This window comes from Parambassis ranga, chromosome 12 (genome assembly GCF_900634625.1).
Source record: "Parambassis ranga chromosome 12, fParRan2.1, whole genome shotgun sequence".
NCBI classification, from domain to species: Eukaryota; Metazoa; Chordata; class Actinopteri; family Ambassidae; genus Parambassis; species Parambassis ranga.
In genome coordinates, this window is record NC_041032.1 from 4061535 (window position 1) to 4205713 (window position 144179).

The 144179-nt window shown below is 39.9% G+C and overlaps 3 protein-coding genes and 1 long non-coding RNA gene across 5 annotated transcripts; 2 read left to right on the plus strand and 2 right to left on the minus strand.

Moving 5' to 3' along the window:
- Positions 1–3879: 3879 nt before the first annotated feature.
- On the minus strand, positions 3880–7649 carry adra1ab (adrenoceptor alpha 1Ab). The gene is made up of 2 exons (XM_028418224.1): positions 6737–7649; positions 3880–4328 (listed from the first exon to the last, which is right to left on the minus strand). The coding sequence occupies exons 1-2, from the start codon at positions 7647–7649 to the stop codon at positions 3880–3882; spliced, it is 1362 nt and encodes a 453-aa protein (XP_028274025.1).
- A 14785-nt stretch (positions 7650–22434) lies between these two features.
- Positions 22435–30553, plus strand: LOC114443517 (transmembrane protein 230-like). The gene is made up of 4 exons (XM_028417625.1): positions 22435–22557; positions 25278–25392; positions 26335–26457; positions 28990–30553. The coding sequence occupies exons 2-4, from the start codon at positions 25291–25293 to the stop codon at positions 29128–29130; spliced, it is 366 nt and encodes a 121-aa protein (XP_028273426.1). The 5' UTR covers positions 22435–22557; positions 25278–25290; the 3' UTR covers positions 29131–30553.
- A 521-nt stretch (positions 30554–31074) lies between these two features.
- Positions 31075–79662, plus strand: igsf9a (immunoglobulin superfamily, member 9a). Of its 2 annotated transcripts, none has more exons than XM_028417623.1 (21): positions 31075–31331; positions 40447–40541; positions 40654–40845; positions 48014–48160; positions 50158–50306; positions 52568–52682; positions 57551–57692; positions 62112–62257; positions 63477–63619; positions 65085–65225; positions 66401–66517; positions 67729–67879; positions 68151–68262; positions 70107–70297; positions 71495–71712; positions 72070–72154; positions 72923–73093; positions 73486–73522; positions 73808–75991; positions 76487–76560; positions 78354–79662. In XM_028417623.1, the coding sequence occupies exons 2-21, from the start codon at positions 40481–40483 to the stop codon at positions 78515–78517; spliced, it is 4740 nt and encodes a 1579-aa protein (XP_028273424.1). In that variant the 5' UTR covers positions 31075–31331; positions 40447–40480; the 3' UTR covers positions 78518–79662. The 2 variants fall into 2 exon arrangements, with proteins under 2 accessions (XP_028273424.1, XP_028273425.1); XM_028417624.1 differs by having other exon boundaries at positions 31090–31178.
- A 360-nt stretch (positions 79663–80022) lies between these two features.
- Positions 80023–90431, minus strand: LOC114443518 (uncharacterized). The gene is made up of 4 exons (XR_003671450.1): positions 90321–90431; positions 88000–88103; positions 80244–80300; positions 80023–80117 (listed from the first exon to the last, which is right to left on the minus strand). It is a non-coding gene; the product is annotated as an uncharacterized LOC114443518 (long non-coding RNA).
- Between the last annotated feature and the right edge of the window lie 53748 nt (positions 90432–144179).

Sequence of the window (144179 nt, forward strand, 5' to 3'; positions counted from 1 at the left end):
GTGAAACTTTTCCACAGTTTAATTTTTTTTTTTGGTCCACAAACTTTTGCAGGTGTCAATATATTTTCTAATGTATTGCTTAGTCACTTGGAAGAACCCCAACTAAAGAAGAAAAGACTTTTAGAAGTAGTTTAAGGGAAGTCTTCCAGGCACTTTCCTTCTAAATAATGAGACATCTATGATTTGCCGATGCAGTTACAGCTCTTGTCATCAGCTCAGCTTCATTAATCGTGTAATGAAGCATCACTTTGTAAAGTCAACTTGTGAGATTAAAGCTAATCTTTCCATTAATGAGAGTCTGGATCTCTTTGTCACAAGCGTGTTGTGTCTTAATACAAAAATTGCAGCAACACTCTTTGAGTCAGGCACTGCTTCCTCTATTACAGTTTAATTGGATGTGTTCATTTCTATAAACAGTAACACGAGCAAAAGGAAGCAGACACAACACCACTGCTCTTCATACAGACGTTGGCACAGATCTGCAAACTCTCCCTCTATCTCACCTCTCCTGACCTGATATTACGAATCATTAGTTGCTGAGGTCTTTTTTTTCTTCTGCACCTGCAGTGTGACGCTATGCGTAGGTTGATCTGATTCAGATGTGAACATGAAGCAGTTGTGCAGATAAAAATAAAACAGTTTATGATGTCAAGGTAAGAGAGAGAGAGAGAGAGAGATCATGAACATTTACATAAGGCAGTACATTGAATGTGATGCCAGCAACGTGTCTCAATTCCTGGGCTGCTGTATGTGTGATAACACCATATTTCCTCAGGTGGTGATTGATGCTTTTCTTTAGCTCACCTGCAGAGAGTTACGTGTTAATAGAGGCCGGCTTTTTTCTGTTTATAGAGACATCATTTGTCATATTTCAGTACAAATCATTGTTTTCTTTGTCTGCTGCATTATCAACATGTTTTTCAAAGTCACAAATCGCCCCTTGAGCATTTCAATGTAGAGAAAACCTTCATCCATTTTATAGGGCATGCACTAATTTATTCCCTGGTATTTGTTTATGTTCAACATTTTATAAATTATATATTCTTATAAACAGCATTGACACGTTTTTCATTCAAAAATATAGAAGCTGGGCTATGCCTCAGACAGTTATTCAGACTTTTGTGTACTGTAGCTCAACTGGAAAGACAAGGTGTAATTAGAGGTCCTTTTATATCTGAAGTTTAGCATTATGCTAATTATGACAATTAATTTAGCTAATTATGACAAGTATAGGAATTTACCCACTGACACTTTCCTTGTTATTTCTGTGGAATTATATTTATTGTAAATATTTCTATACCTGTTTTCCAGTAATTAAATTATGTTATAATGTGTATGAAGCCATATTTATAGTCTTTATCTGTGAGAATGTCAGCACATCTCTTTCTGCTACTTGCTGCCTAATGCAGTGTATCATTGAGCTTTTTCGCCTGCTTAATTCTTGAAAACAAGAGCTGCATATTTATCAGTTTTCCGAGACAGCATTGTGGCCACAATAATACAGGACCTTACGCAAGTTTAAACAGACATTAAAGTAGAAATCCTGAGCGGCAAAGCAGGATGAAAGGAACTCATCTCGCTGACCTTAAGGTGATTGTAAAATGACAAATCTCCTGGAAAGTCTTTCTACATCCTGCTTTTGGTAGATAAGCAGTCTCAGGTATTCATCACTGCAACATGTCTGCGGGCGGCAGAAATGCCTTTAATCCCAGCGCAGCCGAGAAAAACAACTTGTAAGAGGAGGAAGCACAGGATTAATGGCTGAAAGAAGCCTGTGACAACTTTTTAGAAATGATAAGACACAAAAAGGGTTTTTTTTCCAAGGTAATAATCAATGCATGACAGTTTTTTTTCATACCACAAACTGACACAGGATTGCATAATGTTTATGTGACAGTTAGGGCTTTGTTGTGCTAATTAAAAAAAGTGCTCAGGCTTTCAGTGAGGTCCAGTGGTGGAAAGGTAATGCTGAGGATACATCTCCTAAATAATAGTAAAACTTGTGACCTGATTAGCAGTGCAGCATGGAACTTTTCCCCTCACTGTTTCCTTGATCAGTCAGAGAGTCAATTATGAGGCAAGTAATCCAGGGTCTCACCTCTAGCATTTTTTATCCAATAAACATCAATATGCACTGACCAGAGAAGTAGAAGTAACTTTTTTCAGTCAGATATTTTTAATGGGCACATTTTGCCACAAATTTTAGAACATTTCTGACTATGGAGGAACCATCACTAAATATCTGAGCCATTAGTAAAGAAATCTGAATTTCGCTGGTTTTACTGCTCACTAATAGCAATTATAGCCCTTGGCCAGTAGGGGGTACAGAACCCCTTCTTCCACCATTCCTGGTTGAGACCAAAGCAGAACTATAACAGTTTGATAATGTTGTTGGCCTTGAATTCTTTTCAAGTAGATACTGTCATGTCATGCCTCAAACGAACAACAATATATACGTTTTTTCACTATGACATTATTTATTTAGCTAAATAGGGGCTGAAAATGTTCAATACTGAGTCCCCTTCTTCTGCTTCCATGCAGCAGGTGCTGATGGTCATCAGTCCTTGATGAAGTGATCATGTACAGACCTTTTATAAAAGCAATTGATTTAGCAGTTTGCTGCTCTGGAGCATTCAGGTGTGTGTTAACACAAGAGAGAAAGACATACAGGGATCCTAAAGGCCTCACTGAGCATATTCAGTGTTTATGTTCAATTAGAGGAAGACTAAGGAAGTACAGTTTATTTGAAGGGTTACCAGGAGAAACTCTTCTGTCTAAAAAACACATGGAAGCAGGACTGAGGTTCACAAAACTGCATCTGAACAAAGAACAACGCTTGTGGAACAATGTCCTATGGACACATGAGACCAAAGTGGAGTTGTTTTGTCATAATTCTCACCAGCATGTCACAGTATTTCAGCACAAACACCTCATACCCGCTGGTGGAGGGCTGATGATTTAGGCTTGTTTTTTGGCCGCAGGACCTGAAAACCTTGCAGTCATTGAGTGGACCGTAACTTCTCTGTATTCTGGAGGCATATGTGAGGCCTTCTGTCTGACAGTTTAAGCTCCAGACTGGACCTAACTGGGTCATATCACAGGACAATGATCTAAAACTTCTTCTCCCAAAAATCAATGAGTGTAGCTTACAGATAAACACATCCGACAATTGCTGCTTGGATGCTCATGCATAATGGACAGAAAACCAGTATTCATAAATAGTACTTTATCAGAATCTTATTATTTATTGAAGACCATCACAAGCTATTGTGTAAAGCATTAGAATTCCATTCAACACATCAAAAGCTGAACAGAACAAGATGCAGAATGGTTGAATGTCGGACTTTTGTATTTAATTGTGGCCTACTAAACTTCGGCCGAATAACATTTTCTTTTGAAATATGAGCTAATATGCTGTAAACTCTATTCAAACAGAGACATAAAGCAGACATTCATACAGGAGCTTACACTTTCTTAGAGCTGTCGGTGAATTCTAATTATTCCCCGGACATCTGAGAATCTCGTCCCTTAAGGGCCCTTCTGCAAGCTGGAGCGCTTTTCCAATGTCATTTTCATTGTTATTATCTCTTTTATTTCTTGACAAGTACTGATGGTCTTATATCCTTGTGGTCATGCTTATTACAAAAAATTACTTTGAGCTTCTTTCATTTCTGCACTTTAGAGGTTTGCATTTCTTTCCAGTGCTCTCTGATATTTTACTCCATTTGCTATCTACTCAGCAGCACCTTTTGAACATTTGACATTACAAGAGAGGATTGGCTGTTCAGTGTATACAAATGTATTTTTCACTTTTAAATGTCATATTCCATAAATACAAACATGCTATATTAGATGCTGGGAATCCCCTTAATGCACCAGTCAAACTGCCTCCCCTGTAACGCCCAGAGACAGCTGTAAGACCTTTGCTGATCTGTGACTGGAGGGCTTCTGTGGTATTGGAGTCTGACTTGCTGAGAAGCACCAAGACTTCAGCAGACTCTTTCTCTGAGACTGATTTGGACCACTGACAGATGATGAAGAGTTTGACAGGCCCCTACAGCAAGCCCATGATGAGACACGGTTTTCGACTGAGGGAACAGATGCGCTAGAGGCGAGGCCTGGACTGGAGGAGTGGCTGGTGATATGTGGTTGTGGTTTGGTTACCCCGGATCTCAGGCAACGGCCACGCAGCACATTGTGAAAAGCTTTCTTGAACTCCCGGCTGAAGCATGGGTAGATGATAGGGTTAATGCAGCTGTTGAGATAACCCAGCCAGAAGGTTATCTTAAAGACAGTTTCAGGGGGCTTACAGGATGGGAAGATGGATCCTAAAAAAGACACATGAAGAGACACAAAAAAATCACTAAAAATGCATCAATAGAGCAGGAGAAAGCACATTCTAGTGTAACCCTGGGGTCTCTGGCTGGTTGGCTGTGCTGTGGTAGACCTTTATGGTGAGGTGCTCAATAGGGATCCACTATGCTGCTTGTACATTAAATCGTGTTCTTTCAGTCCTTATCCAGATATGATGACGAAAGTAAGGATGGAAACTGAGAGGCTGTGGTCAGCCTTAGCATTTAGGGCTGAGAAAAGAAACGTATGCAGAACTGTCAATTGGCATCAAGACAATGTTTGTTGATGTCTATATTGAAATGTCCAGCTAATTCTGTATTTAGGAGTTCCCTTTTGGTAACAACTGAATGGGGGTGAAGTTTAATACAACTCACTTTAAGTAAAAATAGATGCCCACTCACACGCCCCCCCCTTTTGCCTGTATGTAGATTAACCAAGCGTTTAGGTGTATTATGAGGCAGAGAACACAGTGGAGGTTGGAGCCTCCCATAGGGACTCAAAAATAGCTCTTCAAATGAGCCAAGCACCTCCATTGCTGAAGAAGCTTCACCCAAGTCAGTCTCCACCTGGGACCAGTTTGTTTCCAGTAACGGTCCCATTACTGGTTTTAAACACCCACACACAGCTCTGATTTTCTTATAAAAGCCATACTCCATAGCCCCTATTATATATGCTGTATGGTGTTGCCTTGAGTTTAACAAGCTGGGCTGTTGACACACAGTATTTGGAAAGATGGCTAACCAACAAGTGCTCCAGCACAATACTGCCTTTTCATCTGAGGTAATTCAGTAAATAAATAAGAGAATCTCTCCGGGAGACTCAGACTATCATTGCCTTGTAGCTTGAATGAGCACTGAGCTGTGAGCTGTGAAGGTCTGTTTCAATTGAAATGCATAACTAACCTCCCATGACTGGCTGCCTTTGGAGGCAACAGGGTGGCTGAGGATACCTCCTGGCATTACAGCCCATTAAACCCTATGCTTGTTATCTATAATAGCTTTCATAGGAGGCGGCAATAGTTGGCCTTATTTCATCTTGTCTCGCAGTAGAAGCCCATTCTGCTATAATGTGCTGTTTTATTTGCTTGCTATATAATTGAATTTCTCCAATGTCCCATCAGTGAAACTTGGGCAGTAGAGTCAAGCACAGCAGGGGAAGGAGAAAAGTCTGCAAAACATTTGATGAGGAAACATTATAACAGTGACTCAGGCTTTGTGTCCTAATGGTTGCTTTGTGGCTGATGCACAACATTTTGTACAGACCTGTGTTGATCTTAGAAGCTACACAGGACTGACATTCACGCTTCTGAATGAATGTCAAAGAAATTTGCTTTCAACATGAGTCATGTATGACAGTACCGTGAGGAAAAGTGATGGTGGCTCAGACTGCACCTATTACATCAATTATCAGTAATGGTGAGAAATTACCAGATCCATATTTTTTGGATTTGATCATTTTCCATCCACCTTTTTGTGGCTGGTACTGTTTCCTGCACCAAGACACTTTGTCAGCTCTGCTTTGACTTTATTAGAATTTTCATAGAGTGCTTGTCCCTGTATTTCTTGTGTGTATACTTTTTATTTACAGTATTTGGACAGTGTTGCAAACTGAAATATTACTTTTTTTGTGTCTGCTGATGTAGTGTAACCCCTTGAAATCGTAATTAAATACCGTATTTATTTATGTGCAGTACCAGTGCTGAACATAAAACTGTTCCTCCAAGTTTTTTGTTTTTCAAATTTTCAAATTAATAGATTTGTGTAAATTTTAACTTTTGACAAACAGCTGTGCTCTGCTTAAATGTGGCAGTAAACCATCACATTATAACCTAAAATAAAGGCAGCTAAACTGATGTTTTTGTATCCACTTAACTCCTGGAAACCCTAATAATGTCCACAGAGATAATCATGCAAAGTAAGTTCCTTTTTGTTTTACCTTCATCATAACAAATGTAACTCTGTATAAAAAGACCAGAGATGGCAGCTTCCAGGCATGACCAGCCTTTTGTTTACCTTTGGATTAAGCTTACAATATGGCTGATCATGAATGTAAACAAAGACAAAAATGAGCCTTTAATAAGACACCAGTTTGTGGTATCAACTGCATGCAGTAATAATCTCACCATCTGTGACCTGGGAGGTAGCTTTCAGACTAATATTAAAAATGCACACTGGTCCACTCCAGCAATCACTGATCTCAGTCAAACCATAAAAAAACTATTTCAATATATTTCATCTCATTTTTCACTTGCTGTTAGGCATTTAATTACAACTGGTTAAGGTTAGGTAGTAAGAAACAGGGTAAGGCTTCAGGTTATTGTTACATTAGCTGTCACAAAGATGATTTACATCACACTGTGCAGAGAAGGTTAGGAGGTACCTACCGATGGGTAAAACCAGAAAAAAAGGCAGCCAGCAAAGAATGAAGCAACCGACAACAATGGCAAGAGTCTTGGCTGCCTTCTCTTCCCTTGAGATCTTGAGCAGCTTCGGCAGGGGGAAGGAACGTTTGTGCATTGCAGTCCCTTCGTCGCCCTCCTGTTTCTCCGTCTGAGCAGCATTCCCTCTGTGTATCCTCAGCTGCACCCCCTCCATCTGCACGTCTTCCCCCTTTTGGCCCTGTCTGAGGGTTTTGGTCTCTCTTTTTGCCACAGTATATACACGACAATACATAGCCAGGATGATGGCCAGTGGAATATAAAAGGATCCTAAGGCGGAGAATAAGGCGTAGCCGGGCTCTTCTGTGATTCTGCACACCGTCTCATCTTCTGGGTCGGGCTCTTTCCAGCCGAACAGAGGTCCCACAGATATAGCTGCTGAGAGTCCCCAGAGAGCAGCCACTGCTGTCAGGCCTCGCCGCCCAGTAGCTATGGCAGGGTAACGCAGAGGGTAGCTGACAGCCAGGTAGCGGTCAATAGAGATCACACACAAGCTGAGGATGGAGGCAGTGCAGCAGAGGACGTCCAAGGCAGCCCAGACACTGCAGAAAGACCGGCCAAACACCCACCTGCCAAGAGCCTCTGAGGTGGCAGAGAAGGGCAGGACAGCCGAGCTGAGGAGCAGGTCGGCTGCTGCCAAGTTTGCGATAAAGTAATGTGTCACAGAGCGCCAGTGGTGGTGGAACAATACGGACAGGATGACCAGGATGTTACCGAGGACCCCAAACACCACGAACAACACCAGCACCACCCCCAAAACCACAGCCTTGGCCACATCCACCTCCGGATGGTGAGAGGAGTTGCAGTTGGGACAACGATCTGCTGCAGAGAAAACACTCATGTTCTCAGCGGGAAACATTGTAAGCAGTTGGGTGCATCAAGTGTCTGTTAGGTTGACGCCTCATCTGGTCTTAAATTACCACACGGCTTCACCCCCTGTGCTCCGAGTGCAGAAGATAAAAGCTTTTCCTGCTGCATAAACTGCTCTTCCAGTCAATTTGCAGATGCAGTGGCTCTTGCCAACAATGCTGATCACATGGTTCCTTGGCAGAAAGTCATGTTTCGGAGGAGTAACACGGTCACTGTTTGTCACACAGTCCAGACAGAAAAGACAGTCACTGAAAAGCTTTGCTACAGAAACCTGTTAAAACAAGAGAAAAAGATGAAGAATATCCAACCGTGCATACATAATCCCAGGCTGTGATGAATAAACCAAACAAGCTTATTACTCCTTAAGTGCTACTCTGTCTTTGGCACAACAAAAACAGATCAAGACAGCACACAAAAGACAAAACACATTAAAAGTAAATTGCTATAAAAACCCATTACACATCACCCAGTTATGACTAAAGGGTAAAAATATCCCTTAGCAGTTGATTTTCCCCTTTGCTTCGGTGAACTAAGAAGCATTACCAATTTCCTTTTTATCCACAACACTGGCACATCCATACTTTGCCTCTGCAAGCAAACGAATGACAACCATAAAATATCCTATTATTATTATCTGATTTGCTGTTAACCTTTGCTTAACCAGGCAGATCGATTAAAGTAAAAACGTTCTTGGGCAGTAAGCATGGCGAGGATTAGAATAGAAAACAACGATATAATCAGGGGGGTAAACACATGGACATTCCAAGCAGAAATAATGATCGGGGACTAAAAGAAAATCATTTGTGGGATTATGAGAAATCCAGCCAGGCATGCAGACAGTACAAAGACAAATGAAAGCAGAGATCATTTCTTTTTTTTTAAGAGCAGACTTGCATCTGGAGCCTTGTGATGGCTTCCTTGAAGGGCTGCGAACCGGGCTTTAACTCATCCACCGGATGACAGGCCAAGAATTGAACCTGTAGGAGGGCACTATATTACCCAGCTCCCACTCAGTACCACTCTCGGCGTACGAGATCTAGGATGTCACTAAGTGAAATAAGGCACAAGACAGATGGAAAAAAACAAAAAGCAGCTGTGATAAAACTGTCGGATCACTGAATCATGCTTGTCACGTGTCCATGCACGATCAAAAGCGTTTTGCTCACTGCACATCTCACCGCGAGGTGGAACAAAATTCAGCCAAATAAATACTTGATGCTAGGATTGCCACAGCAGTGCCCGGAGGGGGAATTGAAATGAAGCAGACTGTGAATGGATATCTAGGATTGTTTCAGCTGAATAACTAACGCAGTGATATTTAGAATACATTTTCAGTTGTAATGAGATTTCTCAGTGTGCTGAAGTGCCTACAAGAAGAGATTAAGTCTGACAAACTTCTTTTTTTTCCACACTGTTTGAGGACTGCAGTGTGTGAAACAGAAAATATATGCACATTGACCTGAGGCAGTGAAGACAATTCAACATAGGCAAAAGTGGATTACTGTTATATACCATGCATAATCCCAGTGTATGTCTAACGGCTATGAGTGCTAGTTTTTTTTTAGCCAGTAAGTCTGATGCAGGTGACACATTTACATCTCAAAGTGGTCTGCATGACATGAATCATACATTACATTTTAGTTGCTGCACTGGCATCTACTCAGCTCAACCTCTGGAGTCAAAACTCTTCTCTGTGTCTTTCTTATGTCATGTTTCATTCATCTTCATATTAATATGAATGGAGCAGAAAGGTGATAGCACCGCACTGACAAAATGATGAAGTGGTGTAAGATGTGTGAAATGATGTTTTTAGTCTGTTCCACTATTGACGTTCCAGCCACCATCCCCTGAGTTTTTACCTAATCTTATTCACTATTGGAAGAAAAGGACGTAGACTATCAAGAATGAATAATTTGTGTGTGCAATGTAGAAGCACTACAGTTTTGATCTATTCTTTTTGAGTAGTCTGTGCCAAGTGGCAACATCTGGGGCTGAGAAGCCAACTCAGAAGAGTCAAAAACTGCAGTTCCTCTAATAGCCACTTGAGGCTGATTTTATTGATTTATTTATTTTTTTAAATGAACCAATCTTCATCAATATCCATGTTAATGTGTCCAAGTTTCCAGCAGAAATAAGCACGTTTGCAGCCTGATTCAACAGCGTTGGTCTCTATAGATTATAGTTTGTTTCAGGCAGAGAATTTTTAGATTACACATTTTATCTGTATATACAAAACAAAGATTTTGACAGCTGCCATCTTATATCACACTTTTCTTGCTTAAAAAATGTCCTGTATTATAATAATCCAGGAAATACACAAAATAGTAGCATGGCCTGCCATCCTTTTTGAAAAGTCTCCTCATGAACGGGTCTTGAATACCATCTCTTTACACCATGACTTGCTGCTTGCCTTGGTCAAAAAAAGTTTGTGGATAACACCTTAGATTTTCGCATTTTTATAACAAAATCAACAACAGTCCTTTACCAGTGCACCTACTCCACTGCACATTACTTAGTGATTGGTTATATGTTTATCCGAATTGCACCAGAGGGAGTTTATTGTGCATGTGTTCGTACTGCCCCTTGAAAGTCCAACTCTGAGGGCAACAAAAGTCCATATTAGGAGGTTGACAGAGAATTCAGTCACTGAGGACAAGTTTGACTTCCATGTGGACCATTATTATTTTTTCATTTCCTTGTAAGAGTTTAGATTATTTTCTTGTCTCTATTTTGTCCCAACCCCAGCTCTCAAAAATATGACACTATTATGGTTGGTGCTGTTTCCATGCTGTTTATGAAGGAGAGTATCCATATGTCAATGTGTTCCTTTTCCACTGGATTTGCTGAAAGTCATGCTGCATATCTTTTGACTTCTTTACTTCCTTACACTTTGTAATGCACGCAGATAACATGGAGCTCAATAAATAATGATAACCGTCATTAGTTGTAGCCTTGACAGCATTTTCCTTCATCTGACCAGCAGCTCGTCCCGGCACAGCGACTGAGCACATCCTTCGTTCTCTGCAGATAAGATTTGATTAAAAGCTATCAGCGAATATCATTACACTCCAATTTACATCTGAAATCCAAGTTCGGTCTGCTCAGGTTATTCCATTAGAGGGATCTCATGGAAAGATGGAGCTTTGCCCTTGAAGAAACTTTCCTCCGCAAGCTGAGTGGCCATTACACAATTGGAATAAGGCAGTCAATTAAATCTAGGATTGGAATCCTAATTAGAGTTTTTGTTTTGGGGAGAAAGAATGTTAGCTGGCATATTAACTGGCTTAATGTAGCATGACTGTGGACATATTCAATCAGTACAGCAGCTCAGACCATGGGTGTGTATTATTATCACACTGACAGTATTACTTTACTATAAGCCTGCCTAAAAATGTGTCATTCCAGATGATCGGGAAGTCCAGTCCTTGTATGTGCCATCATTTGCGTGTACGTGCTGAGACAAATGAAATTCAGTGTTCCCTCCACGCTGCCACAGTTCATATTTCATCTGTTTGTACAAACAGTGTAATATAACAGTTTGTGTCAGGTCTCTGGGGGGGAACACTACCATGATGAATTACTGCACATTTGAAGTCTATTTCCAAAAATGCTGTATTTTCTCTGGAGGGGAAGAATCATTGCTCATAATTTAAAGCCTTCATGACATGATTCATTATGTTCCATCAACCTTGAACACCAGCAGCACACTAAAAGGACATTAAGTGTTTTGCATGTAAAGAAGTTGTTATTAATATTTAAACCAAATGAGTATACTGTTTAAATCATTTGGAAGCACAGGCTTCAGGATGATATTGTTCAAATTATGAATCATTTTCATGTATAGTTACACAGTATAAATGATAATGGCCTACCTGTTAGATTTTTACACATCTTTGCTTTTATCATGTTTGAATACTTTTTAATGTGCAGAACAACAGCCTGCATGAATTAGCATTACATTAATAAACCCAAGGTGAAAATAAAGCAATTTTCTCAATATGCTCATCAGTGCTCTACATAAAAAAAAGCAATCAGCACATCCACCTGATTAAAAAACAATCATGGTGATCCATTATAAAAAAATTAGAAGTCACTCATGCAGGGAAGTGAGCTGTAGGATAGAAGTAGGGAGAGGGAAAAAAAACCAATCCTACCTTCTTCAGAGCGCACACGTCTCACTGCAGGCTGTTGTAAAAACTGCTAATATTCTGTCAAAGCAGTCATTCCTTACTGTGGTCGCCGCACACAGTACGCAGAGCAAAGTCAAGTACTCCCCTCACTCCTGTCCTCCCTCCCTCCCTTCCTTCTTCCTGTCTCCACTGGTGGAAAATAAGTGGCATTGGACCACCCCACCTGATCCTCCCAAGCCCCGCCCCCCTCTCTGCCCCTATAGGCAGCTCACACCTTTTAATTAGCGGTATTGTGCAATTATGCCCCCATAATTATAGGGGCAACTTATTAGATGTTTATTATATGTTATACAGTAGGAAGGCCATGTTAGGAAAAAGCACAGAAAGCAAATTTGATTTATTCAAATTTAAATACGCTGATAATGTTTTACACTAACTTACTTTCATATTTAGACAACTTTTATCCTTCAATGATAACAAATAATGTTTCAAACTTATTTTCAGGTCTATTCAGACTGAAGTTTGTTCAACACATCCACACATATAAAACATATGTTGACATAAGACCGAGAGGTAGATGACGGTCCCACCTTTTCAAGTGGACCACATTACTACCTTATTGTGGTCTAAATATGTGCATATATGCTTTTTTGTCATTTAAATGATTATGTCGTTCAAGTAAAAACAGACAGTTTGTCAAAAAGATAACAAATATACTGTGCAGGTTTTTGTTTTTGTGTGCTCAATTCATGGCATTGACGTAAAGATTATGCATAACCACCACCACGGCCAAACACCGTTCAAAAGTCTGCTTATTTTTAATGCTGCAGCTGTGACATCCAAGATGATGATGATAGTGTAACACTACGTTTGGATTTAGAGTCCTTCTGATTACACGAATCACATTCACTGTATGACTCATGCCACAATTCAAACAATCATCATCAAAATTAGAACATGTTTTTTAAAATAAGCTCCTATTGTGGTCTACTGAAGTTTAAAGACCTCTCAATAGCTAATTTAAGACTATAAACATAATATTTACAAAATCATTTAAAGATGGTTGTATATTATAAAGACCTATTGTTGCTGAAAACACTGGTAGGAAACGATTTAATCTTTTTGTCTTTGTTTTACATCACATTATTGAACACTTTGGCATCTTAACTAAAAACGAATTAAAGGTGAGTGTCAGTGACAGAAAATAATGAGAGAGAAACTATCGCAGTGTTAGGGGGTAATCCTAATTATTATATGCTGGCTTTTTTTGGTGATGATTTTACATAATTGTTTCCTCTCCCATAAACTCTGGATGGGGATTGGTTCATTAGGTTTCCCACAGGGACACTTTCTACAGTCTCTGTGGGAGGTAAGTGGAGCTGAGGTGGTCTGGCAGTCATAGAAGCAGGAAGTTCATGCTGTGAATCAGCTCCCGCCTCAAATTGCTCACACACCCATGTGCAAACTTTTAAGCTTAATATATTCAAAAGGAGTGATTAATGTAAAAGAAAATCATAGATGTCACAAAAAGGGAACTCATGGACTGTCTTTTGTAACACGCTGTAAACATGTTTATTTCTGCTGCAAAGTTGGACACTTTAACACTATGTGGACTCATGTTTAGACCCAATCTCTTGCTATGAGTAAGACATAAGAGGAATAACCCTCGGCCAGCCACTCTTTCCAACACTGCTATTTGAACTCACATTTTCATCAGATTGCTATATATGTACTGATGCTCATGCTCCCCTGCATGAGCAGGGCTGCTTTGAATGGTTAGAATAAGGCTGCGTTTTGGAGGACTTTTATTCTGTCAGACGATGAGTGATATGCAGCGCTCCTCAGTCCTGGTGGTTCTTGTCTCTTGTGTTGTGGAGAGATACCAGATGTGCCGAGGCGGGGGGCAGGAGGGGTTTAGCAATACATTGGTAATACCTCAAGGATGACAAATAGGCTATTTCTTCTCTCTGTTTATTGTTTCAGCTTGAGTTATTTATGGATGCTCCTTCAGCGGCTCAGCAAACCTGACCACAGGTGCCTCCAAGGGTGCGGTCCTGAGCAGCTGTGTTCATTTTAAGATTCCCCCCCTCCTCCTCTGTCTGTGATGCTCAGTGATGCATTCATCTTCAGATGACAGAGTTGTCTCATATGTCTGCTACTGCTGGGTGTTATTGATCCAGTGTATGGATCTCTCTTGTCTGTGGGTTTATGTTGTAACTTTATAAACCTCATCTGTGGCTGTTCTCAGATCGTCCTTGCTAAGCTCTAAATATTTGAATGGATCCTAATCATTTTTGTTGATTATTTTCTTCTGAGTTGGCGGTTTTTTCTTGGAAAGACAAACAATTTTCAGACTCCAGACTGATATGTCAGTGATTTTGGATTCACCGCACGGACACCTCGCAGGTCCCACTGGCCCCAAGTGTGCTGGGGAATGTAACAGCTAGAAGATAAATATTTGCACCTGCGCTGCTGAGGGACAGTCCTGATTGAGCTTTATTCTGCTCAATCTGGACTTCACACTTCACATTACTACATGTTACTGACCACAATATATTGCAAAACCACTAAAATTAGATTAAAAGTCAGGGATGTAATGGTCCATCACTTCATTTTCTCAGACATGTTTAATAGACAGATAGGATTACAATCAGTATAAATATATAATAAATACAGTAGAAGAGCATAGTCATTCATGTAGCAACGAGCTAAAAGACTAAAAGAACTGGACATGTTTGAATTCCTTCAAGACATTTTGCAAAAGAAGGAAGCAGAAAAGTGTCTTAGACATTCTTCAGATACATTCAGAGGATCATAGTCAGGAAGTTTGGTCCTTTTCTACCAAACATTCGACTAAGTCACATGATTTTTTGCTTTTATAGTATAAAATAGGGATTGGCAATTTGCCAAGACAGAGAAATATAACAATACATATCGAAGTATTACAAATAAAGCAATAGTTTGCAATACAGTAGGGCTAGATCTATGTGATTGGGGAATACAAAAAATATAATGCAGCCATTTGAGTATAATGAAAGGGTGTCTCTGGTCTGATTGTAGTATTTTAACCAGCTGTACTCCAGAATCTCTCCGTTCTGTTGACTAATCAAACAGTGACTGAAATAAATCAGCTTTTATGAAAGTAATCATCACACATGAAGACAAACTCATGTTGGATCTACCTGTACTGTCTGTTTGCATGCTTTGTTGGTTTTTATATTCTTTGTGTACACATATGCAGATGATTTCTTCTTTCTTCACTTTCTTCATTTTCATAATACATATCGACATTACAAACACATAAAACAGATCCCAGGACACAGCCTTATAATGTGTGTTGTCTCTCTCTGTGGAATGATCTAAGCTGGGAGAACAATGACAGGCCTGAGGCTGTTTTTTGTGAAAAAAAAAACTTTGTCTTAAACGTTCCTTTTGAAGCACGCAGCTCATTTTGTGTAGACCATCGCTCTCTCAGATGTCGACTAGGAAGAGTTGTGTTGAAAACACAGACAAATGACAGGTTGGCAGTTTTCAAAGTTTAGAAATTCACTTTAGACTTCAAACAGTTTCTTCTGAGAGTTTCTTCCATTTCCTTCTCTTGATCTGTGCAATTGTTGAAGGTGAGCCGGCTTGCTAACCTGTGATTTGCTGCTTGGGAAAGGAAGCACACACTGCTGCTTATGTAAGAGCAGATGGGTATGACTTTTCTGCCATGTCACTGATCTTAAAAAAAAAAACAAAAAAAAAACCACACACACAGACATCTATACCACGAGCAACAATGCTCTAGTTTGTGGTCTTTACCTCCTCTCTCGCTTGGCTTGTGTTACCTTGTTCGAAATAGGGAAAGACTTAAATAAATAAATAAACTTTTTCACTTTAAGGTCAGGTCTCCGTGCCCCGGGCAGACAGGTCATTACTGCGCTGCAGCGGCTCTCGGCATTCTCTCATAACTGATGTTCTCTCACATTTGCCGGCCTCAGACATTAAACTGATTACAGCCTACTCCCTAAACCTACTCTCTCCCTCTTCACTGCCAGGGGAATGCAAACACACACACACACGGCTTCAGCCTCCGCTTGGCAGAGAAAAATACATTTTCATTGTTATCGGCTTCAGTTAGTTAAATGCTAAATTATTCATAGGAAGGTAAAGGCTTGCCCTCACGAGATTAGCGCGGCTAATTGTTCATCCAGCTTCCTGCATGAATGCCGGAGCAAGGCTGGCTGAACCCCACCGCCATCCTGGATGATTTCAGTAATGGAAAGAAGAGAGACATGGCATTCAGGAACTATTTACAGAACTCTTAAAACTTTTAATATACTCAGCTAAGTAAAATGCCTACCTCCAACTTTGTGAAAAGTGAAGAGGTAATTACACATTAAGTTAGGAGAAATCACAGCACTGCTTGGAAGTTTGTAAACCCTTCATAATTTGTTTTGGGAAACCCAGCACATTACACTTAGTCATTTATTTATTCAGAAAAATGATCCAGTTGGTGGCAAAAAAACTCAACCTGTAGGATTAGCAGTTAATTAATGAGGATAGATGTCAGTAAGGGTTTGATTAAACAGGGATCGGGTCTTTAAAACTCCTGTATCATGGCACAATCAAAGGAATTGTGATGGTCAAAATAAAAAGAAAACAGAATACTGCTGCAGGTCTCTGGTACACAAGCCAGAGGCCTGCTGGGAAACTGTTTTGTTCAATGTTTTATTGAAAAAGAAAAACAGTGCATTCCAGAATGAAAACCTTATACCATCTACAAAACATGGTGGTTGTAGTATGATAGTTTGGACCTGTTTTGCTGCATCTGGACCAGCATAGCTTACCGTTAAAGTTTTAACAATGAATTCAGAATTGTAGCAGTGACTTCTACAGAAAGTGTCAGGACATCTGTCCACGTGATATTGGATCATTTCCCGAATATATAAATCACTCAGTCTAATACATCTGTCATATTTGTTTGGGTGTTTTTTATTCACTCCTACTTTCAGGACTTGGGTCTACAGAAAAAGGGGTTCACAGGATTTTAAGCAGTACTATAGATGGTGTTCTCTTCTCACCTGATGGTGCAGAAGTTACACCAGCTCAACACCCCTATCCATCTGACCCACAATCACAACCAACACTGGACCTACCACACTAATGACTACACTAGCGTATCACCTATCACCACATACCTCAGGTACTCAGATGACACAGCCATCCTTGCTCTGCTTACAGACAACAACTTAAAATGGACTACCACAACACCACTGCACACTTTACTCAGCGAACAAAGGGATTTGTTTTGTTGACGTTACTCTGCACTTTATCCTCATCAACAACCTTGCCTTACCATTTTAAATACCAAGGGGTGGTGGCATTGGATAATCAGGTCACTTTTGACCAGCACAACAGTGACATTCAGAAAAGGAGCCATCAAAGACATCAGTCAGTCATCTGTGAACTAAAAGGACTCTATGTTGCCCCCGTCTCCCCATGCTGCTGTGTCACACCATGATCCAATCCATCCTTCTGTACTGCTCCATCTGCTTCTTCAGTATGCTGTCTGTTAAAAAACTCACCAAACTCACATGTATAACCACCACAGCTTCCAAAATAACTGGTCCTCCCACACCAAACCTGACAGACCTAAATAACAGGGCCATTACATGTATGGCAGCCTCAATATAAAAGGACATCACACACCATTAAACAGGCACCTCGCCTCACTCCCCTCAGGATGCAAATACAGGACACTAAGGTACAGAAGGGCTTACTTCAAAAAAGCCTGGTTTCTTTTACTATAGCCTGAGTGCAGGCTATGTTAAATGTGGTATTGTCTCATGAATGTCTGTTATATTTTTGGGTTATTAATGATAATGTCTTTGGAATGGTGATGATGCGGTGAAGAAGAACTTCCAAAGGGTCCAATAAAGTTTAAAGTCCTTTAAAGTCCCCACCTTCAACATAACCTAATATTCATTTAATTCAATTTCAATTAATTTAATAAAAACCTACACATTTAAAATAGAAATAAACTTTTTTTTTGAAACACAAAACTGACTATAACTGATGACTTGCACTGATTTATGACCCTTTGCCTTTTCAGTCAGTCAGCTCTGAAAAGCTCAAGGTTGTTTAAAAAAAAAAAAACAAAAAAAAAAAACAAAATGGATGAAAAATGGTTGCTTTTCTTCTGCCTGCCGAGGCCAGATATTAATTTGACTCATGTATGTTTTAGCTCATTGTTTTGGTTAAATGCCACATTTGTTGTTTGGTTCAGCGACAGGCAGCCTGATTTCTGAAGAGGGTTAAATACATCAGCAGCTCTGCATTGTATTTGGATTCAGTCAACTGACAGACTAAAATTACTCCTTTTTCCGATGAGGATATTACAGACATGAAATAGAAGATGGTATAGACCAAACCAGAATCGCCCCCTTGTGGCCAAAACCCAGCTAATGCAGCTTGAATATGTCAGGTATTGAACTGGAAAAAATAAAGCTTCACAATGGTTATATACAGTTTTATAGAAGCATTGTATATTTGTCATATGGATTTGACATTTTACCAGCAGCAGCCTGCTGAGTGCCCTGACCTGCTTTCATGCATACAGCAGTCACTTAAAAGCCCAACATGGTATAGCTTCTTAGACCACAGTTCATTAGAAAAAACAAGACCGACGATGCACTCACATCCATCAAATACACTGGCGTGACTGTTTTCCCGCTCCTGTGTACACACAGCAAGGTATAGGCGTTCGGAGGAAATGCTGTCAATCCTAATTTGATTTTCTTGAACTCTGCAGAAATGCTGGTGGATGCCTACAACTACCAGGGGACTTGTTGGGGGGAAAGATATGGTGGGTCTAATTAATCATTGGATGCACTTAGAGATGGAAAAATGGAATTTGAGATGAGCACTTTTGTTTCATTAACTTATAAAGCCTCTGGGTTTAACAAAAAAACAGTATGGCTGCATCAACAGTGGGAAGCAATAAGAAGAAAAACTCAAAATGAAAATGAAATGGAAAGTCTGCTCCGGGCAAGCAATTAAAGGCAGGGACTTGGCTAAAGCCAACTTAATGACTGTCCTATTGATTGCTGCAAATACAAGGATTACTGCATATATCTGAATACGCAAGCAGCTAAATAGGTCTTTCTGTTGAACCATTTAATATTTACTCAAGGTAAAACATTCTTTACTTTATGACGGGACTTTTTGAATCAGAGAATCTGAATATTCTGGATTCATGCACATTCTGTGAATCTAATCATGTTCCTGTACACAAGGTTATAAAGATACTGATGAAGTATAGAAAACAAACTTAAATCAAAACTTAGTTCAGTCGATGAGTAGTCAGCTTCATCGATGACATTTAGAAGGCAACGACGTCATCATAATGGTCAAAACAGTGACCCCTGAGCTCCTCCTTCAACAGCTGTACAGGGTGTGTGTTGGATGGGTTCAAATCCATATATCTGGATGACAGTCATCAACCTTTCCATGCTTAATCATGATTAATTGAGTTGTCTTAAGTAATGTGTACTCAGTCAGTCTAATAGTGTGACCATTTGACAGGGAGTTCATCAGTATGCACTCCCTTTGAAATCCAGGATGGCCATCGCTTTACCTGCAGACCTCACTTAATTGGATTTCTTGTGACTCAGAGAGGGTTTGTTTTGACTGTTAGTGTTTTGTCTTGTGTTTGGAGGCCTTCAGTGCTTAATTTGTAAAATAGTACAGGAATGCAGAAAGGGCTGTGTTGGTGGTTCTAAGGGAGAGTGATGGAATCCACATTGTATGGGACATACTGGACTGCTTCTTGAACTAAACAAACCTCATCATCACCACTTTTATGAACAGAACAATATACTATGTTTAGCGGTATGTGTATTAATTGTAGTGCAGCATATGCTTTTCATCTCTCTCTCTAGCTTGTATTTATGTGACCATTTCTGGCATTGCCTCAGTTACTGTATGCTTGTCTTTTTGCAAGAGGTGGAGTAATGACACACTGTTAATCAGACACTGAAGGTCACAAATGTAATGCAGATGGCTGTCTGTCCCTTGTATGTTTGAAAATATCCGAACCATCCATCCAGTGGGAACGTTATGGGGTCGCCGAAGTGAACAGGATGTCTCACCAATGCTGCCACAGCAGATCAGGCACAGTTTGTAGCTGAGGAGTTTTTCTTTATGACCGCAGGAGCTATTGTAACATCCTGTGAATATAAAGAATAGGATGGAGCAAGCTGTATAAATTTTCAATTCTCCATGAAGTCAGACGCCCCCTTGGCATCAATTCAGATATTAATTTAAACCAGCAAGTGTTCAGCACTTTCTGATGACCAGAATACAGAATTTTTGTGTGTATGCGTGTTATTAAAGTGCCAGGAGGTCTTTGACAGATGTGCACAGCGTGGCTACCTCAGGACTTTTTGTTCATATCAGGTTTATTAAATTGACCAGTTTGGCGATCATGATGAATTTTGTATTTTTTTTAAATACTGGCATAAATTCATCATAAGCGTGGACCATATCTTTCTAAAAAAAGTGTTTTCCCAAGTTTTAGTTTGTTCCTGTACTTTAATACCAGTCATAAATTTCACAGTGGTCCAGGAGCCTTCTTGATTTAACACAGAAATAAAGGAGTGTTGCTGAATGGTCATTTAATGGTGTAAAGTATTTCATTCTTACTGTAATGGCCTGGATGACTGTAATGATACAACGTTCTTTCCAGTTGTTTTTCACCTGATTCGCCACGGTCTGTTTGTAGTTCTCAATATGATTAAAGTGGAACCGTTTTTTTTCTTATTTATGGTAGGATAGAGTTCATTTTTCACAGTGAGTTTCCTGGTTTCCTGCCATGAGTTGAGAAAAAAAGACTCAGCTTAACTTTGATTTTTATTTGCTGGGCTCCCCATTATATTTAAACTTTTGAGATTTTGATAAGCTAAATGAATGGAAGTCAGAAAATCAGACAGTTAGCTGTGAATATTCCTTTAACTTATTTACTTTCTTTTGTCACACATAGATTGCAATAGGTATTATTAGAAAAGCCCCTTATAGATAACAAAGTATATTAATATATTTTCTCAGTCAGATGCAATCAAAGGATCTCCAGTTAACACTTTTTTTTCTGAAAAATAAACTCAATTCACAAGAAAACAAGTTTTGTAACCGCTGGATAGTGCAACAATTAACTTGTCAATGGCATTAAAAACAAATTACTTTCCACTCATGCGCCGTCATTTATTGTTCTCAGAGGATATTGACAGTATTATTTTCCTTGTGAAACATCTTCAAAGCTACATGATGGATCAACACAAAATTTGGTATAAATATTTACTCCCACTTATTAGATTGAAATTTGTAAACACTGTCAAGCAAAGCTTAGCCTCCAGCTTATGAATTGCTCATAGTATATCTGGATTGCTGGGCTTACAGCCTCTGAGCACAAATATGTAGACTCCTGTTATATTTGATCCTCCAGCTATATATAAAAACATGTGGATCTGACTGGAGCTGAGACCTGAAGCTGTTAGCTCCTCGAGCTGTGCTGGTGCTTAATGGCTTATATTTGAAATATAAATTATATGTAATTGTATCAGGAAATCCCAGACTGTGTGAACCCTCTTTCTCGTGCTATCTGATTTTAACTCCTACTGATAGAAGGAATTCTGCCTGGAATAGTGGAAGGGGGCTGATGCTACTGATATAGCTGGCAGAGGCCGTTGATATGATTTGATTGGAACATGCTGTATTTCTCCAGATCAGACCAATAAACGTTTTACAGCACTGCCACATCTAGATGTCTGCGCATCACAAAGGTGACTGATGTACAAACAATTTCATGTGGGCGCTGAAAGAAGGATCTTTGAAGAGACAGCACAGCACAAAGAAGCTCAGGATGCTTTTATTTTTGAGGATGACATTCTTGAAACTCTTAGATGGAAGGTGAAGATGCTTAACCTTCAGTTGCTTTTGCTCCAGTGTTTTGTACATATTTGAAGGCTGAGAAATGTTAAGAGCAAAAGTTTGCAACAAGTTAGAGTTGCAGTAAAGTATAACATTTGTGGTTTGTTTTATTCTTTTTTATGTAGACCAAAAGTCTACATATGAATATAATACACAATTGGCTCAGTGGTATAGCAGGGTTGTCCAATAACCGGAAGGTTGGTGGTTTGATCAAAACTCCTCCCTAAGTCATTGTTGTGTGTCCTTCAGCAAGACACTTTACCCGCACTGCCTCCAGTGTACTGTACCTCTACTGGTGTGGCGTGCCTTGCTGGTCATTGTATGACACTGTTTGGCAGCAGCCTTAAACAATTTCCCTCTGGGATTACTAAAGTATCTTTAAAAAAAAAAAAAAAATTTGCAACAAGCTTGACTTAACTTTATCTGTGATTTATTGATAAAAATATGTCACCTTTAATTGCCTTGACCTAAATATAAAATAGATTAAAAAAATCAATTGAGAGGTCTCTTCATTAATATTATATTATATTATATTATATTATATTATATTATATTATATTATATTATATTATATTATATTATATTATATTATATTAGTATATATAGTGGCGAAGCGTCTGAAAAACTTACAACAGGATAAGAACCAGGACAATGCAGTGCGCATGCGCTGTAGCAAGAAAAACAAGGAAGTTGGTGTACTAGTTTTAAACCCATGAAAACAGTGTAGATGTGGCAGCGATGAGGAGCCGTCTGTGTTACATGGAAACGTTTGTGGCGTTTATTACACCTTGAATAAAGGTAGGTGAAGCGGAAGAAGCGATATTTAAACCAGTGTATTAGCGCATTTTACGTTTGTTAGCTTTTAATAGCATAACTTTTCCAGGAGGCTAACGCTCCGGCTAATTAGGTAAGTTACTTTGCAAAACCTCAGCAGGTTTAGGTGGTTAGTTAGCGGACGTCGTCGTTATTTGTTACAACATTATCTGTTTGTTTGTTATAACAGTATACTGTGATGAATGGTAACTTGTACTCCGGGGGAAGCTACAGAAGGAGTTTCTCGTGTGACACAGGGATAACGCTGTAACATATACAGTAAGAAGCTCACATAAGATTAGTGTATTGTAAATCAGGGTAGCTATACGTAAGATTTCTAGTATCATAGCTCCACACTATACCGTCCTCTCGCACCATTCAGTTTAAGATGCAGTTCAAAATACTCCTATATTGTGTGTCTGGATTACTATATCCCTCTATTGTACAATGTTAAAAACATCCAGTTTAAATACATGTAAAACAATCATCTGAAGTTGAATAGGATTTGCACAGCAAGGCCAGGTCTCTCCCTCTGAAAGCAGGTTTAATGAATACTTATATATACTTATGCTTATTTTGTCACTCATGCACAGCTGCATGTTTTTTAATTACCATTATTGCTCAGTCCAGAGCGTTCCCTTGCTTGCAGTGCTAACCCCACAATAACTACAACACGGAGCTTTCATCATCGCAGAGGCAAGTGGCAAGCTGATGTGACAGCTGTCAGCAAAATAAGACGAAGTTTCTGAAAGCTTTTCCATACTGTGTTAAAGCAGGAACAACAATTTCCCGTTGGGGGAGGCTCAAGTGCAAGGATGCACAGAGCCAATGTCTCCAACATTAACAGAACTTTGGCCTTAAGTAAGATCAGTTCGTGTGTAGTCAAACTTCCCTCAGGCAAATATATATATTGAGGAAGTTTTGCAGTGTCCAGTGAAGCAGTGATGATCTGTTCAATTTATGAGAAAATAGTTGTTTTATTTATGTTGACTTGCTCGTGTAGAATAAATAGCCGAAACGGCAGTGAGTATTAAAAACAGTAGCCGCCCTCGTGGGTGAAGAAGGTGCAGGAGATTGATTATAAAACTCTCTCTTTAAAAACATCATTTGAGTTGGGTTTGGTGCTGCAGTGGTGGAAACGCATAATGTTCCAAGATAAAATGGTCCCTGGCTCTGAGCAGGTTTTTAAAGAAACATCACTTTTTGCAGAGCAAGAGAAATTTTCCTCAAATCTCACTGCAACTGTTGCATTTCATTTCACAAATAAACACCTCAAACAGAGCACTTCACTGACTGCTTCAAATAAATGTCTACTGGAAAGTTGTGTCACATGTTTGCTGGAAAAGGGTACGTGGCAAGCAGAAGTGACACAGTGGAAAGAAACTAGGCTTGTGCAAAATCGTATCGTGTGCAATTAATCGTCAGAAAAACTGTAATCGATTAATATTTGCCACTTATCGATTACGGCGATTAGTGCCGCGTCATGATGATGCATTTTTGTGTGCGGCGTAGTCTCACCATCACCCGCGCACATGTGAGCCCACAATAACAATAATGGTGGAAGGCAGTGGTGTTCAGTTAAATAATGCGGAGCAGCACGTTTCTAACATAAGTTCAACGTCTGTCACCATAAGCCCGAGCACGAAGAAAGCCGAAGAAAGCGCAGCGAGGCCACAACACTACACTACACTACAGCTGTATATAGTGCCGCGACATGCATTAGGTGAAGCGTGGAGCGTTGGTTGTTGCTATAGTAACTGAATATTTGCTCGTATCAAATGAATGAACTCCGATCTTTATTTACAGACTCCACAGCAAGATAGGAAACATTACAACAGCGAAGTCTCCTCCAGCAGATATTGGAAAGAATTCCACTCAGCTGAGAATCCGCGATACGTTTAGTCATTGTGCTGCTTACGACCAAACTAAGCGCTGGAAGAACGTAACGTAGGTTGATTTGCACAGACACACATTTAAATGTGAAATTGTCCGGTTTGTTTGTTTTTTCTGCTGCTGTTCTACAGTCTGAGTGAAAACATGCACTAGTGTGGGACATATTCAGTCACAGGTTCATTTGCACAGACACATTTTTTAACTTGAAATAATCACTGATGTGACTTTTCTGAACTTATTTGTCTATTTGTCTGTTTAATTTTAATGTTGACATGCTTTGTGACCTGAAGATAAAAGCATTTGAAGGACAAAGTTACTTTAAATGTTTGCTTCATTATTATTTTGAAGCAGTTTGTGCCTCAATATTATCAATACATATTTCCATGGCTGGTTGGTGCCTAATCACCAGCTTAACCTGTTAGAATGAAGTAGTTAACTTGACTGATGATTTGTCGGTATCATGCTAGAACACTGTGCCGATTTAGAGTCAAAAACATGTAAGTGCAACTGTCATCAATTAATCGTCAAATTAATCGTTATCGGCTAAATGCCACAATTAATCGTGATTAATTTTTTTGCCAATATCGCCCAACCCTAAAAGAAACACTGCATGTTCACTAAACTCTTTTACCACTGTTAGTGGTATTTGCTCTTGTGAAAGTGGACACACTGTTTACAGACAGAGTGTATGTGTTCTATAAAAGCACCCTATTGCATTCTGTATATTGATAAAGGGTGCTGAGTAATTATAGATTATTGTGAAGCTATCTTGAAACATTACCTCTGCTTTCACATCTCTCTTTTACCAATAGCACTGATGCCATAATGAAGGTGACAAGAGGCAACATGTTGGCAGCTGGAATGTCCAACAACAAGGTCAAGTATTCAAGACTGGCTGCTGATGAAGACGGCTACATAGACTTACAGGTGAGAGGTTTGTTTTAAGCTTAATAGTATTCATTAATTTAGACTTTATTGCTAAATGTATCACATGTATCATGATCCTACACACCAAACCACCAGACTCTGTAGATGAAGTTTGCAGAATGCAGTAGGTCTTTAAAGGTAGGGTAGGAAATTTCATTCTGATTCACTTTTTGTTAAATTAGTGTAACTTCTCTTTACAATACAATAGCAACCGATTAGTTTGGCAGTTTCGCATTAAAACGAAGAATATTAATCATCTGTGGAAGCTATAAACGCTAAAAACATCAGCCAATCCTCCGGGTGGACCCTGCGCGGAGTATTGGCTGGTTGTCACTCTCTTCCTGCTCTGCGCACACCAGAGAGGTACGTGCATGATGGCCGAAGTCAAAGACCGCAGCTCGTCTTCAGATAATGCGCGTCCATGTGATTGGGAGGCGTGGCTTCGGGGTGAGCTCCGAGAGAAAGGGGCGTGTGTTTACTTTGGAAATCTGGCTGACTCTGCCTGAGTGTTCAAAATCTCCTACCCTACCTTTAACTGCTGCTAATGGACTGAGACATAGCCACAGTGTGACCATTAAAAAAAACTTAGACACATTTTAAGCTTTATGCTGTTTTTCTCTGGGTTCAGTCTCAGTTGCCTTTGCCTCTTCATGTAATCCCAGAGCGACTGTGATGTTAAGATCAGTACGCTGTGGGGGGGCCGCACCATTTGTCGCTTAACTACTTTTATCTTCTTGTCGCTGAAGATAGCTGCAGAATAAATGTGAGATTGAAAACCTTTGCACCGCTCTATAACAAATTAGATGAGAGTAGCTTCCTATGAAAGAAGACAGATTTTTGACAGTTTTGTCAGCTAAGCCAGTTGTTGTTTACAACAACGATAACAAATGACTCCAGAAAACTAAACGCTTTGTGTCTTCTCCAACAATTTATCCTTTACAGTTCAAGAGAAGCCCACCAAAGGTTCCCTACAAGGCAATTGCACTGGCAATATTCCTGTTTCTCACTGGATCCTTACTGATAATCTTTGGTGCCCTTCTTCTGGCAGGGATTATAAAGGTTGAGGTAAGTGTTCTCTTCAAAGTAAAAACTGACAGGTGTCTGTCAGAGTTTGTCAGGGCTTAGCCTATAGCTAAAAACACTCTACAGTCTTCATATGCAAAAATGGTGTACTAGCAGCAAATATGCAGAACAGCAACAACAGTTTACTATGTATAATGTAATGTATTAATAGTCTCTTTAGCAGATGAAATCACTCATCCTCTGTGTGTGTGTGTGTTCTCTGTTTGTGGTAGCCAGTCTGGTCATGCATGTGAGTCACTCCACAAATTCAGCCACCTTATTAGGTTGTTACTAATTTTACTAAAATAACTCAAGCAACCATATAATAGCCTAAATCCACATCCTCATGCCAGCTACTCTTACTTCAGTCTTATCTATTGTGTGTTCAGGGACCACTTTCACTTCACCTCTTTGTGAACATGAATGGAGGAGGATGTAGGGAAGTATGTCCAAACTGACAAGTGCCTCTTGTGCAACATTAGCGTTTCTAACTGCTGTAGAGTACTCACCTTTTAAGACCGACAGTAAATACCCTGCTAGGCTGTCTCTTGTCTCTTTTTAGTGTGATTCCTGTTTGGAAGATATCTCACTTTTTGTTGCTCCTCTGTGTGAGCTAGAAGAGATTTGTACTTATGCTTTATTGTATGCAGAGTGTGACTCCAAACACTGCCTAAGGACAGCTTCTCTAATGCATCCGGCATCTGGATGCAGCAGGATAGTAGCAGTTGGGGACATTTTCATGTCTGCCAAGAAGGGGTCTCTGTATAGCAAACTAGCTTTCCTTATAGAAAAATAAAAGCTGCCTGCTAGCATCTAAAAACTCAAAAAGAACATTTTCTATATGCTTTGTTTAATCAAAACAAGAATAGAAACTAAATAAAAGAACAATTTTCTGGGGATTGTGTGCTGTACTAGTTCTATTTCATGCACTGTTTCCAACTGATCTCGCTTGCAAGTTATATGGATACGAAAAACACAACTGGATCTGTAGCAGTTTATGTTAAGGCATAAATACCTACATTTCCCCCAAACACTTTCAGTGTAGAACTGAAACTAAAACAGAAAACAGAAATAGTAAAACACATTTTCTGAATTAAATGTTCTACGAGGTATTTGATGATTAGTAAGTAAACACGACAGTCTACATTTTCAGCAGTGGCTTTTGGTGTGTGATGCTTTGCTATGAAGACATCGCCAATAAAGCATTACAAGTTCTACCAAGCTCTGCTTCTGACACTCTTTTTAGAGAGCCAGCACAGCTTCCACAATTTCAACTCTCGCAGCAATTAAAACACCCACGCCACATTAGTCTTGTCTTTAAATAACTCTAATTGATCTGCTGTCCTTACGTTTTATTGTCTGCTACGCTCCTGCTTTTCCTTGCCGCTACGCTGTGCTATGCATGATTGTGTTTGAATATAACATGTAAACTGTGATATTTTATAGCTGGGAGGGCCAAGTTCAGTGGATCCTCTGCTTCTTAAATTCAGCTCACCATGTGGGAGATAACTAATCCAGCACATATTATATTTGTAGTTATCAGTGGGAGGTTAATGTGAATGTTCCTTGTCTGCAGATTGTAGTTGCAGAAAATGTGATCTGACATGAAGGCAGAATCAGGGTATTTGAGCTGTCTGCTGTACTTGCCAATTAGCCCACACAAATTAAAATAGCATAACTAAATAGAAGATTACACAAGGTTCTAGTGCTAGATAATGGAGGAACAGAAAGCACAGGTTCTGTTTGCAGTAAAAGTGTTTGTGTGTGTATAAGGATAATGAAGCCTTTAACTCCTAACTTTATGTAGCAACTAATTTAGGCAGCTAAGATTAAAAAATAAGTCTGATTACATAAAATAAATTTGAAAATAAGAAGCCTTTTCATCATTTTAAATGATAAATGATTTAAAAAAAAAAACTTAAATCGAGTGGAGCTCTGCGTCACCTGATCTTCTCAGTGGATTGTGTTTGCTCAGTTCTCAATCTATATCAAGCTTTATCATAACAACTGAGATATCTCTTTCTGATGAAGATCATCATCACTCATAAGGAGTGGATATTTTAGGACAGAAGTCCTAATAAATATGTGCAATGGGATAATACACATGCAGCCCATGCAGCAGTGCATCGTCATTCAGACGGCTGCAGTGACTCAGTGCGCAAGGCTGCCATCTGGTGGTGAAGTTAAACACCTGAATTTGGTGTTGACAGCGGTGGCTGCCTGTGCCTTCTGGTGGTTTGCCGCCTTGTATATGAAACCTGCGCTTACTTACACGAAACCAGATCTCTGACAGATGAATGAAGTCATCACGTCTGCATGCCTCCTGCACACCCTTTTCATTAACAGGGTGCTTGTGTTGTGCTGCCAGGCAATGTGGAGATAAGCACGTTAAAGCATGATGAGTGCATTAGTCTTTAATGCGCTGTATAATAGTGGGTGTGATACATCTGTATACAGTACAGATCACTGGTTAACAAAGGCTCGTATATCCCCCAGTGCAGGGTAATGTCATCTTCTGATACATTTTATTTTCAGCATCCAGACCGCACCATTCCTGTCATCATCATAGGGATACTTGTTTTCCTTCCTGGATTTTACCATTTGAGAATCGCCTACTATGCCGCCAAGGGTTACCGGGGTTACTCCTATGACGACATCCCAGATTTTGGCGACTGAGACAAATTCCACTGACGCTGCTGGTACATCTTTTTTTCTTTGTAACATTGTGTATCCTGAGACTGTTGCCTGCTGTTACTTTCTGAATGTATGTAGCAAAGAAAAAGCAAAATCTTATCACCAGCCTGCCACAAAGAGGTGTGTTTGTCGTGCAAAAGTTTTGCTTTATTTGTTTGTTTACCTCTCCCTGCTGTTATTACTCTTTATACAAAAGTATGGTCGACTTTATATCTGCAACTGTATTAACAAACACTCAAGAGAATGTATTCAACCTGCTGCTGGGCTGCAACAGTACATTTTGCTTTTCTACAACTCACCACATGTTTCTGCAGGGATAATGTGCTGCGAGCCAGTCATTTAACCGCTGGTGATGCAGCATTTACTCACCCCGAAGGGGGTCAAATTGTTATAATAAGCAGATTGTGGCACATTATTCTTCTTATTACATGGCTCCCTGCTGAAGAAATCAGTTATTTTACAAAAACGGAATAAAATCAAATTTGTCAAAATTCAACATGATCCCCCAGGAGCATGAACCACATCCAGAGCAATGGTCTGTTGTACATAACAGCTTTCTGTTGTTCAGAAATAACAGACCACACATACTGTGAGGGAAAAGGATGCGCAGTATAATCCGGAGGACATAAACAAATCTGTGTCTTAAAAATGAAAAATTGGCCATTGTTGTTACATTAGTGAATGTATGGAAGGGAAAACAATGTCAATGTCTTCTTTAAAGTGTCAGAAACTGATGGCTATGCTTTCATATTTGTTCAACACTACAAGTTAATTATTCATTTTAATAAATTAGTTTTACTACAGAAAAAGCTTGATGTTCTTTGTAGTTAGGTGGAAAAATATGAGCATGCACTGGCAGTTGGCTAGAAGGAGATGAAAATATCATCATATTGGATTTTGGCAAATATTCCACATCATGCTTTCCTTACTAAGGAATAATGTGTAATTCTGACCCAACAAGAGGATGTGGGACCTTGACGTGATACGGACAGGCCCTTCTCAGTGAAGTTTCATATGCTGTAATCTGGTAATAATAATCTGGTTGGCCGACAGTCCTTTCTGCATAGCAGCAGTGTTTTATATAGAAATATTTGTGACTTAAAATCTATAGCCATGAAAACAATGAATGAGTAGTGACTCTTTACAGATGCATTTTATTTGCTGCTTGTAAAGTATTGACTAAAAATCTCTGAGCGCTTTGCACTGGAGTTTCACAGTACTAAACAAATATTAGAAATGTGTCACTGCAGTAAATTATATTTTATTATGTAAGATTGTTTTATCCAAGAACAGTCTATTTTTGAATGATATATATATAACTTCCTGTATAAAGTGTGTTTCTGAAAGATGTATTTTTATGCACACTAGCTTGATTGAAAGGAAATAAAAACAATAATAATGTCAATTCAGAGTTGGTGTGTTTGTCATTTACAGCCATGTAACATTTGGTTCTGAAGGCAGATTGTTGAAATAACTAAATCTTCTTGAAGTCAATCAATAGATCCAGAGTTTGTTTTTCTCTTGTTGACTTGACTTGATTAAAGGACAAATACAAAAAAACCCCACAATATTCTCATTTTCTGTCATTGTGTTTTACTGCATTAAAGAGTGACGTCACTTCCTGGTTCAACAAGTGTAACTCCCCCCATGTTTTCTGCCACCATCACCAGGTAAAGGACACCCTCTTGTGGTTACCGCTACACTGGATGTCATCAGGAGGATTAAAGGCTTTAAAAAAATACACTATTTCATCCTTTGCCTGCGCAAACACATAATAAATTTAACATTCAGAGGCTCACGCTGCTCGTCTGTGCTGTGCGCTTTGATGTGGTTTGAACATAACAAGGAAACAGGAGCAGCCAATGGAGGGAGGAGGAGGAGGAGGAGGAGGAAGGGGAGAGGGGGGGTGGCTGGACGCAGCCTAGGAGCAGCAGAGTACGTCGATACCTCACTGTCACCTGTACGTGTAATGAACACCTGTTGCCGGTGGGCTTTAACGAAAAGAAAAAAGGAGCACGCTCATATTTCAGGTAGCTTTCCACAAAGAAAAGAAAGAAACAAGGTCCCACTTTTTTTTTGTTTCTGTTAGTTTGACCCACACAGACTGAAGTTGGACTAAACATGCGCAGGATGCGTTTTTAAAAAAGGAAACCTACTTGCGACTGTTTCAAACAGAGCCACAGGTAAGATAAGGGTAAAAAAAAGAAGAAGAAAAAAAGATGTTAATGATTCTGAAAGTGTTTCTGACTTCCAGCAGCTTTGAAAGGATGAGAAATTAATGCTCCGAGCTCTCTCTTACTGGGGGAGTGCGAAATTTCCTCTCAATCCTCTGAACTGTGTCATGCATTTAAATGCCAGTAATGAAGTTTCTGTGGGGGGATTTTCATTATAATGTGCAATATGAAACACTTAGAAACTTTGAACTCAGGAGCAGCCGTTTCTCATGGCCAAATCAAGCCCATATATATAGGCAATATATATATATATGGGCTATGTATACATGGGCGAAGTGGGTCTGTTTTTATTATTTATTTTGCCGGTGTTGTTTTTCCTCTGGTGGCTGTTTGTGTTAATTGAATGTGACAACCTCTATAACAAACAATTAACCCTTAGAAACAAGATGGTGTGATACATTTGAAACTTGCTTATAAAAGCTTTTGCTAATAAATAAACTCACAGCAGTTCATTCAGATGATTCAAAGATAATCAGGGTTGTTACGTGTGTCCCATTAACAGGGATGTATCTCATAAACATGCACAACTGTAGAAAACAACAGCGTAAAACGAACCAGTACATACAAATCGCCTCTTTTTTCTGTGCTATCGACTGGAGTCTATCTTTGTTTGTGTGATTATGGGAGAAATACTTTGCTAACTTTCCCAGACAGGCTTCATTTAATGATTTCAGATTGTGTTTGTGGTTTGATTGAGCCTGAGCTGAGGCGCACACATGGACACAGTTTTCCCATAATATCATATTTTCCATAAATCTTACACCATCAGAAGAAGCTTAGTGGAAATTCTGTAATGAGTTTTTGTTGTTGTTGTTGTTGTGGTTGTGAAGGACAGGGGCTTTGCTTGCGTAGATGCCATCTGAATCATACATATGCATAAACACTTCACACCTGATACCCAAACAGGCTGCAGTAGATGCAGATGATTACCAGGAAAACTCCTTTTTTCCCACATTGACGTTTTTGCATACTTTACTTAGAGTGGATCTTTACTAAATTCTAAAGGGCTGAGATAAAGGATGATAATAGTGTAATTTTGAAGAAAAACAAAGTAAGCTTAGTGTAGATTTTTTTTTATGTGATGTGTCATAGTCATGAATTCAGGCCACCCTGTGAGAGCTACTGGCAGCAAGAGGTGTGGTTTATGTACAATGACTTGTCTATGGTGGTGACCACAAGAATCTGATTGGTCTAAGTTAGCTTGTGATATATGGTTGGCTCTTCCTGTCAGAAGTATTTTTTAAACCCACCTGCCGTTTACTAAGGACACCTCAGGTTGTTCTCTGTGACAAGCGATCTTCTAAATTCAAAAGTTGCTTCTTCGTGATTGGTGTTCGGAAGTAAGTGACATCACTGGCTCTTTAGCTCGGCCTACTTCAAAACGCAAAGAAGGGAACTGATAGAAAGTAGTGTATTCATAGGAGCTCATCATGTATAGGTCAGTAAACACTAATGAGAATCTAAGTTTTAAGCCGCTTTAAGGTGAAGAATGGCTCAGTGTTACCTGCAGACAATGGTGGCCTCGAGTCACATAACTTCCACTAAAAAGTCATCAACATCCGAGCGGAGACTCCAAGACCTTACTTTGACTTTAACGGCCATGACTGAATGTTTTCATTCAGTTTCATCTTTTAATTTTGAAACGATAGCATCCTCATCCCCAAGCCCAAAGATTAAAAACTCTAACTTCAAAAATCTCCTCTCACTTTGAAATAGCATGCAGACAGTCACGTTGCATGAGCTGTGGGGGAAAAGGTGGAGCAAGGTGGAACACGGAGCAGCAGACAGACAACAGATGATAACTTGTCTTATTTGATTCCGTTATAAAAACACACAAAACTTTTGACATAGAAAATGACAAACTTGCAATGAATTGATTACACTTATAGATTTCTGTTTCAGTCAGTAGTAGATAAAGTTCATGACTTCAGTTTGACCTAGGACTTAACTTGAGTCTGATGGATTGAACCTTCACTTGATTCATGAGGAGCACACTTAGTGTTTGTACTCTGAGCACATAGTGATACTATACCCACACAGTGGAATTATTTCCTCAGTTTTCTGCTCCCCTTTTCAGTCTGTCCTATTTTCTCTTAAGTGCACATCAAACCAAAGCCGGAGGGTTCCTATTGTGATGGAAAGTGTATGTTTGAATTTTTAAAACGGGCTCCTCTGACCTGTGTGCTATGACGAACGTCGACTTACAGAGGGCAGACAAAACAATGTGAGCACCTTGCAGAGAAGAGGTTAAGCTCTGAAGTAACTTAATCACAATGACAATTACTGATGCAAAGGTGGACTGAATGCAATTTTACTGTGAGAGGCAGCTGACAGCCATGATGTTTCAGCTAATCAAGGCATGTCCAAAAAGGCACAGGAAAATGATTATGTCAGAATCTAATTGAATCTCTTGAATGAAAGATGTTGGAATATACCAGACGTCTACTATAAGCTTTAAAGCAGGCTTGAGATGTAGGACCCTAAAAAGTTCTGAAAAGTAAAGTTCAGGTCGGAGTCAAGCCTTTAACTGTAATAATAAAAGTGCTAACTTCCTTTAAAAGCTTTGTGAATTTTCCTTTACCACTATAGAAGCATTAAGGCTGTCAGAGCTTGAGAGACATATTGACTCAATGGTTCTCGTTGAAAGTCAGCTCTTTAGGGAGGGAAGTCCAAAGTAAATCTAGTCTCACAGCAGTGAGGCCTTTGAGACTCAACACTGTCAGGCTGTCTCTCAATATTTCTCTTTTGCAACCAATTGTCCAGCTTGTGTTACAGTAGAATCTATCTTGCAGTAATATAATAAAGCGTCAGTGCTATAATCGAGTGCTATTCATAATAACATGCTACCATGCTAAACTAAGATGATTAATAGTAAATAATATACATGTAGCACGTATTAGTGTAGTCATTGGATGCTTTTTTTTATTTTTTTAAAGGTCACCTTTGCAGATTTTTGAAGTGCATTGTGGGTCTTTCTGGTCTGTTGTCCTGTTAAAGCTATACAGTTTATAAGACTGTCTTTCCAGCAGTGCAGTATAAAGTACTCATGCATTGTGACAGGAAAGAAACCTTGTAGGTTGGAACAATCTGTAAGCTCTTAACAGAGTATTATGTGATGTAGCATGTGAGTATATATATATGTGAGTCACTGCTTTATCAGCAAAAACCTCCACAGTGCAAGTGGCCTTTAGGTCTTGGACCGCTCTGTACTGTAGATTCTTTTAAAGTAATGATCAGTTTTGTTAAGTTTACCTTTTGTAGGTCACCAGAAACGAGTCTTTACTCCCACTCTGGTCAGAGGTTAATGTTAATTTAGCGTGCTGGCTGATTTAAAAAAAACCTTATTCAGTGCACATGAATTACAGCTGTGTAAAAATAAAAGCAAAGAAACAAACAACAGCTGCAATCAGAATTTGATCAGAACACGTTTGTGTGCAAGAGGCCGTTTATCTTTTCGTTTTTAAGTGTGCAGAGGTAGGATGAGGCAGAGCCGCTGATAAATCTGCTACTGTGCCTGGGTCATGATTAATCAGCTGGTTCCCATTTCTCTCCTTATGTAGATTAAAACGGCAACAACACAGAATCCCAACAGCATGCCTGTCACTGACATTTCTATTTCTGTCAGCTGATAAATCAGCGTGAGACAGGCCGCTTTCTTTTGTGAGCTACTGGCTCATTTATTATAGCTCTAAACATTTTCCAGAGTGCTGTGCTGTCACTGTGCTTATGTTTATGCATGTCCTCAATGTCAGAGGAAGAGAGAATGCAGTCTGAGGGAAATGTCTGGAGACCATCTGCGTTACCATGGCTGAGAGTTTCACCTGCGCAGGCCTCTTTGTTTTGGCGGCTCTCTGAGTTTCTGCTTCTGATTTAATGACAGAAAATGTCCTGCAGCTTAACGAGATTTTTTTTTTTTTGTTTGTACCCCTCATCTTTGTTCTTGCTGTGCTTGCCGCACTTTCTCTCCTCTTTGTCTCCAAACAGATTTAGTTTTTTGTTGATTCACTTTATTGCCTTACTATTGCACCAGAGGCACAAATCTTAGTTTGTGAATGCAATAAAAACATAAACAACATTTTATTCATCTCTAGCTGTCTGTATTCGGACACCAAATGCAAGGTCGAGGTGTCATATCATTCTTATGAGTTAACATGAGGCAGTTGATAAAGATGATGATGAAGAAGAAGGTGCAGAGCATCTGTTCATTAAATGGCAAACAAGGAAGCTTAGTCATGGCAACAGGCAGCAGTGACTGTGTGTGTGTGTGTGCGTGTTCTCTCATCATCGCATGCTGTATGAAAAAGAGAAAGAACAGAATTATGATGTTATAGCTTTTACCTTGGCTGGTCTGGCTCACTCTCAGCAAACACTCGAGGCCTAAATCAAATGTAATAAGTTCAGGATAAAACTCTGTTGTGCTGCTTTGCATAAAGCCACGTGGGTGAAGTGCAGAGGAGAGGACTGTTGATGTTCCAATAGACTGTGATCAGCAGACGTGCTGCAGATTTAGGATTTTTTTTTTTTTTTTGGTGACTCTCACTTTGATTTTGTGGAAAATCTGTGTATTGCCGTGCTGTTTGCTGAAGCATGGGGGTGTGTTAGAACAAGCGCAGCAGCTGTTGACAGCCTGCGTAATTGTTTTTCACCGGTTCAGACTTTGCCCCAGCCATGAAATGAAAAAAGCCCATAAAAAGCCTTATGGTTGGGGACAGCAGATATAGCCTGGTGCTGCTCCTGCTCCTGCTGCGGGACAGGAGTGTGTTTACAGCTCATATTCAGGAACTGCATCAGTCAAGATGACAAGGACATCATTAGTCCGATCATCCAAAGTCAGCCCTGCATCTCCAAATTATATATATATATATATGGCAGATATATTGGATCGCACCACTATATGCATCCTTAGTGCAACATTACAAATGACAAGTGTCAAAACCTACTAGTAGAGTTGCTGTTTGCAATGATTGCTTATGCCAGAAGGAGCCAAATTATTATTGCCACTCTTAATATGTTTACTCCACTTCAGAAAAATTTTAGGAAATATGAGCATATGTGAGCACTGGCCGATATGGGCATTAGGGATGCACATCAATATCAGATGATATTTACTGAATATCTAGATGGGGTATCAGATAATATGGCTAATTCATGGGGCTGATCTGTTCACTTTAGTTCTATATTTGCAACTTGTGTAATGTCATGTGTCACACGCATGCTTACATCAAGCAAACAATACTATAGCATAGTATATACTGTTGTATATATGTACAAATCTGGATGCCAGCAAAAACGTTTGATACCCAAAGTGTTATGGTTTCGATACTAAATAAACTGAGGCATTCTGTAGTTTGTTATTTCTGAAGAACAGACCATTATTATCTAACATGTCAAACACCACAGCTAATGACTTTCTGTTGATAATCACAGATGATTATTTCTAATAAGCCATTAAAGCAATCGGGTGGTTATTTTTAATCAATATAAAGTCATTGAGTAGCAGCGATCTGGTCATTGTAGGAAATTGAATTAATATGTTTTTATGACCAGCGTGGCACGTTATATATCTCACATAATGTGTCTAGTTGTAGATGTACCTCAAACCCCATTCTGTTAACTGTCCAACCTGACACGCAGCTGTCGTGGATGTCATGGCAACAACAGCCAAAGATATCGACTGTTGGGTGAGGCTGTGTAATACATGGTCATAGCTGGTGGTGCCTGGTATGTCATATGACATCATATGGTAAATGAATGCATTTTTAGTTTGATTGCCGTTGCTAGGCATACCTTTGATCTTTGATCTGGGGAGTTCCGTGGAAATAAACCTGCCTGAAGTGCAAAGCAATAGGCGTCCTGAAGGAAAATAATCGCAAGCGACTACTGGACTAAACACGGAGAACAGAAGGATCAGAGCGGAAGAAAGAGGAACACAGCTGCAGAGGAGGTTAACATCTTAGCAACATATTTCTTCATACGCACAACTCTCTCTCCCTCTTTAAATAAACGCGATGAAGTTGCACTTATCACTCACTTCCTTTCTGAGCCTTCTGTTCCCCAGTAATCACAATATATTAGGGGTGGGCGATATGGCAAAAATTTTATATCACGATTCTTTAATGATAAAGTCACGATCTCGATTTTATCACGATTTGTTTTTACATTGACACTAATTTGCATGTTTCTGTGTAAATGACTTCAGGTAGCCTACTCTGTCACCTCTCAAAAACTATCAGTAGATTTTAAAGGCAAACAACAACTCTGATAATGTGCACTCAGTATTAGTTTTCAATAAGCATGAAAATTTAAATAACTTACTAAAATTAAGCGCGCTGAGAGTTGGATAAGTGAAGAAAACTCATGCTTCTGTGCGAACATAGAACTGCAATTAATAGAACGTGCTCTATGGACGATAAAACGATCTGTCCGTTCTGGTAGATCGCCGATACGTTAAAATCCTTCACGATCATTTATCATCAAATCGCACACCCCTACGATATATAGGAAAATAATCACAAGTGTGATTACCGTGAGCGTGATATATCAATCTGAATTTAATTTGCTGAAACATGTTGACCAATCTACAATGATGAAGCTCTTTTATTTTGAAAAGTAGAAAACCTTTGAACTTACCTTAAAGAATAGCCTGTGAATATACCATATGAAAGGTCTGAGGCTGGAATAATACCATATATATATATATATATATATATATATATATATATATATATATATATATACACTCAACAAAAATATAAACGCAACACTTTTGTTTTTGCTCCCATGTTTCATGAGATGGACTTAAAGATCTAAACTTCATTCCAGATACACAATATTACCATTCCTCTCAAACATTGTTCACAAATCTGTCTAAATGTGTGATAGTGAGCACTTCTGCTTTGCTGAGATAATCCATCCCACCTCACAGGTGTGCCACATCAAGATGCTGATCTGACATCATGATTAGTGCACAGGTGTACCTCAAACTGCCCACAATAAAAGGCCACCCTGAAATGTGCAGTTTTGTCTCACAGCAAAATGCCACAGATGCCACAAGCATTGAGGGAGCGTGCAATTGGCATGCTGACAGCAGGAATGTCAACCAGATCTGTTGCTCGTGCATTGAATGTTCATTTCTCCACCATAAGCCGTCTCCAAAGGCGTTTCAGAGAATATGGCAGTACATCCAACCGGCCTCACAACCGCAGACCACGAGTAACCACACCAGCCCAGGACCTCCACATCCAGCAGGTTCACCTCCGAGATCGTCTGAGACCAGCCACTCAGACAGCTGCTGAAACAATTGGTTTGCATAACCAAACAATTTCTGCACAAACTGTCAGAAACCGTCTCAGGGAAGCTCAACTGCATGCTCGTCGTCCTCATCGGGGTCTTAACCTGACTCCAGATCGTCGCCGTAACAGACTTGAGTGGGCAAATGCTCACATTCGATGGCGTCTAGCACGTTGGAGAGGTGTTCTCTTCACGGATGAATCTCGGTTTACATTGTTCAGGGCAGATGGCAGACAGCGTGTGTGGCGTCGTGTGGGTGAGCGCTTTGCTGATGTCAATGTTGTGGATCGAGTGGCCCATGGTGGTGGTGGGGTCAGGGTATGGGCAGGCATCTGTTATGGACGAAGAACACAGGTGCATTTTATTGATGGCATTTTGAATGCACAGAGATACCGTGATGAGATCCTGAGGCCCATTGTTGTGCCATACATCCATGAACATCACCTCATGTTTCAGCAAGATAATGCACGGCCCCATGTTGCAAGGATCTGTACACAATTCTTGGAAGCTGAAAATGTCCCAGTTCTTGCATGGCCAGCATACTCACCGGACATGTCACCCATTGAACATGTTTGGGATGTGCTTGACCGGCGTATACGACAGCGTGCACCAGTTCCCACTAATATCCAGCAACTTCGCACAGCCATTGAAGAGGAGTGGACCAACATTCCACAGGCCACAATAGACAATCTGATAAACTCTATGCGAAGAAGATGTGTTGCACTGCATGAGGCAAATGGTGGTCACACCAGATACTGACTGGTTCTGAGTCCCCAGACCGCCAATAAAGCAGAAACAAAATGCACATTTCAGGGTGGCCTTTTATTGTGGGCAGTTTAAGGTACACCTGTGCACTAATCATGATGTCAGATCAGCATCTTGATGTGGCACACCTGTGAGGTGGGATGGATTATCTCAGCAAAGCAGAAGTGCTCACTATCACACATTTAGACAGATTTGTGAACAATGTTTGAGAGGAATGGTAATATTGTGTATCTGGAATGAAGTTTAGATCTTCAAGTCCATCTCATGAAACATGGGAGCAAAAACAAAAGTGTTGCGTTTATATTTTTGTTGAGTGTATATATATATATATATATATATATATATATATATATATATATATATATATATATGGAACACAGTGACAGTTTGTGAGCATGCTTGGTAATGGCAACTTCGGTTACGTCAGTTTTAAAAAACCATTTCACACAGCGGGTGGTGGCCTCTGTTATAAGATGTTATTGAAGGTCCAAATAATGTGACCTTAACTTGACCTATCACGTTGGTGTATTTGAGCAGGGATTGTGCTGACATTAAGTTGCTCTCCTTGAAGCCCAACTGTAGCCTATATGCTCCCTTCAGCTCAGCGTATCTCTGTCCTTGAGTGCTGAGTCCTCCTGGCTGTTCCAGCCAAATGTCTTCATTGATGTGCTCTAAATAAAACACTTAGATGTTGCTCCGCACGTGACTCTCAAAAGATTTATTTGACATTTATGACATTTACTTTCAGAAAAGAATATAGGGCCAAGGGAGTCTTCTGGCTGCAGAGGCTGCTCTGCCCATTTGTGTAATGATATGGGATGAATTCCAGTTATTGGAAAGCTGTATAAAAATCGGAACAATCCTCTCCCCCCTGTCTGTGAAATTATGACAGAAGTGGCAGCGCCGCTTTAGCCTTTTTTAGTTTGGAAATCTGTCACAGATGGCTGTCTTCTTGTGTGCAGCCAAGGAAGTAATGTGGTTGTGACAATTGTGTCTCCTTTGCCAACAGATTGAACATGCTGCAGGTTGTATGAGTGACAGATATGGGGTCAGCGAGATCAAATTTGCAGACTTTCACTTTGGTGGCAGTTATTTGCCACTTTTGTAAGTATCTCCATCATTTTTTTTTACATTATTTTGTTACCCATTGTGCTCACAGCTAATATATTACTTATCTGCAACTGAAACTAATCACTCACTCTCATAAACTACACAGTGACCACTGGAGTTGTGAAGTCGGAGGTGCGTGGAAAAGCGGGAGGCTTTGTCGAGCTGGAATGTACTTTTCCACCGCCCATCCCAGCGGCCGCGTCTCTCCATGTGGTGGAATGGGTTCGGCAGGGATTTGACATTCCTGTCCTGATTAAATTTGGATCCTACGCTCCTCGTGTCCACCCACAATTTGAAGGTGAGCATCTGTCATCAAGACAGTAACTGTCAATTATTATCTATCTATCAATAGTTCAGTACTACGATTACAATAGTTTATACACTTCTTTGCTTACATGCCTAATCTTTAATTTAAATCAGGTTACTTTAAGCTAGACTTGGTTTATTTTAGATTTCAGAAACTCCTATCTTTTTGTCCCAGTGTGCCAAATGTCAATTTTATTTCAGGACATTATTTCAAGCTGTGTTAAGCAATTTCAATGGTTCTTACACTTCTGTGTCTACATGCCTAATGTGACATTTAATTCATTTTGCTTTAATCCAAGCTTTGTTTAGCTAGGATTACAACAGCTGACACACTTCTGTGCCTACATCTCTAATGTGACACCTTAATCTATGCTTTGTTTTGATACGATGTTAATAGTTTATGCATTTGTATTACTACATGCCCAATGTGAACCTTAATCCAGACTGTAATCTAGGCCTCAGGGTTTAAATAACTCCTACACGTCTATATGTGCCAAATGTGAATTCTAATTCAAGATAATTATATCCAGGCTTTGCTGAGCTAAGATTTCGATAGCTTCTACACTTTTTTGTCAATGTAAAATTTAAACTGTAATCTTAAACTGGGATTACAGCAACTCCTACATTTATGTGTAAACTGTTGCTTCACTACTCCTAAAAACACCATAAACTTGCAATTAGTGCCATAGAGATAGTTATCTTGGTTGGTTAGTGCACTACTTTGGCTGGGATTAAGTATCTCGGTGTACAGGTGGAGTGTTGTGAAACATTTTGTTTTGCCAAAGGATGAGTGCCACTGACTGACTTTGGAGATCCTCTGCTTACTAATGTTAACATTATCTCAAAGCCCTGTTGTGCCCCGAACTTTGTTGTGCTTGTTACTAAACATCCTGCAATAATTAAAGATCCCCTCCAGGTACGTGGAAAGTAAATTTTTGATGTGCGCCTGCATCAAAAAAAAATTCTGTGCTGCAATGGAATACTACAAGGATGACATTTTTGTTCCATTGGTCCAAGTTGAGTATGTTTAAATCAGGGCTGTCCCGGTATCTTCGATTAAAACAAGGAAAGTAGTATGTGGGCCTCAGAGTACATGAAGTACCACACCTTGATGGCCTTTCAACCCACCATTAGTGGGAGCTACTTTTAAAGCAGTTGAAACTCTCACATTGCATCATCATGTATTGTGCACTTTCTGCCCACAGCAGAGAGAACAAAGGAACTCTGTGGGGAAAAAAGATCCTCAATAGACCAAGAATACCTTTGTGTGGCTTCTGTTATCCTTTCAAGTCACAAACAATGGAACAAGTGTGGACAAAAAGAAAGCATGTCTGGGTGGCTCACATCTTCCTTTTTGTCAGAACCATTTTCTTTTCCCATACAAATGCCTAAAGAGAAATTCAACCTATAGACCTTTTCAGGCTATTTGAGTTTCTGCCGGAGTACCGCGGAGGTTTTAGATTAAATTGAAGCATTAAGAGAAGAGGTATGATGATGATACCACTTCAAAGGGTGAAATTAATTTATACATTTTACCACTCAGGTGGGAGTAGGGAGACAGCACGCTGGCACTGTGCTGTTAATCGTATTGCTTATCGATGGGGGTGGATACTGATAATCAGCATTTAATTTTATAATTACTGCTAAGGCAATCGTCTTCAAAAGCAGACTTACTTACTGTTGCGTCAGTCATTTCAAACTCATGCTGTGCAGCTAAACACTCTTCACACCCAGTTGCTTTTTAAATTCTAGTGGCATTCTTGGCAAAACCGGATATGCCTGAAATTGGAGGAGAAGTGAAAAAAAAAGATCAGTCAACGTTTTGATTTAATGGAAATCTAAAAGTGGAAACATGAATGTTTATACATGTCTTAGTATGTGCATACATTTCAGCCTTTTTAGTTACTTTCAAAATAAATGCCTTGCTGTGGGTGTTGTCTTCAAAAAAATCCATCAAGCTATGACCTGGCAGTTTGTTTGGACCAATAAGCATACTGTGAAGGCAAGGCAATCGGAAAGGAGGGCGGCCTGCATGGGTTTTTTCCGGGTACTCCGCTTGTTAGGTCAATTGGTCTCTCTAAATTGCCCGTAGGTGTGAGTGTAAATGGTTGTTGGTCTGTGCATGTTGCCCTGTGATGGACTGGTGACCTGTCCAGGGTGTACCCCGCCTCTCACCTGTAGACAGCTGGGATAGGCTCCAGCCCCACGTGACCCTGCACTGCAGGATGAAGCGGGTTCAGATGATGGATGGATGGATGGCGGAATGGTTGAAGTTAGAATGTATCTAGCAAGTATTTTGTAATATATTATATATTATATATATTATAATATATATATTATATATTATTATTATTATATTATTGTAATATTTTGTTTTTCAAGGATTTCAGTGGATTGTTGTGTTTCCTTACAACTTACAAATGGGTCATGCAGTCACTTAAGACGTATCGTATCTTAGGGTCTTTCCAGACAGTTAGATGGTCTTTCTATAAAAGAACAGTCAGCACTATTAGTCATATGGGAGTAATTAATGCAGTTGTTTTGTCCATTTTTAAGCTGTTAAGCTCACATTCTGTGAGCTGCTGGGTATTTGCAGCATTTGGGTGATCCACTTTAGAGACAGGACCATTATAATGAGAGTGCAGTGTTGATGGAATTGGTATGGCTGATAATTGTACCAAATACACAGTGGAGTTGTATTTGCATAGAGACACCAGACAATAGGCTACTTGTTGGTTGGTCTGGGATTTGTATTTCCTTAAATACAGGCTATTGCTATCTATAAGTCACTGTCAAGCTTACAATATCTCTTATATGAGATTCATTGGTTGCTGTAACACACAGTAATGAGCAGTAGTCTGTGCATTTAGGTTTGTGTTTGTCAAAGGATCAGAACCTTCTTTCAGCCGAGTCAAGGCCTTTTCATCTCAATGGATGCCACTCCCTCACCCAGCCCAACAAGGAAATACGATACAGACATTTACATAGCAATAAAGTCAGGGTGAACCTTGGCTGATGAGTTATTGCAAGAGGGAGTGGGGCAGACTTTAATTCCAGCCCAGGCTCATAAATGACAGTAGCCTTTTTTGTTGCGCACTCTGAAGATGATCCTTCAACGTACAGCGATGTCACACCTCATTGCGCCGGATGAAGGAGCCAGCCAATATACTGGTTGTAAAACTCTTCAAATTTGCCTACCCTTCGGCCCAGGCATTACAGTTTAAGTACACCTCACTCATGCGTAAAAGATCCAGCACAGAAAAGCACTGTCTTTAAAAGGACAGGTATGCTAATCGCATGCTTCTCCGCTGACAAAACAGTGAGCTGCTGTTCTTTGCTGACACAAAAGGTTTGAAAAAGAAGCTTTGTCCCATCTGATGCTGAGCTCTGGCTTTCTCACAGGTATACTGGCTGTTGTGGGAGTAACAGGTGCAGCATGGGAAACTTTAGAGATGTAGTGACGGGTGTGTGTTTCACCTCCCCTTAGGCCATGAATGTTCTCGGGTGTCTCAACAGTTTGGCTCCAGGACCCAGACTCCAACTGTTGTTTAGCAGTTGTGATTCAGTGGAAATCGTCCAAGTGATTCACCGAGCTTAGGCTCAGGCTTCATGCTCCACCGTCTCTTCCTTCTCTCCACTTTATTAAATAGATGGAACTTTTTTTCTGACTGCAGTCCGCTCCCTCTTATCATTATTCTTTGTCTTTAGCCACGTTAGTAGCCTTACACCATGTGAGATACATTAGATTATCCTCCGATTGCTCCCCGGAGAGTGTTACAAGCTAAAAGGGTTTAAATGTATTTGTTGTAATAGAGCAGTAAAGATCAAAGGATTAGTGTCAGCTCTGTGAGCAGTCCCTCAGCGCCCATACAGCTGCTGACTCCATAAAATGTAAATACAGCTGTATAAATGCACTGTTCCTGAGCTCTTCCCATGTAAATCCCATCACGATCAGTGTGTGTGTACGCAGGAGAAACACATTACACATAGCTAAAATGGCCAATTCGCTTCCCGTTCCCACACAGGCAAACATGAGAGCCCGCGCTGTGATTACTCGTGTTCGTTACAGCAAGCGAGGAGGCCTCAGCTTCTGACAGCGACTTCCATTCAAATTTCGAACCATGACACAGTAGAGCTTATTAAAGCCACAAGCAACGAGGAGTGAAACCTTATCTGCTTCTTTTCTCTCAGTGAAACCTGAATGCCTCCGCACAGCCTGCCAAGAACTGACGACATCTCTTAGAGACGATGTGGGCCGGCTGCCCGTGAATATCACATTCTCGGGGACATAAACGTCTGTGTCGCACAAAATAGTATTGAATTTAAATAATTTTTCATACAGCCCCCTGTCAAACTACACAAGAAGCTTTCCTGATGATTCCTCCAACCCAGAGACTTTTTCTTTTTTTTCTGTATAATTTGAAGACTCCATTTCCAAAATGTTACATATCCATTTGGGAAGAAAGAAAATCAATATCTCCCGAACATCCTTCACTCCAAATAAACTGAGAAAAATAAAAAAGCACAGAGCACGGCTTTCCAAATGTTCCTCTTTTCAACAAAGTGTCTGACTCACTATGAGCCTTGTAAAAGACCTCATTTCTCAAGAGTTGGCTTTGTTTGAAACTTTGCTGATTATAATAAAACAGCAGACAACCAGGAGTGACATAGCATTCAGAGCTTGTGGTCTGAATTCTTGATTAAAAAAAAATGGTTTTTCAAAGATGTGATTGTGCAAAGGATTGCACTTCTTACTGCTTCTTGATCCATCTCAAATACCACAATGGTTTTTAATTAGTAGCACAGCTGAGTGAAGATAGCTTTTTTTATTTTTCCTTTTAAAGCCATTGTCTTAAGAAAGATAATGGCCGCAGCATTTAATAATCTAAGTTGTCAGACTTTTCATTACTATTTCATTTGTAACTTGTATTGAATGGTGCTGTTTTTCCTCAGTCACATGAGATCATGATGACGGACAGACGCCTTTAAGGGCAAGTAAATACACCGTGCAATTGTGTGTTGCTGAATGGGACTTATAGGAGATTTAGTTATAGCCTTAAGGTATGAAAATGAAGCTAAGCAGGAAGCGCCAAAGACAACAGTTCTTCTAGTGACAGTCGATCTTTTATATGCTCTATGGTCAATCCCCATAGACCTTCATGTTTGGTGCAAAGTTGTTGCTCTTTTATATATACTCAATTTGAATTGAGTCACATTTTCTATAATATGAAATTAGCCTGAGGCCAGCCTCATCAGCACATTTGTAAACACCGAGGCTGTGATTAAATGGTTTGTTCCTTTTACCACAAAGCTGTGAACGATGCCAAATCCGAGGTGACTGAGTTTATAAGCACATATAGAAATGCTGTAGCCGCATGTCCACAGATAGTACCTGGATGTGTGCACTGACAGATTTAATAAAACCTGAATGAACAAAAATAAAAGTTAAAGTAAAACTGTGGACAAACTGTCTATAATATCAACTAAAACCTCAATACAGGCAAAGAGGTAGACTGCTAGTGGAGCTAAGGTAGGCAGAAGGAGGAAACAGTGACATGAGTCAGCACCCACAGCGGTCACACCCATACGTATGTGATATTTTAAGTATTAATGATTAAAATGATGTGTGTGTGAGTGTTATGTACAGTTGTAGGATAAAAATCTACATCACTCAGACCTCAAGCAAGACCCTTACAAACTGGCTGTATGAAATACACATGGTCATAAATGTTAGATGCTCTTACTAGCAATTTCTTCTTAGTAAAAAATACAGAAATAGCCAGAAGGTTGTGGACAAAACTTTTACACCACAATGTGACAACCAACCCCTTTTTTATGCACAGGGAATAAAATACTGAGAGGACTATACACTGTGTGTTTTAGCCAGGAGTGACCAAAGAACATGGAAATGCTGTTGTTTTATTTACATCAACAATGCAAAGCTTAACCGGCCTCATTTTACTACTCTCACCATTTGTTGGCATGCAAGCGACTTGCTTAAGTTTTTTTTTGTAGCTTTGTATTTTGTTCACTCTCAGAGGTGTGCGGCACAAACCGACAGACTCTGTGTGCTCAGAAACATTGACAGGCTAAAGCTCCTCTGTGTCGCTGCATCTTGTGTGTGTGTTGTGCTCCTTCGCCAGCCTCACACTCCATTTACCTTGCATTCAAATCTTTTGCAGTCATGCATTTTTCAAAGGGTAGCAGTCGTGGCATGAGGTCATGATCTTACTTCCTCTCCACCCCTTCTCTTTGCTTTTATCCAATGACTCCCAGTCACGTTTCCACAACATCCCTGCCTCAGCAAACCTTTCCTCTTAGGTGCTATAGCGACCTATATCTCGCTGTGGCAGTAAACACGAGAGAGAGAGAGAGAGAGAGAGAGAGGAAAAAAATAAACAGCCAGGGGTCAAAGGGTAGGATTTTGAAATGTGCTAATCCCTCTGAGTGTATGCTGATGTGTATTTTGCTCTACTTTAGCCCCCCCCCCCCACCCCCACCCCCCCTGTGGATTTTGTCCCCTTTGGCGGCTTGGAAAAGTAAATAGGGTATGTTATCGCTGCCAACATACCGAACTCCCACTTCCTGGTTCTTTCTGACTGTCCCTCCCTGCCACAGTCACCAGGAATCAGAGCCTCCGTTAATAATTACCATCACAACAGAGAGCTCCCAGTGGCACAGAGGCAGTGTTTGCTGCTGACATGTTTTTATTTCTGAGTTGATGCAGAGAGAAGTGTGTGTGTTCTCGCGTAGCATAATGCTCTCATTGAGTTACTCCTCAGCCTCGCTGCTGGGTCACTGGACAATTGTGTGTCTGATAAAGTGTGAAAAGTAGGTAGACATAGGATGACGTGGGCTGCAGACTGGAAAAGATAGAGGGGTTGATGTTCCAAGTTACACTGGCTCGAGGGAGCTGTCACCTGGCAACCAAGAGATCCGATTTCTATGTTGTATTTTTGTGTGTGCGCGTGCATGTGTGGTTGTTTTCAGGCAACATTTGAGGGCGACGCTCTTTTTTTTTTTTCAGCATCGCACACCAACAGTTATACACAGCTCAGACCTGCAAGATGACAAGTGAAATCAGGCTCACTTGCAGTTGGCCTAACTCATGTTGCTCACGCCTGCCCTCTCACCTTTCCATCTGCACTTGTTGTCTGCAGGGCGGGTGTCTCTGGTACGGCTCACTGCGCTGAGGCTGGAAGCCCTGCAGCTGGAAGACCAGGGCTTGTACGAGTGTCGAATCCTCTTACTGGATAAGCCCTCAGATGAGCTGCGGAATGGCACCTGGACTCTGCTTTCTGTAACTGGTGGGTGTTTGTGCGTGTCTTTAGGGAATTGGATTAAAGTTTATAAGAAATTTTAGAGGATTTCCATCAGCAGTAAAAACATAGGATGGCTCACCTTAACTCATCAGTGTAAATGCAGCCTCAATGCTATTTAAGAGGGTGTTTCTGAGATCTGAAAACTGTACCCAATACTTTGTCTGCATATTCTTTGATGGATCCAAATTATCAATTACTATTGGTATCTAAATATTTACTAGTACAGTGCTAGGATTAGCTACTTCTATTTCATGGATCCAAATTACATCATTAGTCCTGCATGGCTGTGGATTACCCATTAGAATGTGTTGGCACCGGACCACAGTACCAATCAATCAAGACAAAAAAAAAAATCCGCCTTTGATAAACATCAATCTAGGGGGTGCTATTGTAGCATTGGTAGCATGTTATATTCCATTTTTCCCACTAGCTGCAAAAGGTGCTGTGAAGGGATGACCTATCTATGTCAATACTACACTAAACGTGTAATGTATACAGAAGGGTGGTGTGGTAGATCTGCTGCCACATCACCCCAGTCAGAATATTCTGACAGCAGTGTCCACATGGTGCATATTGGCCACAAAAATCCACAGCGCGAAGGTAAGACACTAGGCCTGTCTGCACAGATGTGTCATGCTGCATAGGTCTGTTCTGCAAAAAGTGTCCATATATAGATGGTAGCAATGGTAATTATTTACAAGAAAAAAGGTTCATCTCTGACACTCTCCTCTCTTTGGATCCATGCTGTGTTGGTCCAATGTCTCAGTTTCTGACATGAGCAGCACTATTTTTATATAATGTAATAAAATGTGTCATTTATTTATATGATGAAATTCAATTTGCAACCTCATGAAGCAGTTTCTGCTATTTAAATGTGAACTTTTAACTTACATTTAATCTTTGCTGCAAAGCATTTCTTCTTGACAGGTGAATATAGCTTCGTACAAAACATCTATTTAACTTCTTTAAACTTTGGAAAATGACATTAAAAGAAGTTTCAGAATGTCTCAACTTCTAAACAGATCAGGTACTTTGGATAACTTTTGACTGTCTTCAAGCAGGTTTTTAGAAAAAGATAATAATCGCTGAATACCTTATTGATAGGTTTAAATAATGAATCTAAATAAAATATGCATCGTTATTTTTTTGTGCTTTGAAGTGTATGTGTATTTTGGAAAAACTTTTGCTCTGATTCCGTGCACAGACACACAGAACAAAGTATCAGCGCTCTGCAGATCAAAGTGAAGCCAGACAGTTTCACCGAGCTGGTCTGTGTGAATGTCAGGTTAGAGATGAGAATGATAATAGATAATGACTGTGTACTTGAGGCCTTGGATGTAACTTCACTGACATGCCCTGCAGGTATGCTCTTCACCTATTGTGTACACTCCACAGGCACAGGAGACTGCGGCCTTTGCAGCCTGGAAATACAGAGATCAAAGAACTCAGATTTTTGTTTACAACATTTACATACAAAAGCTACATTTTCATGCTCGATAACACTGCATTACATTATTATACAAAAGTACATTCAGGTTATATGTCCTGAGTTGTGCACTGTTTATGTTTGGAGAGTTTGCAGACGTGCTCCCACTACATCTAAGGCTTACAGTGGCAGCGAAATGTTCATGTTAGCAGTTTTAAAAGGCGAGCGTTGATAACAGACATTTTCACAGCGGCATGTGAAATAATAATGTATCTTGATGTCTGCACAGGCTGCTGTTGTATAACAAACAGGGCCGAGCGGCTGTCATGCTGTATGTGAATGGAACAAAAGACAAAAGATTTATTGTCTCAGCTTGTATTTGTAGTTTTACCCCTCCTTTTTTGCAGCTGCTTGGAATAACAGTTATCTTGATTTACAAATCTGTTTCATTTTAGACACAGAGTGTCTGTGTCTGACAATTACTTACTTGGGGTGAGTGTATTTTCTAGTGTTTTGTGTGCATCCCCAATGTTTTTTTTTTTTTTTTAATCCACAGCTCCACCCACCTTCACTGAAGCCCCACCTCCTATGCTGGAGGCTCTGGTTGGAAGTCACCTTTCTCTTGCCTGTGCCGTTAAAGGCAACCCTTCTCCAACCATCACCTGGCTGAAAGATGGCAGTGTCATTCAGCAAAAAAATTACCAGGTATGTGTTCATGCTCATTATTCCACTATACATTACTGTCCTTTGTAGATGTCATTAAATGGGTAATTGTGATATACCAGTGTACATCCCAACCCTCTGGTTAGGATTAGTCTTGTGTTTTTAAACTGGAGGTAAGGCTACATAGGGTCATAGGGAGTAAATAACTGGTTAAAATCTGCAGAACCTGATTAATTTCTTCAAAGGACCAGTGTAAAGAATGTAGTGCCATCTAGTGGTGAGGTTGTTGATTGCAACATCTCTCATTGAACCCCGACCTTGGTTAGCATATTAGGTTTTTCCATCATTTTCACAGGCTGTGCAGTTTCTCCAGAATACAGTGCAAAAAAATCACATTGGATGTGTTTTGCAAACACATTGGAGCTCACAGAGGTTCCCATGAGACAAGTATGGAGTTATGTGAAAAATATTCTTCCTTGAGGCTGTGTAGCTAGCTAGTGGCACCTGAAACACAGAGGGAAAAAATTGATTCCTCTGATGCAGGCAGTAATGTAGCAGGGACCTCAAACTTATTGTGGGGTTTTCATGTATAGGCAATTTCATTTTAAAGTTTCATTTACACTTCTAAATTGTTTGTAAGGGTCTAAAGAACAATTTTGGTACAATTTTGGTTTAAGGGCCAGACAGGACGGTCAAAGGGGCATTGATGGCTCCCAACCCACCACCAGCCTTAATAAAATATGGTACCTTTTGTAACTCTTGATAAGAGTATCTGATGTGAACATATTAGGGATCAGGATCAGGCTGTAGCAACTGATGCCTTTATCATATGGCCATTATAACCCATATTTTGTCCAGCATCACTTCAAAAAGTGATGTAAAACAGGTGTTTTCTTTTTAATAATCTTTGCAGCTGCACACAGAGTCCTGGAAATTAGGTTCCAGCTTACACAGACCTAAACTTGCACAGACGTGTACACTACACAGTTTTTCTTTCATGCAGTGAGAGCTGGTAGACCTCTGGGCAAAGTGCTTTTATGACTGCACTTCACATCTAGATATAATACGTCTTTGGCGAGGGGGAAGCGTGGTCCAAATGGGAAGCAGCTTGCTGTCCTCCTCCTTCCATCCATGTTCAGTGGGGTTCGGAACATGAACCATGGATCTTAATTCAAAATTCATAATGTATTAATCAATTACAAATGTTCATACAATATATTTACACAAATGCAGATACATACCGTTGGGCTGTCGTCCAGATGCTTGCTTGAAAAACAACTGAGATGTTGATCCAAAGCATCACTCGTTGGGGGAATTCTCTCCACTGTAAGAATAGCTTCATTCGGAGAAGATTAACATCAATCTCTTCATTTGAGTCATTGGAATGCAGCCAACACAGTCACTTCTTTCATCCATCATCCAGTATGCACCAACCTAAGTGATGGTGTTTGGAGGGCATGGAGGAGATGTACTAAGGCGCTATTGTTAGCTTATTCATTGTTGCATTGACCCATTGGTGGACTGCTGCCAACATGGTGGACTTGATCAGCTGCAGCGGTGTAGACATCCTTGTCATCTGAGAACTGTCCATCTGATAACAGATGTCTAGCCTTCACTAGCTGTATCTTGTTTACAAATCACATTCTAATGGTGGTTGAAGCCTGTGTAGCTATTACGATGATACTTGGCCTCAATAGCGACAAGATCTCCCTCTGAAAAGAGTGCCACAATACCATCATCACCAAGGATGACTGTCTTGTTCCAGCCATCTTATAATATATTATCTTATAATACCTGTTAGATTTTCTCTTTCTCCCTTTGAGGGTTGGTTCAGCAGTGACTATAAAAGAAGGAATACTTTTTATGTTCACTACAACTTATGCAGACACTTCAACAGTGTTACATAACATCCACTTTTGACCATTTCCATTACACAAAGTAATTTGTCTGCTATAACCGTAGACATGGAGTTATGAGTATGTGTGCGCTGCAACAATATGGATGAGACAAAACAGCCTAGCACAAGCTACAGACACTCGGCGATGCAGCTTTAAGGCTCGGTGCGCTCCCGCAACAGAATTCATTTCTAATTTCTTGGCGCTTGGACCAAAATTGTTCTATAGACCCTTATTATCAGTTTAGAAGAAAAAACTAAACTTTTGCATCAATTTGATATGACTGAATGCCTATAGGCACCCCACTACTACAATAACTGTCTCTGTGAATTTGTCTGTCCTTCTGCATTTGCAGACACATTATTTACCTCCATCCACCTCTCAGTTTATCTGTCATTTCGTCTTTAGCAGGAAGACGTCTTATCTCTGCGAGCAGTGAGCATGATGTCAGCAGGGCAGTACACCTGCCACGCCTCCAACTCAGAGGGAAACGTGACTCGTGTGACAAAAGTGAAGATCAAAGGTCAGTTGTTGCAGTTTGTCTGTCTGTCTGTCCGTCTTAACGGTTCCTTCAGTCTCTGTGATGTCTGACTGGCTTGAAGCCACCATCATTTACATTTCTCTTTCTCCCTCTTGCATCATAAAACGGAGCCAAAAATTCAAACTGAATTTGGCTCTTATTCTGTCACTGTGTAAACATTTTCAGTATCATGATATCATCTGGGATTTTGAAGCTGTTCTATCATGATAGCTTAAAGTTCAGAGACGGAGCAGCTTTCTGAACTTGTTAAAACTGTGTTTGGTTAGCAATATATTTTCATTTAAATCCTCACTTAATAAATGAAATATGTAAATTCTGTTCTCAAGGTACTGTATTTGGCCAAAAACATATCACCCTATTCAGTATTTTCTAGTGTTCATACATCCTTGACGGATTCATGCAAGTTTTCTGGTTATAAAATAAGATAAGATAATCCTTTATTAGTCTTTCAAAGGAGAAATTCACAGTGTTAGAGCAGGCAGGAAAGATAGAAACACACATTGTAAGAAGAAAAAAAGCAGAAATATAAAATATATAAATAAATTAATATAAATGAAAACAAAAAAGATTGAATGCTTGTATGAATGTGTATAGATTTACAGTCCAGTTTAAGGATAAATACATGTAAAATATGCAACTGTGTATCATTGGATTACACCGACACACCACTGCATAATACACTGTGGAATTTATTTCTGACTTCTTCCTACTCCTACTCCAACTCCTACTGCAGATTTTCCTCTGGAGAACCAGGGCTCAAAGCGTGGTGTACAGGGAGATATTTTATTTTTTTGTAACTCAGGTTTTTTTTTTTTTATGTTTTTTGTGTGGAATCTTCCAGTCACAGTGGTCACATTTTGAATAATAATCACCATGAGCACATACTGCCCTAATACTTTTAAGTCTTAGTCACATTATCTGAGCTTTGGCTGCCTTTTTTTCTGCAGTGTTGCCATATGGATGGATTATAGTAGACTAATAGCTGATCTGGATGAAGTATAAAAGCCTTAACTAACCCCTAAACTGTCACTCATGGATATATCCATCGTTGCATTTTGAGATTATGAACCTGATCGGTAATGACTTTTTGTAGAGATTACTCTTGTTGTTTATTCATAAGGTATGGTGGTGTGTGACACTGGAGCCCCCGCTATTTTAATTGTTGTTACTTTCTTACTGTTGTTACTAATAACCTTGCAGTTTCTGTAATAACCTTACAGTTTCTGTGAGGTTATTAGACTTTCTTGCATCTTTATTGTTTTTTTTTAATTGTTGTTGACTTTTGACTTGTTGCCTAGCATATGCATCAACATGCTTAGTGTGTATATCTGTTTACACATAACAGCCTTTCTCAGTGTGAACTTTACTTTATTTATTTACTTTTTTAATCTTCTTTTTCATGTTTATTTTTTTCCACATATAAATAAGCTTCCAGCTGTCACATCCTACTGTAATTTCATTTTTATCACTTCATTACTTTCTTTAGATTCCCATGATAAATCACACAATATATCTCCATAGATAAGAGTTCAGCATATTGGCGACATAATGTACCATAAAGCCCTTAAAACAGCCACACTTTGGCCCAGCTTTATGTCTTTATGTTGACTGCTCTCCTTTCCAATCTCATACAGCTCTGTGCAACATAACAACAAATCTGCATCCTTTGTATTACTCTGTAAACACAAGAAGCTGAGGGGAAGAATTGATGTTACTTAAAAGGGAGTATTAGGTGGGAGAAAAGACATTAAGCTGGATTAATCCCTTTCTTGTGTTTGTGAGAATGCATTCTGAGTCAGTGTCTTCTCTCATTTTTTTTAGCAGTATAGCCCTCAACCAAGTTCTTCTTCACCTTTTATCTTTCTGGCTAAATAGTCAAAAGGCAAAAATAACAGTATTGTTAGAAAAATTGGTACATCAAGGACGATGTAAGTTGACATTAAGAAGGCTTTGTAACCTTTTTATTGGATTATCAAATACAAGAGAAAAGACCTGATAAAACCATACCAACGTCTAAAGCTTGTTATATACTCCACGAAGAGCAGAAGCAAAGAAACATGTTCTTGCTCTCGGCGCTCTGAGAAGATAATGACATCACTTTCTTCTTGTAATGCTGGTTTGGGAGGTCTCGCAGTTTGTTCTTGACACTTTGTCTGGGCAGAACTGTTTCTGCTTGTCTGAGAACTATGTGTGATTGGTCGGAATTTTGGAGTGGGTGTGGTGAATGTGGAGAAGCGGAAAAGCTTTTTCAGGTGCGCAGAATCCACACAGATCAAACAATACTCTGCCAGACCTATTGTTCCCACCTCCCTGAATATTACCAGCTTGTTATACCTCTTTCAGGTAAACAGATATTTGGGCAAACAAGCAAAACAGTGAAATCCTGAATAGTATAGCAACAAATCTTTCTCCTCCGCTTCTAACATGTTCTCCTAAACTGCTGTTTCTCCCATTCATTAGCAGCAAAGCATCTTCAAAACCTCTGTGTGTGTGTATGTGTGTGACGTGTGCTGCAGTGGAAGGGTTATATATATATATAGGCTGTATAAGGAGTTCTGCATATAGGTATCTTGTGAAATATGCAATGTCCGGGCCAAAAAGAACTTTGGTCTTGTTCTTGCCGCTTTGAGAACACAGACAGATTTCTCTGTTCTCGTGGAGTATGTAACAAGCTTTAGTCTCTTCAACCAAACATTTTACTTGCAGTGATGCTGAGGTTGCAAACTTTTGACCCTCAGGTTCACTCTGTTCAGGTCAAATGAAGTTTGTTTTTGCTGTTCATACCAAGCGGCAACCTTCGGGGCTCAAACTTGAAGCCCATGCGGAAGTGTCAAAACTTGTAATTCACGCCGCAACCACTGGGGGCTGGCTCCAAAAGCGAGTAATTTCCCATAGACTCCCATGTTAAAATGGCCGACTTCACAGCAGAAAAAAACATGTTTACATCCTGGTACAAAAAACCACTCTGGTCTCGGATGATAGGTTCCCTTCTAGTGTCAATTGTAGTGGGGGTGAATTTTTTTACTCACTCGTTTCAATTGTATTCGGACTTAAAATTACGCATAATTATGGGTGTTGCCGCTCGAGTGACAGACAGTTGACGTATCACAACGTGAGTTTCCTGCTTCCACGATCGCCCGCCCCCATAAACCCCGCTCATGCTCCCCCTTTTTGTCCATATTTGGAGTTTTGGCGGACGTGACGCTGCCAACATGGCGGCGGTCATTGACGTCCTGGAACCTCCCACCAAGCCTCAGAACGGCTCTTCAGAAACAAACGGGTGACGTCATGGAAGCTCTGTCCATAGTTTTTACTGTCAATGGTTCATACGCTGCACACACACCTGATGGAATTGTGATGGCCCCTTCTCTTATATCATATATGCTCATATATGCTACACTCTGCTGGGTCCCAGTTATCCACCCACATGGCTTCTCACATCACTGCTATGCAGATGATACCCACCGCTATCTGTCATTCCTGCCTGTCAAAGCCACAGTCTCATATACACATAGACCACCTCACTAACACTAAAAGTGCTTGGCCTCTCACCCAAACAAACTAAACATCCCAGCATCAATATCAAAACTGATTCTTTATCTCTTGCTCTTACCAAGGTTGCAAGAATCTTACTTGTAATGGTTGCTGACATGCTGATATATTTCGGTCCTTTTGGTTAATTGCTGATACAGACAGTGACTTTTTTGTCTTCATTGCATAGCTGTTGATATCTCATCTTTTTGGGTGATGACCAGTATATCATTTTAAGTCGATATCTGTTGATATTGGGATAAGATAAGATGTTCATGTTACATTACATACAATACATACAATTAAAGTACAGAGTATAAGTGTCAATATAAATCCAATCAGAAGTACAGCAGGCGCTAAATAGATACAAATATAGACCGGTGAAGGGAATGACAATGATACATGACATGATCGTCTAGCTACTCTCCCTACAGAAAGGGGAGGAGTTATACAGTCTAATGGCCACTGGCAGGAAGGACCTCCTGTGGCATTCCGTGGTGCTCGTCATTAGTCTTAGTCTATGTGAATGTGCTCCTGTAGGACAGCAGTGTGTCATGCAGAGGGTGAGAGTTGTTAAGAATACAGAGGAGTTTCCTCAGTATCCTCCTCCTCCTCTGTAACCTCCACCACAGACTCCAGCTCCACTCCCAGCACCGAGCCAGCCTTCCTAATAAGCTTGTTGAGTCTGTTGGTGTCAGCCGCCTTCATCCTGCTGCCCCAGCACACTACAGCGTAGAAGATGATGCTGGAGACCACCGAGTGGAAAAACATCTGCAGCATGGTCTGGCAGACGTTAAAGGACCTGAGTGTCCTTAGGAGATACAATAGATATTGACACCTTACCAAAAATATCTTGCATCACTTCTCAGTTCAGACCATGGTTATCTTTCTCATGAAGGCTTGTGTTACCCCTTGAGTGCTGCATTTCTACAAAGAACATCGCCTGACAATGCTACACGCACAGCAATCGTAATTTTCATTTGTAGTTCCCCAGTGGTTGAGTGACCTACTAAGCAGTGTCCCTGTTGAAGGCCCAGATCTTCTAAAGCATGTCCTAGCCACATCTAACAATCCAACACACTTAACATGCACTTACCTCTACATACTTCTCTATGTACTACTTTCTTCTTCCACTACACTGACTGCACTTAACTTTACATCATCTCACATAATCTGTTGTGTTGCTTTGTAATGTGGTAATTATTTATATGCAAAGGTTCATTTGCAGTGGCTGCTAAATGAACACATTCTGAATAATGTATTTGAAAATAGATCAGATTAATCAATAATCAATACCTTTGTCATCTGACTCTCTCCAGGTCCACCTGTCATTGTCATCCCCCCCAAAAGCACCTCTCTCAACGCGTCACAGAATGCACACCTCCAGTGCCAGGCAGTAGCCGACCCCCCCAACATGACCTACGTGTGGCAAAAGGATGGAGAAAACGTCCATCACATCGAGTGAGTGCCATCATTGCATTTAAGCGGCAGAACAATTCTACCTTTCAACATCTTTTTGTTATTTCAAACCACAAAGAAAGGTTGTCACATCTACTGCTTTTCATGGATGATTGCCTGCATGTTCCTTTGTTTTACTGAGAAGAGCCAGAAGAGGCAGAAAAGGACAATCAGTCATGTCAAATCCTTGAATACTAAGATAAAAAAGGTTTTAGTTTAAAAAAGAAATTGCACTCCTTAAATTCTCCTGCAGGCTGCACCAGAGGTGAGATATAGAGACCTTTTGTCAAAGGAGGTCATGTAAGCCAGTCCCAGCGGAACAAAAAAAATCTAGACAACATTTCTTAAAAGCCTGTCTGACAGGAAGTGGGTGGAGAGGCTTCAAAAACAGGTGCAACACTTGGATGTGTTTCAGCGTTCTGAGTTTCTTTTGGCGACTAAGGGACCAATTTAAGAAGCTTGCCCGAAATCAAATGGAGGTCCACATGAGAAGACAAAATGTACTCATGAAAAATACAGTCAAAGAGCATCAGTGTTACATATTATTACTCAATTATTTATTTGGCACTCAAAACCTCTGCCCCTTAGGTATGAAAACGTCAGAGGAGGTCACTTTTTTGTGAATCTCCAATGGCACTTTTGTTGCATGTTGCAACCCTCTCTGTGCGTGATAGCTTTCTAGCTTTAACCTGCATTTAAATAGTACCACTTAAAACCTGTGTAAAGCTACAACACTCCTTGGAAGTCTCCTTGGAGAAATACAGACACCACTCCTGCATAAAGTGTGTGTGTGTGTGTGTCACAGTGCTTTAGGCACATAAAGTACTTTAAAACAAATAATGAATTAATACAAAGTGTAAAGCAGCTGTATTTGCAGGATGAAGTTTGTTGTTTTTAATTCTTGGCTGTGCGTCAGTGTTTGTTATTACATTGATGATGCCTCCCTGATTGTGTTGCATTTTTAGTTATGCGTCCAAGGTGCCTAAAAGTGATTCTTAAGTTAAATTAACAGGCACTGATCTCACAGCCTCAGCTATAAGAACTTGGTTTCTTTGGTAGAGAAGATAAAAAAAAAGAGTAGTAATCAAGTCTGCCAGTGATGAAACAATGCTTTATTCCTGCACAGGAGAGAGCTAGCTGGACATTGGCAATGTAAGAGTTCACAGATGATAAAAGGAGTTTTTTTTCTTTGCTCCCTTAGGAACTAGAATTCAAATCAGTCTGAAAAACTAAAAGACATCAAGGTTACTTGCTCTGGGCTTGTGCTCTTCCAGTCACAAACCAAGCTTCTTTTTTATACTTAACCATAAAATAAAGGGCAGCTTGATAAGTTTGTGGCTAATTCTTTACATTATACCCTCCTACATGTACATCCTTTGTACTGCATTTGACCAAATTAGCTCCTTGAACTACAAGATAAATGACACAGGGTTACATTAGCATCTGTACCTATGAACTTACATCTGACTTACTGATATACCCAGACCCAGATTCTAAGGGGTTGTGTTGACCATGGTACAGTCATGAACATCACTTCCTGTTTATGTGTTTTTGTGGTTATTGGTGCTTTTCAGTTGTTTAGGTTAGATTAGTCATAGGTGTTCAAAAAAAATGGATTAGGCTTAGATTAAAAACCCTTTTCACACATGCAGCTGGAATTTTTCTAGACTTTCACCAGTTAAATGTCAGACAGTACTGAGGAACCATGTAAATGGATGATTACTGGATAATTCAGCCAATGTGTGAATGCAGCAGGTAATAGTCCAGCACATTGACAGCGAACCGGTCAAAGCTGAAACACACCGTTTAACTGCTTTATTTTTATTTTTTAATCTCTTGGCCTGCATGGTGCTCTTCCCCCTGATATTCCAGGCACGTTCAGATACCTGTAGTTTTAATATTAATGCAAAAAACTAGTCAATACTTTTGACAAGTCTGCTGCTGCAGGCTCTACTGAGGTGTCTTCTTCTAAAGTGGTGAGGAGCACTATGGCAATACGGGGCTCATTTCCAAAACTCAGAAATATCGACTACATATAACATTTTGTTGACAGGCTGCAAAATGGCGACTGAGTTTCCTCTTCATCTTGGCAAAGAGGTACAGTGTAGAACAACAGATGAGAACTCCCACTCTGAACTTCCTGTTTCATACGGGGCACGCCTAGAAATAATGAAACTGTTGTCTAAAAACAGTTTTTACAGGTTATAACTGTAGCAATATTCTAATGGCACTAGTAACATCATGCACCATCACCTTCTTCTGCTGTTTTGATTTCAAACATCGAGCAGCAGCAGAGCTAACCCCCCATGGAAATTTGCAGGCAGTGGCCTAAATCAATACAATAATCACCTAATCGATGGCTAGTGCTCTTTCTGTGAATTGCAGCCATTTTTTTGGCACAATGGCATTAATAGGAATTAGGAGAGTCTCACTGTAGACAGGCTCTGGTAATGGTTGGAAGGTGAAATCAGGTCATTAGGGTGAGTTCAAAGCCACAATACCAGGAGAGAGCAGGGAGGCCAGTGTTTTCCATTTTGTCACACAAAAGTTGTCACGCACATAATGACAGCTGGCAGGTTGGGTTTTATTATTATATTCTTTTATTCATTCAATAGCAAAAAAAGCTGTTTAACAATCTATTGTCTGTGGACAAAAGCGAGTCTGTGCCAGGATAATTTAGCAAACAGCAAATTAATTAGTAGCTGTATATTAGTTAGACATAAACAAATCTCTAAAAAAAAGGGATACTGTTGCTGGATATGGAAGACATTACACATGCCAGACCATAGTGTTTGTGTCTGTTTTGAGCGGCTAACAACTAAAGTGAGAAACATTAAGGACAATGTGTTGTTTAGCTTTCAATCTTAGGTATAATAGAAGAAGTGCATACATATAAAAAACACATAATGAATGAGAAAATGTAAAAGCTTCAGTCATGTCTCTTTAAAAGCAAAAATAAAATTGGCCTTAAAATGGGAGGCTTCAAAATAAGCTTTTCTGTAGGAGAGGTTTCACAAAAGCAGCATGCAGTGCCAGGATGAAGATCCGTGCGAGAGAGGGAAGTGCTTCATGATTGCCAGCATATCATCTACCAGACAATTGAACGCTCTCTTTACCAAAAACAGAGAGAGAGAGAGAGCGAGAGAGAAATGTTGGATGGGTTTGGGTCAGTTGAGCAGGTGGTGGGCTTAATTTGCATTACTTCTCCTCTTGAGCATTTCTCTATCACACATAACACTATTCATTATACCCAGGTTAATACTCCACCTGATTTTGAAGAGGAGAAAAAAAAATCAGAGAGGCTTTTTGGAGCTGATATATAATGCTGTTAACAGCTGAGCAGAGCACACTGGGATTATACTGATTATCTAATACTAATTTTGGGAAATAATCTCTTTTGTAATTGGCTTTCTTAAAAATAGTGAGGTGCTCTTCAGAATGCCAAAATAGATCTCCTGTTAAAGTCTATTCACTATATGCTCAGAATCCCATACTGTTTTTTTATTATTATTTTAGATGTAGGTCCCCTAAATGAGTGGATAAATAATTATTCACCAAGAAAATGGTTTTAAAAGCTCTTATTTTGAAATGAAATATGAGGAGAGCAATTCTAATACTCTATTGTGATCAAATGAGGCATGTGAATGTCAGTAGGCCTGCTAAACCTGACTTCAACCTGAGTGAAATATATGCAGCATCACAAATTCATCCTTATTAATAGTAGGAGCAGCATTCAAACACAGTCATGTGTAGTCCATTTTCTCTTTGAGCTCTGGCTCCACCATATCCTAAAGCATCTGTCTCTAAATGGTTTTTTATCATCATCTTCTGTTTAGTGCTGAGCAGGTAGCATCAGAGTGAATGATACTGTAAATGTGCCATAAAATGTTGCAGTTAAAAGCCTAAAAAAATAGTGGAAAAAAAGCTGGTGATAAATCTTTGATTCATTGTTAATATAAAAATCTCTGGTAAGTACAGTTTAAGAAGCGTTGAGTGTGTTTATGTGGCGATGAGATGTATCCAGGTTGCTTACAGTAGGCTACATGAGTCATCTGACCTACATGCTCATTAGTCCAAATGTGTGACTGGAAGGCATCCCACAGCCACACAACGTGTGCATATGTATAACATGTTTGTGATGAGCATGTCAGAGTTCTTGGGTTGTCTCTGTGAATTTAAGAATGTATAAAATGAGTGGGCACCACCTCTTCCCACTCTGAAATAATATATCCCTAACCTCCATCAGCACACTGTGGTGAATAACTGACAGGGAAAAAAAAAAAACAACAATCCTCCTACACTGTTGATGCTCTGTGTGGAACTGTTTGACACGACTGGAATGTGAGAGCTGAATTATCTCCGTCTTATTCTGAAGGAGCTATTTGTGCTTATTGAGGAAATCCCTTGTGTTTATGTCTCAAGGTCCCTGAAGTCGAGAGTGAAGATTATGGTGGATGGAACTCTGCTCATCTCTAATGTCATCCCTGTGGATTCGGGGAACTACACTTGTGTGCCGACCAACGGCCTGATGACTCCGCCGGCCGCCTCCGCCAACCTTACTGTGATGCGTAGGTTTCTTGTGTGTGGTCTGTAGATATGAGACATCGAATATTTACTTGTAATTTCTTCAGATTTCTAAACACAGTCAGATGATTGTGCATACCTACCAAAATATATACCTTAAACACATATTTATTGATAGACATATGCATATAAATACATGACTCAAGGCTGCTGTGATGAGTCACATCTTTAAGTGCATTTTATGAAATCCATTCATCAAAGTAACATTGAAAAGTGCTCAAATTGCCAGCTTTAAAGGGAAAATATGCAAAAAAAAAATAAAGATGGGGTCCTCCTGAGTTTGAGGCGCCACCTGTTGGATTGGGTGGGAAGGCTGTAATCAGATGCAGGGTAGTGTGAGGCTTCAGTGAGGGCCCTGGTCATACAATACACATCACACCACAAAGCAAACTGCCAACACGGCATATACAAGTACCTGTATTACAACCAGTGCTAATGAGAAACGGTGAGCTATAGATGGAGCATAGTGAATCATAACTCATTTTTCACTTTCATGCAGTCTAATTTTCACTTCTGTATGAGTGTAATTCTGTGCTGCAGGGACTCAAGTGCTAAGAGACCAGCAGGGATCAGATTTTGATCAGATTTCTTTTATAATGTGACTAATAACAGTTCTAATGCTAGGTATATGTGGTGCTGTCACTATATATTAGGATAATATATTAGGGAAATAAAAGACTTGCTTTACACAGCCCTTTGAAATAAAACTCAGATTGTAAAACAAGGCTTCTATTTCCCTAAAAGCAGAAATATATAGCCCATAGCACTGCCTACTGTTCATGTGATACAGTCTGCAGCCTGTTCACAAACATCTATCTTTACAACATGTCACTCTAAGTTTAGTTAAGCTTTAACAGACCACACGGACTTTACTGGTATACAGTAAAAACTATAGAGAGGCTTTAAGGTTAAGGTGTGTTTTGATAAAGCCAAACTTTATTAATTAAATAATAATGACAGTAGTGAGCAGCTAGCAATAGTGCTAGTTTTAGCAGTAGTTGTGATAACTTAATGCAATTACTCCCTATATAAAATTCAAGTGTGGAATGTGTAAATATACTGTAATTAAAAATGGTTAAAAGAAGAAAACATTTTTATGAAGTAGGATTATAACAAAGCAGTCAGTTCAGTCTTAAAATGTGTGTATTAGAATTATTATTATCTCCATGATACTCACTGACTTTTTGTCCTAACTATGCTCAGACCCAGCCCAGGCTCTCCAAATGCCCCAGGAAACGTACCTGCCCACAGGCATGCAGGGTACGATCTCCTGCCCGGTGGCCGCCCTGCCTCCGTTGCTCCGCGTGGATTGGACGAAAGATGGAGAACCACTTGACCTCTTCTTGGTAATAAAAAATACTAAATTCCAGGAAGCGTATTTCCATCAACACTGCATGATCTTTACTTGGTACCTTAAATTTCTGTCCTTCGTCTCATGGGGCCCAATGCTGCTCCATTCATTGATTCTTGATGCCACAGACCTCATTCATTTCTTAGTGTCGGACACAGCTGCAGGCGCCTGTGAAGCAGCAGCCTTCAGCTTGCCCCCATCATGCAAGAGCTTTTGTTAACAATCAGCCCATTCAACCTACCTGGAGGGTAGCACAGAACATTTTTTTTTTTTTTAGAAATCTTAACCGGGCATTTCCTCTTTTCACTGATGGAAATATTCTCTCATTTTTTTCACTGGCAAGGCCACATACAATCACATAGATCTTAATGGATAGGTGTAATGTCTTAAAGGCTTGGGAAGCAATCCCCAGGGAATACCTTACTTCCCCTTGCTCCTTTTTTCCCCACTTTGACTTTAATTTGCTGCTCACCTTTTTGAAGAGATGAACCATTATAAATGAGGGGGAGTCTGTCAGACATTCCAGCACTCCTTTAACCTTTGTTCTCCTCAGTTTATCACATCAGAAACTCAAGCAGGAGCCAGCGGTGGCAGCTTTTAAAATAATTCCCTTTGCTTTTGCGTGCAAAATGACCCACCCACTTCCTTCTCCTCTATTTTCCAACATGCTGAGTTGACCCCCCCCCCCCTTACATCCTCACCTCCTCTAGTCTTTGGTCTGAGCGATGGACATGTCGACGGATGAGGGGCACCACAGGAAATGTGATAGATTCCTGTAGAGCAGGATGCTGGCATTGGAGTCAGACTGTTATTCTGCCAATTATTCCAATTCTACCACGTTTGTTGTAAGCCCTCACACCCAGAGTAATGCTTACTCACAGCCTCATTCTGGGGAGGATAATAGCAGTTTTGACTTCATTAGACTGAGTGGGAACCTGTTTTTTTGTGCAGACAAATGGCAAGCTGTGGCTTATTGGAAGGAAAAAAAAACTAGTGACTCAAAAAGTGTTTTTGAAAACTCTGCCAGACGTTTCTGTTACATGTGTTTGGATTCATCTCACAGATTATTTTTAATCAGAAGATCATTTTTTTTTCTTTTCCAGGTGTTTTAGACAAAACCTGTGACATGAATAAATAATGCACATTTTAAGAGAAGTTTGGAAGTAATCTGCCCAGTGAGGACTTAAGTACTTAACTACTACAGGACTGTGGCAGGCACACATCAAAAACATTATTTCTCTAAATCCTTCAAACACAGCTGAGGAGCTCATATGTTGCCTCGGAGTGGTAACAGATTTCCTGCCTTTTAGCTCTTTAAGCTCTCTGCACTCTTCTTAGCTTTGATATATTTATTTATATATATGCCAATGTATCATTCAATGTGTGTGTGTGTGTGTGTGTGTTAGCTCCTTTTCCTTTCCAGCTGTCAGAGTGATGTAAGAATTGTGCTTTTCTGTCAGTATCCAGGATGGACCTTGAAGCCAGAGGGGTCTTTGTTCATGGCCACAGTCAACGATGATGCAGCTGGCGTGTACACATGCACTCCTTACAACAGCTACGGCACCATGGGTCCATCTGGGTCCACTACTGTTATTCTGCAGGTTAGTGTGAACTCAAAGCTGCTCACTATGTTGTAATCCCTAATCTAACCAGATTACATTTCATGTACAGTTAGGGAAAAATGATTTGAACCCCTGCTGATTTTGTAAATTTGCCCACTAACAAAGAAATGATCAGTGTATTATTTCAATGGAAGGTTTATTTGAACAGCGAGAGACAAAACAATAACAAACAAACCCAGAAAAATGCATTTCAAAAAAGTTCACAAAACCTTCAGCTCCCTCCAGGGATTATGGTCTGGAGACTGACTAGCCCGCTCCAAGACCTTAATATGCTTCATCTCGATCAATCCTTTGTCGACTTGGCCGTGTGTTTTGGATCACTGTCATGCTGGAATACCCACCCACGACCCATTTTCAATGCTCTGGCTGAGGGAAGGAGGTTCTCACCCAAGATGTGATGGTACATGGGGTAGTGTGTTACCAACTGTTTCAGTGACTATGGTCCCAGCTGCCTTGAGATCATTAACAAGTTCCTCGTGAGTAGTTCTGGGCTGATTCCTCACCGTTCTCATTATCATTGAATCTTTACAAGGTGAGATCTTAGATGGAGCTCCAGAGGGAGAATTGGTAATAACATAAACCTGGGAGACAGTAATCTTGTAATATTGATAATATTGATAGGAGATCAAATACATTTATGTTTACTTATTTTTTTGATTTTTTGTTTGTTTTTGTTATTGTTGTGTCTCAATGCTCTAACCTACCATTAAAATTATAGACTGATCATTTCTTTGTTAGTGGGCAAACTTACAAAATCAGCAGGGGTTCAAATAGGTTTTTCCCTATCCGTATCACAAATGCCAAAGAGTTGACCTGTGTTGGCTTGAAAGTTTTGAAACTGCCCTGAATCTGTCACTAGTTCTACTACCACTGTGCGTGCATTTTAATTAACCACAACCGCATGTGTCACAGCGGATTAAAAACTTAACAGAAACAACATTTCATTGACCTTTTCACTCCGACGCGTGAGCCAGACTCTGACATTAATGGAAGTCAACTTAGATTCTCCACAATGGTGGCACTATTAGGGAGTTAATTGTGCGGCTAATCCTTTTGTTATTAAGATAATCTTGTCCAAAGCGGCAGTAATCCAGTCTTAAAATCCCTTGTTTGGCATCGCCTTGATTCAGCTATATTGCTTTGGCAATTCGCAGGACCCCCCATCATTCAGCGTCACTCCGGAGAAGCAGTACAAACAGGAGGCTGGGAGGACTCTGCTCATTCCTTGTCAAGGAAACATAGACCCAGCAATTAAAATGACCTGGAGCAAGGTAAATGAGGCACTGTAGGTTATTTAATAAGCAAGCTGTCCTGTTTTATTGATGTCAAGGATAAGGTCTACAAGGACTGTTTTACTGTTTTATAGTTTACTGAGCTTAACTCGGTGCACTCAGTGTGAATGACTGCACACACACACATTTGAATTTTTCTGTTGCACTCTTGCTACTGACTCATCACTTTGGAATATGCATAAATGTATCCAGTTTAAATGTGTTTTGAGGTGACTGGGCATCCCCTCCCATGATATGCAACTTCACTTGACCTTGTGGATAGTCATAGCTGGCAGATAAACACCACGTAGGAGGCTTTTGTTTTGGCAAAAACTTTGTTTAGGTTTCCAAAGGAGAGTTCTCAAGGTCTATTTTTTTATTTACCTCTTCAGCTAAGTACATGAGCAAAGGAGGTGTGGATGGATGGCAACCTTCCTCTACTTCTGTGGTGCACTGTAGTTGCTGAAGTCCACCCACTTTTTTTGAGTCAGGATTTGTTCACATCTTTTCTGTATAATTATACATTAACCAAATTTTCAATTTCACTTTGGATATAGAAATGTTGATTTAACTGCCAATTTACTCTAAAGGTATAATTATACCTCTTTCCTTGTGGACACACAGTTGGACACCCTGTGTACTCACTGGTGCTAAAAAACAGAACCTGAAGGAGTACTGTACCTGGTTGCCCATGAGATGTACAAAAACAAGGCTCACCCCAAAACCAAGTCAAAGCTCATAAATGTTAAAATGTCCAACTAAACAGCAGAAATACATATTTTACAGCCTGTTACAAGAATAATTTTGGTCTCTAATGATAATTTCTCTGTACATGGGCTGGATATTTTTTATACAAGTCACCCATTAAATTTTAATTAAAAGCTGAAGTTATGCTCAATAACTGGTCACCCAGCCACATCCAGCTCCACATTTGGGGCTAATTCTGGATTAGCTAAAGAGCTACAGACGTTGTCATCAGGGGGTTCATGCATCTTTATGTGCAGTGCATGGTCAGCACTTGAAAGAGAAACTTAAACACCCCAGAAATGTAAAAAAAACCCCAACAAAATAAGTCAAATCCAGGCTTGAAAACACTGAAACCCTAATGAAAACACAGCCTTCAGAGAAGGTATGTATGATCATTACTGTCTGCTTACTGACGCAGATTATTTTCTTACATATGCTCCATGTCCTTGTTGTTCTACTCATAGGTTGACGTGTCTCGTCACATCTCATACTCCATAGAACCCAACGGTTCTCTGCTGCTGCAGCCTCTCATCAAGGAGCACCAGGGTTTGTGGGAGTGCAGCGCATCTAACCGCGTGGCGTCAGTGAAGGCGAGCACAAAAGTCTTTGTGATGGGTGAGTCCTATCTGACAGGTTCCATAAAAAACACAATGATTACATGAGCTGTCTTCATTTTTAGTCCCAAATTGTTTTCTGTATGTACTGGTACCTGTGTGAGCCTCGATTACATGCAGCTACAGGCAGGATGCCTGTGCCTCCACGCCGCCTCCGATGGATAAATGTGGCACATCTAGAGATGGCCTCTAAACTTTTGCTGTATCAGGTAGTTGAAGTGTGCTGGCTGCTTTCCAACAACCTCCTCTCCACTGCCTCCTTTCCATTACAGGAACCAGTCCCCATGCGGCCACCTCCCTGTCCGTCTCTCCAGGGGTGAAGCAGGCCAACATATCCTGGGAGGCAGGCTTTGATGGAGGATCAGCACAGACATTTTCAGTTTGGTGGGTGTAAAGCCTCCCACTTTCTTCTTGGGCTGTAACCATGGCAGCCATCAACGGCGCTGGTATTACTCTATTGATCTCGAGGATGAGGAATTCATTTATCTGTTATCACTTCTTGGCAGCTACAATAAAAAACGCTGCTGCAGAGCATAACTAACTATAATGCAGTGGCCATGCTAGCTACAACTGGAGGTTACTGAAAAAAAGAGCGTGATACATCAGGTTTTTATGAATCAGCACTTTTGTATTGGCTTAGAAATCACAGATGAATATATTTTGTTTGCTTGAAGGATAAGTGTTTTATGTTTCAATTTGAGGGACAGGAAAAAAAAAGAAAGTTAAACTGTAGCCAGCTCGACATATATAAGTGTTTTCTACTTCACGGCTATAATGCATGAGCCTGAACACTTTAAAAGCTTTCTTCTAAGGACTTACTAATCGAACAGAAAAGTAGTATATTTATATATTTATAAGGATGTGAAAAAGAAAAGTTCTCCACAACACGAGCACCCCACATCTGAAGTAGATAAGATGCGCTCTCTTAATCCCTGAGAGGGAACTGGGTCATTGTTGCAGTTGTGGAGTGCAGAAATGAATATAAATGACATCAAACATGTAAAAATAGATCAGCCAATCAGCGTAAACATCCTCTCAGCGGCTCCTGATTTGACAGACTGGCATGCTGTGACCACAGGTCATGAAGGGAAAACTCTATTGTGAGAAAGATCAATTATTTAGCTTTTTTCTGTGCTGTTAGATACAGAGACAGAGTTCACCCGGAAATCAAACATTCATATTTAACCGCACCGCTATTTATCCAGCTAGATTGTCTAAGAGTTTCGGAGATATTGATCTTAGATAGACCTATATATGTGTTAAGTAACACAGGCTCACTAATAAGAAGGTCGGTTAGTTCAACTCCCAGCTGTTTCCTGGCTAAGTGCTAATGAATGCAAACTTTTTATTTTTAGCCCATGACCCTCCAACCACAGCTCTTTTTGGCCCTCTGTTGAATAAAATATGAATATTGCTTTAATAATAATTGTGGAGTGAACCGTCCGTTTATATAACAGGACAAAACACAGCTGTTTTCTCATTGACATTCCAACTGCAATCCGCATATTGTTCTCATAAAAGGCCAGAAATGGCACTCGACAGGTCTTGTTAGCGCTTCCACCCGATGAAATTTAACAGCTCATCAGTTGTTTGGTGGTTGTGAAAGCTGTGTGGGAAAATATTCACGCTGTATCCTTGTAAAACCAGTTGCTACGGAACAGAACAGGCATCTACGCTCACAGATTTTTTTTTTTGAAGAATTGGAGGTAGTTATGCAACCTACTTATTTCACATGAACGTACAGTATCGGTGCTGTGCTCATATTACACTTGACTGCCTTAAAAAAAGACCATTAACCACGCCATGTTAATGAGCCTAATATCCTGCTCAGAAAGACAAGCCCTTCAGTTGAGCGATCAATCTCCAGTACAGGTCATAATTTGAGACTGACGGTAATAATTTCTCTCCAGTTTTGAATTGGTGAATTTTTCAGCCTCAGGGTCGAATAATTTGCTTTGTGTAAAACAGATGTGTAAAACCTCAGCTCTGGTAGAAACATTAAAATCACCTTAATTGGAGTTACAATTTCTCTGTGCAATAGCAGAGATACATCATTGCCGTGTGCCACAAAATCTGGAGCTTACGATGAGAATGAATGATTAATGAAACCTACTTTTCTGTCATGTTCCATAAAACTAGACTCCCAGAATTCTGCACTGCTCTTTTGTTCTCACGCCTTTTTCTCCCTGTCTCTCTCTCTCTCTCTCTCTCTGTCTCTTCCTCTGCAGGGTGAAGAAGATTTCAGCTCGTGATAATGATGGGAAGCAGGACTGGTTCTCTATGCCTGTGCCCCCCTCAGCTGGCACCAGGCTTCAGGTGACAGGCCTGTCTCCTGCCACCGAGTACCAGTTCAGCGTCCTGTCTAGGAATCAAATGGGAACGGGGCCCTTCAGTGACATCCTCCCAGCACGGACCTTAGGTCAGCATTACCTCATCCAGTTCCAGTCTGTCCAACAGCCCATGCCACAGTGGCCCCTATTGAAGAATCACAAAATATTTTGCCTTAGATCACCAAAATTAGACAACAACAAATGATGTTTGATGGAAGGTTTGATACTCAGCTGTAGTCATTGTCCAAAGTGCCACAGCTGAGTATGATGGCACCACAGTTACAAGTCCAAGTTCAGGTCTTCTGTAGTTCTATTCCACTGCTTCCATTCTGCTCCGTTGTGTCTTAGCCTTTCTATGAAGCTTGCCCCCGCTGGCAAAGGCTCCACCCACATACATAATCATTCTGACAGTCAAAAACCAGTGTCAATAAATATTTAATTAGAGGGACTGTGACAGCAGGAAGCTTACAGTCTGAGACAGCGACCACCTGTCATTCACAGCCTCTATTATGTATAACTTCGAGCCTTTATCCCTGCTGACCATTTTTGTACCAGGCTGCAAACATGTTTTTTACATGGAGGTCAGTGGGGACTGGCGGCTTAAATGAGCTGCATTTGAAACATAAGGCGTAGTCAAGATTGCATATACAACATCTAAAAAGATACAGAAACGGTTCATCATACATTTCTGTAGAAACTCCTGTATTTCCCTGTAATGTAGCATACTAAACTGTAATGGTGATTATCAGTATGTCAGCATCAGTATGTGTTTGTATTCACCTCAAAGCATTGCTGCGCCTAAGTCTCATGGAGCTGCTAGCGTGACTTTTTTTTTTACAGCAGTGGGGCGAATGTTCAAAAGTATTTTGCTGATTCACAGCTGTCTTTATAGAATGATCAAAATTTTGCTAGGGGCAAAATCAATCACTTGCAATTCAGTGTTTCATACACCCTATGGCTGTTCTCTTTGCTTCCAAGGTAACCATTCTTTGGGTGCACTCCTCTAGGCTATTAAAGGCCAGAGCAGGCAGTGGATGGTGTAAATGTTGGAATTAAATGTTCAAATTTGTGATCAGTTTGAGGGACGGATTACATTTAGCTTAATAATAAAAGTAGGCTTTGAATGTGCCGATTAAATGACCTCAAGTCATAAAAGCAAAATTTATTTCAGGTCTAAGCTGAAGAACTAACCTTACCCCTCGCTCGTGGTTGAGGAGTGGCAGTTTTCCATTGTTTTTTTTTTGTTTGTTTCCAGCTGAAGTTCTTCCTCTCTCTGTCTTCATCAGATCTTCCAGAAAGTAGGAATAAACTGAAGCCCCCCACATCGCTGTCAGCTAACCGGGCTTCAGCAGGTGTTGTTCTGCGATGGTCCCTTCCTGAAGAGCAGCACCCACTAATCACCAGCTTCGTTCTCCAGTCCCGCACCGAGCAGGGGGAGTGGTTCAATTTGGACGAGGACGTCAGTGCCCACAGCAGTGAGATAGTGGTTCCGGGTCTGCACAAGGTAACAAGGCAGTCTCGCTGCTCCCTCTGAGACTAATCAGTCCACACTGCTTGTTGAATGCCTTGGAGATTTTTTTATCTGGGCTATACACCTCCGTGCTTTCACTTTAATGTACTCTCAATTATGCACGCTACATGCTGTCATCACTTTTGTGTCGTCTTTCAATCTGTGTGCACTGCCTTTTCTTCTTTCCGTGCTCCTTTTTTCTCTCCTACATGCCTACATGAATTCAAATGAACTTGATTAGCATTGCAAGCACAGTCCTGTGTTGACAAAGTGTGGTTTCATCCTCTGTCCTCTCTCCACTGTGTGTGTGTGTGTGTGTGTACGTTTACGTGTCCACGATGCTGGTCTCAGGACTGTGTGTATGAGCTGCGGCTGCTATCTCGTCGCGGGGAGTTGCTGAGCGAGCCCAGTCCATCAGTCAATGTCTCCACCATGGGTAGGTGTTCGAGAGCAACCTTGCCCCCCCCAATCCCATTGCAGTCCCACCTTCTGTTTCAACCCATCCTCCTCTCTCATTCTAACTCATGTTGAGCTCTTTTTTTTCTCTTTCCCCACTTTCTATATTTCTTCCTCATCTGAATCCAGCGTTAGACCAAAAATTAGAGCAGCGCCTCTGGGAACGCTGTCCATTAGAAGCCTGAATGATAGAAATAGCTCCACTAATAACTTCTCAAAAGAGTTAGCAATTGAATTTGTACTTTTCATATTCTTATGTGAATGTGACATGAATGTTACATTAGAGAGTACAGAGACATCAAAAGGAGGGATCTCCTACTCCCTGACTGATGCTACCCAAGGGCTGGCACAACAATCACAACCAGATTTCAAACTGGTTAACATCGCTTCTGCTGATAATCTCAGTTTGACAGCTATCCATGCGAATGAAACAAAAACAAACAACTTTATGAATATAATTATCATCATCAGGGATGTAGACTGGAGATCAGGCTAACGCTGATTTAGTCTATTAAAACTTAAGAAGGCATATAAGTATTGTCTTATGTGAACGTAAACAATAAATGAAAAATAATAATGACATTTACAAAGCTTCGAATCATCTATCTGTTCTTTCTTTGTTCCACAGTATATGGAAATGTTCACAATGCAACTTCTACATATAGAAATTTGTTTGTTGTTTATCATCAATCTTTGCCTTTCTTCATATCTGCACTAACATGCATCACTGTTAAAAATGACGTCACAGGGATGGAGATATACCCCGCCACATCCCAACTCCTGGAGTTCGTCCCGGAGTCATTACTGGCCAGCGTGCTGGGCGGGGTCGGCTTCATATGCTTGGCACTGGTCCTGATAGTGGGGTCCGCCTGTGTTATCAACCACAAGAGGGACCAGTGTCGCAGAAAGAAGAAGGATGGTAAAATACCCACTCACTCCAGAGACACTCAGCAGACACTCACTTTGATGAACTGCATCATGAATATCATCATTTATTCAATAAAATATTGAAGGCACTTTCAATCCATTATATAAATCATACCCTTCGCTGCATGGATTTGGCGCTCCTCTTGTCCCCTGCTCGTCCATTCTGTTGTAAAAGTTATTGATGTCATTTACATTACTTGCTAATTAGGGTAATTTCTCATTAGTGGCTGATAAATGTAAGTGTAATTAACTTTTTGGACAAGCCTGGGTGCCTTGGGCCCTTTAATGGGCTCTTATTAGAGTTGATTATGTTTTTACTTCTTGGTCAGTGTGGTTGTATCCTAATGAGTCAGATACCATCTTGCCCCTCTCCTTCCCTTTCAGAGTCCCCCACTGCCATCTATAAATGCTCCCCATCAATGTAAGTACCCCTTCATCATTTCATTACGATACCTCCTATTGACCTTTCCCACTGCTTTCATTTAAATATGCTGGAAAAGGCAGCACCCTTCCTTGTCTTACTCATCCTCATCGTTTCCTGCTGCTGCATCTCTCTGTCTTCCGCCCCCTCTTTCACTCTCAATCTTATTTTCTCTGCCGCTATTTCTTCTCTTTCTCTTACACCTCCGGTTTTTCTTACAATTTTCTTCTGTCACCCCGTCCCTCCCCCTCTTTCTCTCTCTCTCTCTCTCTCTCTCTCTCACAGAAAGACTTCAGGCTCCAGCAGTCCAGACAGTGTGCTGAAGAAAAGCCTGCTTCCAGCCAGCTCCCTCTATCCCACATCTTCCTCTAACACCACCTCCTCCTCCTTGCAGACAGACTGTTCCTCCTTTAGCACTCAGACTCATCACCAGCGGAAGCATCTCATGTCCAACTACAGCAGAGGCTGCCTCACTAAGGAAACTTCTTTTCAAATTTCCCCTTCTATTGAGCTGATCTCTAGAGGTCCAGACGGGCGCTTCACACTCCCACTTTATGACAATGACACTTTGAGTGTTCACAGCAAGAAAAGTGTACGGTGTGACCACTCTGCTAGAGTTCGCAGGTCGGTTTCACTGCACTCAGAGAGGGAAGACAGGAAAGAGCTGCCATTTGTGCTCTCTGTTGATCTCCCACCATGCAACCCAGACCCTGATTCCTCAGGTCTGCAACTGCCCCATTACGGCCCGTATGTCACAGATCACAAGGAAAGTTATGACGTCTTCCCTGATATCAGCAGCATGTGTTCAAATAGCAGCTCTGCCACCAATCCTCATCACACCAGAAGTCCAACATTTCCAGTCCTCCCACATATACGATCAGGCTTCGGGCAACCGTCCATTACTGCGAGCTCCCTGGTGCTCCAAATGGAGCATGAGCGGGAGAGAGGTAACCTGAATCGCTGCCTTCAACTGGCTGAGGAGAGGGAGGAACTGGAGAGGGAGCTGCAGAGGTTGACGGTAAAAAGAACCTCTGTCAGAGAAATGAAGAGGCAGCAGCCTGGCTTAGGTGAACCTGTGTGGAAATATAAGAGCAGCACCTTGCCCAGTAGATACCCTCAAGACAGCAGAGAGAGGGCCTGTCTGTCACCGAGCCCATTTTCATCATCCTCTGTCCACTGGGAAACCCATCCTCTTGTTTCACCTCCCACTCTGAACCTGTCCTGGAGCCGTCTTAGCACGTCTTCACCTGCGACTACCTCCTCTTGTTTTAAAAAGCCCAACAACCGTCACCCTTCTCCATTCTTTGCCAAACAGACTTGTTTCCAAACTGAGGAGGCAGGCAGTTTTTCCAATGACAGATTAACTCTCCCACATCTCTCCTCAAAGCTTCAGAGACATGAAAGAGCAGAGGCAGCACCAGAGGGCTATGATAATTCACCACAATCCACAGTCTTAGAAATGCAAACGGGTGATTCATGCTCTGAGGCACCAAGACAGAACAATCTTAGTCATGGCAGCCTTTCAAAGTTGTCTTTCCACAGCAATAAATATACTGAAAAATCTAATTCAGCTCTTGATGCGGTGCCAGACTCATCAAAAGTGGAGGTAGTGTACAACGGACACACAGATGAAGACTTGTGCATGGAGATGAGCGTGGATGAGCCAGAGGTTGAGGTGCGTGTAATGCAGCCTACAAAGCCCATGCTGCACCAGCGGATAGCCTGTCATGTACAGCAAGGACGCCCGCTCAACCGCAGGGATATGAAGAGGAGCAAAAGCCTTAACTGCCATAGCCCTGCATCTGTGGGCACTGTCATCCCAGATTGTCCACAAACATCAGAAGCAGAGGTCTGGAGGGGTCCTAAGCAGAGGAGTCACAGTCTAGACTTGCGAAGGCAGAAAGAGAGTTTTCTGACTCCAGATGCGTGGATAGACTCTCTCAGCCAAGAGAACTGCTCAATTGCATCATCTTGTCACCCTGACACTCTGCACTGGAGACCCCAGAGCTCTCCTCCCAGGAAGATTTCCAGATCTCCCACAAATTCTTGTCCTGCTGCACAGCCTCCCGCTGTGGAGCCTTTATCTCCAAGGAGCAGCAAACATGAAGTGTCTTTGCACTATGAGCCAAGAAGAGAGGCATCCCTTTTACCCACTGCTGCCAAATGGCCAAACACCTACCAGGAGGCCATGAACGAGGCTGGAGGTTACATGGAGGCAATGAAGGCCCTGTCCTTACCTCGTATCAGAGACAATCAAGAGGCAGTGGAAGTAGATGCTGGAGGTTATGAGGGAGTGCCAGGGTCCGGGAGCAGCTACAGCAGTTACGCCAGCAGTGGCAGAGGCAGCATGGAGCCTGCTAATGGGCGCCTTTCCGTGTGTCACCTTTCCCCAATTCTCGTCGGCTCACCTGAGACTGTCAGGGACGCCACAGAGGACAAACACAGCTACCAAATGGAACCAGGCCAAAGGTATTAAGACATAATGAATGAGGGAAATCAGGTTTTATTGGGGAAAATGTGGGAGAGAACCTTGTGGTCAATATAGTACTTTCAAGGTGAGCCTAAAATACACAGTTTAATATAAAGCATATGACACAGTGTGTTTTTAGATCAGCCACATACCCTGTGGAGACAAACCTTTATTATAGTTTTTTCTGTACAAACTCAACAAACATGGATAATTTGCACTATTTTTCATAACTGATAAGTATAGAGATTACAGAACCACTTCATTAGTTTAACATGTAATCACTGCTTGAATGTGAATTAATTATGTAACAATATAATACAATCATTGTGGGAGGAATTTTTGCAAAACAGACAATCTGCTGTTAAGTGAAAAAACAGAAGCATATTGGGAATATTGGATATATACAGCTTTGCCATTTATAGACACCAGTGTACACAAAACACCCCTACTGTTTTTGTATTCAGTATTAAGTGATGTTTTTGTGACCTTTACAGGAGAAAGGCCTCTGTTGATGAGAATTATGAGTGGGATGCTGTTGATTTCTGCTTACAGCCTGGAGAACATGATGGTGAGCAATTTTGGTTTACTGTTAATATGTTGGAAGTCATGTCAGTAGAAAATCATTGATTGATGATTGTTGTGCTGTTTTCACTCATCATCAAAATGGTTTTGTTCTTTCATGCCATGGGGTGGTTGTGGAGAGCTCACCATAACCGATTCTTTCCTTACTTCAGAAGCTATAACAAGTAATATAACATTTCAAAGCTGTAATCATGTTGTAACAGCAGAAAACTTTGAAAGAAGTTACAGTTTCAGAGCATAATGCCTCTATAGACAAAAGCATAGGCAAAAAATAATGGACACACTTTTTATACATAGGTTTACTGAAGAGCAATTCTGGACCTTTATGCCAACATGAAAAAGCCTAAACCATGACAGAAAAGCTGCATGTGCATCATTTGCTCCTCACCTAACCTCTTTTATTATTTTACTATTTTCAATATTATTTTCATAGATTGTAAAGTTTGCAAATCATAGACGTTTCCTTGGTGGAAGGAGGTTGTAAAATTATAAAATGTAAAATTTAATGTACCCAACTAAAAAGTCAAAAAATTATTCATAGGAACAAAATCAGCCTCAAGTGGCATTGTGAGGAACTGCACTTTGCTTCATTTCTGTCTCACTGGTTGCTGCTTGGATGAAACGCATTTAAAGATTCCCTTTCTTCTTAAGTAAATGTTAAATAAATGTCACTGATCTATTTATACAAATGTTAAATTTGATTTAAAAATACAAGGCCCACCTGTGGGAGAAGCAACATTAATAACTGCGAGCTATGTTCCAAAAGTTAAATATTTTTCCATTGATTTGTATGTGACAGATAACAAATGCTACCAGTGCCGCATGGGTGCACTAGCTCTACAAGCCCACTGCCAGCACAGAGTAGCTGTGCACATGTCACTTTAAATCTGGTGCCCAGGTTTCATTGAGCAATGGACTGCAATCAAACATGGATAGATTGTATTTTATAGATGATCTTGCAAGGAATGTTGGCATGCATGCTGCATAATTTTAAAGATGAATTGTGCTGGGACTGGGAAATTGTCTATAGAAACTAAACACAGTTTACACAGCTGTAAAGGTGGACGTCCTAACATGGGCATCTATGAGGATTGACTGTTATTGATCAAGTGGCCATTTTAGGAACTGCAGAGTCTGGCACTTCAGCCTAACATTGAGGGAAAGTGATTACTTTAATAGACTTTTTAAAATATTTTTTGGTACTTATTTTTTACATTTGACAGGATTGACATTTTAAAAATGCTTCATTTTCAGAATATAGACCTTATTCTTTGTTTAACTTGCCATCTGACTAGAAAGCGGTCGAAATGTGTCCATAAAGCTTTATCTTCCTCTTGAGTTAAAAAGCAGAGGACTGCTGCAGTCAAATTAGATGAATAGGGTGTCTGAAGTATGCATTCCTGGATGACTGCAGGCTCACTGTGTAGTCAGTGTGTTATGGCATGTGCCGTAGAGAGCAACACTTAAAATTTCCATTACGGAATCATTTTTTGAATTTTAACTTGAGCCTAGGCAATATTTGTGATTGTACTTTTAGAAAGAAACTAGGAGAAAGGTCAGACATGTTTTTACTCTCCTCAGATTTGCCTTGCAAGCTAAGCTGCAGTCAGAATATTTAATATCCCACCTATAACCTGTGAGTGTTTCTCATCTCTGGGTGTTGAGCACCGAGGAGGTGAAACCTACAGGGCATGGATGTTTAATGAAATAACATCAGCAGTAAAATATAAGGAAACTCACAGATGCTGTTATTTCACAAGTTTCTTTCTTTACCCACAGGCGTGCTTCCTTCGTTGAATCAGCTGAAGACCCCTCCGTTTTGTAGCCTTCCCAGCATGCAGCGCTCTACTAAGGCACTGAAAAATTGCACTCAGGTTTCTGTGCTCCCGGGGCATCAAAGCAGCTGCTCTGCTGAGCCAGAACCAGACACCGTGCTGTTCTGACACTGCCAGCCTTCGGCTCATCTCACCTGGTGTGTCCTTTCACTTATTGACTCGCAGCACAAGGTGACAAAAAGGCGCAGGTAGCAGAAAGTGAGCTTTTGTGTGATCAATCTCATTTTCTATTTTAAAGTGAAAGAAGGGCAGAGCATGGGGGCTTCGAATCATTTACAATAAGCACAGCTCAGTAAACATAATGAAAGGAGGAAATCAAGTGTACTCTTACACATAGCTTTAAAAAAAATGTTTTTACTGTCTGACCCATCATCGCCAGCACACTTTTGACATTTACTGCCAATCTTCTAATATCAAAGCAACACGCTGGGCTGATGGATTTACTACGTTCTCTTGTGTAGTTTGATATGCATTCATCATCTAGGGATGACTCCGTATCATCAAGTGACTGGTTTGTGCTGTGGATGACTACGTTTTGAGATATTATCAATCTCCTTTAAGCTACACAAAGGAGGTGTTTATAAAATGTCAATAAATAAGGAAGATGATAAAAGGTTATTGTGCTGCACTGTTATTCTTAAAAATAACACTTTCTCCATGTGATTTCCCATGGAGATGAGCATTTTTTTCTTTGCATGCATTGCAAGCAAATTTCTCCCTGGGATTAATGGAAGTATTTCTGATTTCTGATTGCATGAAAAAACACCCAACATGAACAAGACTTAAAAAAAAGAATGAAAGAACATAAGGGTATACCATTACCTACTCTAAGTCTTGGGATCATGTCACAGAATGAATTTTCTTGTAGTTTTTACCTGGAAATATGAAAGCATGACATTAGACAACACTTTATACAGTCAAGTATGTCAAAAAAAAGACCATAATGTGGTATGACAAAAATTCACGTTTTTGATGTGCTATATCATTGCTTTTTTATGGTTATACATATATACTGTGCATATACTGTGCATTTTCATGATACACTATGATATTTCTGCAGAATAAATTAAATAATGTTGTATTTTAACATGACCTTAAATTTGAAAAATACATAAGACTTATACTTTTAATTTTTTATTTGACCTGATATATTTTAGTAATTACATATAATGTACATTTTCATTATATTCTTTGGTAATTATGTGTGAAATATATTTCATAATTCAGTATGACCCAAAATTTGTAAGACATTTTTTTTGACCTGCTATATTATGTCTATTATTTTCTCCATTGTTTTGGACATATAATATGATTTTTGATGTTTCTAAATAAAGAAAAACTGATACATTTTAATAAATTTCAATAATATCTAACTGTATACCCTATAAAAATTTTGAAAAAAACATAAGGGTATACCATATCACATGGTCCAATTTATCCAAAACGGATGATCAAAAATTTGTTTTTTGGGGTCATGTTCCAGTAGAGCTTCCAGTTTTTTTTTCTTTTAAACATAGTAACATGTCAGCCTAACTATAAACTATTACTACTAAACTAACTATAAAAACACATTATAGTGGTTAAATTATCCAAGCAGAGGAAGAAAGATTTTTTTTTTACCTTGTTGCCCAACCTTGACTTTGTGTTTTAACCCTTCCAGGCAGGTCCGCAGTGGTGGCCATGTATGCCTATCTTTCTTTTCTTCCTTCTAAATATATCAGTATGACAAGAAAAAAGTTGTTATATGTATTTTTCGGTCTCAGTAAAATTTATTTACTTAAAAGATGGAAAAATGACCATATTTCAAAAATTTGAAAAAACACAAGGTATATACCCTTATGTATTTTTGGTGTCAGGGCCATGTTCCAGAATGCTCTATTGGGCTTTCCTTCTAAATATAAGAAAAAGATATAAGAAAAAACACATATGGTTCAATATAGCCTAAAAGATGGAAAAATGACCATATTGTGGCATGTAAAATTTTTTTAGAAAAAACCTAAGTGTATACCCTTATGTGTTTTTCAGTCTCAGGGTCATGTTCCAGAATGCCCATTTTTCTTTCTTTATTTTTTTTTTTTACCTAGAAATTTATCTGGATATGTTGGAAAAACACATTATTTGGCCTTATTTATGTAAAAAATTTGGAAAAAAACGCAAGAGTATACACTTATACACTTACACTTATGTAAGTAGTAAAGTATAGTCTTTTTGTTGATTCACTGTCAACCTGTATTTAATATGGCTATGAGACATGTCTTTCACGTTCACTGCTTGCAGCAAATGCTTTAAAGCTCATTGTTTTCTACAAAAAGGCTTTTCATTTTTTCTATTGCAAAAAGAATTTTTTAGGAAAAAGTGCAAGTTCACAATCTATGAGCTCACATTGAATGCTCACACTGTATGCATATAAAACGTGTCCTAAGCTCTTCCCAACTGTTCTGTCTGTCAAAGTTTTGAGAGCTAAAGGAAGTACGGGTAGAAGAACAGTGTCTTATTTCCTTCCATAGTATCATTAGTATTAAAGAAGTGATAGCTCCTCAGAAATCAAGCGACCAAAATATATTCGAGCAGCTGACGGCTGTTTGGAAGTAGCTAACATGCTGAACATCAAAAGACAGCCAACGAGGCTGACAGCTGGACTCTAACATTAGTTGTGCAGCTCAACAGTATTTCCAACATTTAACAACTATAAAGGCAATCTGTGATGGTGTGCAGATATACATCCATTCTGCTCTTTTGACACAGCTGACTTCAATATTTGATAAAATACTAGTGTTATACATGAACCAACTTCTAATTATGCCAATGGTAATACTACAGCAACACCAGACACCTCAATCCCATGGGTGAAGCAATCTGATGTAATGTCAGCATCATCTTTTTTAATCCTCCATTTATTTAGCCTTTCATATCGCCTTGACATCAGTGATTACAATGCTAAGAGCAAACGCAGTAACAACGAGGTGCAAGTGCAGCCAGTTCCTTTTAAAGGTAGGCTTGTAGCATAACGTTGAACAGTTCACATCAATGGGTAATTACCAGCCACAATCTATTAAAAGCTTTTTACCCGTTTCACATTGACAAATTGACAAGGCAGTATGCACACAGCAGCTATAAGGCCAACGCTGTTTAAATCCATAGTATGAGTAGTTGGTTCTATATATCTTGCTTCTGGTAAGAGTTCACGATACTGTAAGAGACTTTACACCTCCTTATAAAAGGAAAATGTATGTTTTTCCATGGTAACCATTCTCATCTTTGATTTTTTCTTAGTAAAATTTTGTTGTGAAAGCATCATTTATTTATTTAAAAAACAATTCATGTTCCATATTTAGTTTTTTATTTGTTTTGCTCTTAACCATTTGAAGGCTCTATTTGAAGGTGAAAACGTGGAGTAGTTGGGTTAGCAGTAACAGAGCACTGTTAACATCTAGAACCCCAGGCAAATGCTCCAATGTGACCACCAGCCACTCACCACCGTGTCTGTCCGCTAATTGTTGCAGTAAGATAGTGTCACACTGGACATATTATATGCACTTTAAACAATAAAACAATAATTTTAGGCAGTTGTGTTCTGCCTGAATTTATTTTTAAAGAAAATTAATTCTATGAAGTCACTCTCGCATGCCAGCCTCAAAGCTTGATTAAATGGAACAAGAAGTGTTCTTCAGTTGTTTTACCTTGAGACCAAACAAGTTCGGTGTTGACAATGGATTCTTTTCTCTTCAGTGTGACACAAAAGTTAGATGAGTTTGTGATTAAAAATTTAAATAATTTAACATTTATAAAATAAATTAGGAATTTGGCCAAGGTGTGTTTAAAAAAAAAATCAAACCAGTTTCATCTTCTGATGACTTTTTTCAGTTTTATGAATAAGTCTTGTAAACAAGCATTTTAACAGTGTTTGTTTACTGTGTTACTGAAAAAGCACAATTTAAGGAGTCCATGTTTCATTTAACCTTGTAGACATTTAAAATAAATGGAGGTTTTCTATCTTTCGCACAGACTGCAGGAGGTATTTCATTGTGCGTGGCAGAAAAAAATACGAGTATGGCAATTAGTGCTTGTTGCCGAGGATAAGCTGTGTCTATTATCTCCTGCCAAGTGTAAAATTAGAGTGATTATCAGCAATATTACCGTAGAAATATGGCTGGACGTGGATCATTTAAAGATAGAAACCTAAATGGGAGTTTTTCAATCAGTGTATCTGCACATCCAGCATTCAGTCTGAATGAAATCACAACATGTCAGCGAAGTTAATTACCTCAGTGAATGCCTCCCAGCAGAGTGAGGAATAATAGCATCAGGGGGGAGAATGACTTTTCTTCTGTTGTATTGGTTTTATAGTACAGCAGAATCTTTCTTAACCCCTATTTCCCTTTAATTAAGCATTTACCCAAGAAACTGACTTTTTGAAAAACATCTGTGTTCTTGTTATCCCAAGGGCAATAACCTTGCAGTGAGTGTTTCTAATTCTCCCATTGATTACAGAGCGTGTTCATCCAGAATTGATGACCTTATTATAATGGCTGGTTTTAGTGTGTCCTTGGAAATGTGCTTGCACCAAAAAAGATAATTGAGCCCAATTTCTCACAGTGACTGTTGACATGATAAAGCACTTTCCAGGATTTTGATTTATGATGATTATGATGACTGAAATATAATAGCTGTCTGTTCTTTAACTTCAAGGTTGGGATTTGGAACGGGAGACTGACTTATAAAAACAAAGTTATAAAAGGAAAATATATGCTTTTATATTAAATATGTGTTTTGATTTGATCCAATGTTAATAATGTTAACCAAAATACAAACAAACATATGGGGGAAGTTGATTAATGTTAATTAATTAAACAAGTGATTGGATACTGTATCTTCTATACATAGTGTGTGCTAAATCCTCAAAGAATTCAAATAGAGTAAGCTTCTTTGCATAATAGCCTTCCACTTCCTCCATAAATCAAAGATAAAAATCCTAACATAGCAACACCTAACATTTAAATTCATTTCTTTTTGTCACATTTTAATAAATACACCTGGAACTTGTCCTCAGTTACTCTACAGATCACTGACTGTTGATTAGACACTGGATGGAAGGTGTCTCACATACATTGATCAGACTCTCCTGCAAGGTGAATTCTGATTGGTATTCCCCTTTTGCTCATTTTGAATGTTTTGCATACACAAATACTTTGGAAATCAATCGAACTTTGTTGATCCACACTGCTTCCAATCAGGAAATTTTACTTCCAAACTTTATACCAAATACAAGGACATGGCTAATAACTGTATCTTCTATTTAACCTACTTCTTCTTTCTCATTAAACCTAATGTCACATTTTTAGTCTTTGTGGGCTCATTATTTGCTACAATATAGAGACCTAAACTTCTGTGGAAATGGCATGATCCTGGCTAGAAGTACTCTAACCTGTGTTTTTTTTTTGGTAATATAACAGAGATATAATGTAAGTTTGAAATTTTGGGTTTGAGTGAGTTAATCATGACATATTAGTTGCAGAGAGGAGGTGAATAATAATAATTGGGTGCTTGTATCCTTTTTTTGTTTTGCTTAAATTTGGCTGAGATGTACATGACCGTTCAAAAGTTTGGGGTCACTTGGAAATGTCTTTATTTTTTTAAAAAAAGAATGTTTTTTTTCTTCAATGAAGATAACATTAAAGTAATCAAACAGTCTAATGACTATTCTAGTTAGTAAAGGGTGACTTTTAATGGAATATATACAAAGGTATACAGAGGCCATCCATCCATTCCCAGGAAGTTTGCACATACTCACAGCAAGAACAAAGGGCTGTCAACCAGTCCCCCTCCAGCAGTTTCATAGTCACACCTGGCACAGGCAGCCAGATCATCACAGGTAATTATGGAAACATTTAGTGCTATTGTTTGTTTTACCCAGACCCACCCACTGAGGTCTGCAACAACATATAAACCATGTTTCCACACCAAACAGTTAGAACTGATGAAGCTGCTTGGTTGAGCAGCGAAACGTTTTCAAGAAAACTCTACAGGTCCAGACGCTCGCTTCAATCTTCTCTTATTACAGAGGCCCTTTTCCAGCAACCATCATGTTCTAATGGTACATTGTGTTAATTGTATTAAAAAGGCTGATGATTAGAAAACTCCTGTGAAATTATGTTAACACAGCTGAACTGTTAAGCTGATCAGAGAAGCTATAGAACTGGCCTGTTGACCCCAAACTATTGAACGGTAGTGTATGTCACCTTCAGGGATATAAATCGGACTGTGGGGTATGTCAGTAGGTACAGGTCCACCAAAGCCACTAAAAAGGCACATACCTACTTAATTCGCAATTTCATTGGAATAATACTGTAACTGAACAGAACACTTTAGTGTAATGACAAACTGAAAACGCTACATGGAGAAATAAAAATGAGTCACATCTACATGATTACCGACTTTTTCTTCATTACACTGATACACAACGAGCCTCTTCACACCATGCTAATGACTTACAGTGCTTTATGCAGTGTCTAACAAAACCTTTTTGTCGTCCCAGAAATCACTTTAAAGCCCTTGCTGTTTATCAAGAATGGCACAGTGAGAACACAGGGATTATTTAGATGATAATTTACACATCAAGAATTCGAAATGATTCATTTCTCGAATGGACCACCCATCCAACAGACAAACACATGGAATAAATGAATTAAAGCTTTCAAAGAACAAACAAACAAATTGAATTTCTCCCACATAACTGCACTACCAGTGGGGTTGAGTGGGCCTTTTTTACAATTTCTCAGCAATTACAGCAGTAGATCTTGCTAATGTGTCAATTTAATTATAGGCAAGAATGCAAGAAAATAGCAAGAGCCACTGTGACTCCTGTAAGAAAATAAAAGTATTTTACCATAACTGTCTCTTAGCAGTCAATGGGATGATTATAAACTGGGTTAATGCAACAAACTGGACAAATTTGGGCAAGTTTATTCTAGCAGTGATAGGCTTATGATAACATTATAATGGTTTGGTACTTTGCCATTCTCAGTCAGATCACTTAGCAAAAAACATAACTAAAGCCAACATGATCCAGTGCCACTGTAATATTAAATTTTACTCTTACAGTCAGCTTCATAAATAGAGGCATTTGGCCTCTGTACATGAAAACTTTGAATTTGAAATTAAACACTCTCGACATGAAGGCAAGACTTTTTGCGTTTTTTCCCCCAATAGTTTTGACAAGAGTGTGGCATTAAACAGGCAGGAATTATAGATATTTTCATACACACACATTTTTTGTTGGTTCATATGTAAATGAAAAAACGTCTGAGAAGCAGTTGCATGGCCAAGTGTGGCCTGCTCTCTCGTTACTCCATGACTAATAAGGCAGATAAAAGTCCCAGTGGTGGTTCTGAGTGTTACATTTGCATTTGGTAGGTGTTCAGTGGAACTCTCAACATGAGGTCTAAAGAGGTGTATATGCAAGTGAGAGAGGCCATCATTAGGCTGAAAAAAATAATAAGGGAGAGACAGAAAAACAGCAGGTGTGGCCAGTGCAACAGTCTGGAAGAAGCTGGCAAGTCAGCGGCAGCAAAAGTCCACAGAAAACAACTAAACACAGCAGAGGGTGAAGAACTCTTCAACAACACCTTGCAAAGTCAAGAACAGTCTGAAGGAGATAGATGTGTCTTTGTCAAAGTCTAAAGTAAAGAGACAGCTATATGAGTGTTTATACAAAGACTTCACAACAACATGCAAACCAGAAAGCAGCTAAAAAAACCATGCCCAGTTCAGGAATAAAATTCTTCCAACAAAAGAAACCAAGGTGAACTTGTAGCAGAATGTGTGTGGAGAAGGAAAGGAACAGCCCATAATCCACAGCATAGCACATCTTCAGTCAAACTTGGTGGAAGCAGAGTTATGGTGAGGACATGGCTGCCAGTGGAACACTGTCATTGCTGATCTCAGCCCAATAGAGCATGCTGTTCACTTACTGAAGATGAGACTGAAGACCTTGTCTATAGGTTCTAGACTTCAGGCAGTCATTGACTGCAAAGGACTTTCACCCATGTCAGACAGACAGATTTATGTTTGTAATTCTGTTAGTTCCTTTATGTGAGCCACCAAAAATGTGTGTGTGTATGACTAGTCTAATTTCTTAGTTAATGCCACACTTTTGTCAAAACCCTTGAATTAAAGCTGAACGCTTTGACTTTGCTCACATCATAAGTGTTTTATTTTAAATTCAATGTGGGGGTGTACAGAGGCCAAAGTATTCATGAAACCTGATGTACATGCTCAACTGTGGACATACAACAGGTAAATTACTATTTAGCTGATCTTAAACAGTTTATGCTACTAATATATACTACTAGTTTGCCTTATCAATAAGGAAATCACAGGAATGATATTGCTAGCCGGATTACATGCTATACAAACTCCTTCAATGGTCTGTTCAACTTCCTTTAAATAGCTGACTATTGGCATCCACATACTGGTTTAACAAATTGCAATTAATGTCTGTCTAAAGACAAGAATTTGTGCTTACTTTTATTTTATGTACTGAAGCTCAGCCATTGTGGTGCCCTAGGCGACTATGGTATGTCGGCTCCAGCAGGGGGCATCCTAGGCAACCGCCTATGTCGCCTATGCCAAGAGCCGACTCTGCTCAAGCTTGTCTGTGTTGTGGAAATAAATCATCATGTGGAGTGCTTAGTATCCCCAGGTTTCAATAATCCTCATGTCTGTTCACAGCTTAAGGTGTTACCGTGATCCCTTGTGACGTATTGCTGCTGTGATGGTTTGCCCTCAATCAGATGAAATGGATGCTGCCGGCAGCTGTTCATTTCAATCAGAGCCGGTGCACAACACATATCCGCATACAATCTTCATATCACACCTGTGGATTTACCCTGTTTTCAAGAAGGCACAGAATGCCTCAAACAAGAGTCATGAGAAAGGAGGCCATCCATGACTCGTTGTTATGACTTTCTCCTTTGATACTCTGTGTGATGAAATAGAATCTGGTGGTTGCTATCGGCACACTTTTTAAAGACCGAATGCAAACTAAGTGACAGCAAACGTGACAGAAAAATAGCAGCACACTGGTGTCAGCGAGAGCCGTCACAGAGCCTGTGATAACGAGCAGAGCGTCCTGCAGGAATGCACAAAAGGCTCAGCTTGTTTGTGCTTCATAATTGCTAGTCTAGGGATGAAAATGCACCGTAACCTCACATTTTCAATGATTTCTAAGAGATTATTTTTGATGGATAGTGTGCGGCCTCAAGTGTGAACAACAATGATTACAATTTGAATGGTTTGTTCTCACCTCCGAACACAGCCGTCAATAGATGATTTTACACAATGAATGTTCACTGTTTCAGACACATGGATTATTCCATTAGTCAAATTGATTACGAAAAGGGTTGGCGGGGTTGCCTGTGCTGGCTAAACAACAAATAGGATAAAAAGAGAAAGCAATCAGTCTACTGTGCTGAGGTCTGCATTCTCACAACTGTTAATTCTCATCAGCTTTTGGTACATTATGTAGCTGTTAGATATTGTCACTGCTGGTTATTGTGTAAATGGTATTCACATCTGTGTGGTGTTCTTACCCCCCTTGTTTAATGAGCACTGACATCTGCTGTTCGCTGAAGTCGTCTGTGGTTTCCAGCTGTTCGTCCCTGCAGCCTGTTTGTGCCCTTTGTCAGTGAAGCTACTGTCAAAAAGAAAAGACAGGAAACATCAGTCCACATTCCACTTAAGGACATCAGACAGATGCAAAGGCCAATTTCTCAGGTATGCTTATAAATCTTGAATGATTTTTTTTTTTAATGCTGAAATACGATTGGTGCAACTAGTACGGGTACAGAGTGTAAAATCCCTACAGGTTGAAGTTTTCTGTGTCTGTCCTTATGTGCACTGCAGCTGGCAGAGATCTGCTGGCTCAAACAAGGACAAAAGCCATTTGGCACCACTGTCAGATAATTCATATGGTGCAGTGCTACAGAATTAAACCAGGAACAACTAATGAAATTGAGCACGGTGCTTCTGCAAGGCTATTTCCAAAATGTCCTTGAGCAATCACAGTCACAATTATGATGTGATGGAGAAGAAACTCAGTCTCCGGGCACGTAAATGTTTTTTTTTTTTTTTTATTAGAGCTTCCACATCCTTGAAACTTCACTCGTGTTGTAAAGCTGAGGGGCCACTTCCTTCACTCAGGATTCATTTTACAACAGTGCAACAGCTCTCCTCACAGTGACTCCATCAGTCAGACTTTAGGATGAGAAGGAGTGCATCCTCCCTCGAGTAAGAGCCATCAGGCATGTAATGGATAACTGATAACGGGAAACCAGGAAATCACCACTGGGCAGGAAATTGTCTTCAAAATTTCACTCAGCCATCAAACATCCACAGATGTAATTGTACTACAGTGAACCCACAGTGACACAAAAAAAAATATACCTGAATTCTTTAGATATTTTAAGCAGTAAGAGGCACAGTGATGTAAACTAAAAAGGACACTTTGTTGCAGGACGCCCACGGTGCGAGTACAAAGTGAGACAATTCTTTCAAGGCAGCACGGAGGGGTTCAGGCGTTGGCGCTTCTGCAGCAGACGGGTAAGTCAGTCTAAGATAATGAGGGAGCTAAAAATTACAACAGCAGGACTGGAGCTGGCTCGGTATGTCCTCACCTTAACAATGTGTCGCATTCCACAACCAAAACTGCATCAGGCAGCACTGTAAACCCAGATATGTTAGCAGTACTAAAAAAAACAGAAGCAACACTATTTTTTTTGGAGTTAATAAACTTCAAATTATTGTGAGCAAAGCTTAAATGTTTAGAGTTTGTCTTAATTGTAGTCAATGATTACACTTGAATTAAACTAAGTCAACTCAAATGTTTACATATATTGACATTTTTGCACATGGTCCTAAGTATCAGAGCCTTTGCTGTGACACTCAAATATTGAACTCAGGTGCGTCCATTTCTTCTGATCATCCTTCAGATGGTTCTACACCTTCATTTGAGTCCAGCTGTGTTTGATGAAAAAACTGATTGGACTTGATTAGAAAAGACACACACCTTACAGCTCACACAGTGCATGTAAGAGAAAATGCACTCATCATGAGGTCAAAGGAACTGCCTGAAGAGCTCAGAGACAGAATTGTGGCACAGATCTTGCCAAGGTTACGAAAACATTTCTGCTGCACTTAAGGTTCCTAAGAGCACAGTGGCCTCCATAATCCTTAAATGAAAGATGTTTGGCCATCTGGCCAAACTGAGCTATTGAAGTGGAAGAGCCTTGGTGAGACAGGTGAAGAGCACCAGCAAGTCTGGGGAGTGGTACCATGGAATTACCCTTTGGGATCACAGCAATTTTCACAGAGTGGTGGTGAAGTGGATTTATGGCTTTGATGGTTTAAGGAGGGTCATTGATGCATCTCCAAGATCTGGCTCATCCACATCATCCAGACAGAATGAATGATAAACTATTAACCAATCAAATCCAGGTGAACACAACGCACACCATGGGTGTGGCAAAGACAACAATATATCAAAAGCAAGTCGCTAAATCTCCTTCACCCGGCCAGCCATTAGTAGGAAGGTTCTCCCTTATGAGCTAGGTCCTGCTCAAGGTTTCTTCCTGTTAAAAAGGAGTTTTTCCTGACATTATTACTCTCAAGGGGGTTCACATCACACTTGGTCTTTATCTTTCCTACATAACATTAATAGGAGAATAAGAATATTTGTGGGGAGAGTGACAAGCAATGCTGTTAAAAATGTAGCCAAACTTATTGATTTAGCTTACTAGCTAACTAACCCTGTGTTAGCTGTGTGGCTAACCAGGCTCAACTTGCTTATGACAAACATGCTGAGCTTCCAAACAAATAATATTGAACAAGTTTTAATCTTAAGTCAAATACTTACAATTAACATGGGACACGGAGTGGAGAAACGTGTGTGTGTGTGTGTGTGTGTGTGTTGCTCAGTCAGAGGCCCTCTCTGCCTCCATGCGGTCTATGGTTTGAACTGACTGAGACCCTTACAGGAAGTGCACGCAGAACTTCAAAATAAAATCACGTTGACGCTTCTGGTGAAAGCAATTTTGTTTATCTATTAGCACAGTATTCTCAACATGCCTTTTTAAACTCACAGCTTTTTATAGAATCAGTTTTTGATTATTCCAGAGATGTTTTTTTTATGTAAAATTAATCTTATTGGTTTAATCAGTATAATTTCACTGCGGTAATATTAATGATTATTAGTAATACAAAATAAAAAATAGAATTGTGTATTGGGTTCATTTATTCTCTTCAAAATAAGGCAACACTTGTGTTGAAATTAAGCATATAAGTAATTATTTTAGGTAGTAAATGTCCACCTTAATTAAAAATTTAAAATAATGGTAAATTGTAGAGAATAGAACTTTTAAAAAGAAGAATAGAAAATTTTAATTAACACTAGTTAACACTATTCATTATATTTTATTAATTTGATTAATGGTTGCTTTTTGTGACCAGTTGTGAATGTGATTAAGGCCTCAATATGCCACACCCCCTCCATCACCTGGTCATATTGTTGAAAACTATCAATTTTTATAATAAATTTTTGGGCCTTTATAAGAAAAAAAGGCCCAGGCTAAGTTTGTGGCTTTATTTTATATAATGTCAATATACTGTGTTGCACATAAAATACACTGTATTAAATACAGTGCAAAAACTGAGCTTCCCACAAAGGCATAAATAGAGTAGTTTATTAAAAAAAGAGTTTTTTAGACTAGCTGTAAAAGCACTACAGTAAGGCTCCCAGATGTCGAAACAAGCACACACACGTCGAAACAAACTCGAAAGCTTAACTGAGATTCAGCAACTAGCTGTCACTACCGCTCTTTATAACCACGTTTGCTATTTACAAACACATTTTTTTGTTAACTTGTTTTAATGTATGTAATATAATCTAATTAAAAGCTAGTGTGGTGTTTCCTTTCCCTCATTCACATAAGTCTTTGCAACATTACATTACATCAATGTAAAGCTATGTTCAGAAGGGGCTTAATAATAACCTAACGGGGGTGGGGGTGGGGAAGGCCCATCTGGAGTGAAAGTCTTGCTATTTGCAGCACATCACCTGCTAGCCAACTGGAAAGAAATAGCTTTGGATCCAAAATTTCCTCTTCAGGTGGCTGCTTTTCTGGGAAAGATGGAAGAAGGTGGACAGCACAACACCTGCTATTATTTCTAAAAATCAAGTTAGCCTGTGAAAAGTGGGTGTTCTCTACTAATTACACTTATATTTGACTGTCTAAAATATAAAGAGCATTTATTTTGAAGTTATACCAGAAGTTATTCTGTGTAATCAGGATTTTAGATACAAGATGTTTAGATGTGAAGTCAGACCTTCAGCAGGAAGGGTATACACTTACGCTTAGGATCAGCAAGATAGAAAAGACATTCAGATCAACATTATCATTGTCATTCAATATGTTTAAAAAGTTCTTTATTGGACTAGTTTGGACTAGTGTGGACATTGGACATGGGGGATGTAGCTCAGTGGTACAGCACATGCTTTGCATGTATGAGGTCCTGAGTTCAATCCAATAAAGAATCTATCTATCTAGTTTAGCTCATACTTTATTCTGAAATGTATTGAAATTGACTCCTGTATTGAAAAATATGATGATGTTAAAGCAATGAAGATTCATATTTTCATTAGCAGTAATGGGTCTTCTCGCTGGAATTTAGCAATTGAGCACAGTAAGTTGTGCACTCACAACAATATTTACCTGGCTGATTTATGAGCTACTGCTAGCCGCCACATTTTGCAGTACTGACAGCCTGACCCAAAAAACAATAATAATAGATTTTAGTTTATCTGTAAGAGTTGCAGCTTCCTCTGTCAGTATGTCCGTGTTTAAAAAATGCTTTGTGGTCCCTTCTGTTCCACTATGTAGTGATTGGTAGTGAGGAGTAGCAGAAGTACATTTTTCAGCTTCACTTCTCAGCCACTTGAATGCACTTCAAATTACAACTTCCTCTGCAACAAAGACCATGACACCTTTACATTATACATCCATTTTTTACGATAGTGAATAAATGACATCATTACGAAGAACAGTCAAAAAAGAAGCAGCAAAAGCAGAAGTAATCTAACTTTTGAAGGAAGGACAGAAAGTCCCTGAAGTAAGGAATACTTTAAACTATATCGTCCTGTTTACTGCTTCAAGATGGTGTAAGATGAGACCCCTGCCAGAGATGAGGTTGTATGTGAGTGTATAAGAATTTAACTGATGATTTTACCTGACCCTGAGGTGTCTAAGTTGTGGAGGTGAAGAATGAGAGACACTAAGTCTGTTTTTTCCTGTGTTCACTGGTCTACTGTAATCACAGTTCTCATAATGCAATGTCTGTTGACCCTACACACACAAACTTTGTATGCCATCTGTCTGGAAGGCTGCATAAAGATGCAGAAGACATTGTTCAGCTGTTTAGTTGAACTCCTCACCCTTTATCAGACTTCAAACACATTTAAATAGGAAAAGTTATTTAGACAATAAATATCAACAACACAACAAGGTCAGATTGACCTCTCCTTGTCAGAAATTCAACAGTTGAATCAATGCAACAGAACCAACATAAGCTGCATGTTAGACTTAATAGTGTCCTGTTATAGTGACTTTTCTTATTTTATCTTGTCTGATCGTAGAGTTGGTGTTGGTGTTGTGCCAAACTGAATCAGAACATATGCTACTTTTTCAGACAAGCAGACGAGAGAAGAAAAAGGCTTCTTCACCAGATAGCACTTTTGTCTGAGAAATAATCATGCTGTTATTGCCAGGGACATCAAGATGGGTTTCCTCAAGTCCCCTCTGCCTTGAAAGCTGTATTCTAACATAATGTTTGGCTTTGCCTGTCCCCCCTCTGTCTCACCACGGGGTAGGTGGTTCACACTGTCCATATGTGGGGAAGAAAAAACAATATCTTATGAGTCAACTCTGGCCTGTCATAACCACAAGTTCTACATCGTGAGTTTCATAACTTGTGGAGACTTTCACTGAGGGAGTGACAGGCCAAGTCGGTATAATAAGAAGTGAAGGTCAAAGGTCAGGTAATGCTACATAAAAAGCAATGAGGTTATAGCAAATTAAAGGCTGGTATGATCAGCTCGTCTCAGGGAAGAACAACATATGGCCTTGTAGAATAACATTCTATAACCACTGGCAGAAGGATGGTATGTAAAGAATGTTGATGAGGTCTTCCAAGACATGAGCTCTGTTACATGAAAGAACATATAAAAAAACATATAAATAAAGGTGCACATTGTATAAAAAGCAATTTTTCAGGTCTGTCAAACATCATGGATCTTTATTTTGGTGATGGCGGGGGGTTCCCTGGCCAAAGCAAAACAAACATGTTAACTGCAGCTGCCATTATACTCTAAGACATATTGTTATGCCCACAAGGCCATGGTCCTTTTGAATAAAAGCCTGTCTGCATTCATTTTACTGATGCAAACATACTAAAAGCTTGTCAAAACTCTCAGGGACACCTGTATCTGTATGTATCTGTGGTTTGCAAAATTGTGCAATGGCCTCATTTTATCCTGGTGACTGGGTTTGTTGCATATAATACACTCAAGGTTCCCATCAATACAAGAACATCATGAACTCGAGATAAAGAAAAACAGCCTTGCCTCCATATCGGACTTCCATTATTTGGTTGAGCACCAATGGTTTTAATGGGTTTTCTGAGAAATGTTCAGCCTTTCAGGAGGATATTACGCTTTTAAATTCTATGTCCAACATTTGGAAATTGTAGATAATACACTCAACAAAAATATAAACGCAACACTTTTGTTTTTGCTCCCATGTTTCATGAGATGGACTTGAAGATCTAAACTTCATTCCAGATACACAATATTACCATTCCTCTCAAACATTGTTCACAAATCTGTCTAAATGTGTGATAGTGAGCACTTCTGCTTTGCTGAGATAATCCATCCCACCTCACAGGTGTGCCACATCAAGATGCTGATCTGACATCATGATTAGTGCACAGGTGTACCTCAAACTGCCCACAATAAAAGGCCACCCTGAAATGTGCAGTTTTGTCTCACAGCAAAATGCCACAGATGCCACAAGCATTGAGGGAGCGTGCAATTGGCATGCTGACAGCAGGAATGTCAACCAGATCTGTTGCTCGTGCATTGAATGTTCATTTCTCCACCATAAGCCGTCTCCAAAGGCGTTTCAGAGAATATGGCAGTACATCCAACAGGCCTCACAACCGCAGACCACGAGTAACCACACCAGCCCAGGACCTCCACATCCAGCAGGTTCACCTCCGAGATCGTCTGAGACCAGCCACTCAGACAGCTGCTGAAACAATTGGTTTGCATAACCAAACAATTTCTGCACAAACTGTCAGAAACCGTCTCAGGGAAGCTCAACTGCATGCTCGTCGTCCTCATCGGGGTCTTAACCTGACTCCAGATCGTCGCCGTAACAGACTTGAGTGGGCAAATGCTCACATTCGATGGCGTCTAGCACGTTGGAGAGGTGTTCTCTTCACGGATGAATCTCGGTTTACATTGTTCAGGGCAGATGGCAGACAGCGTGTGTGGCGTCGTGTGGGTGAGCGCTTTGCTGATGTCAATGTTGTGGATCGAGTGGCCCATGGTGGTGGTGGGGTCATGGTATGGGCAGGCATCTGTTATGGACGAAGAACACAGGTGCATTTAATTGATGGCATTTTGAATGCACAGAGATACCGTGATGAGATCCTGTGGCCCATTGTTGTGCTATACATCCATGAACATCACCTCAGGTTTCAGCAAGATAATGCACGGCCCCATGTTGCAAGGATCTGTACACAATTCTTGGAAGCTGAAAATGTCCCAGTTCTTGCATGGCCAGCATACTCACCGGACATGTCACCCATTGAACATGTTTGGGATGTGCTTGACCGGCGTATACGACAGCGTGCACCAGTTCCCACTAATATCCAGCAACATCGCACAGCAATTGAAGAGTAGTGGACCAACATTCCACAGGCCACAATAGACAATCTGATAAACTCTATGCGAAGAAGATGTGTTGCACTGCATGAGGCAAATGGTGGTCACACCAGATACTGACTGGTTCTGAGTCCCCAGACCGCCAATAAAGCAGAAACAAAATGCACATTTCAGGGTGGCCTTTTATTGTGGGCAGTTTAAGGTACACCTGTGCACTAATCATGATGTCAGATCAGCATCTTGATGTGGCACACCTGTGAGGTGGGATGGATTATCTCAGCAAAGCAGAAGTGCTCACTATCACACATTTAGACAGATTTGTGAACAATGTTTGAGAGGAATGGTAATATTGTGTATCTGGAATGAAGTTTAGATCTTCAAGTCCATCTCATGAAACATGGGAGCAAAAACAAATGTGTTGCGTTTATATTTTTGTTGAGTGTATAAAGGATTTGAAGCCATGCTGATGGCATTGCTTGTTCACCTTTTGTCCAGACTGCAGTATGTGATCATGTGTCTGTTTTTTTTGGATTTCAAAGTACTCTGGATATTGCTTTTCTCAACCGGAAAAAGGTGGCTTGTCCTCTTTGAGTGGGAGGAGAGCTCCTGCCCCAAGTGGAGGAGTTTTTGTATCTTGGGGTCTTGTTTACGAGTGACGGAAAAATGGAGCGGGAGATTGACATGCAGCTTCCGCAGTAATGCAGTCGCTGCACCGGTCCATCGTGGTGGTCAATTTACCGGTCAATCTACATTCCTACCCTCACCTATGGTCAAAGAATGAGATCGCGAATACAAGCGGCCGAAATGAGTTTCCTTCGAAGGGTGGCTGGGCGCTCCCTTAGAGATAGGGTGAGGAGCTCGGTCACCCGAGAGGAGCTCGGAGTAGAGCCGCTGTTGCTCCACATCGATAGGAGTCAGCTGAGGCGGCTCGGGCATCTGTTTCGGATGCCTCCTGGTGAGGTGTTCCGGGCATGTCCCACCAGGAGGAGACCCCGGGGAAGACCCAGGACGTGGTGGAGAGATTATGTCTCTCGGCTGGCCTGGGAACACCTCGGGATCCCCCCGGAAGAGATGGAGGAAGTGTCTGGTGAGAGGAAAGTCTGGGTGTCCCTGCTTAGACTGCTGTATTGTATTTTTTTGTATTTTGGACTTGTCTCAGCGAGTTGGATTGACAGAACATTTACAGCAGTCGCACCGACGACCTTTTAGTATTTTTATTTCCAGCTGTTTGGTAGTACATTGCAGGAGCAGGGAGCACTTTTAACAGTTTTATTCAGAATATGATCGTTGTATAAAGTGTCATTGCAATTTCAATCAATTTCAGTGGAACTTATGATGATAATATGACATTTCTGAAGCCTTTTATTTTGGAATTGTAATTCCGACCTGAAATCAGTGTGTGTAAACAGAATTCTAGTTGGATGATGTTTCAAAGGCAAACTGTGAGATAAGTATACATTTTCAATCTATTTGTGCGCAATCATAATTATCTGTAATTATAATTATTCTCAACTTGCATCACCGCTAAGTCATCTAAAAGAATTATTTATTACTCAATCAAAGGTATAACGCTCCAATTAGAAAATAAATCCCCCTCCACCACCAACCGACACACTATCTAGCCCTATCTCACTGGTTCTCTTGCCACCCTGGAGAGTTCACTGCTCTCGCTGTGTTAACCTCCAACCCAGGTTGTCCATGCTGCGTACGCCGCATGTCACTCAGTGAACCGTTTGTTTGCCACTCATCGCTCACTGCCCCGCTCCCTTTGCCACACGGCTCCCTGCAGGCAGCAAACCCACTGGAGTGATTTCACATCACAAGGCCCCTGTCTGCACAGGAAACTTCCCCCTCAAAGCAGCTGGTAATTTACTCTAGACAAGGCATCTCTGCTTCTATCAGTAAGATAACTCCTTCTTATTCTTCCTCTCCAGCCCCCACCTCACCTTCTTCTTCTCTTCCCTCCACAGCAGTTCCACATGCTCTGCATGCATTATGACTCACCATGCAAGGTGTCATCAATGATAATACTGCAGCAAATAAAGACATCTATTTACACTTTACAAGAAGTCTGTAATTGAAAGTCAACATCAGGCACGCTGAGCTCCCCTGCCACTGTTGAATCTGTATGCTGAGATGCATCCACTCTCAAGAGATAATGACAAACATCGCACAATACAGAGAGAAAACCGAGGCCTTGGTTTTGTGCCAGTGCAACAGTTGCAAAGAGGACACTGACTAAGAATACGTCCTGTCACACTGATGGACATGATTACCACTGCTGCACTCACACTTTCCTCCTGTTCTCTGTATTCTCCTCTCCCACATTTTTCCTCATATCACAAAGCTTTTGAGCTTAAAATCTTGTGAAGTCCTTTCATTTGTACGAGTGTTATATGCACTCCGGTCAATTTCTGGAGAATTAAGTCTGGACACTGGCCAGAGCTAAAATGGACAACGGGTGATGGTGTCACCACTATACTGGAAACACTGCATGCATGTTAAACATGTGGTTATATTTAGGGATGCCACAAAAGACCATTTTGATAATCGAATAGTCGCCAATTATTTTTGCGATTAATCGGATCACATGTAAATGTCGTAATTTTCGCATAGGTACGGCTGCAACTAATGACTATTAGTGACTATAATGACTATTATATAATAGTGGATGACTACTTTGTACTGCTAAATTGTCATTGCTTCATCTGCAACCACCTCCATGCCTGGAGCCCAACATCTCGTGCTTTAAAACTCTGTGTCTGTGTGTCCACTCGCCTATTCCCACATCTACCCGAAACACATTACCGCCAAATCTAAACACTTACTCCACACCGACCTACAAATGGCTCATCCGAGTTTTGAACCCAGGGACTCCTGCACACAAAATGCCGATCATCCCGCTACAAGCCACAACAAACCACAAGCCAGAGAATCATTCTCCTGCAAATGTGTTACACTTGCATGCCATGCGATGACGTCACTAACGAGTCATCGACTACTAAATTAGTTGTCGATGTATTTTGCCCTTGAATATTACTCGAGTACTTGAGCCTTAGTTATATTGTATGTTATGATGTTGCCAAAAAAAGGTAGGATTCTGTCAACCTTAACACCACCCCCTGCAGACTGGTGAGTATATCTCTGACACACCTGCTATAATATAAAATGTTTTAAATCAGTCATTGATTTTTATCAATATCAATAAAAAAATATATTTTCTAAATAGAGATAAAGATTAGCAATTTATTTGAAGGACGAATTAGAATCCATTTGTTCAGAGGTGCTTTTTAATAAAAGGCTAAAACACCATAAACGATTTGTGACTTTGTCATAGAAATAATGATTTATGTGAAACAGGCACACATACTATGTAAATAGTAAGGCGTGCAGTCGATGAAAGCACTCTTTAAGACTTTAAGTACGGAATTACTTTGACCATAGAAGAATATTGTCTATTGACAGACAAACATTTGTTCACACAATGTTGGAAAGGAAAGGTGAGCAAAACACGCTTTGCAAAGGTCAGGCGGACTTTTTATATATATACAGTCTTCTTTGCCATTTAAGTGTGTTTTGTCAGCCATGCAAGCCAACATCAGACCTTGCTTGTATTAAGTCATTGCTACTAGGAAAGCAATTAAAAGCTTTCAGTTGTTTATTATTGAAGAAGAAGCAAACTCATCTACACTAATGGCTGTGCATGCTAATCATAGGTTAGTAGTGGTTCCACTGCTTATTGGATTAAGCTCTGACTTGGTGTTGTTTCAGGAGGATACACTGTTCCAATCCAATCTGCTTCCATAGGGTATCAGGAAAAATGAAAAAAAAATATGCATATATAATACAATTACAGCATTTGCTTTACATAGAATTTGGAACATGATCATGTTGTTCGAGATCTTATTTATCCTGGTTATTTCTGATGCAGCTGTCCTATATTTACTTGTTTAATGAATAATGATCTAGAGTAGATGTGTGGATCGCTATGTGTTTTAAATATTGGTTCATTTATATAATTTTTAATAATATTCGTGTGAAATTGAAGAGTTTGTGGGCAGCAAGTGTATTTCTTCCTGTGTAAGCTGCTGTCATAGAAGGTTTTTTTTAATTAATTAATTGAGAGTTTAGCATCAACACTTATCTTCCATTTTCAACACATTCAATCTTAATTAAAATCTAAATAGACGTAACAAATCATATTTTACCAGAGAAATCTTAAGTTTCTTGTGTCTCTGACAATAAGAAAGTGTGACACAAGACACTGATAGCAATGATCACTTCTTTGTGTACGGTCACTGGGCACAACAAGCAATGTGTGATGGGCTTCCTTGTGATCTGAATCCATAAATAGACTGCTCTTTTCAACAAGTGAAACAACCGCCTGCATTTAATATAAAAAGACACAACATAATCTTATCTGTTCTCTTGTTTAGATTGTACAGCTGTAGTCTACCCTTCTCTGTATGCAATACATTTTCAGGGCAAAAAGAAAAAAAAAACAGAAAGCACAAACTCCTCATCCCACCCACGCAATGCAGACCAAAAATATACTAGAGCTGAGTCCTAACCTACAGATGAGCTGGGCGAAGTGAAAACATGCAGTCATTTATATGACATTTCAAAAGAGGCTTGACTCTATTAATCATAACCAAATGTTGAGATAATGCACTTTTGTTGCTGCCAGAATAGCAGCAATAATTTAGTCACCTTGTGCATCTTGTAATAAGCTCCTTTGTGTTTGACGGTGTTCTCATAATTGGCTCAGAGCTAGGAATTAAAGCTAGGTTCATGGGGATGCTACTGTACAGTTAGAAGCTTTTTAAGCTAATTGTATGTATTTACCAAGAAAAAAGGTTGTAAGTCACAATCTGTGCTCAAAGATTCCTTTGATCACTTTAGTGAAAACAAACATAGAAAAAAACATCGTTACCAATTCTAAATTTAGGGGAAGCTTGGAAGATAGTCATTCAGGATGAATGGGGTCCTATATAGTCTAGACATATAAGGTTCATAGATGTAAATCAATAGCCTGAATTTCTATTGTTTTTTATTATAAACGACTGTTGACAGTATTAGCCACAAATGTGCCATAGCCATGAAACTTGATCTATTTTAGCCATTTAGCCATTTACTGCTATTCATCGAGGACTATAAAGGACTCAATCACGTGCCTGTTCCTACACCTATGTTGTCAAAGGTCATCAATTCCTGCTCATAGCTACCCTAAGTATAACAGCCATGCTGGGATGCCAACCTCGATGCTGGTGTTGGTGGTTTGGGCAAAAATTGGGCGGTTACCATAGTTACAACTCCCTTCCTTTTTACAATATGATTGACACAGACATGATCTTGTGGCATCTAAAGCACTTCCATTGTAGTCTATTGCAACAGGTTACCCTTTGCCCCATGTGGGACACTTTCACACACTGTGACTAGGCTGTATATGATGCGGTCAACATGAATATTTCATGAATCATGAATATTTATACAAAGTTTAACGTGGTTGTACAAGGGGCAAAGTCAAGGGGATCACCAATTATGCACAAACCACACTAATTAATCATTCTTTGGGGATTAGGAATGAATAAAAAAACAATCTAAGATATTTTCTTGTGATGGAAACTGTTGGGCAGGTTTGGTTAAAATTTTTCAATTAGACTGATTAGTCCTAAAGTCAACACATCCTCACAAAAAAAGGAAATAAAAATAAGGCAGTAGGGTTGGGGTACCTGCTCCACAGCGGCCTTTTATGCAGGAGTTTGAGGTTTGAGTCCCCATGGCCCTGTGTGCTGTTAAGGTTAGGCTCCCAGGTAGCTGCCATTTTCAGCTGCCATGGCGACAAGTCCCCCCCATGAACTGGAAGAGATGCAGCTAAATACACACACATGCCTTTAAGAAAACAAATATTGGCCTCTTATACATTTTCTTTATAGGGACGGGCTGGCTATTGGAATCTTCAGTATCCAGTGTGAATATAGACACCACCTTTCTTGATCCATTTTATGTGTGGCTGATACTAACATAACTTAACATTTTCTGCATTATTCCTCATAGAACACACACTTTTTTGAGAAGTCAAAGTTTCCGTTTCATGCGGTCTACAAGAACCACCCATCACACAAAGCTGTTACAGCAAGAACATATACTAAGTGCTTAAGTGTGTGTGTGTGTGGTGAGGTATTGCCTGGAACGGCTGAGGTGTCACCGACTGACCTTGAAATCCTTAGCCAAGATAAGAATGCCGATGGGAGCAGCAGACACACTGGCCGACTCTACTCTTCAAATGACCGGTTCGCCGGGATTTTTTGTCCCCATCTGCACTGGCCTTAAGCGTGACAGGGTGACAGCTCTGCATCAAAGGTTTTAATCATCACAGTTAACGCATACCGGTAGCTGGATCTCTACCCTTTTGTGACCGTGCCAGCATCATTAGGCAATAAAGCCCGTCAGCAAGAAACCGCTTTTAACAGCTGAAGATTGCTCAGATGAACATCATAGCTCATATGTGGTCTTTTTACACTTTATGTAAGGTGTAAAAGAAGCTATGTTGACAAAGGCTGATAATTATTCTTCTGGTTCTTGTCAATCAGAGAAAATTTCAACTGAGAAAAAATCTGTTGCGGCAAAAGAAAAAGATATTAAATGACATTTAAAATGCTGAAAATGACACCCCTTGGGAACATAGATTTAATGAATGCGGACAAAAACGTCTTAGTGTTTTGATTTTTTTTTCTTCTCTCCCTTCTCCCAAGGGGGAGGCTTGAATTTACAGAGTAATTAGTTGAGTAGAATACACCCTCTAATTTACCCTCAGCCCATCCTGCTCTCCTCTGCAGCAAAGTTTACATTTGGTAATGAATTAAGAGCCTTACGCTATTAAAAGGGGGTTTTGCTGACATCTCTATAAGCTTAAGATAAGCTGGGACTAAATCAAGAAAAATGCAGAGCAAGCACATTGCAGTCCAAGGAAATCTTAGCGAGAAAAGCTTTCAGCAGAAGATAACAGTAGGTGTATTAGCCTTTGCATTACCCATAAAACATCCTGGTTCGTCTTACTTTGAAAATCCTTTTAGAGGGAGTCCAATAAAAAAAAATCTGAGGAACGGGATGCTTTCATGCTGCTGCTTAGTATGATCGCAAAAATAATTTTTAATACAGTTTTAATTTTAAAATAATATTTTGTTTCCGTTGTGATACAGCTACTACTTATACCTCAGAGATAAAGGCACACTACAGTGATAAATTTTAAAAATTATTATAATTAGCTTATTAAAATGTGTCTCTTTGGTGTAGGGTGGGTTCCTTAGGCAGAGTGTACTTGTGCATATCGGCCTTCTACACACAATAGAGTCCGACACACACAGATCTGAGGGCTGTGATTTTTCCACACCGACCGCGTTGATCAAAAACAAATGAGATGAATGTGAATTAGCTTCCTCGTTAGGGGTCAGTGATGTTAATTATCCTAATAAGTGTGTTATCTTAAGACTTCATTTACCTCGTAGCCAAAACAATGGGCGGTGGGGAGTTGTTTTCCTGGCAAGTCACCGGTTTGAATCAGGCAACAATCAACCTGTCTATAGATCCTTGTAAAAGTGTCCTTGAGCAAGACACTCAACCCCCATTTGTTAATAAGGGCTCTGCTTTCCTCTGGCTGGAAGTGTCTGAGTGTAAGGAAATGTAATTTGTAGGCAAAACTAAAGTGTAGTCCACACATTAACAGTGTCAGAAGTATTCATTTTAATAGTGTACCTTTTTTTTTCCCAGGAAGCAATCAATGCTTGTCTGTTTTGTACCTGCAGGGCCTGGTGTAGTCCTTCTGCCAGTGACCAATCAATCACAGTGTGACTTTGGAGTGACAGTGCCAATTAAATTTAAGAGGAATGGGAAAGAAACATGATTTCACAAAGATGAAATACTTTTTTTCCGATATTCTGCAAATAGATATGTTTGTTTGTTTTGTTTTAAAAAGATGTGGATAACCTTTGTCCTCTGCGTTGATTGCATTGATTGGAAACTGTGTCCATCAACAGTACATTTAATAAAGCTTATGCGCTTACACCTTCCTCACACATACTTCTTTTATTAATCTCTTACATAAAATGTATTTTATTGTATCTTATTTAAATCAAAAATTCTCTAGTTGTCATTCTCTGGTTATTACTGTTGTTGTTAGGTTTCATATGTTGGGTCATTTTTACCAGCTTAATATACAGAGGCGGCTTCTTTATTTTGATTTAGAGGAGATTGCCTAGATCATCATGGGACCTTCTGAGTCAGCAATTTGGCAAAAATATGGCATCGCTGCCTTCTGAAAACGCAATAAATGTCATATATCTTGAACATACAATATTCATGCACATACTATCCATACTCCATAAGTAAGCACAATGCTGTAAGAGCTTAAAAACATGCAGGAAAAAAGCCCCTCTGACCTGCTGATGGTCTTCATGGCATGAATGAATGTAAAAAAAAAATCTTAAAAGAATGGTTCCATTGTGTCTTTATGTTTGTAATAACTTCAGTATAACTCTAGGATACACTTTGCTGAATGTCATTGCATCTTTGGGCTCACATTTAATTTCATTATTAAGAACCAGGGGAAGTTAAGGTAGTGTCTGTATCCCTACTGGTACAGCCAGTGCTGACCCTTCTACGGAGGTGCAAGCGATAAAAGGATTTTCAGAGCTCAACAGAGGATCAAATCATCCCAAGACTCAAGCGCTGCTCTTTCGATGCACTGATGCAACACAGTGAGAGCCACAGTTTACTCAGAAGCTGAAAATAGTGTTTTTTTCCCCTGCTAAATTCCTGAAGCCAAAATACTTAATGTGCACAAAAATGCACAGTAGATGCGAAGTAGCATTGTCCCATGTGTGCATTGATAAAGGGGTGACTCATTCTCAGTCGGGATTCATAACTAATGTGTTGTTCGAGTGTGAGAAAATAGCTGATGCTTATTTTGTCAGTAGATTTGTTGCTTGGCTCTTGTTGTGCCTGCCAAATCCGGAGGAAAAAAACTTGCTAGGCTGGCAACAGTGGTGCTTGGTGTGGAAGGAAATCCAAGCAACGATGGATAGTTTCACTTATGTTTGTTTATGCTGCTTTGAGAATGATACTTCTTCCTTGCGGTGCAGTGCAGGGTATTGCTTAAGGGTATTATTAAGTTTAACAGATAGTAAAGTTTTTGTGTGTGAGTGTGGAAATGCTCTGGGTGTAAAAGCAAAAGTAATCCTCTCTCAGTACCAGACAGTCTTTGCTTCCTATGAGTTCTACTTATTTACTTAATTTTTTTTTAAATGTGACCGACATTGCTTTGACAGCAAATAATAGACTCAAGCATAGATACATCTCAAAGCGGCAGTTTACAGCGAAGAATGGCAACTACTTGGACAGCACAGCACTATTCACTTGCAAGGGAACAACTATAACCAGCTAAATAATACACAAATAACTACCCTAACCATAGACATGCTTTCACATGTGTTCCAATACAGCAGAACAACTTCATTATCAAGCAGTGGTTCTTTTATGTGTGTCAAGATTGCTTGAGCATTTGAATCATAATATAGTGCACAGTTACACAGTACACAAGACAGTGAATAGTCTTAAAATGACTCCATATAAAGTTTGTCATTACAAGAAGAACACACAGAGATATGAGGAATCTAAGCCCCTTCATATTCATTCAAACCTGCCATGATACTATCCAGAAGAACTCTATATGAGCACAGATATTTAAGGAACATGTTAAGTGTGTGTGTGCATAAGGTGTCTTTAATGCTACAAAAGCCTGTTTAAAACCTTGACCAGCAGTATTTGAACCCTAGCCCCAACCATGAGTGGATGATGTTTGACAATAAGCTCCAGTGGTGCAATCGGTCAGCGCGTCTTACTATACTAAGACAGTAACCTGCAGAGCAATGCCGAGGTCGTGAGTTCGAGCCTCACCTGGAGCAGTGTCAATTTATGCAATTTCCCCATTGTGGGACAAATAAAGGTTTTTCTTAATCTTAAGGATGGGTTATTGTGACATTGTTGATGAGTCTTGGTCAAAAAAGACTTAAAAACTTGATCAAATCTTGATCCAGTCACTTATTGTTGCAAACTGTTTCATGTACCAAGCAACATTCAGCAACTGTTCAGCAACAGCAAATCAAGGTGCTTGTGACCGTATCAAAGGTGTCCAATGAGTGGATCACAGTGAGTAAGTGGCCATACCGATGGGGTTGTAAGATGCTCTTTCTAAGACATCACATTGTTGCATTTTTGCTGGATGGCCAGAACGATGTCTGATCATGAGACCAATAAAGGGTTAATGATGGCACTGACGTAGGACCATCGACCTCGTACGGCCTGATGATGACTGTCTGGCTCTTTCCTGCTTGCCTGCACTTGCAGATAAATGATGTCCTGCACATAACAATGTATCACCCTTTGGCTCATATCAATCAAGTACTGTATCACCAGAGTGTGTCAGACATGGACAATTTCCTGTTGTGTGCTACAATACATGTGTGAAAGTGCAATGCCATATATAGACTCCGGATATTGTCCTGAGTGCATGTCAGAACTCCAGTGTGTCACAAGTGTCAGCAGGAGTCCAACTGCTGCACAATTTGTTGCTTTTTATGCAAGTTTTCTCTCATAATCGATTCCTTTTACCACCGTCCCGGCTTTATTTTTTATTTTCCCGTCGCTGCTAAAAGCATAAACAGTCAGCACTACACAGTTGACAAACGTCACTGAAGTTGGAATCAAACAGAATAGAAAAGCACGGATTCCTAATTACAGCTTTTAGAGAGGGGAAACATTTTGTTTTGTAACTTTCCCCTTCTTCCCTCAAGCTCTATATTTTTACATATACGTCCCCTTTATTGTTTTTCCCGTTTCTTACATTTCTGGGAATTAATGCACATGAAGATGGAATTGTCCACTCACTTATTTGTTTGTCTTTTGTTTGCATCATTATTTTTAATGCACAGATGGATGCATTAAAATGAAATTAGCATGCCCTCAGACAAGCACAAGCTTAAAAACAACAGCTCCCATATTCTCCTGCATCTTATTATTGCAAGCTGTCAGGCATCGCACTGTTGGGAAACTGTAAAATTGTGTTTCTAAAGGAAACAAATTTAGAAACATTTATGTAATCCTTGTTTCATTTGCATATGTGGCCATGTGTAGTTTGAAAGGAAACGGCAGACAATCACTCTGCGAAATGATTGTGCAAACCCCCCCCCCCCCCTCCCCTGGAGGGAGCGATTCAACTCTAACGCCGCCCGGGCCCTTACACGTCAGAAATAGATTGATGTCTTTGAAGCGCCCTCCAGAGTGCCTTTCTTCACCCTCACAAAGATATGGTGGCAGCGCTATTGCATTTGACCTTAGATGCAGGCTTTTACAGATACTTGTCGACCACAAACTATTCAAAAGAAAAAAAAAATGGGGGATGTATTTCTGCTCAGCTCACACAGAGACTGATCTTACAGCATATCATTAGTCCATGAATTACTACACATGCTTTCACTAATAGCAGGGAAAGCAAAGCCAAGGGCTTATCTCGCCATCACCCACTTCTTTAAGATTTGCTGACTCTGCTTTTTTTCCAGGTATAAAGAGGCTGGAAAACATTTGATGTCCTTGGTCATGACAGAAAATTATTATTTAAGCGGCTCATGGAGAAAACGTGTGATTGTTCACCATGCTTCCAAAAGCCTGTTGCCACTTTGAGAGTCTTTCATTGGCAGTAATTTTACCCGTGTACATCTTGTCAACGTGATCAGTTGGCAAAATAACCGGTGACATTTTCCGAGTGCTCCTCTAAACATTCAATATAAAAAAAAAAAAACTGAATGTGAAATGAAACGACTGAGCGGTGTCTTTTTGTTAATAGTGCTGTCTGCAAACAGACGAGCGCTGTGTACTACCGAGTCAATAAAAAACATTTAGGTCACTTTGCGGAGTCATTAAGGCAGCTTTTCAGATAGATTAAGCAATTACTGTCACTGTGTGTGATTTGCATAGCAGTGATATGAAATGTTATGAATTTATTTTAATTAATACAAAATATTGAAGAAAATGAATGGCAACACTGAATTATGAGAATAACAAACAGTTACTGTTTAAGAACACCTGAATAGAAATTCATAACACTGACTAAATTATGCAAGCTTGTGATGAACTGTGATGATTGTCCTTTTAAATGAAGTGATGAATCTGGATTTTTTTAGTGGATCCTGTTCGGATTATATTATTATTTTCTATGGATTGTGTCCACTTTCAATGTCACTGTTTGGCTATTAAAAACAAAAATCACAGACTTAAAAAAGTTTATGTCTATGTTTTGAACTGAGTTAGTTATAAAGTTTTCCATCCATTTTTTCTTGTACTACAGGGTCACAGGGGGCTGAATGAGACACAGACAACTATCCACACTCACACCTACAGCAAATATAGACTCCCCAGTTAATCCAACATGCACATCTTTGGTATGTGGGAGGAAGCCGGAGAACACGGAAAAAACCCACACAGGCACAGGGAGAACATGCAAACTCCGCATGGAAAGGCCTCAGCCAGATTTAAACCAGGAGGCTTCTTGCTGTGAGACATGTGCGTGCATTGTTAACCACTGCACTGCATTGCCGTCCCACACAACACCAGTTTCCCCCCTCCATATGCTTGGTGCATCCCAACTGGCAGATTTGCATTGCACATCACGGCTCATCATTTGCACACATTCTGCATGTTATTGCTATTTGCAGGAATTGTCCATAGCAGATCAGTACAGTGTATGAATAATTTGGACATCCCATCTTGCAGGGCGGTTATACAGAGATGTGTCTATGCTCTAATAACTGCAGCTTTGTGTGCATACACAATCCTGGAAACTACTCACTGTGTGAGTCTACACAAGATGAGACAAAAACAAGGCATGAAGGAACTTGCAGACCTCAAACAAGGCAACAACTAAGCAAAAAAGTAGTCAACTGAAATTAATGTTAAAATATGACAAACAGCATGAGCAGAGTTTTTTTTATACCCCCAAGCAGGTTGAATAGGAGTTCATTTGCTCTCTCGCCTACTCAAAACCATTGTTACCAACTTAATTTGCTAGATGTGACATATTGAATGGCATTCACCTTCCAAAGTCAGCACATGTAATTCCATTAAATCTGGACATTAGTACCCTCTGCTATTGTGAAACCATTTAAAATGTTACAGATTAAAGGGTTAATAGTGACACATTTGAGGTTTTCTACAAACCTCTTTGGCTTCTGGTCCACTTGTCTTAGTGATATTTTCTCTAATTCTCATGGCAGAATGTAGTCCACAGTCACCACACCAGTCAGCATGCACAAGAAGTCAGGATCACACTGTTGATCGCAATAATAAACAGTCTATACACTTTTCATGACCTACAGTAAGACTTCAAATATAAAGATAAGGTAATATAAAGGTTAAAGTGAAGCTGTTCCTTCACTTTAACCTTTCAGTCTCAGTTTCATTCAGTCTGTTACCAACACGAAAACACCCACAACTTTCATTTCAGGGTCTTCATTCTTTTAAAAGCTGTAAAATGGGCTGACCTAGACACATGGCAGCTATTTTATGTCATTGCCTTTACAAACAAAACATGACATGACATGAAACAGGTATTTCCAATCTGCTACAAGGATCACAGATTATCACCTATTAGCAACCCACTCTGTTGTCTAATAGTGTGAAAATGGGACACAATGGTGCTGACAGTGTTACTGCGGCTTCATTCACAGGCTGATGCCACACAATTTACTTTTTTAAAATTTCAAATTAATATGAAATATATTTGCTATGATCTCATTTTGTTTATATTAGAAAATAACACAGCAGGCACGTACTGTCCACATTATTATAGAAAAATGTTGACTGTTGAAAGATGTTTTTTTCTATGCTTTCTTCTGGGGTCATCATTGTTTTTTTACATGGAAGTTTATACATTTCTGCACATTGGTCAACCTTATATATTGTCTCTGACATGAAGGCAAGATTTTTCATAGCATAGATTCAACATGCTAGAAACATCACTCCACTACAACAGCAGCCTGAACTGCTGATACAATGCAGGATGGATCCATGCTTTCATGGTGTTTACACCAAATTCAGAGCTGAAAATCTGAATACGGCAGGAAAAATGGAAGAAAAATGTTTTTCTTTGCCTTCTATTGTCTAATGTTGGTGAGCCTGTGTGAATTGTAGCTTCAGTTTGCTGTTCTTAGCTGACAGCAGTGACACCAAGTGTGCTGTTCTGCTGCTGAAGCCCATCTGCTTCAGGGTGGTTGTGCGTTCAGAGATGCTCATTGCAGACCTTGGTTGTAATCAGTGCTTATTTTTGTCAGCTCAGTTGCATTTCTGCCAGCTCAAACTGTCTGGCCATTCTCCTCACTGGATATTTTCTCTTTTTGGAACCAGTCTACAAACGCAGAGATGGTTGTGAAAAACCACAGCAGATCAACAACTATGCGGAGTAGCCAAGTGGTAGCTGAGCACAGAGAAGATGGGGCAGCGAGAAGTTCAGGTGTGACGTTCAGATGAGAAGTTCAGATGAGAAGTTAATTTGATTTTCACAGGGTACTACAAGATTTGTCTAAAGTGTGATGGTAATGTGGAGAATGAGGGAGACGGCTGTAAAATTCGGGGGACGAAGGACTGAGTGTCCCTGCCACGGAAGTTGTGTAAACACAGAGATGGTTGTGAAAAACCACAGCAGATCAACAACTATGCAGAGCAGCCAATCAGTAGCTGAGCACAGAGAGCAGGATTCTGCCTGTGCATTAGTTACAGGTTGGAGCAAAGTTTTTTTGTCTGTTTTGTCCGCGAGCAGTTCAGGTGAGGAAGTTTAATTTTCACAGGGTTATACAAGATTTGTCCAAAGTGTGACGTGATGTGGAGGATGAGGGGCACAGCTGAAAGAATGGTTTGGGGTTGTGCACCAGTGCTCTCTGTAAATGCAGAGATTGTTGTGAAAAACCACAGCAGATCAACAACTATGCTGCTTTCAAAGTCACTTCAGTCGCCTTTTTCCACCATGCCTTGAAAATGCAAGAGAGGCTAACGAGACACAGGTGAAAACAATGAGGGCGGTGCAGCCAAGGAGAAGGGGTGAGGGTGGCTACCAAACAACAACATAAATCATTTTAATTCAAATGCAACTGGCAAAATAACAGAAAAAGCAACACAAACAATGTAAACATATTCAGACAACTGCATCGGTGGTAAACTTAACCAAGCAGCCAATGGCAGACTTTACACCAACTGTTACTAAAACAAATGACTGGGGACCCTGATTCCCGAGGAATTCTATGAAAATAAGTTTCAAAATGTCAGCAAGAACTGGCAGTTAATGGGAACTGGAAGTCAAAATGAAAGTGCCAGAAATAAAATCCAAGATAAAATCTAAAAAATCACTTACTGACTCGCCTCTTTGCCCAGCACATGGTGCTCTGATGAGGTGCATCATCTGTCCCTGGTGTAGCATTGCTGCATGAACAGGGTCTGCACAGAAGATCAACAAAAAGAAAACCTCTCACCTCCTCATCACAATCAGAGTTTAAATGATGCAGAGTAATAACCCCATGCTTGTGACTTTTGTTGTAAAGTATATATATATATATAATAATAATAATAATAATGCATTGGTCTTATATTGCACTTATGGATTCAACTAACAGATTCAGACGATTGATTTGGTGGTAAACTGCAAAACGTTCCACTTATAGTTAAAAGAAAAAGAAAGAGTGAGATCTGTCCTGAGTGGCTAAAGAGTCACAAAAAGCACTGAGGGCACAGCAGGATATTCAAAGGAACATAGGTTTTCAAAGTCAGCTCTTCTACAATTAAGTGAATGTGCTTTAATGATAGCGAATCCACCCTGTCTGTCCTTGTCTGACAGCCTGCTGAAAGCTATATTTTGGGCTTCATAAGTAGACTGTCTGATGTAAAGGGCAAGGTTTCTTAAAAAATACATAAAATGCCACACTGAATAATATAAAATCAATATGTAATGTAAAGTATCATTGTACACAGACAGCAGTCATCCTGTGAAACGGGTGGTAGCTGAGCACGGAGAGCAAGATTCTGCCTGTGCATTAGTTACAGGTTGGAGCAGAGTGTTTTTGTGAGGGCATCAGCAGGGTGTGACAACGGAGAGATGGGAGGCGAGAAGTTCAGGTGAGAAGTTCAGCTGATTTTCACAGGGTTTTACAAGATTCAACTAAAGTGTGATGGTGATGTGGAGGATGAGGGACACAGCTGGAAGGATCGGGGGCCAAGGAAACATGCTGAGTGTCCTTGTGCACAGGTATTTTCCATTTAATTAGATTTAGTCATGAAACTATATACTTTATATAATGGTCGGTTGGTGGTGTAAGTCACTTTTTAATGGTTTTGTTAAAAAGTTTTAAATGTTGACATAACTACGTGCGTGACCGCTTTGAGTGACAGAAGGGTGTCAACACACAGCATGAGCTTCTGTGACTGCCCGCCCACCTCCGCTCCACTCACACTCCACAGAGGCAAGAAACTGCTCGGGGCCCCAAGCCAGACGCGGGCAACCCTAGGGCTGACAAGTTTTAAGCATCAGTAGGAATGTGCAATTGTAGGAATGTGTTTTAAATGCCAATAAAAGGCCTCCATAGATTTCAAAGGTTGCTTACAACCTTTGGGCTTTGTAGACAGTCCATGAAGGAGAGTCTTTAAAGAAAATGGAAAGTTAAATATAAATATCAACAAAAGAAAGTCATATCCTCACTTCTAATTCACTGTACCTTAATGTTCTTTTCAATAATGTGACCATAGCAACGCCTAGTTTTATCAATAAAATCCACAAATCTTGGACTACTATGGACTCTGGAGTATCATCCACTCTGAGGTTCCATCCATTCTCAGAACTCATTCAGCTTATTGATCTCATGACAAAAGACAGCTTTTTGTCCTCATAGCTTTGTGCTCCGTGAGTGGACAGAATGCTCTCTGTTTATGAGGAACATGAGCAAAGCTGTGGTACTTATTAACAAAACACAAGTGCATTAGTAGTCCTCACAGAATATTACATAACAGTAAGTGACAAGGTGTTGTGTTTCCTCACACAACTTGGACTTGATAAAAGACCTCTGGCCAGTACCAGCATGAAAAATTCAGAAATGTACAAAAACTTCTACACAGAGGTCAGCAGCTAACAGCAGGGTCTTTTCATCAAATAAATAAAGAACTGATGAAAATGTGTATTTTGTCTCTCTCTTGCAGTGTGGTGTTTTCTAAAGAAACATCCAGCTGGTTTTTTAGGAATATTCTAAGCCTTTGAACGTTTAAAATCAAAGCCTCTCTTCTGAGCTTTAGTCGAACCTGGCAGGTAGCTGATTACCATATTTAATGACAAAAATGTAAATACATTCAGTGTTATTCCAATTTTTCCTCCCACATCCAAAAAATTTACTAAGTGAAGAAATTTTTATGGAAGCTGATGCAATCTTTACCATAAAGTGATGCTGCAGGTTCCTTATGACACGAGTCAGCTTTGAATTATTTTTTTTATGCACAAGCTGATTACAAATAGAGAGATCAAAACATGGAATGCTTCCTGCGGTGTCCCTTAGCTGGAAATACATCGCTATTTTGGCAGGAGGTAGTCATCCTCAGCCAAGAAATCTGCTATGTTAAGCTGTGCCTACCATCTCCTCCAGGCTACTGGGGGTTCCTCTGTCCCCTGTTGGTTTATTTCCAAAAGAAAAACATGAACATGGAGAGAGCTTCACTGTGTGCCTATGCTTTGTTTAGAGCCTGCATGTCATCTCAGATGTTGTGCACCTCTATCTTTCTGTTTGCATGTATTTTTATTTGTTTTTTTTTTATTTATTATTCTGGAGGTATAGATATGATTCCTGCATGCCAAGAAGCTCTTGCCTTTGTTTTGTCTCTACAAAGCTGGCAGGACCCTGTGAAGTGGTGGTTAGCAAGCCTAATGTTTATACAGCACTAACATCCGAGAGAACAAAGCACTCCTGCGGGCTGCTGCCTGCTTCCTGGCCAATCAGAGGTGACAGCCAGCAACCAATTTCCAATGTGCATTATTGCTCACAAAAGTAGGCTTGTGCTTCCGAAGGAAGAATGCATGTGCAGGCTTGTGTATTGACATATTGATGGGATTAAACTGTGACATTAAACACTGTTTACATGTTTTGAAAAACCCTGAAAGAACAGTGCAAGCAGTTGACTAACCTTGAGACAACACAGCAAAAAGTGGAAAAGTTGGAAACAAATAATAATATTTAAAAAAAAAGCAGATACACTAACACATGCTTTCTGTGCAGCTTATGCTAATCAGCTATAACAATATGACCTGAGACCTCTGAAGGTGTGTCGTAGTGTCTGACACCAAGATGTTAGCAGCAGATCCTGGAAGTCATCGTTCTGTGGTCTGGACCTGATGCCCACAGGAATGGTGTCACTGTGGGCACCCCGACTGAGCTACAGCTACACAGTCCCATACACATGATGAAATGTGTGTTCTGTCACTGTTTTATTAGAACCAGCCTTTGTCTTTGTCAGCAATTTGAACTACAATAGCACCAGCTTTCACTCAACATATGAACTGCTTTTCCTCCAATGACAGTAAAGATTATGGACAAGGCTTCCGTTACATCACCTCTTTGTTTCTGAAGAGCTGTTTTGAGGCTCCGGGATGCTCCAACCGCCGCCAAAACTCCAAATACAGACAAAGAGGGGGAGCACGAGCGGAGTTCAGGAGGTCGGGCAACCGCAGAAGCAGGAAACTCGTGTTGTCATACAGCAACCGCCTGTCATTCAAAGCAGTAACGCCCATAACTATGTGTAATTTTAAGTCTGAATATAATTGAGTGAGTTATAAAAAAATTAACCACCATACAATTGACACTAGAACTTATCATTTGAGACCAGGATGGTTTTTTGTACCAGTCTGTAAACATGTTTCTTTCTGCTGTGAAGTTGGCCATTTTAACGTGGGAGTCTATGGGAAATGACTCACTTCTGGAGCCAGCCCCCGGCGTGAACTACAAGTTTTGACACTTCTGCATGGGCTTCAAGTCTGAGCCCCGAAGGTTGCCGCTTGTTTTCCTCCCTATAGCACCACTTCTCATACCTAGGGCAGCCAAAAAGTCTGTAGAAGAGATGAAGCTTTGGATATGGTCTGTCTCAGTCATCTGATGAACAACCGCCAGAACCATCACAATGCCGCTCAAATCCATTTTAATCCCACTTCTAACGTGTCAACTTTGAGGAAGTATTGCTCCCTGATATATCCTACTCACTGACAGCCATGATAACCGGATAATCAGAGTTATTTACATTACCTGGTGACACTTGTGGCTCGTGTGTGCATTACTTTGCTTAAGGATAAAAAAGATTTTCTGAGGTTGATCACGCCTGTGTGTCACCACCTAATTTAATAATAAAACATTTTTATTGAATTATGGAGGGTGTCATTCGTTTCATTCTACCTGAATAAAGTCTTTTTATGTACACGCTTAAAGGCTGGAGTTATTTAGAAAACTACATTTCCTCTCCTAATTAGAGGTATCAATCTCAGGGGGGATGTACGTCAGACGGAGTCTTCTAGTTCATGCTCAAGTTGTGCTCTACACATGGAGCTGCCGCTTAGGGAAATTACAATCAGGACTGAGAGGCATGTTAATAAAGGGGGCAATCACAGGGAGAGTGCATTTTGTTGTCATAGTTTTCTCCATAGTATTCCAACTGTACAATACAAGAAGCACAGCAGCTCCTAATGACACCATAACTTCTTTAGCTGTATTTTAGCATTCACTGTTTAATTATGGTTACCACTATAATGTGACAGGAGTTCAAGAGACAAAAAAAATAATTGTGTCAGGGGATCAGATGCCTACGTGGAGATAAAGTAGTGGGGCTTGGAGTTGCATGGACTGTCAACATGTGAATGTTGTTGTTGATGCTGTCTGAGAGAAACAAACAAGGGACGGAATTTATTCCAAATGAACGATTAAAGGAACTGATTTATCAAAATCCCAACAAGACAATGCACTCAAGCTTCATTACTTTTTGAGGAGCTGTGAGATCCTGAACTTATCCGGAGCCAAAGTGCTGTGTAGACGCATCGTTTCTTTGCCAAAGAAGTTCTGTTTGCACTGGAAGCATAGTTTTTTTAAAAAAAATTGGTATGTGGGTTCAAACTGTAGTTTCACTAGTTACTTTTTAAAGTGATACTAATTAGCATTGTATTGCCCAAAATGCATAAATTCTTAAAATTCAAAACTGCCTCCAGAGTGTGAAAGTTAAATAAAAAAAAAGTATTGGTAGGAAAGAGCCAAAAGTGGATTACTGCTGAGGCACAACAGGCAGCGGCAGAATGAAAGTCACAGCTTCTTCCACTCTGTCTCACACTCTCTGGTTGTATCTGTTCCTACAGAGAACAACACCGACAAGACAGTTTGGAACTAGTGTTGTAAATGGATGTCAAAGTTTAGGGCCGCTTTGTGTGCAAAACTAATGACAGAGAGAAAAACAAAATTGCAACCGTGTCTCAACTTAGTAGGTTATAGACCACAGGCATAGCCCACAAAGGTCGTACCAGTGGCTGTCTAGTCTAGTCCGTGGAAGACTTCCAATTTATTCTGATGTGCTGCTGTAGTCTAGCAACCTGCAGTTGATACTTACAATTCCTTTATAAAGGACTCCAGCCGGCGTGCAGTGAATTTGTGGATATGCTGGGCCACAACAGATCAGCACAATGGAACATTTATTACTAGGAAAAATGAGGACTCATTTGTCAGCCATATCTGAAGTACCCTTCGAAATGAGACTGCAATCAGTCTACAAATCACTCTTTGAACAATGCGAACCTCAGCTGGGACACAGCTATTATGTGTTGTATAATAGGGAAGGGATGAGTTGCCATCATGCCAGGCCTCAAACCTTGCACTTTTGGTTGATCTACACATGCATTTGCACTATTCAGAGGAGGTACCAACCGCTTGATTGGTGTGGAAAGATGTATTTTTCTGTTCCCTTCTGTTCTAACTATCCAATTGTAGCTTTTCCTGTCCTTCTTTTGGGTGTCAGGGTCTGGCTTTCTGTATGTGTAACCAAATACGAATATTCAAAAATTTAAAGTTAACTCATCAAAAAAAGCCACCCAATCATCTGCCAAGTTTTCTTTTGAAAGTGCCTGCTCTTTCCAAACACTTTGCAGGGATGACTTCCCAGATGGTTCTGTGTAACAAACCATCTGGCGTGTCACGTTAAAAATGGCTTGCAGCTTGGTAAAAATAGACACCATAGTGAATATATCAATAAATGCATTATTTTATTTTTAATTCTAGATTATTTGTCACCTATCTGTTTCTAGTTTCTTATCTTATCTTATCCTCGCTTGTCTTATCTCGCCTTATCTCGCCTTATCTTAAATAGAAATCTCCACAGAACCCCCAGCAGGTTGAAGGTGACACATTTTGCATTACATTTAATTCACATGCATGTATATGCATGTATAAACCAGCCTGCACCATGGTCTGCAGAAGCAAGTTCCTCCAGCTCTCTTACCTACCACTGCAAACATTGAGAAGAACCATCTGTGATTACCACTGGCTTTAGTTAGTGAAGACACTGTTCCTTATTCTTGTGATCTGTCAGAGTCAATATCAATGCTTTCTTTAAAGGAATGCTACACACATACCATACATACAAAAACAAAAGTATCTCAAAGAGCTTCAACCCAGTGTATTCAGGTTGAGCCATTGTGGTTGATCTCAAAGCTTTTTCTTGTACTCGACATATTGAAAGCAGGAATAAGCAACAAATGCATGGTTTAGATCTTGCTGTAGTATCTGTGTAGTGTTTTGGCATTTTAAATGAAGTGGATCAACATAAAAACTGTCCATGTAGATTATAGAGAATGCAAAGTGCAACGGACAGGACATTCAGCAGCATAATTATTTTTAAGAAAATATATTATATTGTTTCAAATATCCCAGAATATCACGGTTCATGTCTGTGTCTTTAAATACAAAATATTGAAAATTAATACAAGTTTGTGTGTCACTAGACTAACTAAAGATGTAATTATGTTAGAAATGCATCTCCTTTAAGAAATACATTGCTCAAAAAAATAAAGGGAACACTTACACAACACATTGTAGCTCCAAGTCAAATTAGCCTGTCCAGTTAGGATCAACACTGATTGTGAATCAGTTTCAGCTGCTGTTGTGCAAATGGAACAGACAACAGGTAGAAATGAGAGGCAGTTAACAAAATAGTCCTATAAAGGAGAGGTTCTGCAGGTGCTGACCACAGACCATTTCTCTGTTCTCATCCTTTCTGCCTGATGTTTGGTCACGTTTGCATTTTGTCAGTGCTCTAGAGGTAGCATGAGGCGGTGTCTACAACCCACACAAGTTGCTCAGGTAGAGCAGCTCATCCAGGATGGCACATCAATGAGAGCTGTGGCAAGAAGGTTTGTACAGTGTCCTGGTGTACTGGCCAGGAGACAGGCCAGTACACCAGGAGACGTGGAGTGGGGCGTAGGAGGGCAACAACCCAGCAACAGGACCACTACCTCCTCCTTTGTGCAAGGAGGAGCAGGAGGAGCACTGCCAATAATGGTGTAGGGAGGCCTTTTTTGGAGGGTTGCACAGCCCTCCATGTGCTAGCCAGAGGTACCCTGACTGCCATTACGTACCGAGATGAGATCCTCAGACCCATTGTAAAACCATATGCTGGTGCAGTGGGCCCTGGGTTCCTTCTGATGCATGACAATGGTAGGCCACATGTGGCTGAAGTGTGTCAGCAGTTCCTGCATGATCAAGGCACTGATGCTGAGACTGTCCCCATGGTAACTACCGTTACCGTGAAATTAAGTGAAACAGAAAATGTGGTGAAAAGAGATTTAGATACCAAAAGGGAATGACTGAACCAAGGACACCTCACCCTGGGGAGTTTATAATTCTTTCATAAAGAAGGTTGCTTAAAGTATTTAAGGGTTAACATCAAACACTGGTAATTATATACATTACCATGGAAAGATTTGTCTGCTTTAAATGCAGATGTTGAACTGCTAAGCTTAAAAAAGACTTATAAATTACTGACTTTTGACTTATAAAAAGACTATGAATTTCATTTATAAGGTTTTATTTATAAGTTGATAAATAAAGCGATTATAGTCATTTAAATCATGCCACCGAGTTATTTTATGGGACTTTCATAATGCCAATGGGAAATATAATTTCTATCATTTAAATAAATATTTATATATTTAATGGCACGTTTATTTCTTTATATCAGGGTTTATTTCATAGACAAATCGATTTATTTACTTATTTACTTGCTTTACATACATATATATATATATATATATATATATATATATATATATATATATATATATATATATATATACGTATATATATATATATATACATATATACATATATACGTATATACATATACATATATACATATATACGTATATACATATACATATATACATATATATGTATATACATATACATATATACATATATATGTATATACATATACATATATACATATATATGTATATACATATACATATATATATATAAACATTGTGTGGCCTCTGTGACAGTTACTGGTTAACATTTGACATTTGTAAAATGTCTTGACCAGTTTTTATTATGTATTATTACCTGTGCTGAATGGCAGTTGGGGTGGGGGTGGGGGGTGTAGGGTGGAGGGTGTAGACACAAAGCTTAATGATATTTTCAGTATTTACAAATACACTAAGAAATTCAGACTATCTGTAGGCAGCACATTTAGCTCCTGGATTGTCCTCATCAGCTCTTGTTAGCTCTCAGCTTGTTGTAATACAGTTGTTCTCGGCTGCTGTAAACGGGGTTAATAAAAGCAATGAATTTTAAATGAGTGAAAAGTCACTCTAAAGCTTCTATTAGGGTGGTGGTGGTGACTCCATTTAACTTGGGCTTAGCTCACATTTTACATTTTCGCACGCAACCCCATTAGTATAACAGCCATGTTATGAACTCCCTGCCCATATTATGCCTTAGATCAGATGGCATCCATAACAACTGCCAAAATCTTTCAGCACCTAGACAGTGCTATATCCAGCATCAAATAGAAGAGGCTATATGCTCATCCACACATCTCCCCCTGCCTGTTTCCTTCTGGCTTGACAGCATCTCGCACTGACATCTGAGATTAGAGCTGCTTCTCATATACTGAGCCGTCCTCGGAAACATGCCGTGTTTATGTTTCCCCTCCTTTCATCCGCTGCTTCTGCTCTGCGCTGCGCTGGGAATTTTTCCATGCACAAAAGCATCATCTTGTGAGAGCTGCATTTGAAGTCTCATCATCTTCTAACCCTCATAGGACTCTATTCAACATTAAATGCTATTAAATATTTTATTGTCATTGACACTTGAGTTATGGCTTTGTCAGAACTTTATACAGTGCTCCATGCCTGACTGCTCATTCATTATTCTACAAATGCATGTGTAAAATCCAGTGTTGGCATAATATGATGACACTGTGCATCTGGCTTAGATTCCTGGAATAGCATAATTTTCAGATGAATGCTAATGTTAACATTTTATGCTATATGTTGGTGTACTAACATACAAGCTACAAACAGACTTTTAAATACTGTATATTTGTATAATTGCTTCTAGTATATGGTGTAATATTGACAAATTATTGAATTTATTGAAAATAAAAAATAGCCTGAGACATATAACTTTGTCCACAGAAGGAACGACATTTCCATCTTTTACCTTTAATGTTTAATACAAAAATACCCTGTACAAAAGAAGACCCTTTTTCAAAGAGCTAACAAAGCTCAAGCTGCTGCCTCTGCTGTTTAAACATCTTTATGGATCCGTTGGCGCCTTGTTGGTCCAACAATCAGCACAGCAGCTAAAAGTCATCTTTGCCTCAGCTCTGCATCTGGCAGAGCTCAGCTCAAATGTAGCATGGACAGCTTAATGTCCCCTGTTGTCTCACCCAGACAAGTAAAATGAATGGCTTTGAATATGTCTGTATATTTACAGGGCAAAGAGGCCCCGGCGGCAGCTGTTGCCACGCTGCAGTGTTTGCCATGTCAAAAACATAATCAAGCCACCCCCTTTACTCGGGAGACATTCTCCGCTGTCAGAACTATGATTTCAGAAAATACAAAAATGTCATATTTTGGAGATAAAAGCTTGAAGATGCTTAAAACTAAAGGTCGACTTTGTCTGGAAAAGTCTGCAAACATATGACAGAGACGGCAAAGTGCAAGTCAGATCTGTAGGAGCAGAACAAAAAGAGGTTAAACTTGTGTGTAAAGTAGTAAATTATTCTTTTTAATAGTACTTCTATGCCTGTGCTATTTTAAGTGTCACTGGGCTGTTAGGGAACACCAAAAGTGCCCCCAAAAAATGTTAAATAGATGAATAACTAACAAAAAAGTGGGGTTAACTTGGGCCTTAAATTGGCCATAGGTGTACAGTACGTGCATGCATGAATGTTTGTTTTTTCTTTGTGGTATAATAGCGACCCCCTCCATGTGTGACCCCATTGACAGCTAGGATAGACTCCCCATAAAAGTCGATGGATGGATGGATGGATGGATGGAGTTTCTGTCAGCTGTTTACAGGAGAGCTATAGAACAGTCAGCTCTTTTATTTTCTATTCCTACCATTGTTTTTAAAATGTGTGGTGCAGACTCAACAGTCAGATGAAATACTAAATTCAAAGTCAAATATCGACAGAGGAGAGAAGTGAAACTACAAATCAAACTGTCTATTGTAGTTGATGTTATAGTGCTTAGCTTTCTTTGCAGCCTGTTGGTGAGATTTGTAAAAAGATCATGTTTTGAGTGAACATTAATATATGTGACGAATTCTTCTTCTTCAAATTAGCTTGTTCACATTTCTTGGATAGCAAGAAAACCACTGAAAAATCGTATGCATTCATTTACTGGAACACAATAGGGTGCATTACTATAGGAACACTGGCCTAATAATTAAATCCCATTACAGGATGGAGCAGATGTTTGTAGGACTGCGATGGAATATCTCCACCCACTGACCAGCATTTGTGCACACTAAATCATCTTCTAAATGCCAGATGGTGAATTCCTCTGACATTTGGATTATGATTCTTTCTCTAACATTACCAAAAGGTTGACATTAGGCCACATTAGCATGGTAATGTCTTATCATGCTGACGTTAGTTGTGTCCTGATTCAGGAGTTACATCCCTTGAAGGACCTTTCGGGGTCTATTAATTGTGGGGCTGCATCCTCAGATTGTTCACTCACCCCTTTTCTAAGGCTGGAGGTACAGGAGTTTAAAGTCCAGGACCACCAGACTCAGGAACTCTTTCATTCCCTCTGACATCAGACACCTCAACAGCTGACAGGAGTCTGTAACAATGGACTGTATACCCTCGCCCATACTGATTGTTTACAATTTTCAGTACCACACTAACTGTAATATTGTTTGCTGTTCATGCACCTTAATATTCAATAATTGCACATGTATGCTGTTTATCTCCTCTGACACTTTTGCACAATTATTAATTTTCCACTGAATTTTGCACAGGTGATCTAGCACACTGCTCATTTATGGATACAGCTTTATTTATTCGTAGTTTATATTTTATGATTATTTTTGGATGCTCTTTCTGAAATGCCCTCTTTGTTGAATTACTCCATTTTCTGTTGTTGCATATGACAATAAACCCTTTGAATCTTAAATCTTCTACTATTCACTGCGCACTAGCAACATAATAATAATAATAATAATAATAATAACTTTATTTATAAAGCACTTTTTTAAACACTCAGTTTCAAAGTGCTGTACAATAAAAACCAAGCAGGAACAACAGTACTTACCATCCAGTAAAATTCATAAACACAAGGTGAGTCAATAAGACATAAAACAATTTAAAATATTAAAATATTATTTTAACAGCAGACTCCACAAACTGAAGCTGGAAGGCTGAAGAGTTTTAAATGTAAACATCAAATGCACAGTTGCTAGGCTACAGAAGGACTTGCTTGCCATCCTTTAAAAAGTGTGGAGCCCTTCAAGTTGGGACAAAGCTAAGGTCACGCGAATGGTTTAGTTGTACTCTACTTATCCAAGGACACAACAGGCCAAGAACCATTTGTGTAAAACATCTTTTGTTAATAGAAAAAACAAGGACTTCTTCTTTGAAGTTCCCCTCCGACACAGCCTCTGTATGAATTTCGGTCTTGGTTTTTCGCTCTATTGAGTCAATATTTGTGTAAAAGGAAATCACCTCATCTTTGCCTAAATGCAACCTTAAGCCTTCACTGTTGCTGAGTTTGCAAGATTTGACAGCATGTTCAGTTCACTTGACTACAGTAAGTGGGTTTGATAAACTGCCACTGACAGCAGCATTGGATTCCTCTTCCAAAAAAATCCTATCGCTTCAAAGTTATCATCCTGTTCGGGGACTGCTACATTCAACACACTGCTGCGACTACAACAACAGCCATCCACTTATCCATCTTGTCATATTACTGAGCCTAACTGAATCTGCTCTCAAATTGAGAGTCAATAGAGATTGTTTAGCTGGCACGGTGGGGAGATTATTCACTTTGCTCGGATCTGTCAACAAGTGCTGTTTGTAAGAGGTATGATCAAACCATGAAATTACAACCATATAGCCCAATTTTCTCCTACAGTGTTGTTTTAAAATGCTTTTTGTGTGTGTGTTTGTTTTGTTTGACTCACTAAATTGAAATGTATTAGAATAGGGCACCCTGGATAAAAACAGGAAACAGAAGCTAAAGATGAAATAAATAAATTTGAAAAACAGTGGCTTCCAACCTACTTTTTTTTCTTATTTACCCACCTTTTGCTGCACCCAGCAAACCATTTCAATTTATTTTAGAGCGAATTCAAATTGAACTGTCAACACTTAGGTTACATTCGCCATGTCTGCAATCATATTAACGGCACTTGAGGAAATACAGCAAAAAGTCAAGTTGCTGAGGCATGGAGGAGGAAGGAGAAATGGTGACTTATGATAACAGCGGGGCTAATAGGAAATCTAATGCTCAAGGCGATTTTTACTTTCTATTTAAAAATAATAATTAACAAAACTCCTTGGGCTAATTTTATTTGCCTGTGGGAAAAAAATGGGGTGGTAGGGAATGGAAGGAAAGTTATAATTAGCAGGAATTTGTAAATATACTTGCTTAGTTTTTTCTTATTATTGGTTTAGCAGAAGTACCCCCTAGGGCACAGTATGCCTTCCTGGGAATCACTCTTCTACAGGTTTATGAGGTTGATTGATTGCATGGTTAAGTCGGTGCAGTTACCAACAGGCCACGTTTCCTTACTGACACTTAATGGAATTAAACCTGTGACACCACAAGGAGGCTTAGCAGGTAATTCTAGAGTTCCTGGAAGTCACGGCCACAGACACCCACCTCCCTTTACAACCTTCCCTTTTCTTGCTCCTAAGCTGACAACATAAGCTTCCTGCTGCTAAATCCTCCAGCATTACCACAAACACACACACACACTGCACCAACATTTGTGATCACTATCTTCGGAGGGATTATGATCTCCTTTCTGAACTGCGGACCTTGTTCTGCCCGTGTGGCCCCTTTGCCCCTTCCTTCATACACACTCTTCTAACAGAAGCTCTGAAAAGCCCGCTTCATAAGCAGGAAGAGGTGTCTGCGATGGCTGGTTTTTGCCACGGTTTTCTGAAAATGACAACACAAATAGAAAATGTTTAGAACTGTGGTTAACAGGTGTTCACTGGTAACTTATTTATTTTGCTCTACATTTCCACACTGTCTCCATTCACTGCCAAACAACAGCAGCTGTTATATGCAGACAGTCACTTTGTGTTTTTTCATTGAAAAGAAGTTACTATGGTTCCTGACAAGAAAGTGATTTGTCGATATGTTCTCTTCAAAAAAAGAAAAGAAAAGAAAGACTCCTACGATGCTGCAAAGGTATGTGAACACAGTAATGTAATATGAAATTGGGTGGGAGATAAGACATGCAACATCTATGGTGTTAAAGTCAACAGACAAGCCACCCGCCAATGTGGAAGCAGAAGTCACACTGCATCTGGTCACCACACGTGTCAACACATAGCTGCTTCCTGCAGCTTCACAGCTATGCCATGCTTCACACTGGCATCTGTATGGAAGCTCTAATGCCAGAAAAGGAGTATTTCTGTGTAATATTGAGATTTCTGCCTTCTTTCAAATACATTAGAATTAATATGGCATTTGATTTATGGCAATCAAAGTGGTGAAAAAGTACAACTATTTTCTACCAGAAATTCTAATCTGGCTCACAATAGAAATAATGAAAGAACTTTCTCTGACATCATCCATAGGTTTCTGGGAAGTGGCATATAGTCCCCCTACTCAAAGAGGCAAAGAGGTGGAATGTGAGGGGAGCTGAGGTGGGCAGGCTGTCATGTAAGAAGGCATCTTAGGATCTGAGTCAGCACCTCCCAGTCACTCAAAGCACTGTCATGCCCTAAAAATTGTAAGTTTTTAATAAAAACAAGTAAGTTATACAGCTATGAATCACCAGGAAAATGTAATATGAAGTTAGTGTTTTAACATAAGGTTAGACATGTTGTTGGGGTGAGACTCACTTTATATATATTTATATAGGTGTGTGTGTATAAATCTCAAGTTTGGGCTGGTTGGATGGAACAAAAAACTATTTTGAAACTTCTCTGTCACGTATCCAATCTTCTTCTTGCATTCCCTACATCGCAGTAGATTAGATGGGTTCCACCATCTGAGGGAATTCTTCCCTCCAAAATGTTCAAGTTGGTTGGGCCGACGAGTCGTCTTTTCTGACTGGAGCAGTAAAATTAAATATAGCAACAGAAGCATCAGTCGGTGGTGATGGAGGGCAGGAAGAGGCCAGGTGGAGCCAAAAAGGCCAGGCTGAAGAAAAGAGAGGCGTTGGAGGAAGATGCTGCCAAATGTGTGAAGTTAACAGAGCAGATTTTGAGAGGACAGACCCCAGCTGCAGCTGGTAAATAGAGATATATATAATATATATATTATATAACATATATCAGTCTGCAGCTGATCCAGAACGCAGCAGCTAGAGTTCTGACAGGAAGCAGCCAAAGAGATCATATCTCTCCTGTCCTAGCGTCTCTTCACTGGCTCCCAGTGGGCTCAAGAATCCTTCTTCTAACCTTGCTCTAAATTGCTCCATTGTATCTGCAGGACCTGATTGTACCATATGTTCCTAATAGGACACTCAGATCTCTGAGTGCAGGTTTACTTGTAGTTCATAAAAGTAGAATGGGAGGGCGAGCTTTTAGCTACCAGGCACCAATCTGGGTCCGAGAGGCAGACACTGCCTCCACCTTTAAGACTAGACTTAAAACATTTCTGTTTAGTAAGGTGTACAGTTAGCCTTAGACCTAGTGTGTAGGGCTAATAGGTATAGTTACAGTCACCTCAGCCACAGGTATAACAGGTGTTAGGGCTGATAAAATCTTAACTTTTAGCACAGCTATGCTGCTCTAGGCCTACATTGTCGGGGGGCACAAACATGATCCACTGAGTTTCCCTCTCACCCTCTGACCTCTCCTCTACTCTCCTTAGTCTGGCCCATACTGGTAATATCGTCTCATAATCTGTGTTTACTGTCTTCCTCTTAGTTTTGTGCCTCTCTCTCTCTCTCTCTCTCTCTCTCTCTTGCAGTCCGGCCCCTGAACTCTCCAGTGCTCATTGACTTCACTAGCCCCTGCTGCTCATCTTTGTTTGATTACTATCAAATTACTATTACTACTTATGGACTGACAATATATATAGATATCCATTATAATATAATCACTGTTTCATCTTGCTGTCATGTTTGCTCTGTACTGTATCATGTTTGCTCCTCTCTCTCTCTCTCCTTCATCCTCTCTGTGCTGTCTCCCTCTTCTTCTCCTCCTCCACCCAGCCGACTGGCAGCAGGAAGGTTCTTCCTTAAGTAGACGGGTCCTGCTCAAGGTTTCTTTCTCTTAAAGAGAGTAAAGAGTTTTTCCTTGCCACAGTGCTCTTACGGGGGTTAAGGCTCTGGGTCTCAGTTTCTCTGAAGTGCTTTGAGACAATTTCTGATTGTAAAATGCGCTATATATATAAAACTGAATTGAATTGAATATATAATTTTGCATTTTCAGTGTATAAGGCTATTGCACAACGTTTGCAATGTCAATATAGCAGAGTTTATTTAGTAGAGCTCAATACACACCATTAATTACAAATATCCAGTTTCAAGCTGAAAATAATAAACATAATTCAGAAATGTAATATATTAAATCTTTAACTGCAGTTCAACCGCTGGGGGCTGGCTCCAGAAGCGAGTCATTTCCCATAGACTCCCATGTTAAAATGGCCAACACAGCAGAAATGAACATGTTTACAGCCTGGTACAAAAAAAAATTCTGAACTCAACTGATAAGTTACTTCTTTTTTTTATAACCCTTTTTAATTCTATTCGGACTTACGCATAATTATGGCTGTTACCGCTTTGAGTGACAGGTGCTTGCCATATCACAGCATGAGTTTCCTGCTTCCGCAGATCGCCCGACCTCCTCAACTCTGCTCGTGCTCCCCCTCTTTGTACATATTTGGAGTTTTGGCGGACTGTGACGCTGCCAACATGGCGGCGGTGGAAGCATCCCGGAGCCTCCCACCGAAAAACAAGCAGGTGACATCATGGAAGCTCTGTCCATAGTTTTTACTGTCAACTGTTTTGGTGGCAACTGACTCAATTTTGAGGCTAGCCCCTGGAGGCCATGGTGGGAACTGCAGTTTTTGACCTTTCAGTGCTGCTTGCTCAAAATATGTGACTGTATTCCATTGAGACATCACTATTGTGTTCCAAAGAGTGCTGCATTGTTTATTGGAGAGAAGGCAGAAATCTATACGACTAATATCTCCAAAACTCACATGCCAAAATGATCTTGATGGATAAATAGCACTGCAGAACACAGGAAAAGTATACAATTTGAAAAGTAAAACTTCTACTTTATATTTTGACAGCATAACAAAAAATTGTTTTCATCATGTAATTTTAGCCTTTTTAGGAAAATCTTTTAGCACCTTCTTTTCACAGCACTTTAAGATCAGCAGCCACTTTTTGACATATTTGTTGCTACCACAAAAAGCTTTTTTTGTTTGAAATTTTATGTGGCTTCTTTATTGATGTCTTGCGGAAGAAATAGCTCCACACTTCTCTGCAAAAGTCTACACAACTTGACATGAGGTGACAGAGTTTCATTCAAACATTTTACTGAAAAAAATGAGCTTGGTAAGCTTGCAGGCAGCAGCAACTATTGATGAATAGACTAATGGAGGACTCACTTGAACAATGGACATTGTAGCTAAGTTTTGCCAGTCTGCCCTCAGCCTCACATTTGGCAGCACCTGATCGCACTCGTCGTTGGCAGCCGGCCCAGGCTGAATCTACTGACTGAGCTGCTTGCATGATGGAGAGAGAAAAGAGCAGGGGTGAAGGAGGTGGGGGGGAGGAGGAGAAAACGAAAGGAGATTTAAATCCTAGCCCTCCATCCATCCAGTCGTGGAAAGTGAGATCACTGGCGAAAAAAGATGGATGAGCTCCCTGTCTTGGTCAGGACCTGTGCGGGAATACTGTGAATACAGAGTGCTTCACGGGGTCTCTGCTACAAGGAAATACATCAGACCTTGCGATCACACTCAAGGGTTTGATGTGAGCAGACACACAGAATCAGAGCAGTAAAAATAAATGAGGCGCTCCGGCTGTTTCTGTTTAAGTAATAATCTATAAACACATCTCTCTCTCTCTCTCTCTCTCTCTGGGGTGATTGAGAGTTTCCTGAGTAAAAATAAGTTCTTAGCAAAATGTAAAAGCCTTCCTCAGTCCTGACTTGCTTAAATCAATGCTGTAATCTCTACGTTAAACTGTTTACTGTACCTCATCCGCATGACAGCCAACCAATATATGAAATGCTGGTGCAAGGTGAAATGTTAAAGCCTTCATTAGTGAAAGCTCTTCGTCATGGATATGAGCAGGTGATCTGCTGATTGGCTAAGAGAAAACCTGACCACTCTTTGCCCTCCATGGGTATTGATTGGACATTACTGCCGTACGTGACTAAACACACAAAAGGTGTCAGGATAGTGGAGGGAGGATGTAATTTATATGGTAGGTAAAAAGAAGAAGGGAGGTTCAAACATGGATGTATGGATGGATGGATGGAAAAATATAGATATATCTTTACCTTGTATTAATTCACTACATTATTATCAAGCTGGTGGGAGGCTCTGGGACACTCCGACCGTCGCCATGTTGGCAGCGTCACAGTCTGCAAAAAAATCCAAATATGAACAAAGAGGGGGAGCGAGAGAGTCAAGGTGGACAGGTGATCGTGAAAGAAGGAAGCTTTCCCGTTATACGGCACACTCCGTCGAGGCCTGACTCGAGTCTGAGTCATTTGATTTTGTTTTGTTTCGAGTCCCGATCCGATACTTTCAGGGTTCTCTACAAAGACGAATGGCAGGTCACTCATTGCGCTCATTTGTGCTACCTGTTAACGCGTTTCTCTTTGCATAAGCAAAACTCAGTGCGTGTGTGTCTTTGTCTGTCCTAGCAGCACTTGCCGCTGACCATCACAACAGCATCAACTGCCCATTTCCACGGGTACAATACTTCCACAAACTGCCCGAAATGCATTACCACACACTGTAAATACTTCCGTTCAAACATTTCACAAAGAAAACAGCTCATCCCAGTCTCGAACCCAAGACCTCTTGCAACCAAAGCAACAATCATACCACACACTACAAGCCAGAGATTCACCCTGCGCTGCATTATGCTGTATTAATCCACGGAAACACATCAACTTTGACAGCCCTAATACATATATATCCAAGTCCTGATCAGGAGGTGACGTCTGATTCTGATCGAGTCTGAAATCACATTATCCCAATTTCCGATCACGTGATCGAATCGGGACATCCCTATTTTAACTCCTAATTAATACAAGTGTTACAAAAACATTTTTTCCCAGTTTACACAAAAAAACATAGTATTTGTGACTAGAATTGGTTTTTGAACATTTATTTTTGCTTTAAAGTTAACCATTTTAACACCGGCGTCTATGGGGATTATTTGTATTGAAACAAGCCCCTAGCTGTGGAGGTGTGAATTGCAATTTTTAATATTTCAGCATTGGCTCCAAGTCTGAGCCCCGGAGGTTTCCAAGTGAATATTTCTCAATATATAGTTCGTATTCTATTAGCTGCTGCTGTACCATAAGATTTTCGCTTGCGGGATCAATAAAGTCTATCCATCCAAATCTATCTAAAATGTTTTAGTCTTCGTGTAATTAAGACAAAAAAACTTGCATAATTACAAAATCTTGTAATTAACAGAGATTTTGTTTGGGTTCCAGGCTGTAAACATGTTTACTGCTCCTCTTTCCTCATTAGCTCGTCACTACTAAGAAGAGCCAATTAGTGGTATTAACGGCAATAACAGGTGGATAACAAACTTAATGTGCCAACAGACATAAACAGTTGATTGCATATTGTTTTTTTACATTGTACTGTATTTCTAATAAACAATACAGGTTTTTCTCTTAGTCTTTTGTCTGTTTCAGCATGCACTCTTTGGTTGTGTTCATTAGGTCTGTATCACACTTTCAACTTCATTCAAAGCTGTCCTCTGTAAACAGCCACTCCACCAGTTGCCCCCGCCTATAGTTCGCCCGCTGGCAGTGTGTGACTCGGTGGAGGCAATGCGAGCGTTTCTCCCACCTACCTCAGCATCGCTGTCCTCTGCTTGTAAGAATATAAGTACCCCCGGAAGTACAGTCTGAGATGACACACTGTTCACTCACACATTCCACACACACATTTTAATGATACAAAGCTGCTTTAAAAAATTGCCAAAGTTTCCTTTTAAGTATTATGTGGCTGCGCTTTTGATTTGTGTTCTGTTTGAAGCTACATTTTTTTGTCAGAGTTAAAAAGACACCCCAAGAAGAAGAAGAAGAAGAAGAAGAAGAAGAAGGTGCTTTTTTGTAGTGCTGCTTGTTGCCATGCCAAGCAGAGGAACAGAGCAAGCAAGAAAAACAGCTGTCAGATATGGAGCTGGAGATGTGATTTTACTTACCAGTCCCTCCTGAGATGTCTCAGCAGTGCAGTCTCCTCTTCTGCCTCCTTTGCCAGGTAAAAAAACAAAAACAGTCAAAATATGTTGTAAATAAATCAATGGCCACAGTTGGATTTCTACAGTGTCAAAAGATTGACTATATATATATATGTAACCCACTGCCTCAGCACGTCTGCTGTCAGACCCTCGACACCTTTCCTCTGCGTTGTGTTGTGGGGAATTGTGGTGGAAGTTGCGTGTGGAGGGAGGAGAACACCAGACGCGGGAGTCGTAATTGTGACTGGACCACGGGCTTCAACTTTATTCTGAAACACCGCCTTTAAGGTAGAACAGCGACACTCAAGTCACACTCAGGCCATTAAAAAACAATAACAATATATCAAAAATAAATACGAACGATAAAACATAAACATAAAGTCATATCTGCCCGGCCTACTAGCAGACCCACCCGACAGCTCGCCAGTAACATGCTAGCGGCTGCACCCCATTCCAGCTGCCAACAATAAAACAAACATTACTGGCATCACATACTATTCAGACCCGCCAGATACCATGTCAAACTACGTGCTTAACAAAAATACAACAATGTAAAGGCCAGTGGGGGGTTTTAGCAGGCTTCATAAACCAACAAAAATCACTGGACCACACAACCCATCTTATCTTTAAGGTAGAACAGCGACACTGAAGGTAAGCAGGCGCTTGTCCAGGAGAGTTTGCGCCCAAACTACGGTGTCCCGGGGGGCTCATTAAGTCTGGGTAAACTGTTACATGGCTAGTGGCCAAAATAAATACCTGCCTTACATACACACACACACACACACACACACACATATACACACACACACACATATATATATATATATATATATATATATATATATATATATATATATATATATATATATATATATATATATATATGTGTGTGTGTGTGTGTGTGTATAAAAATGCATCTTTTTAGGCTGAGAAAATGGACAAAGCCACAATAATTGTGTACCTACACATCCTAACATTTTAGTGTATTTTTGAGATTTGATAGTAAAATGTTGAAACCGTTTTTTTTTAAAGATTACAAAAGTGAAAAAGGGCTTTCATCAAGGCTAAAGATAGCTGAAGAGAGGCTAAATCTCTGACAGAACACCTAGTAAGAGGAGACTGACAGCAAGCCTTGGGAGTAAATAGAAGGAAAGCAGAAGAAAAGATCTTGTGCCCATTGTCAGCTAGATTATCAAGTGCAACATGTCCATCACACCAGGGGTCAAAGCCAAAGCTCTGTCCTCTGCTTTGAGCTGTAAAGCCTCCCCTGTCCTTGTCACCGCCACCCGAGCAAGGCAGGAGCTTGGAAGCTTTGTAGAAGCGTAGCTAAGGGGATGTCAGGAAAGCAGTGCAAGTAGTTTGCAACCACATTTCATTACCTTAATTTGTCTCCCTGACATAATTAATCACATTTGAATCCAGTGTGGGGATGAAGATTAATATCTCCCTCCAATGTACAGTCGCCTGAACCCCCACTGAAACACTATTAAAAACGGAATGCCAAAAAAATACTTGCAAAGAAAGATACAGATGGTGTACAGTGAGTCAGTCTTTCTGCCAATTTGTTCCAGTATCCGACTGTGCCGCTGCAATCCGCATATATATATATATATATATATATATATATATATAGTTATATATATATATAATATAAAAATATATATATAACTAATTTAACCAAAGCCAGGCACATGCAGAATAACTTAACTAACAGTTAACAGTCTTAGCTTAGCTTGTTTGCTAGGATAATCAGTCATGTTGATGATTAATGTGGTGGCTCTGGTCATCACCATCTTTAAATTTAAAAAATTTGAAATTTGAAATTTGAAACCTTAGTCCCATTAGTCCCACAATGGGGAAATTGCTTAAGGCAGCCCAGCAAACCAAAGATGGTTTGTGGATTGTCAGCTAGTTCAACAGACATTTTTGTATTTAAAAGTAGGGTAGGAGATTTTGAAAACTCAGTGGGAGTCAGCCAGATTTTGAAAGTAAACACACGCCCCTTTCTCTCGGATCTCACCTCGAAGCCACGCCTCCCAACCAGTCTGTGACTTCGGCCATCATGCACGTACCTCTCTGGTGCGCACAGAGCAGGAAGAGAGTGACAACCAGACAACTATACTTGCAGGGGCGCCTCGTAGGATTGGCTGATGTTTTTAGCATTTTATAGCTTCCACAGATGATTCATATTCTTTGTTTTAAAGCGAAACTGCCGAACTAATTGGTTGCTATCGGATTGTAAAGAGAAGTTACACTAATTTAACAAAAAGTGCATCAGAATGAAATCGCCTACCCTACCTAAGTATTGTCTGATAAAAAAAAAAAAGAAAAAAAAAAATTGAGAGGAGGTTTGTGTCAGAAAGAGTGCAGGCTTTAGTTATAGGTGGTAAGATATTTTGACCAGACTCTTGTGCAGTGGGTGGGGTAGTTTTATACCATCTGTACAGTATAAAATGATACAAAAAAACATCAACACAGCCATTCTAGTCCTTGATCAATGTGTGTGCTGTCTCAGTTTGTACACCAGAATGACCACTTATCAACTGATTTGACCTGCTGTCAGCAATGTTTGTCATTTGAAGAGTCTGGGAGATAAGCTGTGACTATAAATAGTAAACTTCTGGCTGCTTTGTAGGCTGCGCTTCGATGAGAAGACAGGAGATAAAATCAGTGACTGTGGATTTTGCCAAGCTATAGGAGTCGATTACTAGTGCAGGTAAATACATTTTTTGTTTACTTACTTTTGACTTCTCTGCCGTTTAGAGCCCAATACATTGCAATACAAGAGGGGTGACGTGGGCAAAATAAACAGCTATCTGAACAGCACTGATAGATTCAATATAGGGCAGATCAGGCCTAATACACACCTAGTCCTAGGAATAAAAAAGGGTTACACCTAACCTGTTCCAATCACTCCACTCCAAGACATAGACTATTTTCTACACTGACAACCTGCCACAAAAACTCCACAAAGCTATACAACAAGTCTGGCACTTTTAACACTTAAACCAGGAGCATGAATGAATAACACCACCGATCTAAAGAATTGGGCCATTTCTGAGTAGCTGTCTTTAAAATAAGAGCACATGACGTGCCTAGCTGAAACATACTTTGCGTTGATGTTGCAATTAGCCGTAAAAGTAAAGGGAGTGAAAGACAGCCTTGGGTTTAAGAGGTTAATGGGAGTCTTTCTGGGATATCTGAGAGTGCTATAACACCAATATCGAAACAGTGCGACTGCAGTGTCAAAGTGGTGGTGTGTCTCGCTCTGCCACATCACATCTCACACACGCGAGTGTGGAGGTGGACAAAATGATCACTATGCAGGGTGATGGGTAGTTAGCCGAGGACAAAAAGCTGCACTGCTGTGTTGCTTCAATTAGGAAGCTATAGTGTGTGTTTTGATATATATATTTTTTCCAAAGGACAAATGTTGTAGAAATCTGATGCAGCAGGGTTGCTATTTGTTGCAGTGCATGAGTCAAGAGGGACAAAAGAGAGAGGGTAGGGGGGAAGCCTGGCACCACCTGTGTAGCCAACATCCTAGCAACCCACAGTGAATCATTTGATCCACAATAACAGCAAGGAAGGCTATAACTAGAACTACAGCATGCAGGTGTGGGAGCTGTATCTGTGGCGTGAAGAAACAGCCTGTCAAAACAAAAGTATATATATTTTTTTATACATATATCCCATCACTTGGCATGGTGACAACAGACACAGCAAAGCAGACATCATATTAGATCAGACACCAACGTTGAATACAAATAATACAAATCTGAAGCACTAAAGCTTATACAGTGTGTGCCACAGCCCGCGGAGAATACTCATCTATTTACTACATTGTTACCACATGAGGGTTGTTAGCACACTATCAAGTCTCACAACACCTGCTTTAGGAAGAGCTTTTATCCACAGGCGGTGAGACTCATCAACAGTCAGCCCACAGGGTCACGGATGAGAGAAACATACTCCATACTGATTATTCATGGATATGATTCCTGGGCCATTTTTTTTCCAGATATACTACTGTTTAAATGGATGAAGCCCAAAAAGGTAATGACCCTGATGCATGAAACACCAGCAAAATATATAATATGTGAAGATTTATTTTAAAAATTTTCAGTTGCTTGAGCACACTGCCTGGACCACAAACATTTACTTGCATTGAAAGAGGGGTTTGCTGTGCATTTTTCAAATGTGTTCGCCAATAAAGTGAAGTTATTCTTGATCCAGTCCATCGTATCAGCTGAGTACATCTGTATCTCATGCCATACACTCATAACACATTGCTTAAATCAGCTCTGTCAATCATATCTCTGATTACATATATGGAAATTTGACATGTGCAAACAGATTTCAAATAAAAATGAGTAAATAAACAGATATGCAGATGCTTCCATGCACTACATGAGCCATCGGGGGAATGTTTTTTGAGGAGTGTGAAAATGCTATGAATCATGCATTTGCTGTTAATCTATGGGCAGGACTAATGTATTACGCAACAATCAACCATCAGGAGTTTTTCTTAGAGAAAGCTGTTCTGGATGCTCATCTGACTAATTAAATCTGGAAATGTCAAATATTGCAGAGTATTTTCTGCAAAAAAGGTGGAGGAATAGGACTCCTTATTTTCTAGGGCAGTCACCATTCAAAAGCATCACAGTGAAAAAATACTGTCAGTTCAGTACAAAGACATACAACAAGCAGTTATAGAAGGTTAATAGCGGAGCAGCAAAAAGATGAACTGCAGCTTGAACTTGTCATCTTCTTTTAATGTTGGTTGACATGTACAGTATATAACTGTAGATGAACTTTCAGGGAAATCTGATGAGCAGTTTTGAGTGCTGCATTGGTTGTAGCCCTAATTATAACAGTTAGAGTCTGGGCAATTTGTGACAACATCCATGCATCCATCATCCAAACAGGCTTCGTCCTGCAGTGCAGGGTCACGGGGGGGCTGGAGCCTATCCCAGCTATCTACAGGTGAGAGGTACACCCTCCAGTTATACTGTGAACAGGTCACCAGTCCATCACAGGGCAACACACTGATCATCACACTCACACCTATGGGCAATTTAGAGTTATCAATTAACCTAACAAGCACGTCTAGAATGTGGGAGGAAGCCAGAGCACCCGGAGAAAACCCACGCAGGCACAGGGAGAACGTGCAAACTCCACACAGAAAGGCCCCGGTCAGAATCAAACCGGCCAGTTCATCACAGTTAGAACTGATGAAGCTGCTTAGATGAGCAGCGAAACGTCTTCAAGAAAACTTGCTTCAATCTTCTCTACGTATTACGACCTGAATGACTGAGAATCTTCATCAACAACTGGGAACCTTCTTGCCTTGAGGCAACAGTGCTTTGTGGTAATGATGATAATGAAGATCTAAAAATCTAGTTTAAAAGTGTTTTAAAAAAAATATAACTCTGTGTTCATGTCACTTATAATCATCCAACAACCCACCTTGATGACATCTGTTTTCTAGACACTTCCATTCAGCTATCTATTTTCTTTCGGTGGCAGAAGTGCATCTCCCTGTGTGATATCTCAACTGGGTTGTTGTCTATTTACATATTTTATTTTTAATTTACCTCCCTGTGTTTGCTCCTCGGAGTCACACGACATCCTCCTTTTGTTCCTGAATGATCTGGATTTCCTTCTGCAAGTTCAGCGCAAAAGTACAGCATCGTGCTTTCACATTTAATTTATCCAAACAGCTAATCATCATACATAATGCAGCGAGGCAAGTGTTGAAACAAGCTCACAGGCTTTGGGTAATGCTAATTGAATTTGAAGATGAAGTATCTTGTAGACAAATTGTTTGTGACTTCATCCGGTGCCATAATTACTCATGTTCAATGAGGGTGAAAACATGGAACAATGGTAAAAAATGCATTCCTTTCACAAACAAATATGCACGCATTTAAATACATCTCCTGATGGAGAATGTATATTTTACACTTTAAGAGCAGTTATACAATAGGGAACGAAGACTTCATCTTGACTCATTCAATTTCAAGGTGGATACAATGATTGAAATAAACTGTCGCTTCTTTTTTCTTCCATATTCTTTGTCCACATCTCAAAGATTTCAATGCACCCGATACATCTACTGATACACTATGCGCATGGCATAAAAGCCAATTAGAAGAGTGTCATTTTCCATATCCGCCTCATGTCACCAAAAACCAGGCTCCCAGCTAATACTATTAGCCCATTTGTGTAACAAGCAGACGCAAATAATACCAGAGAAAATGAAGCACGCTGTCAGTATTAATATGGCTTCCCTTCTCCTCCTAGGCGGCTTGGAGCAAAAAAAAAAAACACACACACGCACGTCCAAACATTAGCCCAGTTAAAGCAGATTGTGTTGCTGACTGGTCCAGTCAACCAAAAAGAGATTAACCCAATAAGCATCCCCTTAATGCTTGTGTCAGATAAGAACCTTAAATAAGCAGTTTGCTCTTGGCATCACAGTAGACTGTTAGACAGCCAAAATATGGCATATTTTCTCCCTTAAATAGATCTATATATATAAATAGAAACATAGTTAAGAAAGAACCAAATGTGTACAGATCCTAAACTAACCCTCAGACCTTGTTATATGCAGTGATGTTAACACCGACACCTCTTCTAGTTGAGTGGGTGGTGAGGCCCATTTGGGGCTTCTGGACTGTGTCCTCTGCTCAGCTGGCATCTCTTAGCACAGGTTCCCTAATATGACTTCTGCCTCGGACAGCCATGTAATTCCTGGTGGACACTCAGTGTAGCTCATATTATGAAAATATGAATTCTCCCTGCATCTATATGTATTGTTTTAGCCAGTGTCATTCTGAAATACTGAAACTCTTAATGTTTTCTCAGGAAGTTTGAAATCCATCTATGCAATATTTTTTTAAATAAAGATTGATGTGTTAGGATTAACAGGCTGAATAAAAATTACTGCAAATTTGATTTAAATATAATACATAGAAACTGGTTTAGGCATTTATTGATAATCCATCTTTGCATGCTGGCAGTCTTTTCCCCTTAAAAAAATAAAGTATTTCTATTTTATTCCATTCTACTCTTTTTCCCTTAAACAGGGGACATGGAGAGAGGTGCAATAAACATTAAACCTTCAATTTGTAATATCTGCTATTAAAATATTCAAAAACTAAAAACATTTCATGACAAGTGAAGCAGTAACAATTATGTCATCATGCCTCAGACAGACAGTTGGAGCACAATTATACCAAATGACACACAAGAATCAGATTATTACAGAAAATTTGTGGGACTGCTCCAACACAGTGATCAATCATGTCTACCAAAAGAAGATAAGGTGCCAAAGCAGGTAGGAAATGACAGATTTAGAATCAGAATTATCAGTTAGATAGGTCTACTTTTGTATTAATAGGCTGAATCAAAACGATATAAAAGATATAAAATACATTTGTATAAGATATGATACAAATTAGCAAGAGAAAGAAGGACCATTTCAGAACTACATCCATCGTGTGCCCTCCTCAGGTCATGACAGCAGCAGTTCACATTTATTATGTAGCATCTTCCTCCCGGCAAAGGAGAAGCTGAAGACAAAAGGGACAGAAAGGATGTTGAATCCTTCTACAGAAACCTTTATTCAAACAGGAGAGAAGATATGACTGTGATATACAGTCCAGTGCAAACAATTAACTGTGACAAACAAACTAAAAATGGGCGTTTTAGTAGATGTCATAGGTTTGTTTTTGTGTTTTTGTGCTCTTGACACTAACAAAGGCATAAGTCAGTTTTGGAAAGAACAAACTCAAACTAATGCATTTGAGTGCAAAGCAACAGCTCTGTTTTTGGGTTGTCTGTACTTGAGAAAAGATGACCATGAAGTATGCCTAAAAGCATGTATTACAAATTAGAGTAAGTAATGAAGGGCACTTATTTGTAAGGAGGCCAAAAACATAGAAACAGGGTCATGTTTTCATGTTCTTGTGAGCATGCTGGTAATATTTTTTTTTTTTTTTTTGGAGGTGTTTCTAGGGCAGTGCATTGTGTGATGGGTTACAAAGGTCCCACGGGAATTAAGAAATAAAGGCATAAATGTGTTTTTCTTTTATTGTGATAAAAGGATCTACTTCTATAAATGCCCTGGAGCTGACTGGTGGCTGTCTTTCTAAAATTAGGAGGAAAAAAAAAGTGTCCCTCATATTTCTATCTTCAAAGTGCAAAGTAATAAGAGCTTTTTACGTATTCCCTGTGTGCTTTGGGGCCAAAGAACATCATTTCAGTCTTATCTGCATTATTAATATGAGGACATTCTTCATTATCCTGGGTCTTTGTGTCTGCCAGGCAGATTGTAGGTGATGTGACAACGTGTCTCTGATGGATTTATAGGCAGCTATCCAGTGCCTGTTGACACTTGTGAGATAACGTGCATATCAAAAACAATACAGGACCGTGATTCGACCTCTGGGGAACTCCACAGGCAGCCATTTTTGAATGATAACTACCCATAGGAACTGTCCCCACAATATTAAAACCAAGAAGCCTTCCTTGGCTGCTGGTCAGCACCAAAAGCCTGTGGCTATAATTGTGGGTTGGATCAGAGATCGACTGGTTAATTAGGATGTTTAGCTCCTCGTTCGGCCTCGACAGTCTTTCTTTTTTTTGCTCGACTGAAGCACCAAACTGCCCGCTGATTTCAAGTTTCAAGCTCCACTGCTCGTGAAACAAGACCACAAGATTCCATAACATCTATCTCATGTCAAACTACCGGGTTTGATGCACCACTTTCTTTTATCTTGCACTCTTTGATCACCTATGAACTTGATTTTTTTATTTATTTATTTATTTCTCTCTCTATCTATCTCTCAGCCTTCACCTTTACAAGGTGTGTTTTAACAACAAGAGCTTGCCATTTTGTAGCCCGGAGTGTTACAATAATTCATTTCTAAAACACATGATTTAATTAAAGCTAAAAGAAAGAAAAAAAAAAATCAAGTACAAAGAATGAGAGAGAATTTGTGTCTTGTTTACCTCCTGGCTATTTGCTTGCCTCAGTTTAAACTTGTACCTTCTATTAATTGGTTCTTGAAGTGCATTAATCCCTCAGAGATAGCTTTTGTAGCGCTCTATATTCAACGGTGGGTATTTAGAGAGCCAGCAGCAGCACCTTGTCTCCTCCTCTGAGACGCATCGAAACAGTGGGTGCTTTCTCCAGAGAACAGGCAGACGTATTCATTAGGGATATTCGTGTGTGCTGAGGAATGGCTAAGAGCAGCTCAGCAGGCATACAGTGTGCAGAGCAACAGTTTAACCTAAAAGGCTTCGGCAATATTTCAAACACAACATCACACATAATCACAGATACGCTTTAACACGCACACTGCAAGCACATCTCCCTTTTTGTGCCTCTCTGTGTACTTATCCACACGCCTATCCCTTTTATCTATACATGTTCCATGTAGATCCTGAGAATGCTATTAGATTTAGCTTTTATTTCTGGGGAGGCTGCACATTCTTTTAACTACAGCAGAGAAATTTTGTTGTGACAGAGCTTCCATGGCTGCATTCTGCATCGTTTGGCTGTTGCACAGCAGCAGTTGCCAAGAAAAAAAGATGCTGCACCGACACGCTGCCTGTCATAGGCTTTTACCCGCCTAGCCTCTGTGTGTGTGTGGATGTGGGCTTCTTTATATGTGTGTGTGTGTGGATGGATCTGGATTGAGTAGATGTCCTCAATACTCACAAATACAGGCACGTTAATGCATGTAAGCGCACATACACCCACACACACACATAATCGCCCTCTTACGCCCCCCCCCCTCCACCGCTGCCACCCTCCCTCTTCGACAAAGTGCCATTGTGGAGTTGGAGTTGCGGTGTGAATTAAATTGAAGTGGTGAATATTGTACACTGTTCACTAACAGTCATCAGCTGCCTGCTGTGGGGAGAGAGTGAGTGATGACAGTGATGGCTGTGTGTGTGTGCGAGATGGAAAGTGAGAGGAAGGGGGATTGCCATCACTCACCATGTCAGTGGGAGAATTTAAAAAAAGCAGTAAAGTGAAGAAGATAGATATAAAGAGACAAGACAGAGGGAAAAGGCTGAAGCATTACAAAATAGATGGGAAAGTTTTTAAGACTCCACACGTATGTTCAAAATTGGTACAACATGGCATCACCTCAGAACATTTTACCTCCGTTTCCAGGATGACAAGGTCCGAAAGAGGATGAAAACATGAGTGTAGCAGCTTTGTGAGAGTTTTACAGATCTACAAGGTTTTAAAAAAAGATTTTGGTTTTGACACCTGGACAGATTGTCTGTCAAGTCACTGTTTATAACGTACAATTTAAAAACACTCTAAATCCTTTCTTTTATTTCTGAAGGCCTTCAGGGCCCACGCACACATCAACCCGACATCAAAGGAACTTGACTGTGGTGTCGCCTCACTTCACCAAAGTCTGTGATAGAAATCTGAGCACATCACAAAGGCGGCAGCCAACAGCTAACAAGTAACATAATGCTCCAGCAGGAAGAGGAGGGACTGCAGATCCACAATCTCTAAACAGCAGTCTTGGAAACAAAGACCGGCGTCTTCATGCAATTGACTCAACACGCTCGAGCCACAGATGCTCAGTACAAGCCTAGCATTGGATGACAACACCAACTATAGCATTAAAATGTACGGTCAGTGTAGGAGTGTACATGTGTGGTTTTTAAAGGCCTAGGTCAGGGCTAGACCATGCAGCAACCTTCTGGCCTTCAATTGGGTCATGCCCTCCTGATCATTAGAAGGGGGTCAAATCTATCTTAAAATTGTCAAGTGTGTAGAAGTTTTTCACTGTACCTATTTGCTGGGTTATAACAAGAACAGAAGGCTGATCTCTTATCTCATTACGTGCAATGAGAACAGCTTGTTATCAGGGAAACATCTCCGTCACTCTCGCCTCCATACTTGCCGCCCGCCCCTTTTGAATAAGCTATTATTAGAGACAGGATGAAAGGTTGGACACCACTGACATATCATTATCACACATTAATGAAATGAAACACCTGAACTTATCAAAGTGACATGTATGCAATGATCTGATGTGTGTGTGTGTGTGTGTGTGTGTGTATGCAGTGCAGTGCAGTCAGAGTGACATGTATGTTTATTCTAGCTCTAAAAAAAGGTTAATAGCAGAAAAATATATGTAAAAATTAGGAAGCAACCAGGATGAGATTTGATTGATGATTGATGGCTCGGAGTTAACAATGAAGTGTGAAAAGCATCGGGGAAAAAACAGCATTCACATGAAACAGCTATGTTCTGTGCATTTAATTGGTATTTTTATTTAAAGCAGAGAACATCACACCTGTTTGATCATCTGAACTATTTCAATTTTTTTTCCCACTCACAGAGAAACAGGTTTAATAAGACATATGAAAGACATTTTTAAAAGAAGCAAGCTGCAAAAAGAAAAAAAAAAGTAAATTCAGCTTCAGCTTATGTAAAAAAAACTGAAACAAAGGGAGAAACACTATCACTGAAAAAAACGACTTAATTTTCTGATTTAAAATGTGAAAGATGAATGTCGCATAAACCCGAGTCAGCTGTGAAATAATTATTGGTGAAATAAAATATTTAGAGGGGAATGTGGCAGCGCTGGGATATGGTGTAAAATGAAAAAATAATGTCGTTTTTGATGAAAAGAATTTTCTATGTTACAGTGATGGCCATGTACAGTAATACCAGCAGCAGCAGAATGGAAAATAGCTGGTACCATATTAACAAATCAAAGGCAAAGATGCTTTGCATAAGTAGTACAATAACAATTCACCAAATACAGATTGATTTATATTTCTGCAGTGAGTGTATACAATAGGTGTACTATAGCCTGACACATATCACATGGTGCTGGAGTTGGAGCTGATAAAACACCAACCTAAAATGTCAAATCGACTGGCTGATATTCAAAAGTTCAAAACTCATCAAGTGGCATATCCAGTCAATAATAACAGCAAACCTTTCAAGGCTTTGTGTGGATTTGACCTGAATATAGAGCATTAATCAATCTTTAGACATAGCAGTCCTAATTACACATGACGTCTGTCTGCTGCTTTACTGATGTACATTATTATCATGTGTCACCGTCGCCTCTGGCAACCAGCTGTTGGGTTCTAGATTTTGAATCAAATATCACTCCTAAATTTCTGGTAGTTGAATTAAATGTTAATAAAAAATATAATTGGACTTAGAACAAAACCCTGGGGTACACCACAAGTAACTGCTAATTGGTAACCACCTAAGCTACAGCCACCCTTTCTTGCATTGTGTAACCCAGTCTGGCAGCCATTTTTGGTCTCTGCATTTTCTGTCCAACAACAGCCAATATATAAAACATGTAACCATAACTCATGCTTAAAAATCATGCTACAAACACTTCACTTTAAAAAGCAGTCCGGACTGATGTAAGTTCAGAGTGATGGCCTGCTGATGTCATTAGTTGTCATCCTCTGTGATTAGTAGTGCATTGAACTAAACTGATTGTGATCTGTGATATGGGACCACAATGTGCCTGCTGATCCCATAATGTGGTCGGATGATCTAACAGGCTGGTATTAACATTTGAATAACATGTTTGTTGGCAACAGTCATTTTGTCTCGTAGGACATTAAATGGAATTTAAGAAGCCGATGTAGCCTGCAGTTCACAATCTGCTGAGTTTTTCTGATCACAGACAGTGTCACAGATGGTAGGACAGTGACTGTTGCTGCTTTATGTAAATACGGTTTAAAATGCAAAGTTCTCTGACTACTTAGACAGACAGAGGAGAAAACAGCTTTGGTCACGTGATGGCAGATGGCTGCCTGGTGAATCAGCAAAAGAGACATTCCACACTGAGGTCATGTGATGACATCTAAGAGAGCTGTAAGGCACACAACAGGTGAAAGTTTAGCACGAATGAACAACAAAATGACATAATCAGCTTGACCACAATAAATCATTAAGCTATCCATCCAGTGCCAGCTGTATAAAATTGGTGTGTTTTTAGCGTATTTCTGCATAAAAATATGCCGCACAGAACACTACAGTAATGTATTCCACAACCTCTACCAGTGTTAGCCTTACTCACACCTTGCTTATACCTGTTTCTTGTTACATTGAGACAAAGACGCAGAAGGATGTGAAGTGCATTGAGGACAAGGAGGTGCAGGTAGAGAATAAATGCTGATCTGGCAAGAGCAGGAGATCCTGCAGAGGAAAAGCAATGAAAGTACATACAAATAAACATGCTGTACAGGCACACACAAACATTATGTTGAGACTTCTGTGACTTCTTTGCGCACTTTTGTCAGGATCATTTAAACATGTTTATCAGACCAAGGGAGTCCATTTTTTAAACAAAATCAATGATGAACCTTATGCTATTTACAGCAGTAGCTTGGCATCTAAGGATGAAGTGGTAAAGAAACATTAAAATTCTTCCTAAATCTTTCATAATCTTTCTAAAATAAAATAAAATAAAATAAAATAAAACTGTTTATATTTAAAAAGGTAGCAAAT

Excerpts from the sequence above, each read along its gene's own strand:
- adra1ab (XM_028418224.1), bottom strand. The coding sequence starts at position 7,649 with ATGTTTCCCGCTGAGAACATGAGTGTTTTCTCTGCAGCAGATCGTTGT. Across the intron at positions 4,329-6,736 it reads TTTTCTGGTTTTACCCATCG|GATCCATCTTCCCATCCTGT; the intron begins GTAGGTACCTCC and ends TGTCTTTTTTAG.
- LOC114443517 (XM_028417625.1), top strand. The coding sequence starts at position 25,291 with ATGAAGGTGACAAGAGGCAACATGTTGGCAGCTGGAATGTCCAACAAC. Across the intron at positions 25,393-26,334 it reads ACGGCTACATAGACTTACAG|TTCAAGAGAAGCCCACCAAA; the intron begins GTGAGAGGTTTG and ends TATCCTTTACAG. Across the intron at positions 26,458-28,989 it reads CAGGGATTATAAAGGTTGAG|CATCCAGACCGCACCATTCC; the intron begins GTAAGTGTTCTC and ends TTTTATTTTCAG.
- igsf9a (XM_028417623.1), top strand. The coding sequence starts at position 40,481 with ATGGGGTCAGCGAGATCAAATTTGCAGACTTTCACTTTGGTGGCAGTT. Across the intron at positions 73,523-73,807 it reads TATAAATGCTCCCCATCAAT|AAAGACTTCAGGCTCCAGCA; the intron begins GTAAGTACCCCT and ends TCTCTCTCACAG. Across the intron at positions 75,992-76,486 it reads CAAATGGAACCAGGCCAAAG|GAGAAAGGCCTCTGTTGATG; the intron begins GTATTAAGACAT and ends TGACCTTTACAG.